The sequence below is a fragment of the Hevea brasiliensis genome, chromosome 12 (assembly GCF_030052815.1).
Source record: "Hevea brasiliensis isolate MT/VB/25A 57/8 chromosome 12, ASM3005281v1, whole genome shotgun sequence".
Lineage (NCBI taxonomy): Eukaryota > Viridiplantae > Streptophyta > Magnoliopsida > Malpighiales > Euphorbiaceae > Hevea > Hevea brasiliensis.
Window position 1 is genome coordinate 7288546 of NC_079504.1, and position 142433 is coordinate 7430978.

General features: G+C 34.3%; 11 protein-coding genes and 1 long non-coding RNA gene across 38 annotated transcripts in view; 6 read left to right on the plus strand and 6 right to left on the minus strand.

Annotated features, from left to right (window-relative positions):
• Positions 1–7535: 7535 nt before the first annotated feature.
• Positions 7536–12881, plus strand: LOC110649734 (protein ECERIFERUM 2). The gene is made up of 2 exons (XM_058130957.1): positions 7536–8069; positions 11713–12881. The coding sequence occupies exons 1-2, from the start codon at positions 7641–7643 to the stop codon at positions 12580–12582; spliced, it is 1299 nt and encodes a 432-aa protein (XP_057986940.1). The 5' UTR covers positions 7536–7640; the 3' UTR covers positions 12583–12881.
• A 1387-nt stretch (positions 12882–14268) lies between these two features.
• LOC110649736 (NADPH--cytochrome P450 reductase-like) lies at positions 14269–21114 on the plus strand. Its single transcript, XM_058130958.1, has 18 exons — positions 14269–14907; positions 15918–15977; positions 16071–16147; positions 16252–16309; positions 16420–16503; positions 16606–16642; positions 17622–17691; positions 17834–18028; positions 18102–18194; positions 18607–18832; positions 18947–19030; positions 19136–19287; positions 19379–19475; positions 19660–19809; positions 19885–19962; positions 20057–20179; positions 20260–20373; positions 20649–21114. Exons 1-18 carry the CDS (start codon positions 14611–14613, stop codon positions 20727–20729), a joined length of 2076 nt encoding a protein of 691 aa, XP_057986941.1. The 5' UTR covers positions 14269–14610; the 3' UTR covers positions 20730–21114.
• Positions 21115–33317: 12203 nt separating this feature from the next.
• On the plus strand, positions 33318–41306 carry LOC110649735 (uncharacterized). Its single transcript, XM_021804435.2, has 6 exons — positions 33318–33725; positions 33814–34006; positions 34096–34182; positions 35004–35387; positions 39894–40047; positions 40270–41306. Exons 1-6 carry the CDS (start codon positions 33655–33657, stop codon positions 41121–41123), a joined length of 1743 nt encoding a protein of 580 aa, XP_021660127.2. The 5' UTR covers positions 33318–33654; the 3' UTR covers positions 41124–41306.
• A 783-nt stretch (positions 41307–42089) lies between these two features.
• Positions 42090–46449, minus strand: LOC110649739 (uncharacterized). 3 transcript variants are annotated; one of them, XM_021804438.2, is made up of 3 exons: positions 45822–46449; positions 44635–45116; positions 42090–42554 (listed from the first exon to the last, which is right to left on the minus strand). In XM_021804438.2, exons 2-3 carry the CDS (start codon positions 45095–45097, stop codon positions 42505–42507), a joined length of 513 nt encoding a protein of 170 aa, XP_021660130.2. In that variant the 5' UTR covers positions 45098–45116; positions 45822–46449; the 3' UTR covers positions 42090–42504. The 3 variants fall into 3 exon arrangements, with proteins under 3 accessions (XP_021660130.2, XP_021660131.2, XP_021660132.2); XM_021804439.2 differs by having other exon boundaries at positions 42341–42554; positions 45991–46449; XM_021804440.2 differs by lacking the exon at positions 45822–46449 and adding an exon at positions 45325–45484 and having other exon boundaries at positions 42341–42554.
• Positions 46450–48230: 1781 nt separating this feature from the next.
• LOC110649737 (argininosuccinate lyase, chloroplastic-like) lies at positions 48231–57315 on the plus strand. 3 transcript variants are annotated; one of them, XM_058130961.1, is made up of 6 exons: positions 48231–48672; positions 48927–49307; positions 49748–49896; positions 55184–55475; positions 55742–55906; positions 56692–57315. In XM_058130961.1, the coding sequence occupies exons 1-6, from the start codon at positions 48310–48312 to the stop codon at positions 56953–56955; spliced, it is 1614 nt and encodes a 537-aa protein (XP_057986944.1). In that variant the 5' UTR covers positions 48231–48309; the 3' UTR covers positions 56956–57315. The 3 variants fall into 3 exon arrangements, with proteins under 3 accessions (XP_057986944.1, XP_021660129.2, XP_057986943.1); XM_021804437.2 differs by lacking the exon at positions 49748–49896 and adding an exon at positions 54421–54569; XM_058130960.1 differs by lacking the exons at positions 55184–55475; positions 55742–55906; positions 56692–57315 and adding exons at positions 50518–50809; positions 51164–51328; positions 52112–52754 and having other exon boundaries at positions 48236–48672.
• Positions 57316–57382: 67 nt separating this feature from the next.
• LOC110649738 (kinesin-like protein KIN-4C) lies at positions 57383–58786 on the minus strand. Its single transcript, XM_058130962.1, has 2 exons — positions 58274–58786; positions 57383–58091 (listed from the first exon to the last, which is right to left on the minus strand). Exons 1-2 carry the CDS (start codon positions 58586–58588, stop codon positions 57885–57887), a joined length of 522 nt encoding a protein of 173 aa, XP_057986945.1. The 5' UTR covers positions 58589–58786; the 3' UTR covers positions 57383–57884.
• Positions 58787–69721: 10935 nt separating this feature from the next.
• On the plus strand, positions 69722–74228 carry LOC131171304 (argininosuccinate lyase, chloroplastic-like). The gene is made up of 6 exons (XM_058130963.1): positions 69722–70143; positions 70399–70779; positions 71220–71368; positions 71992–72283; positions 72638–72802; positions 73586–74228. The coding sequence occupies exons 1-6, from the start codon at positions 69781–69783 to the stop codon at positions 73847–73849; spliced, it is 1614 nt and encodes a 537-aa protein (XP_057986946.1). The 5' UTR covers positions 69722–69780; the 3' UTR covers positions 73850–74228.
• Positions 74229–74777: 549 nt separating this feature from the next.
• LOC110637361 (kinesin-like protein KIN-4C) lies at positions 74778–80498 on the minus strand. Of its 2 annotated transcripts, XM_021787414.2 has the most exons (12): positions 80160–80498; positions 79641–79757; positions 79430–79564; positions 79233–79313; positions 78841–78912; positions 78635–78728; positions 78516–78547; positions 76543–76616; positions 76310–76372; positions 76058–76199; positions 75481–75885; positions 74778–75273 (listed from the first exon to the last, which is right to left on the minus strand). In XM_021787414.2, the coding sequence occupies exons 1-12, from the start codon at positions 80304–80306 to the stop codon at positions 75076–75078; spliced, it is 1560 nt and encodes a 519-aa protein (XP_021643106.2). In that variant the 5' UTR covers positions 80307–80498; the 3' UTR covers positions 74778–75075. The 2 variants fall into 2 exon arrangements, with proteins under 2 accessions (XP_021643106.2, XP_021643107.2); XM_021787415.2 differs by lacking the exon at positions 79233–79313 and having other exon boundaries at positions 80160–80497.
• Positions 80499–82339: 1841 nt separating this feature from the next.
• LOC110637368 (kinesin-like protein KIN-4C) lies at positions 82340–91877 on the minus strand. Of its 2 annotated transcripts, none has more exons than XM_021787434.2 (28): positions 91748–91877; positions 91470–91615; positions 91160–91306; positions 90903–91055; positions 90565–90818; positions 90213–90388; positions 89932–90056; positions 89594–89630; positions 89396–89487; positions 89196–89312; positions 88994–89107; positions 88807–88890; positions 88499–88706; positions 88010–88110; positions 87625–87723; positions 87433–87546; positions 87248–87364; positions 87070–87150; positions 86753–86824; positions 86571–86664; positions 86454–86485; positions 86238–86323; positions 85756–85827; positions 85423–85650; positions 84947–85091; positions 84063–84155; positions 83300–83899; positions 82340–83061 (listed from the first exon to the last, which is right to left on the minus strand). In XM_021787434.2, the coding sequence occupies exons 2-28, from the start codon at positions 91578–91580 to the stop codon at positions 82648–82650; spliced, it is 3966 nt and encodes a 1321-aa protein (XP_021643126.2). In that variant the 5' UTR covers positions 91581–91615; positions 91748–91877; the 3' UTR covers positions 82340–82647. The 2 variants fall into 2 exon arrangements, with proteins under 2 accessions (XP_021643126.2, XP_021643125.2); XM_021787433.2 differs by having other exon boundaries at positions 91696–91815.
• A 6840-nt stretch (positions 91878–98717) lies between these two features.
• LOC110637366 (mechanosensitive ion channel protein 2, chloroplastic) lies at positions 98718–105777 on the plus strand. 6 transcript variants are annotated; one of them, XM_058130968.1, is made up of 14 exons: positions 98718–98874; positions 99090–99134; positions 99522–99568; positions 100122–100279; positions 100826–100949; positions 101090–101184; positions 101269–101382; positions 101874–101934; positions 102585–102734; positions 102871–102981; positions 103203–103370; positions 103469–103582; positions 104177–104233; positions 104895–105777. In XM_058130968.1, exons 5-14 carry the CDS (start codon positions 100920–100922, stop codon positions 105531–105533), a joined length of 1539 nt encoding a protein of 512 aa, XP_057986951.1. In that variant the 5' UTR covers positions 98718–98874; positions 99090–99134; positions 99522–99568; positions 100122–100279; positions 100826–100919; the 3' UTR covers positions 105534–105777. The 6 variants fall into 6 exon arrangements, with proteins under 6 accessions (XP_057986951.1, XP_057986952.1, XP_021643122.2 ...); XM_021787430.2 differs by lacking the exon at positions 98718–98874 and adding an exon at positions 99810–99875 and having other exon boundaries at positions 98910–99134; positions 99522–99690; XM_058130966.1 differs by lacking the exon at positions 98718–98874 and adding an exon at positions 99810–99875 and having other exon boundaries at positions 98910–99134; positions 99522–99690; positions 100128–100279.
• A 282-nt stretch (positions 105778–106059) lies between these two features.
• On the minus strand, positions 106060–107127 carry LOC110637369 (uncharacterized). Its single transcript, XR_002491502.2, has 2 exons — positions 106603–107127; positions 106060–106408 (listed from the first exon to the last, which is right to left on the minus strand). It is a non-coding gene; the product is annotated as an uncharacterized LOC110637369 (long non-coding RNA).
• A 26207-nt stretch (positions 107128–133334) lies between these two features.
• Positions 133335–142433, minus strand: part of LOC110637362 (probable ubiquitin-like-specific protease 2B) — an 11750-nt gene continuing 2651 nt past the window's right edge. For 15 of the 16 annotated variants that reach the window (XM_058130972.1, XM_058130973.1, XM_058130970.1 and 12 more), the window contains 11 exons: positions 142381–142433; positions 141765–141873; positions 141191–141250; positions 140027–140158; positions 139168–139368; positions 139022–139077; positions 138854–138947; positions 137689–137779; positions 135393–135512; positions 134561–134977; positions 133335–134404 (listed from right to left, as the gene is read on the minus strand). The exon at positions 142381–142433 is cut by the window's right edge and continues 14 nt beyond it. In XM_058130972.1, coding sequence (XP_057986955.1) covers positions 133538–134404; positions 134561–134977; positions 135393–135512; positions 137689–137779; positions 138854–138947; positions 139022–139077; positions 139168–139368; positions 140027–140158; positions 141191–141250; positions 141765–141873; positions 142381–142433 — 2200 coding nt within the window. In that variant the 3' untranslated portion in view covers positions 133335–133537. The remainder of the gene's footprint in view (positions 134405–134560; positions 134978–135392; positions 135513–137688; positions 137780–138853; positions 138948–139021; positions 139078–139167; positions 139369–140026; positions 140159–141190; positions 141251–141764; positions 141874–142380) is intronic. The other variant, XM_058130971.1, reaches the window with a different exon arrangement.

Genomic DNA, 142433 nt, shown 5'->3' on the forward strand with positions numbered 1-142433 from the left:
CTCAACTGCATCCGAATCATTGCACTCGAATCGTGACCACCGCTGGATCTGCACTCGGTGCGAATCCTCGTGGTTTGTGTCTTATTCGACTCTTCTTGTTCCTACTTTTTCCTCTGTAATTACTCTGGCCACCACTGTCCGGAGTACCTATGGAAGGAACACCTGAGGAACCCTCTCGCTCGCTTTTCTTTGCCCTTCATTGTCATCCAAAGAAAGTGACTGGTTGGCCACACACAAGCATACTCCGATCCCATCAAACAAGGTCTGAATGTCCTCTTCCACACTTGTGCACAAGGTGCCAAGGAGGATCTGAACTGCACCTAACCAGCTACTTCGAATCGTGACCACTGCTGGATCCGTACCCTGGTCTGAATCCTCGAGGTTTGTGTCTAAAACCACTCTTCTTGTTCCTACTTTTTCCTCTGTAATTACTCTGGCCACCACTGTCCGGAGTACCCATGGAAGGAACACCTGAGGAACCCTCTGCTCTGTTTTTCTTTGCCCTTCCACTGTCATCCACAGCATAGCTAATCTCTATCTGTCTAGCTCGATCAACTACCACATCAAAAGATTGATCAGACATCATGGCCAGGTTTGCATACCTCCTGTCCAGCCCCTTTAGGAATCTCTTCACCTTCATAGTTTCTGTAGCTACTGCTGTATGGGCATACCTGCTCAGTTCTAGAAATTCTGTAGCATACTCATCTACAGACCTGCCATTCTGTCTTAAGGCCTCAAAGGCCCACTGCTTTTGATCCCTGAAGCTTTCTGGCACAAACCGATTGATAAAAAGTTCCACAAACTGAGCCCATGTCAAACCCTCCATCCGGGGTAACACGTAGTCATTCATCCATTGTCTAGGCATAGGCCCCATGACATGCTGCATACACTCTATCGCCTTCTATCACCAATCGTAATTGCTCTCGCCGCTCACAGAATCCAAAAACCGATATGCATCGTCTGACACATCATAAGTACCAGGCACCAACTTCTTAAAATTGATGATCTGTTTGTAAGGTTCTCCTCTTGGTGCGGTGGACTGCTGCTGCTGTGGAGGGTGGACCATATATTGTGCCATCATATCAATGGTTCTCTGCAACCCAGCGAGAGTAGCTGCCATGGGGTCCATGGGACCCTGTGTCATAAAGGACTGATCCTGTACTGGGGGTGGCTGCTCCTCTACTTGAGCAGCTCTAGGCCAGGCGCCTCATCCTGTGCTGACACCTCGTCCGGCACATCTGGTTCTGGTGCAGTGGCAGCTCTCCTGCTTCTACGCATTTCCCTGAAATTCAGCAGCATTAGCCCACAAAATTCAAAACTGCACATTACATAGCTCTATAGACTCATATTTACACACAATATATAAAGCAGAAACTAGAAGCAAAGATGACAATGCAAGACGAATATGGACCCTATTTTTCCGCATGTGACTCCTAGTAGACTCTTCCCAACACTTAGACAATTTTTCCCTAAGAATCTGGAGCCTAGGCTCTGATACCACATTTTGTCACGACCCAACCTATGGGCCGGACCGGCACTAGGACCTGGGCCAGCCTAAAGCCCTCGAGGCCCGTAGTAAGCCTAACTGTTCATTTACCCAATTCTAAGGCCCATTTGGGCCCAATTTCAAGAAACCAAACGGACAGAGTCCGGCCATAAAATAGACTTTCCAACGGGGAGTTTTCAACTCACCCGACCTGTAAACACAATAAATACTCAATTGGGGAGCTCAGCTCACCCTCCACATACTCATCAGCATAAAAATAAATGGGAGCTCAGCTCCCTCATCCAATCCATCAAACATGCATAGAATATTAAGTTTACAGGTCCAAAATAATAATTTAGTTTACAGACCCAAATCAAATAAACATTTCTAACACATGTGGAAATTCTAAGATTTAACAAGTTTATACAAACATTAGTAATCGACCTGCGAGGGAGAAAGCAGGTTAACCTCAAAAATATCCTCCTGTGGCCTGAAAAAATTTTTGAACAGGAGTAAGCGTTCGACTCAGAGAGTAAAATATCAATTTTAACCATAATCTCTATAACTATTTAAAACTAATGCACCCTGTAGAGTGAAATGCAACATCAACAATATTTTCACATCATAACATCAAAAAGGTAATTTGGAGCACTCACGCACCCTGTAGCATCAATCATAATATATGGGAGCTGATCCCCTATACACTACTCTCTTAAATCCAACTCGGTGCCTGAAGAACTCAATGGGACTTTCGCAATAAACCAAATCGGGGTCCCAAGAACTCAAGCCGTGACTACCCCTCGAAGGATCGGGTCCCAGCGAAGAACTCAAGCCGTGACTACCCGTCCTGTCCATAGTCCACACCACATCACACGCACACCAACGCACGCACACTGCTCCAAATTACCACAACAACATCATGGCACTTTAACAGTTATCAATGCAACATAAATCGTGCCTAGAGTTTAACTACATAAATATATGCATATAAGTGATGCATGGGCATGCTTGAACATATAATAATAGTGAAATTACAATTAAAATTAATATTTTACTCACAGACTTGACGATGGTCACTGAGGCGGCTGGGCGGAGGAAGAAGGCTGTCCCGGCTCACCTGACAATTTTATTACAATCATTTAATAAATTTGACTCAATACAAACAAAGAAAAAGACCAATACGTCATAAGTCGTGCCGAAAATCCGGCAGAGTCTCCCCTATACCTAGGACCTACCCAACCTGCAAAATGGCTCAAAACACACTTCTATATTCACAATCCATATGTCCACAACTCAATCACATCACACAGCCCCTCCTGGACCCACCAAATCAATCATCCATCACAACATGTAAAATTTCAATTTAATCCCTATAATTGACCATTTTTACAAAAAATGCCCAAATAAGCTCTAAAAATTCTAAAACTTTGCCCCGCGGTCCTTAGAAATATTACTAGGCTATTGCAAAAAGAATCATAATTTTCTAAGCTATCACGAATATTTTATGGATTTTTAATCCTATTTAAGCACTAGAAAATTACGAAAAAGCAAGGTTCGGGTTTACCTTTGCCGATTCTGACTTTGGGGACGCGCTCGGGACGTCTGACAATGGGGGGATAGCCAAAACCTTGATCCAATTCGGAGACTTTTCCCAGAATCTGTCCGTTCAGCCGTAAATTCACGCATCGGACAACTGTCGAATTTCCTCGAATTGAGGATACCTACACGAAGCCCATAACACGGGGGTTAGTACATAAATTTTTCAGAATTTTCTAAGCTCATTTAATGCTCGGAAAAACACTGCGAAGTTCTGTGGGACCCACCGAAAAACGTTGTCGGAAAATTTTGAAATTTATATCCCCGCGAAGCTCTCGACGTGTGGAGCGCTCTGGTACTCTCGGTTTTCTCGTGAGATTCACGGTTTTCGAGAAATCTAGCCCAAAAGTCGAAATGGGCTAAAAACTTCCCGAGCAAAAATTGGACAAACCGCTCGATGGATTTCGGCGTTCTTGGTGTCTATGGAAAGCTCTCGCCGAGTAGATGATTTTAGACACAAGACCCAGTCCAATTGGTGGCCGGATCGGCCGGATTTTGGCCGGGGAAGCCGAACACGGCGCGAGGGAGGAGTTCGCGCATTTTCCGCAGCTTTGGCTGCGGTCGGGGCCGAGGGAGGTCGAGAGGCGGCCGCTGGGTGGCAGTGGGAGGTGGTCGGCAGGAGGAGAGAGAAAAGAGAGAGAGAAGGAAGAGAGGTCGACGCGCGCGGGGAAGGAAATAAGAAAAAGGAAAAGGCCGGTCCGATTCAAGATACAAAATTTTGAATTTTTACTCTGCCTCGGGATTGAAAACGAGGTCCAAAAATTCCGAAAAAATTTCAGAAAACTCAAAAAAATACGTAGACTCCAAATATATTTTTAGTTTTGTCACGTGGTCTTTAAATTAATTTTTAAAAATCATCAAAGTTTATATTTTCGGAAAATCGAACCCAATTTTTAAAATCCGAAAAATCTCAAAAAAATTCCTAAAATTTAAATAAAATTAAAATACCAAAAATGCTCATAAAATTTAAAATTTTGGGGTGTTACAATTAATTATTACACCATTAAATATCTTTTACTCTCTTAATAATTACTATTTAAATTTTATAAGATTAATACTTAACTCACCCTAAATCTCATCACTATTTGATACTTAATAGGAATAAATCATTTGTCAAAAAATAATTCAATTGAATTTTTACAAAGTTATACTTGGTTTTTATTTTTTTTAATTGAAAAAATTAAATTATCTCATTTTAAACATGAGAATTAATAAAAAAATAATTAAATTAATTATTGTAAAATTTTGCACTCTAAATAGGGGAAATAAAATTATGGAAGAATTAGTGGTTGTGGTTAAGTTAGATTTTTAATAGTCGTTGCAGGTAAATCGAAAAAGTTGAGTCTAAGATTTCATTAATGAAAATTAAATAAAATTTTAATAATTTTTAAAAATTTATGTAATTATGTCAATATTTAAATATAACTTAATTAAGATATATAATTAATTACCTATAAATAAATTTAAAATATTAAAAAAAAGAAGAAAAAAAATTTGAAGAAAAAGAAAAGGAAAGGACAAAGGGTTAGCTAATCAATTCAATTTAAATGCAGCTTCAATCTCTACCACGAATTTCTTATGTCACAATATCGTACGTCAAAATCCCAATACACGACGCTTGGCAATAAATTAAATAATATTTTTAAATGAGTGTAGATATTAAAATTTAAGATAGAAAAAAAATAAATTTAATAATTATTATATTATATATTTATATTTATATTTATATATTTATCATAAATTTTAATTTTTAATATAAATATTTAATATAATAATTATAAAATTCATTATAAAATTGAATTTATATTAAATGCCACTTAATATAAGTTCATTAGCAATGCGCAATAAAATAATAGTATAGCTAATTTTTTATATTATAAAGATAAATATTCAATTATTTTATTAAAATAAAAATATATTATAATAATAAATGCTTAAATTTAACATTTTTTTAATTACTAGACCAAGCCACGCTAGCATAAATATTTACTCCTTATCCTAGAATTGGTTTGGGTGGAAATTTAATAAAATTAAATATGCAGCATACAGTTCAAACTTCAAATTTGCCAAATGACAGTACCAGAACAAAAAGCAATAGCTGCACAAATGGGAATGGCAGCAGTTATTGCTCATTAATTTAACACTCAGGTATGCCCCACACTGCACTTTGGAATTGGGATCTTCTTCTCCACAAAATTCAAATCAAATTCTCCCTGGGGCAATCTTAAACTTTTGGGTCAATAAATTTCTTAGGGTGTGTTCTGTAAAATACTAAAAAATTAAAAATTAAATATTATTCTTATAAATTTTAATATTTAAATAAAATATTAATTTAAATTTATAAAGATTAATATTAAATATTTTAAAAAATATAAATATTAATAAAATAAAAAATTAATTTATTTTATTTTTTTAAAATATTCAAACAATATTAACGAGAGTTAAAAATTATAAAGATAACATTTATTCTTATTAATTTCGTACCAAATACTCACTTAATATTGCGACGATGAATAATGATTATTAAGATTAAATTAAGTTCTCAATAAATTAATATTTTATTTATAATATATTATAAATTTATATTTTCAATTTAATAAAAAAATACATATAAATCATCCATATTAGTATTGCAATTTTTCTTAATTACAATCATGTAATGTTGGGATTATTTTTTAAACCAATCCAAATAAATTTAAAAGCACATCTCCTTATTCAATATTTCAATTTATGAATTTAAAATTTATTTCTTAGATTATGATTCATGATATACACACATCATTATTAAATTCAAACCTAACCCCAACTCGCATTTATATGCCCCAAAATTAGCTTAGGTGTTTTCCAAATTAATATTTGCAATAGAATTTAGTTTAAATTTTAAAAATAATTAATTTTATTCTTTTTTTTTTAGTAATTGATTAGAGAATTGGGAATTTAGATATGACCCAGCAAATCAATTTAATTTGTTATAAAATTTTACTAAGCTTTTAGAAATTCAATAAAAAATAACAATAGTAAAATATTCGCAAAAATTACTGTAATCCGCCAGTAAGGTGGCCGACATTACCAAAAAACAAAAGAGATTGCATATACCAAAATTTGATAGAAGAGTGAGAGGCGCGAGCATAGCCACATGCATGGGTTTGTGGGGTTGATTGAAGCCTTCTCAATGTGACAATGCAGCCGAGGCCCAAGGGATGTGGACACCGATTGCAAGTTTGCAACTTCTAACAACCTTCATTAAATCGCCTATTTTATGATCAATTTGGCCCACACTCAATATACCGGTAGTGTTTTTTTTTTTTTTACTAACAATTGCCATTATTTTTTTTAATATTTTTATATATATTTTTAACATTTAGAACATAAAAAATTATCAATGAAAAATATTTTTTAATTAAAAAAATTAATTTATTTTTTAACGAAAATTACTATCTTAATTTTTTAGAATTTAATAATTTTATTAAAATATAAAAATACTTATAGATGTATATATATATGATATAACACATAATATTAGTTTAATGTTACAATTAAATAGTGAAAAATATTTAAAATATTTTTATATAAAAATTATTTTTTAAAAAAAATAAATAGAGCTTAAATTTTAAATATTTAAATTAAAGGACCGAAAATGTTATCAAATTTTAATTTTTTTTGTATTTATTAATTAAATGTGAGATTTTACATCTCTAACAAATGAAGTGATGTGTACACAACCCATTGCACATAATTCTTTTCCTCTTATTTTTAGCGAATATTAATAAAAAAAAATTATAACAATTTAAGGATATATGTATTAAAGCTCATAATTTTAAATTTATCTCTCTTTTTATATCACAAGATAAGTATTTAATTTTACTGAATTATTAGTTAACGTTATGATATGAGAATTTAAAAAAAAAAAGTTTAATATATATTTTTCGGGTTTTAAATTATTGTTGAAAATTTTATTGTCTTGTATATTTTTATTTGACTAAATAAATTCATGATATTTTATTCATATAAGAATTATTTTTCAAAAATATAAAAAAAATTATTAAAAAATGTTCACTGAGTTAATTAAAAAATTATGAAAAATTAAGAATGTAATACAAATCCGAAATCTTAATTGCCTTTCTCTACATAATGCTCTCTCTCTCTCTCTCTCTCTCTCTCTCTCTCTCTCTCTCTCTCTCTCTCTATATATATATATATATATATATATATCTAATAATACTTTTTTTTTATCACAATTACAAATGAGAATAGTCTTCATTTATTTCATTAAAAATATAGTGATATTTTTTATTGTCTGTGTTATCAATTTATTTATATATTTATTTTATTTAAAAAATAAATAAAAAATTAAGATTAAAGAAAAAGAAGGTCAGCTGTCAATTTCTGTAGATGAGTTCCGCAACAGTTCAGGAAGGAATTTAATGCAGTATCATATAGCGCCCATTTTCCCCATTTGCGCTAGCTCTGAACTCAGGGGTTTGATTGTCATCTTTCCCTTTTCTCCCATCTCTATTTCACACATTTTTTTTCCCTTTGTCTGTTCCACTTCTTCTTGATGACCATGTTATCACCTACCCCACTCTCTGGCATTCGGATATCCTCCGTTGTCCCGGCGGAGGTGACCGGCGACGACAACAAGGACTATCAACTCACAAATATGGACTTGGCCTTGAAGCTCCACTACATTAGAGGTGTGTACTTTTTTTCAGCTGAAGCAGTTGAAGGTCTCACCATTTATGAGTTGAAGAACCCAATGTTTCCATGGCTAGCTCTCTTCTACACCAGCTCAGGTAGGATTCGGAGATCTGAAACGGGTAGACCTTTCATCAAGTGCAACGATGGCGGCGTACGGATTGTTGAGGCACACTGTGACATGGCCATAGAGGAGTTGTTGTCAAGGAATAATAATGATGTTGATAGTTTTCTTGCCCATGATCAAGTTCTTGGTCCGGATTTAGGATTCTCCCCTCTAGTCTATTTACAGGTAATCCACTCACTCCTTTACATCTTTAATTTTCAGTTTCTATTATCACGGTTATTAAACAACAACGACAACAACAAAGGAGTGATGAGTTCATGAACTAATTAACTAAAAGCGATGATTATGTAGATAATTAAGCTAATACAAATTAGTTAATTATTGGGTTGTTTAACTATTTTAAGAGGGAATATCGATGGATATTTAATTTTGGATTATTAAAAATAAATAATGTTTTCTTAAACGGAATTGTAAATTAGAAACTGTACCTTTTGGAAAAGATAAAATATTTTATTTTACTCGTATATTTATCGAGAATATTTAATTTAATTTATTTTAACTTTTTTGTTCAAGTTATTTTATAAATTTAATTTAATCTCAATTTAATAAAAAATTAAAATTTATATACTTAATTTATTGATTTAAATAAAAAAATTAATAAATTTAATTTCTTAATTTTTGAATTAAATTAAAAAATTTACCTAAAAAATAAAGAAATTTAGGTTCTTTATTTTTTTTTATTTTTGGTTAAATTCAGTTTAATTTAAAATATTTAAACTAATTTAAATAAAAATTAAAATTATTTAAATCAAAACTTTTCAATAAATATAAGAATAAAATTTAAAAAAAAATTAAACTAACGGTTAAAATAGTGAAAGAGGAGAGTTGCCTTGTGAATTTGATGTTTTTTCTTTTTTAAGTACTTAATTTGTTAAATCACAAAATGAATTTATTTTTTTAACGATAAATGATGAAATTGAAATTGAAATATATAGAAAAAATTATACCATTAAATTTAGGCTGGCTTTTATGTACGGCGACCATATGATTATGAACCATAAAACCCTGTAGACACAAATGAAAAGGATCGTGCGCTGGTTAAGGGCCATTTTCATGCCCGACAAGGCTTTTTCTGGGCGTGGACTTTCTTCAAACAGTTATTAGGAATTTCCCTTTATAATTGCGTTTTTGGTATGGTCGATTGGCAGGGATCACAATTGCTGTGAATCTGATTCGACCGTCTTGCATTTGATTAATTTTCTATTCCGTTTTGATTTCGATATTATGGAGTGCAGCATATGAGAAAATTTCTTCATCCGATAATAATATATATATTTTTTATTAAAAATAATTTATTTTTATACATTTAAATATTATAATTTAAAAAATATATTATTAATATCATATTTAAATTTTATATTTTCAATTTATAATTTATTTTTTAATAAATGAATTTATATTATATAATAATAAATTAAAATAAAATAAAAAATCTCTTTAAAAAAATATTTTCTGTTATTGACAGGAAAGTTTCTATCCTAACCCCAATCTCCTGTGGGACAAAAATTAGAAGGGTGATCTATCCTCAATTTAAATAAATAAATATATATATATATATATATATACATGTAAACCTCCTTCACCTTTCTTTCCCCTGTCTTAGTTGAGGCTCTTTACCCTCTCCTAGGTAGGGTAAGTGTCACTCTTTAAACTTTCTTCCTACCAAAGTAGAGTGTCACGGAGTAAGAAGTTTGCTCACCTCAAACTTGCTTTAAATCGTGCAACCTTAGGGCATGTTTGGATTAACTGTTGAATACAACTGATAGCTGTTAGCTGTTAGCTGTTACTGTTAGCTGATAGCTGATAACTGATAGCTGATGATAGCTGTTTTCTATTAAGTGTTTGGTAAAATTATATTTAGTTGTTGCTGTTAATATGTGAAATGACTAATAAGGGTATATATCATATAATTTATTTTATTATTTAAATAAATATAAAATTATAAATTTATTACATTATATTATTTATTTTATTATTAAATTAAATATATAATTATTAAATTAATATATTATATTATTTAAATAAATATATAATTATTAATCTTTTATATTATATCATTTATTTTATTATTGAAATAAGAAAATAATTATTTTTTAAGATAATTAAATAATTTTAAAAATATAGATAAAATAATAAAATAATTATTATTGTTAATAGAAAATTTTATAATTAATTTTAAGTTTTTTTATATAAATAAATATTTTATATTTTATATTATTAATAAAAAATATTTTAACAAAGTTGAAATACATTAATTAAAATATTAAAATTACAAATAAAAAAATAAAAATATTAATAATATTAATTTTCGAGTTAAATAAAAAAGGATAATATGGTCAAAATAAAAAATAAAACCACATCAGCTATCAGATGATGAGAAACAGCTCTAAAAATAGAGCTGATACAAACTGCAGCTGATGGGTATCATATCAGTTGCCTATCAGTTATCAGCTCTATTTTTTTAAACTTACCAAACACTACAATTTACCTGTTTGGATATCTATCAACTATCAGCTGCACCCAACAGGTAAACCAAACACCCCCTTAGTCTTCTCCCATTTTTGTGGAGTGACAAGAGGCAAAGGAGTCAACTTTTCACCCCTTTATTCCTTGCCAAATATAAAGGGTAATTTTTTAAAATAAATTTAATCTACCTATTCATTTTCTGCTCAATCAATGAAATCGTTTTTATATCATTTACAATTTAAAAATATTAAAAGTCTATATATAATTAAAAAAATTATTTAAAAATAAAAATAGATATAATTATATGAAAATTTAATTAAATTATTTTATTAAAAAAAGTCACAAAATTAAAGAAAAAAAATAATTTTAACCCTATAAAACATACCCCCAAAAAATATTTTATATTTAGACAGCCCAGCTTTTTTTTTTTTTTAAGAATTTAAAGTTAATGCATGAATCTAACGGTATAAATGGATGTAATTAACACTATATTTAAAAATACATGCCCCAGAATTCTTCTGGCTGGGCTCATAAAAATATTAGATTTGGATAGATTTTTATTTTATTTTATAATGAATTAATAATTTGAGTAATAATTAATAAACTATATAGCAATATATTTTTAAATAAATAAATAATGAGGTCAAATTTAAAATTTCTCTATGCATCTTTAAAAAAAATAGCAATTTTGTGAGGCTCAACGTAGTGATATTTTTCTCTTTAAATATTAAATATACAAATAAATAATGCTCCTTCAGAACTAAAAATCTTATTATTTCAATAAATGAAAATAACCAACCTATTTATTTATCTTGGGTAAATGTAAATTAATGTTATAATTATAATTGATTACATATATATTTTCCCTTATTCTCTGCTATTGGTAGCTTTATCTTAAAGTTTGTTGAGTTGGTAGTTGGTACAACTACAGAACTGAATATGAAGTATATATTTGATATTACTGTTAAGAGTTTTAATCATATTAATTAAAAATATTAAAAATTAAATTTAATATATTTTAATTTTAAAAAATTAAAATTAATGATTTTATTCAATAATATTTAAGATAATTTTTTTTTATTTTTTTCCCTGAAATTTAATATGAAATGATGCCTAAGTTGAAATATTGCACCCATTATTTTTCTTCCACCAACCATTATTGTTGTGGACATAAATATTATTTATTCAGTTTAAGGTACATCTCTGATCTCTAAGCTCTTTTCTTAATCCATAATTAATTTTGCCAAGAATGTTCCTTACGCAATCTTTTGGGGTTTCTTCTTTTTTTTTTTTTTTTTTTAAATAATAATTATAATTTTTATTTTGGTAATTTGATCATCAGTTCACTTGGTTCAAGTGTGGGGGCATGTCTGTGGGACTCAGCTGGGCCCATGTTCTCGGGGATGCATTCTCAGCTTCAACCTTCATCAACAAGTGGGGCCAATTCATGAAAGGTCAAGTGCCATCCAAGTCTCTCCACTTGCCACACTCCAAGAAACCGGAATACCCACTTTCAACTCACAGGGAACCATTTTCACTAAGACGGGTCGAACCTGTCGGGGACTGCTGGCTAACTCCCAATAACTGTAAAATGGAAACTCATTCTTTTCATTTCACTGCAAAACAACTAGACAACATAGTATCAAACATTTCCGGTCTAGTCCATCCGGTGAAGATCTCGCAATTCGAAGTCATCGTTGCGATAATTTGGAAATCTTTATCCAAGATCAGGGAAGATTCAGGGCCAATAATTGTGACAATTTGCACAAAATCAATTTCTTGCAATGGTGGTGAAAATGAAAATCCAAGCAACAAAATGGCGTTTAGCATTGCAAGAACAGATTTCTACCCTGCGAAAGGAGATTTATATGAGTTAGCAGTATTGGTTGCAGAGAATCAGGAAGAGGAAAATGCTCTGATTGAAGAATCAGTTGAGAGTGACAATGGAGACTATAACGTCTATGGAACAAATTTGACTTTTGTGAATTTGGAAGAAGCAGATATTTATGGGCTGGAGTTGAAGGAACATAAACCAATTTTTGCATATTATAGCATCAAAAGTGTTGGTGATGAAGGAGCTGTTCTTGTGCTTCCTGGGCCAGGTAATGGCGACGACAAGAGAGGTGGGGGGAGGACAGTGACTGTGATTCTGCAGGACAATCAACTTGCAAAGCTAAAGAATGAGCTCAGGAAGGAATGGGGCATCGTCTGAGGTAATAAAATATCACAGTACATGCAAACGTTTCAGTGATGTGGCTTTTGCTTTGCTGCTGCTGAGTAGTACTAAAAGAGATAGGTGTGATTGATTATAAAAGATCTAGCTGTGATTGATTATACATTAAGTGATGAACGATGATATTATTATCAAGAACTTACTCGTTGTAATTAAGATTATGAGAACTTGGGAGGCACTGTATTCTGAAATTCTAAAAATAAGCAAGTACTATGTAACTTTTCACATTTTAGGGGTTGTTTAGTACAAAATTAATAAAAATAATCATTACCCATTAACTCTTATTTAGATATTAATTAAAAAATTAATTTAAAATATTTTAATTATAAAAATTTTCATTAAATTAATTTAAAATAATGTTTAAAATAATTTGTTTAAAACCCACACGAGACTAATGCCACGGAAATCAAGTAGGCGTTACTTTCTGCCAATGCAGGGGCTTGGGGTCTCTGTTCATTCGCCACGAGAGAAGAAACCAAGCAAAATGCCATTTCCTCTCTAAAAAATTTGTAAGCGACAAGGACTTGGGATTATAATATGAAAAATTGACCTAATCAGTTGCGTATTGAATGCCACATTTCTTTTAAAACAAGCCATATGCAAGTTTGACAAAACTCATCTCATCCTTGACTTGTGTGCATTTCTTCTTTTACACAATATTTTTTTTTTCTTGGGGGGTAAAAACAAGTTGCTAAATTGTCGATATTAAGGTGACCATACTCTAAAAATGGAATCTTTTTTAGTACATAGAGCAGAGAAAGTGTGAATCTATTTATGGCAATTTATTTTCAATCAATTTCAATAATAAGTCAAAAATCAAATAATGGGAATTCCTCAAAGGTAGAATTTTTTTTTATATTAATACTAAATAAATTTGAATAATTATCTTTAAATTTATATAGTTATAACGTTATAGTTTTTTAACTTTAAAATGTAATATAAAAGCTAATTATTATATATATTAGAAGTATTGAAAAATAGTATTTTGTCTCTCACAGAAAAGTAGAAGTCTTACATGATTATGAAAGATAATGCATGCGCATCGGTGCACCTAATAATTTTTTTTAATATTAAATCTTTTAATTTTTAAATTTTACACATTAAAATTATTTTAATTTTTCATTATTAATTTTTTAATTAGATATTGATGTAAACAAATTCGGTATAGTACTTAATTGATATTTACTTATTATCTTTTATGCATAGTATAAAAGTTATTATCTTTACACATGAAAAATTATTTTATCTATAAAAAAGAAAAGAATTCAATTTATATATAACTTGAGAGAAAAAAGAAATATTAATTAAGTGTCACATTAAAATTATATAAATTAGTGTCTAATTAAAAAATAAATAATTAAAAATTAAAAAAAATTTACTATATAAAATTTAAAAAATAAAAAAATTTTATATTATATTTTTAAATTAATAGACTATAATATAATTACATAAATTAATCATATAAGTTAAGCGATTGTTAAAAATTTATCCTATTAATATCTGAAGTTTACGGGCGGTAATTCGGTAAATAAATGGTAGCAGAAAGGGTGTTACCTTATAGTAAACAGGAGGAAAAGGACCTTTTTTCACCTCCCTCGACGTGGGAAGAGAGAGAAGAAATTAAAGAAGCTACAATGTCAAACTTCAGCTCACGGTTGCTAAAAAGGCACGAACGCGACGACGCTTCCACGGCAGGCGCGAGAGAACATTGCAAAAAGAGCTTTTTCCTTCTTTTTTATTTAAAAAATAATAATAAAACAACTGGTCAAGATCGCGGTGGGTCCCGTCTACAAGCACCACACCCGTTTCTCCTTGTCTGCACCGTCTCTCTCCCCACCCAACGCGCCCTGTATCTCTCTCTCTCTGCTTACCCACCCCCATATTTTAGGGCTCGTTCTCCAAAGCCACCAAGGGAGAGAAGAACCAAAGCCGAAGCCGATTATTTCAAGACTTTAAATTATTTAGTTTTGTATTGTTGGATTTTTTGGATTTGGATTTTAGATCGAGATGAGTTCAGGGTCGGAATTGGTTAGCTTCGTTGAGTCGGTGCTTGGCGTCTCGCTCGGAAGTTCTGTGACTGACTCCGTGCTTCTGATGATAACGACGTCGTTTGCTGTTATCTTAGGGTTGTTGGTCTTATCGTGGAAGAGATCGTCGGATCGGAGCAGAGAGCTGAAACCTGTGGTGCTTCCTAAGTCGCTTGCGGTGAAGGACGAGGATGATGAGGCTGAGGCTCTTGCGGGTAAATCTAAGGTTACTGTCTTTTATGGGACTCAGACCGGAACAGCTGAGGGCTTTGCTAAGGTACGATCATTTTTTGTATGCGATATTTGTGAGCTTGTTTGATTCATTTTTGGTTAGGTCTTTCATTATGGATTGGCGATTGGGTATTTGACTGGATTTGTGAAAGAGAAAGAGAATTGATCAGCGTGGCCGCTGATGATGGTTTGTTTGGAAGTCAAACATTAAGTGATAATTTTGACTGATGCGAAATCCAAAATTAGTATTTCGTTAATATTGGCTAGTAAGAAGTGGCTGATATGTTCTGAATTTGCCATCGAATTTTGAAACGAGCTGACTTGTGTCTAATTGTTCTGAGCATTCTTTGACCAGCTATTCGGAACTTGGAAGTGGTTTTTGTCAACTCCGACACAAAAATTGCTTTGCTTCGGCTTGAAAGCTAGAAGGGCCACTTTCCTATTGTACAGTAACATGGTTGACTCCAAGCTAGAACTTGGAACTTGACCTCAGAGAGAGAATTGCAGTATTAGTAAATTCTCAACTTTACTAGTTTTGATCAGATGAAAAACAAAACAAATGGAGGATGTTGCTATGCATATTAAGTTTCATTTCTTTATACTTGGTTCTTATTTTTGTGCCTATTCATTCCAAGGTGTTGGCATCCTTTTGTGCATGATGATGGTGTCACGTTTGGATGAAGGCACTAATCATTGCTAATGGGGTAAACAGGGGCAGATATGTGTAGCTTACTTTAATGATTTCAAGAGGTCCTGCTGCTAAATTCCATGAAATTTTGGAGTGGAGCCCTATAAAAAGTGATGGCATAGTGTAAAACTGCATGTGTGCAGAGTTGCTAGGGATACAAATACAACAGATGATTGCTTGTTTAGATAGATGTACTTTTCAGTCTCTGTGCATGCGTTGTGTTTTTGTTGTCTTTTTATATTCAGTGTTAGAATCAGAGGAGCCACTGCACAATCGTGTGTTGAGCATTGTGTCTCAAATTTACAATGCACTCCTAATTTGTATTAATTAAGCTTTTAATTAGGATTTTTCCCCAATCATTGCTGCAGGCCTTAGCTGAGGAGATCAAGGCAAGATATGAGAAAGCAGCTGTTAAAGTTGTTGACCTGGTATGTTGGTGGGATATTTGAATAACATTGGGAAATTGATTGAGAACATGATTGTAATGGTAAAATTTATTATGTAAATATGTTTTGAATTAGGATGATTATGCTATGGATGATGATCAATATGAAGAAAAATTGAAGAAGGAGACACTGGCATTTTTCATGGTTGCCACGTAAGATAAATCTTTACATTTACACGACTTTTGCATACATAAATTGTATGATTGTGCCGTTAGAAAGAATGATGCATTCAATGTGGTTGTGTCCAACATTGCAGTTACGGAGATGGAGAGCCAACTGATAATGCTGCAAGATTTTATAAGTGGTTTACTGAGGTTGGTGATTTTGTTGAGATGCTACCATTGAATAACATTCCAAGACACATTTTATTATCATATATATCCTGCATTTTATTTCATGTCAGATGATTGTGATTTAATTTCAGGAAAGTGAAAGGGGAGTTTGGCTTCAACAGCTCACCTATGGTGTTTTTGGCTTGGGTAACCGTCAATATGAACATTTTAATAAGGTAAATGAAGCTGAATATATTGTTTTCCCCCTCTTTCCCTTCTCTTTTTTGGGTCTTCTTATCATGATTTTATAATTTGATGGAATGTCTTTGCTGAAACAGATAGCGAAGGTGCTTGATGAACAACTTAGTGAACAAGGTATATTTCCATATTTCCATTTCATGTTTTGTTCTCATGTTCCTTTTCTTTTTCTTTTTTTTTTTCCCCTTGAAAGTTAGTAGAGGTAATGTTATTGAGCCATATTAAATCTTGTTAATTGGCTAAATGTTGCAACTTTTCTTAAATAATTTCATGTTTTGTGAAAGTCCTTTTATCTTTGAGTCCAAGGGTTGAATGCTGTGCGTAAATGTTACATTCTTGAAACAAAGAGGTTGATAGAATAAAGTCGTAAGTTATAGTTTATTTTAATATTGTTGTGACAAAAAAAAAATCCCTAATAATAGAATTAAGTAAGGTCTGGAATATTAATCACTTGACATAGTAAGCATAAAAGGCATCACTTCCCAAATATAATGCCCATAAAATAACTAAATGAATATAGCATGCAAAATATGGAAAAATCGTCTTCCAAGATGATTTATATGAACTCTGGTCTTACCATGTTAGTATATTGGTGTATGATTTTTAGGCTAGGTACATTTTAAATCATTTCCCTGAAACTTGTGTTCTGGGTTTTATTTATTAGGGGCACATAGAAGAAGGGGGGAAGGGAGGGTTTAAATTTGGAAGACCTTGTCACTTTGTTTATGATATTTGGTTCTGCTGGGCAGTAGATATTAATTTCCATTTTTGTAAATTAGCTTTTGCAAAGACATTGGATCCAAAGTCAATATAATCTTTTACTACTTGTCTCCTCTGCTTGTGAGTTTTTGCAATCACTTCTATTTATGGCTTATAAATAAATAATCATACTTCTTATTTATTTCATTATTGTGCTCCTTGTGGAAGGGGATTTAGCTGTATGTCATATGCATAAACATTCACAACTAGTTTTGCATCTGGCAATGGTTGGTGATTGTTAACATTTTTTTGTCTTGTCTAGTTTCTTATTCTATGGTTTGAATTTAAATGATTCATTCATCCTAGCATGATAGTTTCATCTTTGTGGTTGAAACAGGGGCAAAACGCCTCATTCCTGTTGGACTTGGTGATGATGATCAATGCATTGAAGATGATTTTACTGCTTGGTATACTATATAGTTGGATTAGAACATTCATTAATCTATACTCTTGCCATATGTAGTCAAGCCCATGCCTTCTCCATCTTTGACAGGATGGAGCTTTTTACAATTATATATTGTATTAACTGTACAGTTTGTTTTTTCCTAGGAGAGAGTTATTGTGGCCTGAGTTAGACCAGTTACTCAGAGATGAAGATGATGTGAGTGGTGGGTCTACTCCATATACAGCTGCAATACCTGAATATCGAGTGGTGATTCATGATGCTTCTTTTGCAACTAGCGAGGATAAATCATCATACTTGGCAAATGGGAATACTTCATTTGATATTCACCATCCATGCAGGTGTTTGGTGTTCACATGTGTAATTTATCACACATTAATTGATTACTGAAATGTTTTCCCTCTTTTCCTATAGAGTTAATGTTGCTGTTCAAAAGGAGCTCCACAAAACTGAGTCTGACCGCTCTTGCATACATCTGGAGTTTGACATATCAGGGACTGGTATTACGTAAGTTAATTGCTGTACAGTTACAGTCTTCTATATTCTATTACATTTACTTTCATAATTCCTCGCCAATACAACAAGTATAAAGAAATTACTTCCAACTTGTATACAAGAAGATACAGATTATTCTTCTTTTTTTCCCAAAAAAAAAAAAAAAACCATCTGCATTTTCTTGCTGGATGTGAAATCATTGATATGTGATTTTATTCTCATACTTTTTGTTTATCTACTAGAATTCATAGTTGACCTTATGTTGATCTTAATGATATTTACTTATAACCAATGATCTTTAGCTCAGTGGTACTAAGTTGTCTCTGTGGGCTGTGAGATCTCGTTTTTTGAGTCCTAGTCAGAGTCAAATGAACAAAAAAAAAATTGTTTATACTTATTTTCCTTTCTTCATTTGTTTCTTTAGATATGAAACTGGGGACCATGTGGGTGTTTATGCCGAAAATAGTGATGAAAGTGTTGAAGAAGCAGGGAAGTTGTTAGGTCAACCCTTAGATTTACTATTTTCTGTTCACAATGACAATGAAGATGGCACACCCCTTGGAAGTTCATTGCAACCTCCTTTCCCAGGGCCTTGCACCCTTCGTTCTGCTTTGGCACGTTATGCAGATCTATTGAACCCTCCTCGAAAGGTGATATTTTGGCACATTTGCTAGTTAATCTCTCTCTCTCTCTCTCTCTATATATATATATGCATTGATATTGTAACACTAATTTTGTTACTGTATTGTGTTGTCACTTGTCAGGCTGCTTTGATTGCTTTGGCTGCTCATGCCAGAGAACCTAGTGAGGCAGAAAGACTCAAATTTTTAGCATCACCACAGGGGAAGGTCAGTGAACCGTTCATGCTATTTTTTAATATTTGATCTTGCGAATTTCATATGCGTCTTTTGTGTTTGTTCTTGCTTATGTTTGTCATTCTTTTTGTTGTCCAGGATGAGTACTCCCAATGGGTTGTTGCAAGTCAGAGAAGTCTTCTTGAGGTAATGGCTGAGTTCCCATCTGCAAAACCTCCATTGGGGGTATTTTTTGCAGCAGTGGCTCCTCGCCTACAACCTCGCTACTATTCAATCTCATCCTCCCCTAGGTGATTTTCTCCTTATAATTGAGTATTCAAAATGCATTTTATCTAATTTTTAGATTTGCAAAATCCTAATTCCCCATCATACCTTGTGCAGATTTGCTTCCAACAGAGTACATGTGACCTGTGCTTTAGTTTATGGTCCAACGCCAACCGGTAGAATTCACAAAGGGGTGTGCTCAACCTGGATGAAGGTAGAGTGTAGTGACTTGGCATTAAATATATTTCATACTGCTGGACTCTTCTTGCCGCACTTTTTTAATGTTGTTGCTGCATGTGCATGACCCTAGGAACAATTTTGCTTTTGTAATATCTAACCTTCACCTCTACGCCAACCACCTCCCCCCCCCCCCCCAAAAAAAAAAAAAAAAAAAACAGAATGCAATTCCTCTGGAGAAAAGTAGTGGCTGTAGCTGGGCTCCGGTTTTCATCAGGACATCTAATTTCAAGTTACCATCTGATCCTTCAATTCCAATCATCATGGTGGGACCTGGTACTGGATTGGCACCCTTTAGAGGATTTCTACAGGTATGGAATCCCTGTCTGATGGTGGGTTTCATTATTTGTTATCTAAAGAAGAAACTAAATAATTGTTTCTAACAGGAAAGAATGGCCCTGAAAGTGGATGGTGCTCAGCTTGGTCCTGCTCTGCTCTTCTTTGGATGTAGAAATCGCCGAATGGTTCAGATCTTTGCCATGCATGACTCTTGATTGGATAAGTGCTGATAACATTGCAATCCTATGCTCAATGATTTGCTGCTGTGTTTATTTGCAGGATTTTATATATGAAGATGAGCTTAATAATTTTGTGGAACAAGGTGTGATTTCTGAGCTGATTGTTGCATTCTCAAGGGAGGGGCCACAGAAGGAGTATGTTCAGCATAAGATGGTGGACAAAGTAAGTACTTCTGTTCGGCAAATCAGTGGTCTTGACAAGCTGAAGACATAATTTATATTGCTTTATTTAATGCAATGCAGGCAGCACAAATATGGAGCATAATTTCTCATGGGGGATATCTGTATTTGTGTGGTGATGCCAAGGGTATGGCTAGAGATGTTCATCGGACTTTGCATACTATTGTTCAGGAGCAGGTATTAACCATACCCCAACGCCTCTTATTTTTCTCTCACCTTTCCTGCATGTTTATGTGTGCAGGGGGGTGTCTCACTCTTCTCTTACAAAAAATGAAATAAAATAGCGTGCGAATGTGCGTGAAGCATGTTTTGAGTTTCCTGTTTTGCTATTGTTAAGTGGTCTCCGAACTTTAGGAATTTTTCATCATGTATGAAAAGTGGCCATTCTAATGTTTGAATTTATCTGTGTTTCCTCTCAATGTCATGTGTCTTTTTTAATTTTTGTATTTCAGGGAAATTTGGACTCATCAAAGACAGAGTCTACTGTTAAGAAACTCCAGATGGACGGACGATATCTCAGAGATGTTTGGTGACAGCTGCACTTTTCACATTCAATCTATGGTTGTTTGCAGTGACCTTCTGGTATAGCATTGAATTTATTCATCTACTTTCTCAAGCTTCTTGACCAGTTATATATCTTCCATCCCGAGGTTCCAGCGGGGTTGATATGGATGGAAAACCAAAACTTGATTTCCTTGAAATTATGTCCTCTAGATACCCTTTCATTATTTTGAACTTTTTCTTTTTCAAATACAAGGATCCTGTCCTAAATGGAAAAATTCAAACAGGCAATAGCATGTAGGTAGTTGCAAAATGTCAATCGACGCACACATGTGGCATGTATGAATTATTGTAGTAAAATATGGTAATGCAGAATAAACTGAAGATTGTTCTCAAAGCTAAAAACAGTTACTTAAATTTTTGTTGTTTTTGTGATTGTGTATCTGGTGAACTAGCATGAGGGAACATTTTTACCTTGGTTTCACGAAGACTGGACGGATGGTTGGCTTTCTTTCTTTTTTTTTTTTTTTTTATAAATATATATATATATATATATATATATATATATATATATATATATATATTATCATCATGCAATGCTGAAAGACTTGATGATGCACGAATTAATTCTCATGGGAATATGAATCAAACGCTGTTAGGGTTTGATTGGACGCTCTAGGAAGCTTTAAGGTAGGACTTTTTCAAAGTCGCAACAGCCACTAATCATTCACTTGGATGGTCGGGTAATGAGTAATCTGCTTCCATGGCAAATTGGACTGGTTCTCGTCGTCAACTGGCCGTTTCAGATTAGTCTTTAAATCTTAATAATAAGAACCGGTTGCTGGTTCTTTGTATTGGTTTTTAAATTCACGATTTCCATGAAAATAAGTTACCTACCTTTAACTCCATTTAATATGCATTGAAAAAAAAAAAAAAAGTAAAATCTACTAGTTTTGAAAATGGTGTCATTTTATTTTTTAAAATAATAATTTATTTATTAATTTACTAATATATAACTCTAGTTAATATGCATTAAAAAAAGAGTAAAATCTATTATTTTAATAATAGTTTAATAATATGAGTCATGTAGAGTGCAGGGTATATTAAGAAAAAATAAATAAAATTTATTGCTTTAATTATATTTTTTAATTCATGTGAAAATAGGATATTTTTATGAGAAATAAAATAATTATTAAATTAAATATGTGCAAAATTAATCGTATACAAAAATATATAAATTTATATGGGGAAATTATAAAAAAAAATTAATTGATGATTTTTATATTAAATATTATAATTGAAAAAATTTGAAAATATAAAATTTTTTAGATAATTTCTCCAAAAATTACTCAAAATCTATTTTAGTTTAAACAAAATTTCAAATTAATATAAAATGGCAAAAAAATCCGTATACCAGCTTTAACTAATTTGGAGACTTAATTATTATTATTATTATTATTATTATTATTATTATTATTATTATTATTATAGTATATACTTTAATTAATTATATATAATTTTTATAGTAAATATTTAAGAAAAATTTATTTTTTGATTTTTAGATTATGTTAGAAATGACAACTTATAGAATACTTATGAAAATCATCCTATTTAAATCTAATTAGTATTTAAATAATCAAATTTGTCTCAAATTTGATTATTAAATAATACTTGAATCATTTAAATATATATATATATTTTAAATAAAAAACATTTATAATATTTATATTTTAAAATTTAATAATTTTAGGAGGAATTTCTAAAAACACCTCACACTTTCAATTTTTTTTTAATCATACCTACACTTTTTAACTTTTTCTAATTATATAATATTATTGGGTGACGTAACATTTGACATGGCTCATCTGTTAGTAAATTAGCAGCTTAGTTGTGCAATATTGTGCAATATTAGGGTAAATTGTGCAATATTAAAAAATATCAAATTTAATTGATAATTTTAAAAGTATATGATATAATTGAAAAAATTTTGAAAGTAGAAATTTTATTTGGTAATTTCCTTAATTTATATTTACCTTTCATATAAAGTGGAGATTGTTTTGTTGTTATTATTTATTTTCCTTCTATGATTCATGTTGAGACAGTGAGTGTAAAATTGACTTTGAGAGGTAATAAATTAATATTTTTAAAGTATTAATTGACTCCACTGAATTGTTGCAATGTTATGGTAATATATTTTAGGACATAATAAAGCCAGAAATCTATATACAATAATTTCTGAAAATTTTCTTTAAAGACTTTTTGTACAAACAGAGTTTAGAGAGACAATATTAGGAAAAGAAGAAACATGTAACATCTGTCATTTTTCGATGTCGGAATATTTGTCCTAGGTCAGAATATTTGTCATTAATGGAATATTCTAGTGAAAAAATTAAAACTTCATTGACAAGAGAGTGACAGTAAGATGTAAAAATATATTTATGTATGTGTATATGTATGTTTGAGATATTCAAAATGTATTTAAAAAAATGAAAATGTTTTAAAGGTTTTATTTCCTAAAAGTTTTTAAGTAAGTATTAGAAATTTTGGTAGTCAAATGATAGACTTTCAACAACCAAAGTCTATTTTCCTGTTCAAATACTCTCCGAAAGTTGAACTTTTGACAGCCGAAAGCCCCTCGATAGTTAGGGTACAAAAAGGGTCAAAAGCTCATTTTTACTGTAAAAAAAAAAAAAACTTGGGTTTTCTCTTCTTCTCTCTCTCTCTCAACTATTGAAGCATACAAGGAGTTTGTAATGGCCCGGCCCACTAGTGATATTGTCCGCTCTGGGCCGGGCCATTACATTTGTGGTATCAGAGCCGCTCCGCGTGCAACCTTGAGCGATGGTGGGGCAAACCTCAGCGAGGACGCTGAGTCCCATAAGGGGGGTGGATTGTAACACCCTAGGCAAATCCCACATCGGCAAAACACGGGAGAGATGCTGGGTTTATAAGTTGGTGGTTCGTAACCCCTATTGACGCGTTTTAAAATCGTGAGGGCTTCGGCCCAGAGCGGACAATATCACTAGTGGGCCAAGCCATTACATTTGTGGTATCATGAGCGATGGTGGGGCAAACCTCAGCGAGGACGCTGAGTCCCATAAAGGGGGTGGATTGTAACACCCTAGGCAAATCCCACATCGGAAAAATACAGGAGAGATGCTGGGTTTATAAGTTGGTGGTTTGTAACCCCTATTGACGCGTTTTAAACCGTGAGGGCTTCGGCTCAGAGCGGACAATATCACTAGTGGGCCGAGCCATTACATTTGTGGTATTAGAGCCGCTCCGCATGCAACCATGAGCGATGGTGGGGCAAACCTCAGCGAGGACGCTAAGTCCCATAAGGGGGGTGGATTGTAACACCCTAGGCAAATCCCACATCGGCAAAACACGGGAGAGATGCTGGGTTTATAAGTTGGTGGTTCGTAACCCCTATTGACGCGTTTTAAAACTGTGAGGGTTTCGGCCCAGAGCGGACAATATCACTAGTGGGCAGAGTGGCGCAGCGAAAGCGTGGTAATGGCTTGGCCCACTAGTGATATTGTCCGCTCTGGGCTGAAGCTCTCAAGGTTTTAAAAAGCGTCAATAGGGGTTACGAACCACCAACTTATAAACCCAGCATCTCTCCCATGTTTTGCCGATGTGGGATTTGCCTAGGGTGTTACAGAGTTCTTTAAAGAGATTTTCTTGAATTTTTAAAGATTTAGAGGTGGATTCTTCCATTTATAAGTTTAGAATAGCAGATTCAAGTTTCGAGGTTTTGATTCTTTCACCTTCAAGCTCAAATAAAAGAGGTAACTTCCTTTTCTTCTTAATCTAATAGATAGATCTAAGAAAGTTACTGAGAGATCAAGTTTATAGAACTTCAAATTTATGTAAAGTTTTTTTTAAAATGAGTTTTGAGAAGTTAAGCATGTTAGGGTTAGAGTTTTGTGATGTATGTTAGAATTGCATGTTTTTATTGTTAGTTTAGTAATATTTAAGTGTTTTGAACCTTAAATAGCTAGTTTTTCTTGATATATTTGAAGAAATCCTTGAATATGCTATGTTAGGCTTAGAAAAAACCTAAGATTTTAGTTTTTGATTAATATATGTAGGTATTAAGCATGTTTTCAAGTTATTTTAGGTCTTAAAGATGTATATATGTGGTTGGTTTGTGTTTTTGAACTTTGGGATGAGTTTTGAGGTTTTTGGGAGAATGATTCTGCAGCTTTTCGACTTGAGAATTTTGAAAATTCTTAAGTTCGGCTACTAGAAGGATTCTGCAGGTTTTCAATTTGGGAATTCTAAAAATTCCTAGGCTTGGCTATCAAAAATCGTAGGTTCGGTAGCCAAAGCATATAATTTTTAAGAAAATCTAGAAAATTTCTAGATTCGGTTTAGTAGTCATAGTGGCTACTATCCAAAATGGGCACTCGATGTTCTAAGGTTCGGCAGCCAAAGCCTAAGACTTCGGCAGTTGAACTTGCTTTTGCCCACTATATTTCTCCATCAATTCCAAGATTTCAAAACCCAATTTTATAATTCTTAAGGATCTAGAATAAGATGTTTTGTGATACCCCTTACTCGTCTACAGTGTAGCCGAGCGAGACATATCACACTCGTTGCTGAAGCACTTTAATTTATCTTATTTCATTTCTTAGTAATTACATTTTATTTTATTATTTAAGGTCAATTTATTGACAGGAGAAACTGACGGAGTTTCTCATAATTTATTCATAATTTTGATAATTTTCACCTGTTAAGAATCTCAACAATACTTTCAAATATGTATAACTTTTCTCAATTTCAAATCTTATTTCAATATTTCAAACTCAAATCTTCATTCATACATAATTAAAATGGTACTCATTCAGAAATGAAATGCTAAACTCCATTAATTTACATAATTACAAATAGTTACATAAGTACATAATTTACATAATAATATATGTCACATCCTACTCTTGCGTAAGGCATAACATGATCCCGTAGTACACCTAATAAATTACCGTACTTTACCTACCGGTAACCCATTAAATATACTACAAGGGATTTTAAAACAATTTCTATACATTTTTAAGTTGGTGGGTAATTTTTTTTTTTTTTACAAATATTAAAACTTTTAATTGACATTAAGTCATAGATCAAATTTTTTGATATTTAAAACTACCGCAAATTTTTACAAAAATTCCGGCAAAGTATCAACTGTATTTTGAGAAGACAGTTCTTCAAAACCTGAAGAGAAACACACTTCCAATATTTTTACTCAACCATAACTCCAATACAAATCCATTTCATCTCACAATCTCATACAAGAAGCTCAACTCAAAATCAACCGCAATTTGAAGTTTCTCATTTTAAAAAAAGAATAATTTCTCATTCACAAAATATAAAAATTTAATTATTTACATTGATTATAAAACTCAAAAATAAATTTGAATATTACAATAATTTGCATTTTAATTACATACCCAAAATAATATTACAAAAGTTATTGTACAACTGCTCAAATAATTTATATACATATAATTACATGCATACATCAAAATCTAATGTACAAGGATATACCTCTAATATACCTGAAGTTAATCTCAATGAGTCTTCAAGGTGTAGCTACTGGAAATCTCACTCGGCTACTCTATCTTTACTTTCATCTGCGACAACATATAAAACTATTGCTGAGTGGTGAACTCAGTGGTGCACAACCATTATTTAAAACATAATATACAATACCTTACCAAAATTTTAGCAAAGAATTTGAAAATCTTGAAATTCAATCAAAATTCCCAAAATCAAAATATTCATTGCCAATAAAATAAATCATTTGTTAAAACGACTTTGCTCAAGAATATCAATTTATCAAATCATAACTGAACATTTAAAGTAATTTCAGTAATTTATGGAAACAAATCTTAATTTTAATAAAATCAATTATGCATAAAGCCCATTTGAAATCATAATTCTTACTATTCAAAACCCATTCTTTATCTCACTAACTATGCAAGACTAATCCCTATGGCCATCTTCGGGGCGATTCTAACTCCCTATAGTCGGGGAGGTCGAATCAGGATTCAAACTCCCTATGGTCGGAGAGGTCGAATCATCGTGCATAGTACACAACACAATAATGAAACTTCTGAAAGAGCCAACGAAAAATTTAGATCTAACCTCTAATAAGATGAAAATCTAAGCCTGTGCACATACCATGGTATTCAAAACAAAACAAAGCTAACTCCATTGTCTCCTCGACAAATGAGGGAGACGGGTAATAACCTAGTCAAGCATTTATAGTGAGATATAAAACAATATCATAAATCTCTTGGTCCTTTTTGTGAGCATAAATCACAACACAATTCAATTCAATGTAAATTCCAATATCCAATAATTTTTATGCTCATCACAATTCAAAACAAATTTTATCCATTTCCCATGTCAAGTATGTTTCAATCAAAATTTTTCCAAAGCTAACTTTATTCAATTCATGACAAAATAAAATCATAACTAATTTCATTTTCTAAAACTAAACTCATTCATACCATAACACATTTCAATAATTGTTAAGATAAATTCAATATTTGATAAATATAATACAATAAGAAATAAAATCATTTAGTCAAAAGACATATGAAGAAACATTACCAATAAGAATACTAATTGTGCACAAACCTTTTTATTGACTAGTTTACTCTAAATTTTGATTTTTCCTTGAAGATACCTTTCCAGTCTCTTTTTCAACTGAAACACACAATTTACAGTATTTCCAGTACCATAACTCATAATAAATCCATTAATTTATTTCATGTCTCCTTAGTTGTAGCCTTAAATTTGCTTAAATTGGTATTCTTTAAATTTTGCATTTTGGGGTTATTATTCATTGCAATATTCAAGTCAAAATGTTGACTTTTCCATACTTAATGGGTTTATTAATTCTAATTGCACTCACATACCACATTTTGAGTCATGAAAGTATACCATACATCTTTACACACTCAATTGAGTTCACATACTCAATTAATTCCAAATTTTTTTTTTCATCAAATCCAATCTTTCCCTAGGCTGGCCGAATTCTCTATGGTCCATTTGCTCAACATTTTGTTTCAATTATCAATAATTTTTAACTTAGTTAAATTATCTAATCATAAATAAGAAATGAAAGAATCACTAACCTTATATGAAGTTTCCCAAAGCTTTAATTCCCTTCAATTTCCTTCTATTTCTTACTCCCAATCTTATTTTCAAGACTCAAAATCAAAATTTAACTTGAGGAACTAGGAAATTTATGGTGTAATTTATGATTTTGAAAGCTTAAATATAAGCTTTAATGGTGGAAAAATAAAAAGAGAGGGAGAGGAGAGAGGATGGCCACGGCAAGGAAGAAGAAAGAAGGGAAATTCTTTTTTTTCTTTTAAATTTTTAACTCTTTTATGCCATAATTATCCCACAAATTAAATTATTTAATATTAGACTTTATTGCATCATGCTTATGCAACTTTGATGACGTCAAAAATTCTAATTTTCTCTTTTTTTCTTTTTTCTTTATTTTTCCTTGCTTCTTTAATTTAATTCTCTATTTCAAAATTTTTATTTCTCAAATTTTATTGGACAGTTAGGCCATGAGTCACCTCTAGGGGTGAATTGACCAATTTGCCCCTCGTCGGTCAGATTCGATTTGCCAATAATACCATATTTCTTCCAAAACTCTGACCTAATCATTTGATCTGGTTCTCAACCTTTTTCTGTGATTTTCACATTTCTCCTAGCTTCAAAATTTTTCCTAAGACTGCGGTGTCATGATGTCCCACATGAATTTAGTGTTACAGTTGACTTCGTAGTCACTTTCCAATGTGGTCAACCATTGCCATGACCCCCGGCTCATTTAACCATTATGCTTGGATTCCTTCATTTCCATTTTCCCTTTTTATAATTGTTACTTATTTTTATCTATGACTTTTCTGAATGTCACAGATATAGCTCCAAACATCTTGACTGTCCGGGCAGACATCAGGCGCTAGAACAGTAAACTGTACCGGAGTATCCAATGTGAGGGCGTTACAAGATTAATATCTAACACAAAATACAAAGTATTAAATCTTTGATGAAGCCTAGTGGTCCTACCCAAAATGCACTATAGTGGATGTGACATCGGACTCAATGCAGAATATGAACTCTCACACAGTCTGAGGTCTGCTGGGCTCTCTATCTGTGTCTCCAGTACCTAAGCGTGGTAAAAAGCGACGCGCTAAGCAATACAGCTTATTGGTGCCAATATAAAATAAAAATAAACTAAAATAATTAAATATGCAGAAATCATGGTATTATTTTATGTAGACTAAATTTTTGGTAGTTATTCGTAATATTATCCATTTAATACATTTTATGTCATTATTTAGTTATAAATTATTAAGACTTATTTTAGTTGCTAAAGTAACCTATACCAGTGACTAGACTAGATAAACGGGTAAACTGGTACTGGGTACCAAGTACCTCTGGCCGTCACACCATTGGTCACAAAGTGTCTACTAGGTGTGCAACAGAATGGCTAATAAGCCATAAAAATCATCGGGCACAAGGCCAAGTATATCAAGAGTATCAAAATGGCCAAAAGCCATAATATCACAAATGGCACTATATGACATAAATCACAAAATGAAATGAAGCCATATGCAGTACTGCTATCGGAACCCTATTGGTATGCCAACCTATCCAAACAAATCATATTAGGCATACTAGGGCATATTACAAAGTTAATTGTTTAATTCTTTGCATTTGAGGTTTGGTGGTTACTATTCATGCAAAAATATTGATTTTTTCATAATTAATAGGTAGGCAAATTAAAATTGCACTAAAATACCATATTTTGGGTTTTTCATTTTTTGGCATTGGTTGCCAATTTTATTTCAAAGCTCATTGGAAGTTATTTCAAATTTTCAGATTTGGTCACTTAGATTTACTGTTCCATTGGACCAATTTACAGTGAGAATTTGACTAAACTTTATTCATGAAAGTTGTTTCTTAATGTGTCTTCTTTAATTTCCTTTTTGAATCAATCCATTTGGAGTTTTGTAACTCAAGTTATGACATTTTTACCATAATTGTTGGATTGGTTCATTCCCAGATTTTCTGGGCAAATTTGGTTCTGGCAGTTTTAGTGTATTATCTTTAGCTAGCAATTCAAATGAGTTATGAATTTGAGTTTCTGTTCTTCATGAAAGTTGTTTTATATTGTCTAAGCTTTTCGTGGGTTTAAAAATCAAGTCATTAGGACCTCTCTACATAAAGTTATTACCATTTGAATAAACACTGGTTTTTTATCATTTTCCAGGTCCAGAATTTTAGTTACCCAGATTTAGGCAAATTTTAGGTCACCTTAAGTTAGTTTTTTGGGCAGGGTCTCTTCATAAAAAATGTGATATTATGTCCCTAGTTTCACCTTCAATTAGTCTTATACCAATTGAAGCTACACAAGTCATGTTATAGCTGCCCAAACACACTGGACTTAAGTCTAGGATTTCTGGCACAAAGGGGCAGCATACTAATTCATAATCCAATGCCACAATAAACTTTATTTTATGGTCAAACTTTATTAAATGGTCACTTATTGACCATTAGAACATAAATCCATCATCAATTCCACAAACTCCTAATTTTTAGGTTCAAAACCCTAACCACAAATTTCCAATTGCGCGTAACACATGCAATCTACTTCATGCTTCATATTTATGCTCATAATTAAACTAGAATTCAAGTTTAAATTGAATTAAACACCTTAACTCTTCTCTCTACCATGGCTACTGAAAATCAAGGGGTACCCTAACATGCATATTTTTATTAAATTTCCACAATTTGTCACTTAATTCATGATTCTAACATAAAATATAAAGAGAGAGATAAGGGCATTGACACTAACCTCTTGAAGCAAGATTCCCAACTCCCCAATTCTTCACTTTCTTGGCTTTTCTTGGTAGTTGAACACTTTTCCAAGGTGAGATATCAAGTTTTGATGAAGTAAATTAGGGGTTTTGTAGTGAAAATTCAAGACTTTGAAAGCTTGTTGAAGGAAATCAATGGAGGTATGTGTGGGAGGGGTTTTGGCCAACTGAAGAAAGGGAAGAAGGCAACTGAATTTTTCTTTGGTTTTATCTCTTTTTAATTGTTTTATGAGTGCTTGTTGCATTTTGATTGGTTGAGAATTTTTAATTGCATCATCCTAGCATAAGACTTACGTCATAATTATCATTTTATTTCATTTTGTTTTCTTCTTTTCTCTACTCATTTTTAATTAAATTTTTAGCAATATTTATTCATATTTTAGGACATTAACCTCACTCACTTAAATGGACAAGTTGGTGAAAATCATCTCTAGAAGTGAAATGACCAAAATGCCCTTCGTTTAGCTTATTGAGCTAAAATTATCTGTACCGATTTAGAAAATTCTCTTAACATTTTCTTGGCATTCTATTACCAGCTAAGTCTCAATAACTCTTCACTAGAGTCCCAAAAATTATTTCATAGGGTTTTCCTCAGGTCTAGGGTTGCTAACTGTCTTTACAGTCATTTCTCATTAGGTCACCCATCGCCGGAGCTACGACTCATTTAACCTTAATGCATTTCATTGCTTAAATTTTTCTTTAATTTTTCTTGTCATTATTTGGGTTATTTATGACTTCTCACTCTAGTTTAAATATAGTTTCAGACATTCTATTTGTCCAGACAGACATTAGTCACCGGAATAGTAGAATGTACGGACTATCTGAAGTAAGGGTGTTATATGTTTATTATGTGTATAGCGTTTTAGAGCCTTGTATAACTAACTCTCTAGGGCCCAATTTTATAGGATTGAGCTTGAGGGACTTAAAAGGTTAAGGATCTTCGAGTTAATTGATATGCTATAAGAGATGAGTAATTCTAATCTTAATAAATGTAAACTTTTAAATTTAATTTATGATCATCCTCCTCATGCATCATGTCATATTTATTTATGATATATGTATTTATAACATGAAGATATTGCATAATTGTATAATTGTTATTGATGCATTGATGGATGATGGACGACCCATTGACTCCTCCCATGTTCATGAATATGTTATGTTATGTATATTATGAATTTATAAGTAAATCCTATGAGGAGATTTTTAAGATGCCCCATCAGGGGAGATCTCCAAGTTGCCCTGGGTGCATGACACACGTCATGTTTTAAGCGAAAGTCTTGAGGAGCCTTTGTATGAACCGAGCACTTTTGATTCGAGGAGTTATTGGTGACAAGTCCATTATACGTGAAATATTTATGATGTGAAAAACCCATTTGAATGATGCAGTGCATATGTATGAAATAAATGATATAAGTAATATTGCTTAATTTACTCACTGAGCTTTTGTAAGTTTACCCATTTCCTCTAACTCCCAAATGCAAGTTTGTAGGATTAGAAGATATTGTATGAAGAGAGAGCATTAGGGGTAACTTTAGAGATTTTCTTTATGTATGATGTATGGGTAGATGGACATGTAATATATGAATAGATAGTACCATGCTAGTAATAATTGAAAATTAGAGTATGTAATATTTTAAGTATGAATGATGATGATTATGTTTGTGTTAACTTTTTTGGGAGTGTATACGTTAAACCATTACACTTTAGTGCTTATGTATGTTAAGGTTTAATTTATGAATCATTTTTATTTAAGGATGTTTATGTATGAATGAAAATACTAAAATGTAATGATTTGTTACATGTTTGAGTATTGATAGTACAAATGTTAAAAGTATGTTCATAAGTTTTAGGCTTGCTACGAGTTCAGTTAGCTTTAAGTTGATTTGATCTCTAGCTTCGGTAACTATCCATAGCTTGAGTAGTTACAAAATAGAAGTATTATATTTTAATTGAATAATTCATCTATATTTATATAGACAATAAAAAGTTATGGCACATTTTTAGACAAATATATCTGTTTATTTTCAATAAATAAAACTATTTATATATAATAAACATATATGTTCATTAACAGATACATCTGTTATGGTACCTCTTTAAATAATTATAACTGTTTATATGTCTATCTATAATAGACACATTTATTATAACACATCTTCTAATAATTATAATTGTTTATGTATAATAAATATATTTATTTATGAACAAACACATTTATTAATAATTTATTTAAAAAAATTAAAATAAAATAATTATTTTATTTTATACATAAACATATTAAGTATCATTATAAAAATAATATATATTTATTTAAATATATATATATATATATTTTTTTTTTTCACTTATCTTTTGTTAATAACGTGAGAATTATTTCTTATTTTCCTATTTAACATACAAATTACTTGTAACAATCCATTCTTTTACATCTGGCAGGCTTTGATAATATCCACCGCGAATGAAAAAATTTCTCCAGATTTGAAATTTGCACCTTAGATGACAGCTATCCGAAAAAAAAAAAAATTGAAAACACACTCACGTCACGTGCACTAAATAGATAAGATGGTATCCGCACCACAATAAATACCTTGCATCCTCAATCACGGCCCTCAATCACTCTCCATCACGGAAACAAAGAAAAGCCGTCACCGAATCAAAATTCCTCCGTATATAGATTTGGCCGAGGGCATTATCGTCACTGAGTGTGTACCGTTGTAACTCTTCGAGCCCGCCCCGCTATTCAGCCTTTGCCATTTTTGTCTACATCTACTGCGCACCGTTTCTTTCTCCGCCCGAAAACATCCCTCGCTAGGCGCGTGCCACCACGCTCTTCAACTGTCGGTCTTCCTCCGTACTTTATGCCATTTCTTCTTCTCCAATTCTCCGCTTCTGTCCATCCCTCTTACTCTCTTAGTTTTTATTCTCTCTCCTTCTCTATGTAAAACTCTTGCTAGGGTTTTGGCTCATTGGGGTCGAACGAGTGGTTCTTGCTTTAGTGTTCTGTTTATTCTCAGTATAATATGCCATTCTACTATAAGCACACACAATGATTGAGAAATCCAAGAAACAAAAGAAGGGAATAATTAGTGAAGAAGACATCTCGACTCTCCTGCAAAGGTAATTTCTTTGTTCTTGATTTTCTTTTGGATTCATTGGTTTTTTTTTTTTTTTTTTTTTCCTTAAATGTTGGGGTTTTGGGGTAAAGGTACACAGCGAATACGGTGCTGGCATTGCTTCAAGAAGTGGCTCAATTCCAAAGTGTGAAGATTGATTGGAATGCACTCGTGAAGACAACGACTACAGGGATTTCTAATGCGAGGGAGTACCAGTTACTATGGAGGCATTTGGCCTATAGACACGCCTTGTTTGAAAAATTGGAAGATGGAGCTCAGCCTTTGGTTTGCTTTTGCCTCTTCCCCTCAAAGTCACATACAATATACCGTCCGCTCTCCATCCTTTGAAGTTATTTCTGTTTTCTGTGATGCAGGATGATGACAGTGATTTAGAGTATGAATTACAAGCATTTCCGGATGTTAGTACTGAAGCTTCAACAGAGGCTGCGGCTTGTGTCAAGGTAAAGCTAAAATAAAATTTGGCTCTGGCTACTCATTTGCTATAGTAATTGAAAATTCTGAAAAGGGAACCTTTTTTTATTAAAAATGCAAAATTATGAAAACTTTCGCTGTGATGGACAAAAACTAGTATATCTGTTTTACTTCGCATATTGTGCTACAGAACTTGATAAATCCTGATGGAAAACCTAACTTTTATTTATTTATTTTTTTTACTGCTGGCCCTGGGGTGCCCCTTTGGGAACATGGAGATTTCTGTTTTCCTAGAAAAAAAAGGAAGAAAATTTTTAAATTTCATTAATTTTAGTAGTTCTATAAATTGTTGGAAAAAGGATGAATTTGTCAATATTTATCACTGAAAGCATGTGACAAAAAATGATTGGCACATAGTAAGATAACTGGAGTTTCTGAACAAATAGCTCTGATGTTTGAATGGAATAAACAATGTTTAGCACAAATTCATCCTACCAAAGTAGGAACTTTAGAGAGGGCTTGGAGAAGTCACGAATCTTGTGATGCTCTGATATGATGGTCTTTGGTCCTTCCCTCTCTCTTTTGGAAGTATTCTGGTAAGATGTTGGCAGGGATAAAAGATTGAGGTTCTGTCACTTTTTTATGTTCTATGGAGAATGCCAAGAGGGCAGAATGATGTAATTTCTGACAGGTTGCTTGGGTCATATATAATTGGGGAAGGCATATCTCCATGACTAATGGGAGACTAAATTTATTTTTGAAAGTAGTACTTGAAAAATTTGTGCTGTATTAGTGCCCTGTCATTTGTAGATTCTTTCAGCTTATTTAATGCAAATGGTTGTCTGGTTAGGTCCTGATTGCTTCTGGCTTACCAAGTGATTCCATCCATCCAAATAGCACAACAGTTGAGGCTCCCTTAACTATAAATATACCTAATGGGCAAGCAGTTAGATCTACATCAGAAAATTTGCAACCTGCTACAATGCGAGGGATGAATATTACAGTTCCAGTTTCTGTTCAGAAACAGCCATTGCCTGCAGTAACATCCACTGATCGACTGGATGCAAATGGATCTGCAAGTGGCACTATTCCTGCACGAAGGAAAAGAAAACCATGGTTAGAGTCTGAGGATATGAAACTGATTGCTGCTGTGCAGAAATATGGTGAAGGGAATTGGGCAAATATCTTACGAAGCGAATTCAAGTGGGATAGAACAGCTTCACAGCTATCTCAGGTTGTTTTCCTCACAGCTATTCACTTCACATGTTATTTTCATCTCCTCCCTCTTCCACCAAAATCTGCATGTTCCTTCCATGCATTAGATATCGATATTTTACTTTCTTTTGTCTCATAGTTTGGAATAAAACATGTAGGATTAAGTGAATCATATGCTGTTTACTTGAGAACTCGTCTTGCTTTCTACAATTAACTCTACACCTTTGATATCATAATTTCAAATTCTAATTTTCTATATGAAATGGGGATTCAAATAATCTCATAGCACATTGGTGGTTGCTTTGTGCTGGATATTCCTTGACAGTTCTTGGAAATCATTGAGAAATATGATTTGCATATGTTGGCTAGTAAGGACATTATTGCTTAAATTGGAATGTTGCATACCTATCAGTATTAATGAAAATATTTAACGTAATTCAATATGAGATCTGTTGAAATTTAGAAGTATAGAAAAGATAGGGGAAAAGTAGCTAGAGAAGGATTTACGTGTTTCAGCTACGGAGAGCCTACATCTACAGACACAAAACCTCAAAAGGGCTATATTTAATTCACTTGTATTTTGTATTTTACATAATACATAGAACTCCATATTTATAATGGCAGATGCATGATATATATGGAATGTTATCAATAAATCATAAATCACCCTAAAATTTTGTTAATCAATCTCATGATTTTCCTATAATCATAAGATTCTTCAATGAGACGTATCTCATGTATTAAGGAAAAATTTCATCAATTCTAACACTCCCCCTTGATGAGATTTTTGCTAAAGCCATGGATTCATTATCAAGCTCTCTCTCTCTCTCTCTCTCTCTCTCTTTCTCTTAAAAATTTGTCCTCTCTTTCCTTTTTTTTTTTCTTTCTTTTTTTTATTAATTCTCTCTCTCTCTCTCTCTCTCTCTCTCTCTCTCTCTCTCTCTCCCTTGTCTTGATAAATAGAGAAGAAAAATGGAAGAAATAGAGTAGGGACTTCAAACCCTTGGCTCTGAGTGAGAAAAATAGAGTAGGGACTTCAACCCTTGACTTTGATAGTAGATAAATCGATTAGGGTAGACATATCCCATGCATTGAGGGAAAATCTTATCGATTCCAATAAGATCAAATACCTGAAAATGTAGGTTCAAAAAAAATATGTTAGGTGCCCTGGAGAGGATCAAGTGACGGATCGCTGAACAAGGTAGTCTTCTTCAATGTTGGATGGGTTTCCCTTGTTGGTGTTTTGGCCTTTCCTTGAACGACCTATGGTGGAAGGAAATTGGAGCTCGTTTGAGGGACCTTTGACCTCTTGCAATTTGTGAAGAATCTTGCTTATTTTATTCATTCAACATGTTCTCCTTATAAATAGAGTACATGGTTACATATTAGGAATAATTTCCTAATTATAGCCAGCATTTAAGGCTTTAATCAAGAGATTACAATAAAAATAGTATCTTAACTTAATGTCCATAAAATCTTGATATGATTAGCTGTTGTTGCCATTTTGGATGTCATTACCTTCTGTATCCTGTTACCATGTACTGCATAAGCCTTGCTAATAAATGCATATCTAACATTACTCCCTCTTGGAGAAATAGCTTGTCCTTGAGCTCGAAATCTGTACAAGCAGCTTGGAAGTTAGGAATTGTTTCCCAAGTGGCATCTATTTGAGGCATTCCAATCCACTGAACTAAAACTTCCCATACGCCTTGAGACATGAATGAAGGATGGCGTTAGGCATAGGAATTGCTTGACCTTCTGCCATAGGTGGTAAGGACGGAATTATGAGGTGAACCATTGAATGCTTTGAGCAGCTAGATGTGGAATACATTGTGAATTTTACTATCGGGAGGTAATTCTAATTGATAAGCAACCTGTCCAACTTTGTGAAGTACCTTGAAAGACCCATAGAACCGAGGACCTAGCTTGTACCGTAGCTTACCTGCAATGGAACTTTGGCATTGAGGATGCAACTTTAGCTAGACCATGGTACCGGGCTCAAATTCTAATTCAGGTGGCCTTTGTCATAAATTTCTTTCATTTGCTTTTGAGCTTGTTGTAGGTGAAGGCGAGTGTCACCTAACATCTTATCTTGATCCAACAGAACACGATCAACAACATCAACTCGAGAAGAACCAGCTTCGTAGGAAGTGGGGTGGGTCTTGACCATATGCAACCTTGAAAGGAGAAGTAGGGATGTGTGGAAAGATGTGTCATAACATTATTCTGCCCATGGAAGCCATTGCACCCATTTGTTGGTTTATCTATGTTATACGAAACAGCGCAAATACATTTCAATAGTCCGATTCACAACCTTTGGTTGGACATCGGATTAAGGGTGATAGGCAAAGGAGAAGGCCAACTTTGTACCACACGATAAAGCTCCTTCCAGAAATTGCTTGTGAAAACTGCATCCCTATCACTTACAATTGATTCAGGAAGACCAGGTAGACGTATGATCTGGTCAAAGAATGTATTGGCCACCATAATTGTTGTATAAGGGTGCGCCATGGGAATAAATTGGGCATACTTCAAAAAGCGGTCCATAACGACGAACAAAACAGACTTGCCACAAGATTTGGGTAATCCGTCAATGAAGTCTCTGTAGATATTAGGCTAGAGCTTTGTGGTAATGGTTAATGGCTGAAGTAACCCAGCTGTACTCAAATGCTCAGCCTTGTTACGCTGCCATAGGGGACAGGAAGCAACATATTATTGAATGGCAAATTTCATACCCCACCAGTAAAAATTATTATGCACTCTCTGCAGGGTCTTGTGTAACTCTTCATATGTGTTATCATGGCCACCAGAGAAGATTGCTGAAATTAAGGAAGATGTGGGCAAGAGATAAACTCGACTCTTGTATAGGATCAGACCATTAGAGAAGGACCAAGAATATTAACCTCCCCATTTTTTTATTTTAGCATATAATTCTTGAAGAGCCTTGAACCAAACCTCATCTTGGATTGCATCAAACAATAAGACTTAGGGTTGGGAGATGGCACAAATTATGGCTTCATCTTCATCATGCCGAGAGAGAGCATTCAGCTCTGGTCAAGTTCCCTGCCATAATATGTTCTACCACCTTGAGATCAAACCCCAAGAGCTTATTAACCTTGTGTTGTTGAGTTTTCAGCAGATACTTCAACTGTAATGATCCGTGTGAATGAGGAACCTTTTTCCCCATAAGTAAGCATGCCAATGTTGCACGACTTTGGCCAACCCAATCAATTCCCTCTCATATGCTGGTAATTTGAAGTGTCTCTGCTAATTTGCGACTGAAAAAAGCAATAGGATGGCTGTTTTAAGGACTGCATCATTGCCACTTCCAGATGCATCACATTCTATAACAAGATCTTCATCAAAATTGGGGAATTGGAAGACCGGTGCAACGGCGAGAGCTTGTTTTAACTCGTTGAAAGAGGTTAGAGCAGAATCACTCCATTGGAATGTATTTCGCTTTAGCATGTTAGTTAAAGGAAATGAGAGCTCGAGGGAACTTTGACCTCTTGCAATTTGTAATGAAATTCTGCTTATTTTATTCATTCAACGTGTTCTCCTTATAAAGAGATTACATGGTTACATAGTAGGAATAATTTCCTAATTATAGCTAGCATTCAAGGCTTTAATCAATAGATTACAATTAGAATAATATCTTAATAATTATAGGCAGCATATCAAAATATTACAATTAAAATAATATCTTAATTTGATAATGTCCATAAAATCTTGATATGATTATCTGTTGCTGTCATTTTGGATGTCATTGCCTTCTTCATCCTGCTGCTCACATCTTGCATAAACCTTGCCAATGAATGTCTCTAACAAAATAGGAATTGAATCGAGTACTGAAAATTAAGGGACATAAGATACTGAACTTCAATTTCTCTGTAGAATTAGCATTTTGGGGACTCTGTAGAATTAGCATTCATCGGGGCACTGCATGTTTCTGTATGGTGTGTCATAATTTTAGTTCTGCATTTTCTTCTTTTTTCTAAGCTAATGTGGATAGTATGCCTACACATATTATAGGCAATAGCATAGAACAAAATTGATGTTTGGTCTATGACAACATGAAATAATTATTTCAATTGAATAGTTAATTACTTATTTTATTCAATTAATATTACTTCATAAACTGAAATACTGAATTTATATTTAAAAGTTGCCTTACTACGATGTAAAACATCTGTTGTCATCTGGTCCGGTTAGGATGTCTGGGGTTCACCCAGTTTTCCCGGGTTCAAATTCTGGCAACGAAAATTTTTCTGATTTTTGAACATGTCAATTTTGCCTTTTGTGGTCAGGTCGTTGAATCTTATAATACGGTGGCTTATGTCAATAAAATTTCAATTTGGGTTCATCTTCACTATTTTCTTTCGTTATCTATTCTTCTACTAAATTTCAGGGCAAATTCTATGTTGTTTTGGTCCTGGCTTATTTTATTTTTATGCAACTGCAAATCCTTTTACCATGGTTTTTCTTTGCTTTTGTTCTCCTAATGGTCATAGTTTGTCCCAAGCAGAGGTGGGCCATCATTCGTAAGAGGAGGCTTGGCAACTGGAATCTGGGAGGTAACACAAGTGGTGTGCAACTAACTGAGGCACAGCGAGCAGCACTTCATGCAATGAATTTAGCCCTTGATCCACCAGTTAAGAATACATTTGCAAATAACTCTGGTAATTCTCTTCTCCGTCTCATATTATCTCAATGAAATGAAGTGCCTAATCAGTCAAGAAACCTAAAAAGCAAATTGAACTTTTGAGTTGGTATAACTGTGTTAAAATTTTTATCGGCTCTTTGCTTTATTGAGTACTGGTAATTACTTAGATGTGTTCAATACTAAACTTCATCTTCCCAACTCTTGTCTCAATGCCCCCTTGTAATAAAATCATCTTCAGTGGGACCACTGGCAAACTCTCAAGTAGCTGTGAACAAACCACTGAAGCCTGATTTGAGTTCAAATCCAGTAAGAGCTGCTGCAGTTGCTGCTGGGGCCCGTGTTGCTACTCAATCAGATGCTGCTTCATTGCTGAAGGCTGCTCGGGCAAAGAATGTTGTTCACATTATGCCTGCAAGTAGTTCTTCAATAACATCCTTGCCTGGTGGTGCATCCAGCCACTCTGATGCTCTTCCCAATGTTCACTTAAATGACCAGGCAGCTGCATCATTTTCCACCCATCCAGTCCTTGCTTCGAAGAAAGCTTCCTCACCAACTACTCAGCCTACTCCAATTTCTGATGCAGCCATGAACATGTCATCTGAACAAGCTAATGCTGAACTTTCATCAAAGCAAGATACTGAAACTACTGGAGAGATCAAATTTTCGTCAGAGGATGTGACAAAAGTGCAAGTCCAAGAACATCAAGGCTTTGTCTCGGGAAATGATCCAGGTGAGCTAGTTCAAGAAGAAAAAGCAGCCTTGCCAAAGCAAGCAGTAGAATTTAAAACTCAAGTAGCTGTTGCTCAGTGTTCTAATGCTTCACTGGAAGTGAACATGGGTGAAAGTGACATGGTGGATGTCCATGGCAACCAGGCTGAAGGGAGTCAAAATTCAAATGGTGAAAAGGTCATGTCTTTGTCATCAGTTGGAAAAAATGAAAATCAATCTGCAGTTCAGGAGAATGGTGACAATAAAACTACAAGCATCAAACAAGTGGATATTCAAAGCGTGGCAACTGATAAATGCAGTGAAAAATTTGAAGCTGTTAGCAAAGCAGAGCCTTGCAATGTGATGACAGAAGGAGAAGGTTAGAGAATCTTGTGTAAAGTAGCAGGAAACTTCTTTCTCTTTTCCTTTTCAGGGTAAACTTCTATTTGCATGTTGATTGACTACAGAAATTAGTGAGTGTAAATTAGTTACAGATTTGTGGGAAGCAAATGATCGAAGGGATGTCTTTGTTATGGTGCAAATATATTTCCTGTTTGCTTCTTGTGATGAGATGGCTGAACTGCATGTGAGCATTGAAGGAAAAAGGCTTTCTGTTGGGTGCTAAAATTACCCAATTATATGTGTTGCCAACCCTTTACTTATTAGTAACTAAAATACTTGAATAGAACATAGGTGACGGAGAGAGAGGGGACCTGACCCTCATCAAGGGCACTTCGCTGGAACCAATGCGAAGGTCCAAGCCCATCACCTAACCGGAATTTGAGAGCTCTAATAACTCGCACATATGCAGAACAAATTGGAGGTTTTGAAAAGGTTACCATGCCGGGGAAATGGCTCCAAACAAGCTGGGTGAAGAATTGTTTAAAATCTGTTTGTGTCGGTGTAGACATTTGTTAAGCACCCTACCAAGGCTTCTTTCTATATCAATGAAAAAGAAAACAATCTTTGTTTCATTACCTGAACAAACACTTTTTGCTTGTTTATTGTTCTATATTGCTTTATAAATACATTTAAGCAACACAAGAAACAAACCTTAGCCTGATGTGTATAGTTATCTTATCTACCACTTCTCTTATCATAATACACAATTTACATTATAACTTTTCATTATATACATCTTATTTACAGCAACAAAATGAAGCATGAACCTGCTTCAATATGTTCAAGAATATTTACATCAAAGAATTGGAGGTACACACGCACACCCTCTCGTTTCTCTTACTATCTTTCATATAATAATCTCAGAGAAGGAAGCCGGTGGGGGGGGGGGAGGGGAGGGGGAGGGGAGGGGAGGGGTTTGGTGTGTGGGTTGGGTGGTGGTGGGTGGGGTGGGTTTGTGTTGATGACAGCAGGAAAAAACTCGTTCCAAGTCGAGCAATTATTTAAGAAGCCAATAACCTATTACTTCTAGTTCTCAGACCATTATCCTTCCTTCATCTTTAGCAGTTTCTGCTCGTAGAATATTAATACTAGCTGGGACAGAACATTAGCCAATCCCCTTCAGCAACAATCAATCAACCATGCCACTTAACTGCCGCTTTTTTCTTTTTCTTTTTCTTTTTCTTTTTTTTTTTTTTGTGGGGAGGTGGGGTGGTCTTTTCACTTTTATATCTTCCGCTATATCTTTAATCTTTATACAAAATATTTCCATGTTAAATCAACAGGACAGATTCTTCCGGAGGATCCTGCAGCCGTAAGAGCAGCTAAAGAAAGGCCTACGTGCAACTATTGGTTGCACTAAATGTCAGCTGTTCTGGAGCGAAGAGAGCCACTTCTCCATATACTTTTTGCTCTCTGCACGTTGAGGAAAAAAAAAAAGGAAGAAAGAACAAAGAGCAGTGAGAATAAGAACTACATTTGCTGCACCACCATTTAAATGACTATTGCAACTAATACAACATCAAGAAGTAAGTGAATGAGAATCAACAAAAAGAACATTGGGAGGCAAGAAATTATGCTGGGGCCAGAGAAGTAGGGTAGAGTCTCCGTTTCGTATGTGAGATACATTCAATATCAGAAGAAGCTATAATAACTCAGCGAGTGAAGAATAAAATATGAAAAGTGGATAAATATAATCTTGAGATGAATACAGAGACATTTCAGACTGGGATGCAAAGAGAATGAGGGAGTTTGTAGTTCAGTGGGGAGGATTTAACCATGGAAGCAAAGCCATAACAAGCTCAAAAAATTGGGAAGATCAAAATTTAAATGGAGCGAATGGTAGTCATATTAGTAAACATCAACAAATAAGCCAATATATCGGCAGAGATAACAGAAGCAAACTATTATGAGTTACATGACTGAATAAAAAGAAGATGAAATGCACAGAAAATATTAGTTGCGTCAAACCTTGTAGGGGAAAAAAGGTTACTAACTAAGCACCTAGTGACATACTCCAGTTTTGGAAAACAGATCCTGGTATGTTTATGGTTAGTTAGAGCTTCATAAATGGAAAAAAGAAAAGTAAATAACAAGGGCCAGAACTTGAGGCTGAATTGGTGTTGAAGTGATTGATATTTGAGGCAAGACAAATGGTTAGTTCTAGAATCTCAGATTCCACTTGAGGTCATCTCTGGCTGCACGAAACCTATGGGTAATTAATTGATAGGCAATTTTTGGATAGATGCAAGGGGTACTAGGGTTCTCTTGGTTTGTTCATTGACTGGAATTTTGGCTTTGGAAAATTAAAGGCCTGATGCAGTGAATAATAATAAGACACTTCAGCAGCATGTTTAGAGATCAAGAAACGGAAGCAAAAAGAAGAGGAACTATCACAACCATTTAATTCTAACACAACAAACAATCACCCCAAAAGTTTTCACAACAAACTTAAACCAAGACACTTTGGAAGCAGGTTTACAGATCAAGAAAAGGCAGTAAAAAGAAGAGGAACTAAACATTCAGTTCTAGCACAACAAACTTAAACCAAAGTTTTCACAATAAGTAAATTTATTAATAAGATTAGGAATCATAGCTTACTAGGATACACAAAAAACACCATAAAAAAAAAGATATATATTCAGTTATTCGAAGCTTAACATATATGCAATTCCCTAAAATGTTATATTACTAATATGCCACCATACAAGAATGGAGAGTTTGACCAGTAATTGACCACTTAATAAACACTACTTAAGTATTTCATATCCCTTGCAAGAACAATCTGCTTCAGAAAAGTTGCAGTAAATGTTTAGTGCAGAAGTTCCTAGAAGATGTGTACAGCTAACACAGAAGATAATCCAATCTTGTCTTCCATGCATACATTTGGGCACACTACTTCAAACTGTTGAAATGCCAACATTTGTGTTAAAAAGATACAGCATAAAGGTTGATTATTTGGAATTCAATAACCCAGAAGTGGTCTGACGTCAACTAACTGCCAAACAGCTTATCCAATCAAGGACTCGTTCAATTTTAGGTTGGACCCGAAAAAAAAAAAAAAAGAAAAAAAAGACTTGGAAATCAAGGTTTTTGACCTAGATTAGGCATTAGAAATCATTTAAAAAGCGTCTTTCCTCTAAATAGTTGTTGTACACCGTTACAACTGCTCCAACATTGTATAGAATACAAAGAAGCCCAACAATTCTACATGCTTCATTACAGTAACAACACGTATCTGTTATTCCATTTGCATAGTTTTCTCACATATCATAGACATCAAAGAACATAATCAAGAACTTGAGAAGAAGAAATATATATACACTATTTCTGTCATTCATAACATGATTACTAGGATTCTAATCAGACAACAACCTAAATAGTAAATTACTAATCAATGTAAAGGAAAAATATGTTGACAATGCAGAAGAAAATAGAAGATCTCATGACAAATAAAAGACAAATAAAATTAAAATTAACAGCAAATGACTCTTACCATCAGAGTAACCATCTTTAACGTTGAGAATGGCACCAAACATATTGTTCTTTGAATTCTCAAATACTTTGTCTTGAGCACGCCCATAACATGGGACCAATACAGCAAAACTGTTATCTGTGTCATCATCACTCGGGAATTCAGGTCCATGAGGCTCCAACCATCCAATGGAATAATCTGAATCATCAGACTCAGACCCTGAAACACAGCCACCATCAGATGGCACAATAACAACATCATATTCCCTATCAATTTTCCTCTCTTCCCGGCTATGCCATTTTCGCTTAACCCTCCTAGATGAGGAAGCCATATTAGCCCCCCGAGCAAAAGGAAATTTCAAAGTATCTGATTCCCACAAGTCTGCATCAGGTCTGGCATTTAAAGAAGATGCATTTGAGATTCTAGGCTCCCGGTGCTTTCCACTCCATAACCACCATGAGAGATTGGTAAATGCCACAGCCATAGTGAATGGTTCTTTCCTCCTGTCATAATAATTGAAAATAAGAATAAAGTGAATATGCATAACACCCCCCCCCCCCCCCCCCCCCCCCCCCCCCCCCCAAAAAAAAAAAAAAAAAAAGAAGAAGAAGAATAGGAGAGAGAGAGAGAATAAGAAATAAAGAATCTATATAGCAATGTTAAACAAGATATGGTTGCTGGCAAATCAATGGAATGGAAGGAATATTAAACCTTCTTATGATTTCCTTCGTTTTGCTGAACTATAAAACCCACATAAGCATCTCACATCTCAGCAAAATCTTGCACAATTATCATGACGGATAGTTACAAATTTCTCATCACTTTAGCATAATAAAAAGAATAAAAAAATAAAAACAAGTTCAAAGAATTTTTCACGTTTTCTTTCTTTCTTCAAATCTCCCCATCATTCAATCAACCCCTCCTTCCTTTACCATACATCGGCAAGTAAAGCTGACAACACATAGTTTCAATACAACTACTGTCAATACAATCAATACAATGAACCGAGACATCACAAAAATATCTCAAAATAATAGAAATCTAACTCGGCAAAAATTACCTTCAAAACACTAAAACTAAAATATCCAAAAATAGCCCAAAATAAATGGAAAACACGTTGTCTGCCAAAAATAGATCTGTCATGCTAAAAAATGAAATTAAACAAAAGAGGAAACTACATAAATCAGAAAGATTTTCATTAAACTTACTCAAGCTTTTCCTTTATTTCTTTTTCTGGGTTTTATTACAAGTCCATTCCCATGATCAAGCAAGCATTGAATCGACCCAAAAAATTAAAAGAAAAACTTGACGCTGAAACTTGGAATACAAGAGGAGATTCAAAAAGGCACGGCTCTGCAGAAAGTATAATGTGGATACCTTCAAAGCCACAGTTGGAATGTAGAAACCCGAATTCGTTTTCCCCTCTCTCTCTCTGTCTCTCTCTCTCTCTCTCCTCCAACTGAGAAAGAAAGTGATGGAATTACAGAGAAAATATTGGTTCCATCTTCCAACTCCTAATGGGAATGTCCTTCCTCTAATCTTTATCAGCTGCTTCAATAATTTCATATCATTATATTCTATAAAACTGATTCCGCAAGTGAAACAAGCACTAGCGTACACGTGTCTAGAAGGTGAGCCAATTGGGAATTTCAAATGAGAGATAAAGGATAAAAATGTCAAAAGAATTGGTGTTATAGTGGATATGGATGTAGGAGATTGTGGCCATGAGGAGGGAGAAGCCCCGATCTGACAAGGGCGGCTGCGGGCTGTGGCTGCGGCTGCGGCTGCGGCTGCCAGAAAGAGAGGAGGGAAAAGATGACGTGGCGTAAGAAACCACCACAGAAGGGTTGTTTTGCGTAAGTGAGTGGTTCAAGTAAGTGATAGCTCCTCTTCCAGGAAGTGGCAGCCCACTTGCTGGGAATTTATGGCCTCAAAAGTCCTTTCCTTCGGCCATAGCCCATCTAATTGAATTTCATAATTTATTAATTAATTTTATATAATATTTTTGTTTTTATACTCTTACACAACTGAGTTTTTTTTTTTTTTTCCTAATTTTAATATAATCATCTGGGAATAGAGAAACATATTTAATATAATTTAGTTATAATAATCTTTTTATTCCTACCTTCCTTTATTGTAATTTAGTTATAATTGAGAGTTGTATAAATCATTGGATGGACTCAAAAAATATTAGATCATCTTTTTTTTTTCACATAATTATTATGAATTTCATGGATTAATGCAAGTTTTTTTATGATATGATGTTGAATTTCCATCAATTGGTCAAAAAATATAAGATGGGTGCTTGGTGATACATAATTTTTATAGAATAAGATAGATCCTCCATCACATAGTGTATCTCTCAATTAAATTAAAGCAAAGGCGTAGCCTTTTCTTTTGGTGGCAATAAATAACATAATGATAATAGTAATATTGATAAAGCCAATGCACAATCATTATCATTTCAATGCCTATCCAACTGATGAGTTATAGTGCAAACAAATCTCAATAATAGCAATCATATCCTCCAAAGATTAGATAAAAACAGCCACTAATGACCTAAAAAAAATGGATACTGTTGCTATATGGCTCTCCATTTCTCTTCAACAACTCCTAGACAAAGACAAAAGCAAATGTTTTGTTAGGCTCTCATTGCTCCACCTGTAAAGAATGGTCCTCAAAACTTTTTCTCTTATAGGAACCATCTAATTATGTGATTAAGACTTGTTTTTATCAAATTCTTAGTGTCAATCTTCTACTGGGATGATCATCGGAAGGCTAATTTTGTGTTGCACTAACACATTGTTTTCTGACAATTTAGGATGTCAAGTGAATTGGGATTATAAAGGATATAACAACTCTCTTGAATGAAAAAACAAAGAAAACAAACCTCTGAGAACAAAGAAAACCAATTCACTTATAAGTGAATTGGTTGCTTCCAAGATTTTATCAAAGAAAACAAATGCCTTTTGGAAGGAAGTGGAAATGTAAAAGACTCTTTTTTTCTGAAATGAGTGTAAGAGTTTGTCAGATGAAGGTAAGCAACCATTTCTTGTATGCTTTCAAGTCTAATAAATCTCTCATAATAAACAAAGGGAATGCAGAAATTCCCTTTCTGTGTTGTAAAATCTCTTTCTTTTTTGAATTTGTAACTATAAAGAATTAAGAAGAATAATTGTTTACCCCAAGAAAAATTTGGGTTTATAACTTCCTTTAGAAAATTAGATTTGAAATCAGACCCGCGATTATAATTCTAGAGTTGCTAAAAATGGGTTGAAAGTTATTTGACTTTATTTTTGGTTCGATTTCGAGTTCAATTATTATATTAATTCAGTTTAGTTTTGATCAAATGTGATAATAATAATATTTTAAAGTGAAAATTTTAATTTTGATACAAATAAGATAAATTAATTTAAATTCAGTTTTAATCAATCAAATTTGATCAGTTTTGATTTTAAATTAAATTAATTCAATTACAATTTGAAATCAAACCGTGGGATTTTAGATTAGCGATAGGTCAACGAAAAGACAGTAACATAAGGTTGGCCCAAAACATTTAGAGCCTTTTAGGCCCAAAGCTCATTCTCCTCTCCTCCGCCCGCGGAAAAAGCCTAAACACAAATGGAGTAATTCGCATAGAAAAATAAGAACCCTGCCAAACGCTACCTATTCTCTCTCTCGGTAGCCGTCTCCAGAATGAGATCGCACTCGCTTCTACTCTCCACTTCACTGAACCCACTCCACTGCTCTTCAACTGCAACCTTCTTCTCTACCCAAGCAACACCCACTTGCCCGCCTTTTGTTTCTTTCACGCTTCAGACTAAATCCAAGGAAAGGTTGGAAGGTTTGTGCATCATTAGAGCTATGGGTGGGTCCTCTCAACCTGAGATTGAAACCAAGGAAAAGCATAGTAAGGAGGCCAAGTTGTGGGGTGGAAGATTCAAAGAGAGCGTCACCGATGCCGTGGAGAAATTTACAGAGTCCATTTCCTTTGACAAGCAGCTCTATAAGCATGATATAATGGGTAGCAAGGCCCATGCTTCTATGCTGTCCCAACAGGTTTTTTTTTTGTTTGTTTCTTTCCTTTTTTTTTTTCAAATAGTCTTTGAGAATTGTTTGTTTTCCGAGAAAATGTGGGGGAGAAGCAGAGAGAAAAAACAAAACTTTGAGTTTGATGTGTATTTTTTCTAATGTCATTCGTTTGCCCTGAAAATTCAGTGTGAACCCACAACGCAATGTTTGCAAATTTATTGACTTTTTGATGGTTTTAGATGATATCCATTTTAATCAAATGCATATGATTGTATATTTAGGGATTGATAAGTATCAGTGATAGGGATAGCATTCTACAAGGTCTTGATGAGATTCAGAGACGCATTGAAGCTGGTGAATTTGTGTGGAGAACAGACAGGGAGGATGTGCACATGAACATTGAGGCTGCACTTACTGATATGATTGGTGAGCCAGCGAAAAAGCTTCATACAGCTCGGAGCAGAAATGATCAAGTTTTGACTGATTTTCGTTTGTGGTGTCGTGATGCAATTGATAGAATCATTGCATCTATCGAATATCTACAAGTTGCACTAGTGACTTTGGCTTTGAACGAGGAGGGACTCATTGTTCCTGGTTATACACATTTGCAGCGGGCGCAGCCTGTTTTATTGCCACATCTTCTGTTGGCTTATGTTGAGCAGGTGCTTATTATTCTGTATATTTATTTTCTAATGCTCTTGCGCATTTGTTTGCCAAGAAACAAGATTTTCATGATCTGGCTGAGATTTGTAATTGGGGCTTATTGATTTTAGTTGCTGGCGAAAATATCTCATTCATGTCTATAAGATCCAAGCTCACAGTAGAAGGATTTACTATGTTAGCTTACAAAAGAGCAAAGGACATACACCCTAATCATCCATGGACAAATCTTCAACAGGAAATTTCTTTAGACTCCTTAAATATCAACTTGATGTTTTTGATATCCCTCTGTGGGACATATCAAATTATAGGTTTGTTTACTTTGGAATAAATTACCAACATTGTTATTACCAACCAAAACAGATCTCAGGTGATTTTATTTAAATTACTCCTGGCGTCTTCACAGAAGATAAATTAAAATTTCTGTGATGTTGTCTTGTAGCTTGATCGTGATGCTGGTCGTTTGATCAATTGTAGAGCTAGGCTGAACTTCTGCCCCCTTGGTGCATGTGCATTGGCTGGCACTGGTCTACCCATTGATAGGTTTATGACTTCTAATTCTCTAGGATTCACTGCTCCATTGAGGAACAGGTATGCATACAATCTTTGATAATTTTTCTTTCTGTGATGTCAAATTTGGCATTTTTGGCCATCTAGCAACAACCATAAATATATTTTGGTTCCTCAATCCATGGGGAGTCTAAAAAATAGCATCGATTGCAAATGAAATGGCATTTTTTTTTTTTGTTCTTTGGGCAAGGCCTGTGTTATTGGTTTCTGATTTATATACCCAAGTCTCTTCTTCCTTTTGCTCTTATTACTTACACAACATGTTATACAACTATGGCTACGTTGATGGTTCTGTAATGATTCTCTATGGCATCGTTCTGATGGTCTAATTGCAAGCTTTTGCTTGATGGTTAATGCTTTCTTTGTGAAAGCTTTTCAATTTTTATTTTGTCACACTTTTTAATTTTTATGCATCTGATTTAGTAGCACTAGATCTAGAGGTAAAATAAAATGCTTTTGAGAAGGCAACATTTTATCTGTGTCTCCATATGATATCAGTTATTGTCCCTGCCAAGTCTGCCAATTGTGGATTGGTGGACTATTTTATTTGTGTCTCATTGAGATAATATATCCTATTATCTTGTGTAATTCTTGGTATCTAGCTTCCATGGGTAGTTGGTTATGCTTAATTTTTTTTCATAGTATCGATGCTGTTTCAGACCGAGATTTTGTCTTGGAGTTTCTTTCCGCTAATTCCATCACAGCCATTCATCTTTCTCGGCTGGGTGAGGAATGGGTTTTGTGGGCATCAGAGGAGTTTGGGTTTATCACACCAAGTGATTGTGTTTCAACTGGAAGCAGCATAATGCCTCAGAAGAAAAATCCAGATCCCATGGAACTTGTTCGAGGAAAGTCTGCTAGAGTCGTTGGAGACCTGGTTACTCTCCTCACATTGTGCAAAGGGCTTCCACTTGCTTATAATCGTGATTTGCAGGTGGATATTATGCATTAATTTAATTGTTTAATGATGAAATACTAGAGGATCAACATTATATATTGCCGAGAAAACAACAAACCATTCAGTTATAGATGCTTTGGCTATTCAAGTCTGTTGCTCTTGCTCTACGCAAGACTTACTTCATCTTGTTTTGATCATTAGATTTGTGCATTTGCATGGTTTTCACCTTATTAAATTTATGCAGTTCCATGCAAACTTTTGCCACTGTCATCCTTACATTTTTTAATTTTCTTCTAGCAATTTTAAACTTGTTGAAGTTCGATTCAAGTCTTTTTTTATTTTTATTTTTTTTGAGTTTGATTCAAGTACCCCCCATTTTATTTGAGACAGGAAGATAAGGAACCTGTATTCGACAGCGTGAAGACAGTTATAGGGATGCTTGAAGTTTCAGCCGAATTTGCACAGAACATTACCTTTAATCATGCGAGAATTAAAAAGGCTTTGCCAGCTGGCCATCTTGATGCCACAACACTTGCTGACTATCTTGTGAAGAAGGCAAGTAATAGTCAACAATCTTTTCCACTGCTTAGAAGAGCTTATGTTTTTTCAACTTTCAATTGTTCAGCATGATTAGAAATGCATCACCCTAATGTAGTTAGAGTTTTAGAGAAATCCTGCTTGGTTTTAAGTGCATATGGAATCATTGATATCAAAGGCCTTAGAGTTTCTGGTCTGAGATGTGTATCTGCAATCATATGCATGGATTTATTTAATATCGAACTAAATGCCTTCCAAGAATTCTTCTCAAAAATTACAAATCCAAAATACTTTATGAAGAGAGTTTCTGTAGATAGGTGTTTTCAAAATTGTTTTCTCTCTTGTTATGAACTCGAGTGTTCCTTTAGAATAAGTAGAGTAATTTGAGAAGGAACAAGTTGTTGCGACATAAAACAGGGGAAAGATGGTCATAAAACAATGCCTGTATGTTTCAGACACTCAGGATAGATATCATTGAAAGCAGATAATCCTGGATGGTGACTGACACGAACATGAGCAGTGATATTAACATTGTCATTTGTTTAAAGTGCTATGTTGAGCACTCCGGTAGTAAGCCTGTGTTTTAGTATTGCTTCTGTTTTAGACGGTAACTCATCCCAAGGTTTCAATATTCCCAAGTCCCAACTATCTGCATTCTGCTTGTCTATCACAATTAATTTTCTGCTTTTATGCCAGAAGCATGATTGTTAATAGTTGCTCCACAAGTTTTAATGCCCACTTCTCTGAAATTCATGATCCTTTTCCTCGGTTTGACAAAAGTTCTTCTGTGTTATTCTACAGGGAATGCCTTTCAGAACTTCCCATGATATAGTTGGAAGGTCTGTTGCCTTGTGTGTTTCAAAGAACTGTCAGCTTGAAGATCTAAGTCTTGATGACTTGAGAAGTATAAGTCCAATTTTTGAGGAGGATGTATATGAGTACGTTGGAGCAGAAAATGCTGTTAAGAAATTCTGCTCATATGGTTCCACAGGTTCTGCTTGTGTTGCTGGTCAACTTGACTACTGGGTTGCCAAACTTAACATTAGCAGAAGCAGATCTCATTAATAAACACGCTGGAGGTTTTAGTCAGAGTTGTTTGCCAGGCTTTTGAAGCCATTTTTCAAGGACTTGGAAAACTAGGACGGTGGGCATCTGGTTGATGCAGTTCTATAGTGAGCATCTGGTTGATGTGATGGTGGAACGAGCACTTTAGATTTGAACATCACCAAGAAGTGAGGAATATCATGAGCAGGAGCTAAATTATTCATCGTGCAATTTTAAGTGACCAAATTGTGTGTTGTATTAGAAGAATTAAACACTTGATGTTGATGGAGATTTATGTGGTCTTGCCTTGTCTAGTTCATTCATCTTTTACTGCCAAGTTCACTTGTTAGCTGTGTGCATCGTCTAATAATTTCTGAAGGTCTTTCTAGCTTTATCTCAATGAACTGATGCAATAATTTTCAAGATCTACTAATAAGAGATGCTTGTCTATATTAATTTAGGCAGGTCTTTTGAGGCATTGGTAATATATAGGTCATTAACAGAATGGTAGACGCAAGCTAATTCTAGTTATACGAAGTAGTTATCTGTTTCTTAACGCTTGAAAGCAATACAAGCAGCCTGTAAACTAAGGGAGAAACGAAAGAGATTTCCCATTGAACTGCTCTATAGAAAGGGAACAGGACAGACAAGAATGGTTATTGACAAGCCAAAATCAACTTTACCTAATCATGTACCGTAGGCATGTCTAAGGGCCTGTTAAAAAATAATTAAAAATTAAATTTGATTAATTTTAGTTAAATTTGATTAATTTTAGTCATAAGAATATTAAAATAATAAAATAATATTTTTTAAATTGTTTTTTTCAAAAGTATTTAAAATAGTATTTTTCTTCAGAAAAATAGTTTCAGACTCCAAAACTTAATGACAAACATAACTTAAAATGTCTACAAAGACCATATAAACCAACAACCCAATTTCACAAAGCAATGGTTTAAAATAAGTCACTCATAAAAGCATGGAACTTCAACTGTAGTGCACCATTTTTTTTATTGGCATCCACTTGCCATCTCTCCATCTCAAACCAAAAATAATTCTTATAAAGGGGTCCCCAATCTCACACTTGAAACAATTCCTCCTGTTGTATCCCTATTATCTCAACTTTCAGTTCTTGGTGAGCTCTATACATCTCAACATTCAACGTAAAAGCCACTATTCTCATTTAATGTTTTAAACTGTAGAACTGAATTTCTTAGAGCAGGCACACCAGGTGTTTTAGAACAAATTTATTAAGCACGTCCTTCTCTGTTTAAGTATCTGTTTTTGGGACTACTGATCGCTTGGCCCTGGTTAACCTTGTAGGAATATCTGCCAGAGAAGCTTTGTCTGCTTTTTTTGGGCCTTCAGCAATTTCAAGCACTGAGAAAGAAGGATCTACAATATCAACCTGGGTGACTGTTTTGTTCCCTCTCATTTTCGGGTCAGGTTTTATAGGACTGGAAATGACCTGTAGATATTTAGACTTCTGTTAGAACCCAACGGAGGAAAAAAAATAATAAAGCAAGAAAACAAAAGATAAAGCAAAAGAAATGGGAGACTATTCACTTCAAAATAATTGCTGCCCTCAGAAACTACGGAAATAACTTCGTATGGAAAGGCTAAAACAGAGGACAAGAATTAAAAGTAAAGTGGGAAAAGGGAATGGGGGCGTACAAGAGTATTTCCAATTTCAGACAAAGGCTTCCTTATCCGTGCACAATCATTGTTAACCTCAGCAGGTTGAGAAGTGACAATGGCTTTCTCAGTTTCTGAGGTGTCTGAAACATGCACCAAGTCACTAGCCACCTTTTGTTGCAGCGAGTCATCCACCTTGATAGAGAGAACTCCTCTGTTACTGCACTTAGAGGCCGCACAACCACATCCTGTCCCATAGCCGCTAGCTGCAGCCCGACATTCGCATTTTGATGTCTTGCACAGGTTTGTTTACTTTGGAATAAATTACCAACATTGTTATTACCAACCAAAACAGATCTCAGGTGATTTTATTTAAATTACTCCTGGTGTCTTCACAGAAGATAAATTAAACTTTCTGTGATGTTGTCTTGTAGCTTGATCGTGATGCTGATCGTTTGATCGATTGTAGAGCTAGGCTGAACTTCTGCCCCCTTGGTGCATGTGCATTGGCTGGCACTGGTCTACCCATTGATAGGTTTATGACTTCTAATTCTCTAGGATTCACTGCTCCAACGAGGAACAGGTATGCATACAATCTTTGATAATTTTACTTTCTGTGATATCAAATTTGGCATTTTTGGCCATCTAGCAACAACCATAAATATATTTTGGTTCCTCAGTCCATGGGGAGTCTAAAAAATAGCATCGATTGCAAATGGAATGGCCTTTTTTTTTTGTTCTTTGGGTCAAGGCCTCTGTTATTGGTTTCCGATTTATATACCCAAGTCTCTTCTTCCTTTTGCTCTCCTTACTTACACATCATGTGATACAACTATGGCTACACATTGATGGTTCTGTAATGATTCTCTATGGCATCGTTCTGATGGACTAATTGCAAGCTTTTGCTTGATGGTTAATGCTTTCTTTGTGAAAGCTTTTCAATTTTTATTTTGTTGTGCTTTTTAATTGTTATGCATCTGATTTAACACTAGAGGGAAAATAAAATGCTTTTGAGAAGGCAACATTTTATCTGTGTCTTTATATGATATCAGTTATTGTCCCTGCCAAGTCTGCCAACTGTAGATTGGTGGACTATTTTATTTGTGTCTCATTGAGATAATATATTCCTATTATCTTGTGTAATTCTTGGTATCTAGCTTCCATGGGTAGTTGGTTATGCTTAATTTTTTTTCGTAGTATTGATGCTGTCTCAGACCGAGATTTTGTCTTGGAGTTTCTTTCTGCTAATTCCATCACAGTCATTCATCTTTCTCGGATGGGTGAGGAATGGATTTTGTGGGCATCAGAGGAGTTTGGGTTTATCACACCAAGTGATTGTGTTTCAACTGGAAGTAGCATAATGCCTCAGAAGAAAAATCCAGATCCTATGGAACTTGCTCGAGGAAAGTCTGCTAGAGCCGTTGGAGACCTGGTTACTCTCCTCACATTGTGCAAAGGGCTTCCACTTGCTTATAATCGTGTCTTGCAGGTGGATATTATGCTTTAATTTAATTGTTTAATGATGAAATACTAGAGGATCAACATTATATATTGCCAAGAAAACAGCAAACCATTCAGTTATAGATGCTTTGGCTATTCAAGACTGTTGCTCTTGCTCCACACAAGACTTGCTTCATCTTGTTTTGATCTTTAGATTTGTGCATTTGCATGGTTTTCACCTTATTAAATTTATGCAGTTCCATGCAAACTTATGCGAGTTCGATTCAAGTCCCCCCCATTTTTTTTTTGAGACAGGAAGATAAGGAACCTGTGTTCGACAGCGTGAAGACAGTTATAGGGATGCTTGAAGTTTCAGCCGCACTTGCACAGAACATTACCTTTAATCATGCGAGAATTAAAAAGGCTTTGCCAGCTGGCCATCTTGATGCCACAACACTTGCTGACTATCTTGTGAAGAAGGCAAGTAATAGTCAACATTCTTTTCCACTGCTTAGAAGAGCTTATGTTTTTTCAACTCTCAAGTGTTCAGCATGATTAGAAATGCATCACCCTAATGTAGTTAAGAGTTTTAGAGAAATCCTGCTTGGTTTTAAGCGCATATGGAATCATTGATGTCAAAGGCCTTAGAGTTTCTGGTCTGAGATGTGTATCTGCAATCATATGCATGGATTTATTTAATATCGAACTAAATGCCTACCAAGAATTCTTGTCGAAAATTACAAATCCAAAATACTTTATGAAGAGAGTTTCTGTACATAGGTGTTTTCAAAATTGTTTTCTTTCTCTTCTTATGAACTCGAGTGTTCCTTTAGAATAAGTAGAATAATTTGAGAAGGAACAAGTTGTTGCGACATAAAACAGAGGAAAGATGATCATAAAACAATCCCTATGTCTCTGACACTCAGGATAGATATCATTGAAAGCAGATAATCCTGGATGGTGATTGACACGAACATGAGCAGTGATATTAACAGTGTCATTTGTTTAAAGTGCTATGTTGAGCACTCCTGTAGTAAGCTTGTGTTTTAGTATTGTTTCCGTTTTAGACGGTAACTCATCCCAATGTTTCAATACTCCCAGGTCCCAACTATCTGCATTCTGCTTGTCTATCACAATTGATTTTTCTGCTTTTATGCCAGAAGCATGATTGTTAATAGTTGCTTCACAAGTTTTAATGCCAACCTCTCTGAAATTCTTGATCCTTTTCGTTTGTTTGACAAAAGTTCTTCTGTGTTATTCTACAGGGAATGCCTTTCAGAACTTCCCATGATATAGTTGGAAGGTCTGTTGCCTTGTGTGTTTCAAAGAACTGTCAGATTGAGGGTCTAAGTCTTGATGACTTGAGAAGTATAAGCCCAGTTTTTGAGGAGGATGTATATGAGTACGTTGGAGCAGAAAATGCTGTTAAGAAATTCTGCTCATATGGTTCCACAGGTTCTGCTTGTGTTGCTGGTCAACTTGACTACTGGGTTGCCAAACTTAACATTAGCAGAAGCAGATCTCATTAATAAACAGCGCTGGAGGTTTTAGTCAGAGTTGTTTGCCAGGCTTTTGAAGCCATTTTTTGAGGACTTGGAAAACTAGGATAGTGGGCATCTGGTTGATGCAGTTCTATAGTGGGCATCTGGTTGATGTGATACTGGAATGAGCACTTTAGATTTGAACATCACCAACAAGAGAGGAATATCATGAGCAGGAGCTAAATTATTGATCGTGCTGTTTTGAGTGACCAAGTTGTATGTTGTGTTAGAAGAATCAAACACTTGATGTTGATGGAGATTTATGTGGTCTTCCCTGATGCAATAATTTTCAAGATCTACTAATAAGAGATGCTTGTCTATATTAATTTAGGCAGGTCTTTTGAGGCATTGGTAATATATAGATCATTAGCAGAATGTTTGACGCAAGCTAATTCTAGTTATACAAAGTACTTATCTGTTTCTTAACGCCTGAAAGGAAGCAATACAAGCAGCCTGTAAATTAAAGGAGAAACGAAAGAGATTTCCCATTAAACTGCTCTACAGAAAGAGAACAGGGCAGACAAGAATGGTTATTGACAAGCCAAAATCAACTTTACCTAATTATGCACAGCAGGCATGTCTAAAATGTCTACAAACACCACGTAACCGACAACCCAATTTCACAAAGCAATGGTTTAAAATAAGTCACTCGTAAAAGCATGGAACTTCAACTGTAGTACACCATTTTTTTTATTGGCATCCACTTGCCATCTTATAAAGAGGTCCTCAATCTCACACTTGAAACAATCCCTCCTGTTGCATCCCTATTATCTCAATTTTCAGTCCATGATGAACTCTATACATCTCAACATTCAACGTAAAAGCCACTATTCTCATTTAATGTTCTAAACTGTAGAACTGAACTTCTTAGAGCAGGCACACCAGGTGTTTTACAACAAATTTATTAAGCACCGCCTTCACTGTTTAAGTATCTGTTTTTGGGACTGCTGATCGCTTGGCCCTTGGTTAACCTTGTAGGAATATTTGCCTGATAAGCTTTGTATGTTTTTTTTTGGGCTTTCAGCAATTTCAGGCACTGAAAAAGACGGATCTACAATATCAACCAGGGTAACTGTTATGTTCCCTCTCATTTTCTGGTCAGGTTTTATAGGACTGGAAATGACCTGTAGATTTTTAGATTTCTGTTAGAACCCAATGGAGGAAAAAAAAATAATAAAGCAAGAAAACAAAAGATAAAGCAAAAGAAATGGGAGACTATTTACTTCAAAATAAATAACTTCGTATGGAATGGCTAAAACAGAGGACAAGAATTAAAAGTAAAGTGGGAAAAGGGAATGGGGCATACAAGAGTATTTCCAATTTCAGACAATGGCTTCCTTATCCGTGCACAATGATTATCAACCTCAGCAGATTGAGAAGTGACAATGGCTTTCTCAGTTTGTGAGGCGTCTGAAACATGCACCAAGTCACTAGCCACCTTTTGTTGCAGCGAGTCATCCACCTTGATAGAGAGAACTCCTCTGTTACTGCACTTAGAGGCCGCACAACCACATCCTGTCCCACAGCCGCTAGCTGCAGCCCGACATTCGCATTTTGATGTCTTGCACAGGGATTTTTTACTGCAAGAACAGCATACCCTTGGTGTAAATTTCCCCGACATAGCATTACTTCCTCAGAACATTTCGATTCAGGCGTGTGCATAACGTCAATACTGCTTCCAATTAAATTAAAGCAAAGGCATAACCTTATCTTTTGGTAGCAATAAATAACATAATGATAAGAGTAAATTAGTAATATTGATAAAACCAATGCACAATCATTATCATTTCAATTCCTATCCAACTGATGAGTTATAGGGCAAACAAACCTCAATTATGGCAATCATATCCTTCAGAGATTAGATAAAAACAACCACTAAAGCGTAAATAAAAATTTGATACTGTTGCTATATAGCTCTCCAATTCTCCTCAACAGCTCCAAGACAAGGACAAAAGCAAATGTTTTGTTAGGCTCTCATTGCTCCACCTGTAAAGAATGGTCCTCAAAACTTTTTCTCTTATAGGAACCATCTAATCATATGATGAAGACTTGTTTTTATCAAATTCTTAGTGTCAATCTTCTAATGGGATGATCATAGGACGGCAATTTTGAGTTGCACTAATAAATTGTTTTCTGACAGTGAATATATTATTTTCAAATTGCTGCAAAATCAAATAGTATATATACTTTTTTTAATAAATAGTGCATTGTTGCTACACATTTTTTAATTTTATTTTATTTTTTTAATATTTTTTATGCCTTTCCACATTTTCTTAGATTTTTTACTATAATGATAAAAAAGAATTACTTACCTCTATGCAGTCTATCAATTATAATTGGCCCATTATATTTCTATTGTGTCTAAAACAAGGCAATTTATAAGATTTCTTGTGATGCTTAAGGATATATTGAATTGAAATATTCTATAAATCTACCAAATACCAAACCCCATTATATTTCACACTCAATTATTAGAGAGGTCTCATGATTTTTTTTTTATTTACAGTTACAAGTTAGTCTTACATTATTATTATTATTTTTTGTCACGACCCAACCTATGGGCCTGACCGGCACTAGAACTTGGGCCAGCCTAAAGCTCCCGAGGCCCGTAGTTAGCGTAACTATTCCTCAATCCAACTCTAAGGCCCATTTGGGCTCAATTTCAAGAATTCAACCGGACAGAGTTCGACCATAAAATGGATCTTTCAACGGAGAGTTTTTGACTCACCCGACCTATAAACACAATATATAATCAATTGGGGAGCTCAACTCACCCTTCACATTCTCAAATGTCATAAAAATAAATGGGAGCTTAGCTCCCTCATCTAGTCCAACATACACACATATAATAAGTTTACAAGTCCAACATGGTAATTATATTATAGACTCAAATCAAATGAATATTTCTAACACATGCTAAAATTCTAGGAGTTAACAGAATTATACAAACATTAATAAACAACCTGCGAAGGAGAAAAGCAGGTTAACCACAACAATAATCCTCTTGTAGCCTGAAAAATAATGAACAGGAGTGAGCGTTCGACTCAGAGAGTAAAATATCAATTTTAACCATAATCTCTTTAACTATCTAAAGCTAATGCACCCTGTAGAGTGAAATACAATATCGATAATATTTTCACATCATAATAGCAAAAAGGTAATTTGAAGCACTCACACACCCGATAATGTTAAACAATACGTAAATGAGAGTTGATCCCCTATACAGCTCTCTTAATCCAACCTGTGCCAACGAAGAACTCAAGCTCGGACTTCCACTTAATAAACTAAATCGGGGTCCCAGCGAAGAACTCAAGCCGTGTCTACCCCGAAGGACTGGGTCCAAGTGATGATCTCGAGCCGTGTCTACCGATCCTGTCTATAGCCAACACCACATCACACGCACGCCAATGCACGCACACTGCTCCAAATTACCACAACAACATCCATGGCACTTTAACAGTTGTGAATGCAACATAAAACGTGCTTAGAGTTTAACTACATAGATATATACATATAAGTGATGCATGAGTATGCTTGAACATATAATAATATCGAAATTACAATTAAAATTAATATTTTACTCACAGACTCAACCAAAGTCACTGTGGCGGCTGGGCGGAGGAAGAAGGCTGTCCCGGCTCACCTGACAATTTTATTATAGTTATTTAGTAATTTGACTCAATACAAACTACGAAAAGACCAAAGATGTCCTAAGTCGTGCCGAAAATCCGGCAGAGTGTCCCCTATATCTAGGACCTACCCAACCTGTAAATGGGTTTAAAACACACTTCTATATCCACAAACCATATATCCACAATTCAATCACATCACACAGCCCCTCCTGGGCCCATCTAAACAGTCATCAATCGCATGATGTAAAATTACAGTTTAGTCCTTATAATTGACCTTTTTGCAAAAACTACCCAAATAAGCTCTAAAAATTCTAAAACTTTGCCCCACGGTCCTTAGCAGTATTACTAAGCTAATGCAAAAAGAATCATAATTTTTTGAGCTATCACGAATATTTTATGGATTTTTAATCCCATTCAAGTATTAAAAAATTACGAAAAAGTAAGGTTCGGGTTTATCTATACTGATTCCAATCTCGGGAACACGCTCGGGGAGTTTGACAACGGTGGAGTAGCTAAAATTTTGACCCAATTTTGAGACTTTTTTGGTAGCCTGTCTGTCTGGCCGAAAATTCACAGACCCGGGCAACCGTCGAATTTCCGCAAATTGAAAGTACCTACATGAAGCCCACAACACGGGGGTTAGTATAAAATTTTTACGGAGTTTTTAAAACTCATTTAATGCTCAGAAAAATATTACGAAGTTTCGTGGGACCCATCAAAAAACAGTGTCGAAAAATTTTGAAATTTATATTGTCGCGAAGCTCTCGACGAGTGGAGCGCTCTGGTACTCTCTGTTTTCTCGTGGGGTTCACAGTTTGCGAGAAATCTAGCCTAAAATTCAAAATGGGCTAAAATTTCCCGGACAAAAATTGGACAAACTGCTAGATGGATTTTAGTTTTCTTGGTCTTTATGGAAAGCTCTCAGGGTGTAGATGGTGTTTAACACAAGACCCGACCCAATCGGTGGTCGGATCGATCGAATTTTGGCCGAGAAGCTAAAGCGGCACGCTGCGCGCAGGTGAGTATTCGCGCGCGTTGTCCTGCCACCTGGAGCGTCGGCCGGCAGTGGGGAGGCGCTGGGGTGGTGCGCTGGCGAGGTGGGGAAGGCTAGGTGGCAGCAGCGCAGCCTGGGGGTGAGAGAGGAGAGAGAAAACGGGAGAGAGAGGAAGAGAGGTCGGGCTTGCGCAGAAAGGAGAAGAAGAAAAAGAAAGGCCGGTCTGATTCGACCGGTCCGATCTGGTTCAATTCGGCCGGTCCGATTCAAGATACAAAATTTTAAATTTTTACTATGTCTTGGGACCAAAAACGATGTCCAAAAATTCTGAAAAATTTCTAGAAAACTTAGAAAAATTCTTAGAATCCAAATATAATTTTAGTTTTGCCACGTGGTCTTTAAATTAATTTTTAAAAATCATCAAAGTTTTATATTTTCAAAAAATCGAACCTGATTTCTAAAATCGGAAAAATTTTAAATAATTTCCTAAACTTTAAATAAAATAAAATATTAATATTTACTCACAAAATAATAAATTTAAAAATGTAGGGTGTTACATTTTTATCCTAAAAAAAATTTAGGTATATATTATAAAATAGGGAATTTATAAAAAGAAAAATAACAACTCTCTTCAATGAAAAATCAAAGGTTTTGAATTCCTGTAATGCAATGGACAATAAGCTAAATCAAGTGAATTGGGATTATAAAGGATATAAAATACATGGGCAATTCAAGAAACTGGGTGCTTCCAAGATTTTATCAAAGAAAACAAATAAGGTATATTCTATTAATTAGAGAAGCCTGTTGGAAGGAAGTGGAAATGTAAAAGACTCTTTTTTTTTTCTGAAATGAGGGTAAGAGTTTGTCAGATGAAGGTAAGCAACCATTTCTTGTATGCTTTGAAGTCTAATGAATCTCTCATAATAAACAAAAGGAATGCAGAAATTCCCTTTCTGTGATGTAAAATCTCTTTCTTTTTTGAATTTGTAACTATAAAGAATTAAGAATAATAATTATTTATACCAAGAAAAATTTGGGTTTATAAATTCTTTTAGAAATTGGATTTGAAATCGGACCCGCGATTATAATTCTAGAGTCAGAGTTGCTAAAAATGGATTGAAAGTTGTTTGACTATAATTTTGTGTAACACCCTATATTTTTAAATTTATTATTTTGTGAGTAAATATTAATATTTTCTTTTATTTAAATTTTAGGAAATTATTTGAAATTTTTCAGATTTAAGAAATCGGGTTCGATTTTCCAAAAATATAAAATTTTGATAATTTTTTTAAATTAATTCAAATACCACGTGACAAAACTAAAAATATATTTAGACTCTACAAATTTTTCTGAGTTTTCTAGAATTTTTTTCGGAATTTTTGGGCCTCGTTTTCGGTCTCAAGGCAGAGTAAAAAATTTAAAATTTTGTATCTTGAATCGGACCGGCTGAATCAAACCGGATCGGACCGGTCGAATCGGACCGGCCTTCTTCTTCTTTTCTTCCCTTCCCTGTGCGTCCCGTCCCTCTTCCTCTCTCTCCCGTTTTCTCTCACGCCGCGCCGCCGCCACCCAGCCCTCCCCATCTCGCCAGTGCGCCGCCCCAGCCTTCCCTCCTCGCCGGCCACCTCCTGGAACGCCAGGAAAACGCGCGCGAATCCGCGCGATGCGCAACGCGCTGTTTCGACTTCCCGACAGAAATTTGGCTGATCCGGCCACCGATTGGGCCGGTTTTGTATCAAATACCATCTACACCTCGAGAGCTTTCTATAGACACTAAGAACGCCAAAATCCATTGAGCGGTTTGTCCAATTTTTGTTCGGGAAGTTTTAGCCCATTTTGACTTTTGGGCTAAATTTCTCGCAAACCTTGAACCCCACGAGAAAACGGAGAGTACCAGAGCGCTCCACTCATCGAGAGCTTCGCGGCAATATAAATTTCAAAATTTTTTAACACTGTTTTCTGTGAGTCCCAAGAAACTTCGTAGTGTTTTTCCGAGCATTAAATGAGTTTAGAAAATTTCGTAAAAATTTTATACTAACTCCCGTGTTGTGAGCTTCGTGTAGATACTTTCAATTCGCGGAAATTCGACGGTTGCCCGGGTCTGTGAATTTCCGATCAGACAGACAAACTACCAAAAAAGTCTCGAAATTAGGTCGAGATTTTGGCTACCCCACCGTTGTCAGACGCCTCGAGCGCGTTCCCGAGATCGGAATCAGCATAGGTAAACCCGAACCTTACTTTTTCTTAATTTTCTAGTGCTTGAATGGGATTAAAAATTTATAAAATATTTGTGGAAGCTCAAAAAATTTTGATTCTTTTTGCATTAGCTTAGTAATATTGCTAAGGACCGCGGGGCAAAGTTTTAGAATTTTTAGAGCTTATTTGGATAGTTTTTGGCAAAAGGTCAATTATAAGAACTAAACTGTAATTTTACATCGTGTGATTGATGACTATTTGGATGGACCCAGGAGGGGCTGTGTGATGTGATTGAGTTGTGGATATATAGTTTGTGGATATATAAGTGTGTTTTAAACTCATTTGTAGGTTGGGTAGGTTTAGGTATAGGGGAGACTCTACTGGATTTTCGGCACGACTTAGGACATCTTTGGTCTTTTCTTAGTTTGTATTGAGTCAACTAAATAACTGTAAGAAAATTTTCAGATGAGCCGAGAAAACCTTCTTCCTCCGCCCAGCCGCCACAGTGTGTAACATCCTCATTTTCGTGGTCCGTACGTCCTACTGTTCCGATGGCTAATGCCTACCTCGGAAAGTCGGAATGTCTAAAACTACACTTAATTGATAGTGAGGAAGCATAAAATAATAAAATATGTAATGAGAAAAATTAAGAAAAAATAAAAAAGATAAAATGTGACTAAGTTAAATGAGCCGAACTCGTAGCAATGGGTGACAGCACCGGGAAGTTACGACGATGACCGTTGACTAGTCCTGGACCGCGGGAAATCCAGAAAAATATTTTCGAGACATAATTAAAGGTCTACTAAGGTGTAATTGACATTGAAAATATCAAATAAAATTTAGTAAGTCAATATAAACAAAAATGAAAATTTAAGGTATCGGCGATACAATGAGTAAATCGGTAGCACCGAAAAAGTCCGAATTTGACCCAAAGAGGGGCATTTTGGTCAATTGACACCTGGGGTTGACTTTTGACGTCCATTAAAAATAAGTAATATTAAACATTGAAAATGTCATGAAAAATAAGAAATGAGTACATAATATAAATAGTGGAAGAATTGTGACATAAGTGCAAATTAAGGAACTTTGGATTATTTAAACCATTAATCAAACTTAGTGCTCTACTAAGCATGATTTATGGGACCTATATAAAGCCTTTTGGACAGAATTACATCTCATCTTCATCCTCTCTTCATCCAGCTAAAGTAAATCCACCATTGTTCCTCCATGGCCGAAGCTTCATCAACCTTCATGCACTCCATTTTTAGCCACCTTTCCACACAAATTCCTTCATTAATCTTTGCCTACTCAACTTGGGGAAGCTAGAGGCAGCAAGAAGGAGAGGATTTGATGAAGTTTGATCAAGCACAAAAAGCGTTATTGCTTAATCTTTCCAATTTCCTTTACTAATCCTTGCGTTGGGCTTTGGGTAAGATGAATTGCTAAGAAAATTTAAGAAAAGGATTGAGTATTGGTGAACCTTAGTTTTGACAGCCATGAAAATGCATGGTTAGTGACTTATTCTTATATTTAATAGATGGGAATTAAGGTTGATTAACTTAAATGGAAGTTGTGGTAAGTTAATATCTAAGTATGTGTATGTTGGTGCTTGAATTAAGGGTTTAATAGTGGGACTTTGATGCCTTAGTAAACTGTCATGTTTAGCAGCCTATAATATCATGAATTTGTGTGTGTGAATATGAAGTTCATTAATGAAATATGATAGTATTAAATTGTGGGTAGCATGTGTAGTTGATATTGAGGTATGAGTATATAGAAGTGTATGTGAAATATTAATATTGAGATATGTTGAATTTTGATGGAAGTGAATGGTGAACTTGAATGGTGTATTGTGTACATTGAGCACTTGAGTGTTCTGCCCAAAATGTTTGCTGGAATTGTGTACAAGATATATAGAAGTGCCATGATTAAATGTTGAAGTATTGGGAGGAGGAGGATTGTCAAAATTGAAAGTGTAATGTTCAAATGCAGGTTGTGTATGTTAGCAGCACTTAAATTAGGTCATAAGTGCAAAACTGTGAACCCAATTGGTATAAGATCAATGGGGGGTGAAACTAGACACTAAATAGGCCAACTTTCATGTAGAAATATTGCTAGAATTCTGCCTAGAAACTGACCTTAAAAATAACCACATCTGGAATGGCAACCTTGCAAACCCAGATTTTTGATCATATAACAGTACTCATTTGGATGACCATAACTCACTCAAAACAGGTCCAATTGACCTGAAATTTTTACCACTTATAGCTTAGACATAGAGCTACAATTCTTATGAAGACACCAAAGCCCAGAAATGGCCAGAACCAAGTCAAATAGCTTGCACAAATTCGGGTATCAAAACTGCCAGAACTAAAAGTGACCTAAAATGGACCAAATTTTGCACTAAAGGTGCAATCTATCCAGCTTTAGTAAATTGACCATATCTTGGTCTATACAACTCAAAATGACCTAAAATTTTGTCCCAGGTGCAATAAGACATAGAGCTACAATTTTGCTTCTTTGGCCAGAAGCTAAAAACCAAGAGAAGTAGGACTTTAAGCTAGACCAATCTAGCACACAAAAATTAAGAACTTGACATTTACATACAATGATGCTTGAAGTAATTTGGCAATGAATGCCAACTTGTAAATATGGTAAATTGCACCATATTGGTCGCATATTGAAATAAAAAATGTAACAGATTGGTAATATTAAAATTTATTCCCCTATAGTGCATTAAGGGTCAACATTATAGGTTGACTAAGGAAAGCAATAGTATTAAATAAATTAATTATTGAACCTTATTGTCAGAGACGGTTTAAACGAGTACTGAAACACTTTAAATTGTGTATTTCAGTTAGCAAAGACTCAGGGAAGGAGAAGAAAACACTGAGTCAGGGCCAAGAGGTTACTCTTCAAAGGTTTGTGCACAACTAGTTTTTAATTGATTTTGTTCTGAATATTTCATATGATTAAATGAAGTTATTTTCCTTATGTAATATGTTTATCAAGTATTGGATTTAATTCAATGATTATTGAAATTATTATAGTATGTATGAATTTAGCTTTGTAAAATGGTATTTCAACAAGCATTAAGCATTGTTGTGGATTAAATAAATTATATTTTGAAAAATTGTGATAGAAAATGTTTTGAATTGTGATGGGCAAATTGCATGGAAAACACAAATTTATGTTTTGAATTGTGATGAGCATAAAAATTATTAGATATTGGAATTAACTTTGAATTGAATTGTATTGTAATTTATGCTAACAAAAAGGACAAAGAGATTGATAATATTATTTTATATCTCACTATAGATGCTTGACTAGGTTATTACATGTCTTTCTCATTTATTGAGGAGACAATGGAGTTAGTTTTGTTTTGATTACCATGGTACGTGCACAGGCTTAGATTCTCCTCTCATTAGAGGTTAGATCTAAGTTTTTATGTTATGGCCATTTCGGAAGTTTCATTATTATGATGTGTACTGTGCACGATGATTCGACCTCCCTAACCATAGGGAGTTAGAATCCGATTCGACCTCCCCGACCATAGGGAGTTAGAATCATCCCGAAGATGGCCCTTGCGGATTAGTCTTGCATAGTTAGTGAGATAAAGAATGGTTTTTGAATAGTAAATAATTGTGATTTTAATTATGATTTATGTATAATTGATTTTGTTGGAATTACCTTAAATGTTTAGTTATGATTTGATAAATTGAATTTCGTGATCAAAGTCATTTCATACAAATTATTTATGTTATTGGCAATGAATAATTTGATTTTTGGAATTTGATGAGTATCCTGATTTCCAGATTATTTGCTGTAATTTTGCTAAGGTATATTGAACTATGTTTTAAGTTATAGTTGTGCAACACTGAGTTCACTACTCAGCGATAACTTTGTATGCTGTCGCAGGTGAAAAGAGCATAGAGCAGTTGAGTAAGCTTCTTTGAAGACACATTCAGATCAGCTCCAGGTATATTATAGGTATACTCATGTACATAGGTTTTGATGTATGCATGTAATAATATGTATGTAAATTATTTGAGCAGTTGTATAAAAACTCTTGTAAAATATTTTGGTATGTAATTAAATGTAAATTATTGTAAATGTAAATTTGAGATTTCATTTACCTAAATAGTTTTGTAATATTAATTTTGAGTCTTGTAATCAATAAAATGTTTATTTCATGATGAGGTTGGTTTGAAAATAAATTGATTTGATTATTGAGATTGAATTGTGAGATGAAATGAAGTTTATTGGAGTTGTATTTGAGAAATTATATCGGAAGTGTGTTTCTTTGCATGTTTTGAAGAACTGTTTTATCAAAATTCAGCCGGCACTCTGCCGAATTTTTGAAAAATTTTTATAACACTAGATTTTAATCGATGATTTAAATTTCATGAAAATTGATTTAAAATCCCTTGTAGTATATTTAATGGGTTACCGGTATGCGAAGTACTGTAATTCATTAGATGTACTACGGGATCATGTTATATCTTACGGAGGAGTAGGGTGTGACACAGTGACTGCTGTTAAGTCTATGAGTAAAATATTAATTTTAATTATAATTTCGATATTATTATATGTTCAAGTATGCTCATGCATCACTTATATGTATACATCTATGTAGTTAAACTCCAGGCACGTTTTATGTTGCATTCACAACTGTTAAAGTACCATGGATATTGTTGTGGTAATTTGGAGCAGTGTGCATGCATTGGCGTGCATGTGATGTGGTGTTGGCTATGGACAGGACGGGTAGACACGGCTTGAGATCTTCGCTGGGACCCGGTCCTTCGGGGTAGACACGGCTTGAGTTCTTCGCTGGGACCCCGATTTGGTTTATTAAGTGAAAGTCCGAGCTTGAGTTTTTCGCTGGCACAGGTTGGATTAAGAAAGCTGTATAGGGGATCAGCTCCCATATATGTATTATTTGACATTATCGGGTGTGTGAGTGCTCTAAATTACCTTTTTGCTGTTATGATGTAAAAATATTACCGATGTTGTATTTCACTCTACAGGGTGCATTAGTTTAAGATAGTTATAGAAATTATGGTTAAAATTAATATTTTACTCTCTGAGTCGAACGCTCACTCCTGTTCATTATTTTTCAGTCTACAGGAGGATTATTGTTGTGGTTAACCTGCTTTTCTCCTTCGCAGGTTGTTTGTTAATGTTTGTGTAACTCTGTTAACTTCTAGAATTCCGCATATGTTAGAAATATTCATTTGATTTGAGTCTGTAATATAATTACCATGTTGGACCTGTAAACTTATTATATGTGTGTATGTTGGACTGGATGAGGGAGCTGAGCTCCCATTTATTTTTATGACATTTGAGTATGTGGAGGGTGAGCTGAGCTTCCCAATTGATTATATATTGTGTTTACAGGTCGGGTGAGTCAAAAACTCCCCGTTGAAAGGTCTATTTTATGGCTGGACTCTGTCCCGTTGAATTCTTGAAATTGGGCCCAAATGGGCCTTAGAGTTGGATTGAGAAATAGTTAGGCTTACTACGGGCTTCGGGAGTTTTAGGCTGGCCCAGGTCCTAGTGCCGATCCGGCCCATATGTTGGGTCGTGACATTTTGATTCGATTTCGAGTTCAATTATTATATTAATTCAGTTTAGTTTTGATCAAATGTGATAATAATAATATTTTAAAATGAAAGTTTTAATTTTGATACAAATAAGATAAATTAATTTAAATTCAGTTTTAATCAATCAAATTTGATCAGTTTTGATTTTAAATTAAATTAATTCAATTACAATTTGAAATCAAACCGTGGGATTTTAGATTAGCGATAGGTCAACGAAAAGACAGTAACATAAGGTTGGCCCAAAACATTTAGAGCCTTTTAGGCCCAAAGCTCATTCTCCTCTTGTCCGCCCGCGGAAAAAGCCTGAACACAAATGGAGTAATTCCCGTACAAAAATAAGAACCCTGCCAAACACTACCTATTCTCTCTCTCGGTAGCCGTCTCCAGAATGAGATCGCACTCGCTTCTACTCTCCACTTCACTGAACCCACTCCACTGCTCTTCACCTGCAACCTTCTTCTCTACCCAAAACACACCCACTTGCCCGCCTTTTGTTTCTTTCACGCTTCAGACTAAATCCAAGGAAAGGTTGGAAGGTTTGTGCATCATTAGAGCTATGGGTGGGTCCTCTCAACCTGAGATTGAAACCAAGGAAAAGCATAGTAAGGAGGCCAAGTTGTGGGGTGGAAGATTCAAAGAAAGCGTCACCGACGCCGTAGAGAAATTTACAGAGTCCATTTCCTTCGATAAGCAGCTCTATAAGCACGATATAATGGGTAGCAAGGCCCATGCTTCTATGCTGTCCCAACAGGTTTTTTTTTTTGTTTGTTTGTTTCTTTTTTTTCTTCGAATAGTTTTTGAGAATTGTTTGTTTTCTGAGAAAATGTGGCGGAGAAGCAGAGAGAAAAAAACAAAACTTTGAGTTTGATGTGTATTTTTGCTTATGTCATTCGTTTGCCCTGAAAATTCAGTGTGAACCCACAACGAAATGTTTGCAAATTTGTTAACTTTTTGTTGGTTTTAGATGATATCCATTTTAATCTAATGCATATGATTGTATATTTAGGGATTGATAAGTATCAGTGATAGGGATAGTATTCTACAAGGTCTTGATGAGATTCAGAGACGCGTTGAAGCTGGTGAATTTGTGTGGAGAACAGACAGGGAGGATGTGCACATGAACATTGAGGCTGCACTTACTGATATGATTGGTGAGCCAGCGAAAAAGCTTCATACTGCTCGGAGCAGAAATGATCAAGTTTTGACTGATTTTCGTTTGTGGTGTCGTGATGCAATTGATAGAATCATTGCATCTATCGAATATCTACAAGTTGCACTAGTGACTTTGGCTTTGAACGAGGAGGGACTCATTGTTCCTGGTTATACACATTTGCAGCGGGCGCAGCCTGTTTTATTGCCACATCTTCTGTTGGCTTATGTTGAGCAGGTGATTATTATTCTGTATATTTATTTTCTAATGCTCTTGCGCATTTGTTTGCCAAGAAACAAGATTTTCATGATCTGGCTGAGATTTGTAATTGGGGCTTATTGATTTTAGTTGCTGGCGAAAATATCTCATTCATGTTTATAAGATCCAAGCTCACAGTAGAAGGATTTACTATGTTAGCTAACAAAAGAGCAAAGGACATACACCCTAATCATCCATGGACAAATCTTCAACAGGAAATTTCTTTAGACTCCTTAAATATCAACTTGATGTTTTTGATATCCCTCTGTGGGACATATCAAATTATAGGTTTGTTTACTTTGGAATAAATTACCAACATTGTTATTACCAACCAAAACAGATCTCAGGTGATTTTATTTAAATTACTCCTGGCGTCTTCACAGAAGATAAATTAAAATTTCTGTGATGTTGTCTTGTAGCTTGATCGTGATGCTGGTCGTTTGATCGATTGTAGAGCTAGGCTGAACTTCTGCCCCCTTGGTGCATGTGCATTGGCTGGCACTGGTCTACCCATTGATAGGTTTATGACTTCTAATTCTCTAGGATTCACTGCTCCATTGAGGAACAGGTATGCATACAATCTTTGATAATTTTTCTTTCTGTGATGTCAAATTTGGCATTTTTGGCCATCTAGCAACAACCATAAATATATTTTGGTTCCTCAATCCATGGGGAGTCTAAAAAATAGCATCGATTGCAAATGAAATGGCATTTTTTTTTGTTGTTCTTTGGGCAAGGCCTGTGTTATTGGTTTCTGATTTATATACCCAAGTCTCTTCTTCCTTTTGCTCTTCTTACTTACACATCATGTGATACAACTATGGCTACACGTTGATGGTTCTGTAATGATTCTCTATGGCATCGTTCTGATGGTCTAATTGCAAGCTTTTGCTTGATGGTTAATGCTTTCTTTGTGAAAGCTTTTCAATTTTTATTTTGTCACACTTTTTAATTTTTATGCATCTGATTTAGTAGCACTAGATCTAGAGGTAAAATAAAATGCTTTTGAGAAGGCAACATTTTATCTGTGTCTCCATATGATATCAGTTATTGTCCCTGCCAAGTCTGCCAATTGTGGATTGGTGGACTATTTTATTTGTGTCTCATTGAGATAATATATCCTATTATCTTGTGTAATTCTTGGTATCTAGCTTCCATGGGTAGTTGGTTATGCTTAATTTTTTTTCATAGTATCGATGCTGTTTCAGACCGAGATTTTGTCTTGGAGTTTCTTTCCGCTAATTCCATCACAGCCATTCATCTTTCTCGGCTGGGTGAGGAATGGGTTTTGTGGGCATCAGAGGAGTTTGGGTTTATCACACCAAGTGATTGTGTTTCAACTGGAAGCAGCATAATGCCTCAGAAGAAAAATCCAGATCCCATGGAACTTGTTCGAGGAAAGTCTGCTAGAGTCGTTGGAGACCTGGTTACTCTCCTCACATTGTGCAAAGGGCTTCCACTTGCTTATAATCGTGATTTGCAGGTGGATATTATGCATTAATTTAATTGTTTAATGATGAAATACTAGAGGATCAACATTATATATTGCCGAGAAAACAACAAACCATTCAGTTATAGATGCTTTGGCTATTCAAGTCTGTTGCTCTTGCTCTACGCAAGACTTACTTCATCTTGTTTTGATCTTTAGATTTGTGCATTTGCATGGTTTTCACCTTATTAAATTTATGCAGTTCCATGCAAACTTTTGCCACTGTCATCCTTACATTTTTTAATTTTCTTCTAGCAATTTTAAACTTGTTGAAGTTCGATTCAAGTCTTTTTTTATTTTTATTTTTTTTGAGTTTGATTCAAGTACCCCCCATTTTATTTGAGACAGGAAGATAAGGAACCTGTATTCGACAGCGTGAAGACAGTTATAGGGATGCTTGAAGTTTCAGCCGAATTTGCACAGAACATTACCTTTAATCATGCGAGAATTAAAAAGGCTTTGCCAGCTGGCCATCTTGATGCCACAACACTTGCTGACTATCTTGTGAAGAAGGCAAGTAATAGTCAACAATCTTTTCCACTGCTTAGAAGAGCTTATGTTTTTTCAACTTTCAATTGTTCAGCATGATTAGAAATGCATCACCCTAATGTAGTTAGAGTTTTAGAGAAATCCTGCTTGGTTTTAAGTGCATATGGAATCATTGATATCAAAGGCCTTAGAGTTTCTGGTCTGAGATGTGTATCTGCAATCATATGCATGGATTTATTTAATATCGAACTAAATGCCTACCAAGAATTCTTCTCAAAAATTACAAATCCAAAATACTTTATGAAGAGAGTTTCTGTAGATAGGTGTTTTCAAAATTGTTTTCTCTCTTGTTATGAACTCGAGTGTTCCTTTAGAATAAGTAGAGTAATTTGAGAAGGAACAAGTTGTTGCGACATAAAACAGGGGAAAGATGGTCATAAAACAATGCCTGTATGTTTCAGACACTCAGGATAGATATCATTGAAAGCAGATAATCCTGGATGGTGACTGACACGAACATGAGCAGTGATATTAACATTGTCATTTGTTTAAAGTGCTATGTTGAGCACTCCGGTAGTAAGCCTGTGTTTTAGTATTGCTTCTGTTTTAGACGGTAACTCATCCCAAGGTTTCAATATTCCCAAGTCCCAACTATCTGCATTCTGCTTGTCTATCACAATTAATTTTCTGCTTTTATGCCAGAAGCATGATTGTTAATAGTTGCTCCACAAGTTTTAATGCCCACTTCTCTGAAATTCATGATCCTTTTCCTCGGTTTGACAAAAGTTCTTCTGTGTTATTCTACAGGGAATGCCTTTCAGAACTTCCCATGATATAGTTGGAAGGTCTGTTGCCTTGTGTGTTTCAAAGAACTGTCAGCTTGAGGATCTAAGTCTTGATGACTTGAGAAGTATAAGTCCAATTTTTGAGGAGGATGTATATGAGTACGTTGGAGCAGAAAATGCTGTTAAGAAATTCTGCTCATATGGTTCCACAGGTTCTGCTTGTGTTGCTGGTCAACTTGACTACTGGGTTGCCAAACTTAACATTAGCAGAAGCAGATCTCATTAATAAACATGCTGGAGGTTTTAGTCAGAGTTGTTTGCCAGGCTTTTGAAGCCATTTTTCAAGGACTTGGAAAACTAGGACGGTGGGCATCTGGTTGATGCAGTTCTATAGTGAGCATCTGGTTGATGTGATGGTGGAACGAGCACTTTAGATTTGAACATCACCAAGAAGTGAGGAATATCATGAGCAGGAGCTAAATTATTCATCGTGCAATTTTAAGTGACCAAATTGTGTGTTGTATTAGAAGAATTAAACACTTGATGTTGATGGAGATTTATGTGGTCTTGCCTTGTCTAGTTCATTCATCTTTTACTGCCAAGTTCACTTGTTAGCTGTGTGCATCGTCTAATAATTTCTGAAGGTCTTTCTAGCTTTATCTCAATGAACTGATGCAATAATTTTCAAGATCTACTAATAAGAGATGCTTGTCTATATTAATTTAGGCAGGTCTTTTGAGGCATTGGTAATATATAGGTCATTAACAGAATGGTAGACGCAAGCTAATTCTAGTTATACGAAGTAGTTATCTGTTTCTTAACGCTTGAAAGCAATACAAGCAGCCTGTAAACTAAGGGAGAAACGAAAGAGATTTCCCATTGAACTGCTCTATAGAAAGGGAACAGGACAGACAAGAATGGTTATTGACAAGCCAAAATCAACTTTACCTAATCATGTATCGTAGGCATGTCTAAGGGCCTGTTAAAAAATAATTAAAAATTAAATTTAATTAATTTTAGTCATAAGAATACTAAAATAATAAAATAGTATTTTTTAAACTGTTTTTCTCAAAAGTATTTAAAAGGGTGTTTTTCTTCAGAAAAATAGTTTCAGACTCCAAAATTTAACGACAAACATGACTTAAAATGTCTACAAAGACCATGTAAACCAACAACCCAATTTCACAAAGCAATGGTTTAAAACAAGTCACTCATAAAAGCATGGAACTTCAATTGTAGTGCACCATTTTTTTTATTGGCATCCACTTGCCATCTCTCCATCTCAAACCAAAAATAATTCTTATAAAGGGGTCCCCAATCTCACACTTGAAACAATTCCTCCTGTTGTATCCCTATTATCTCAACTTTCAGTTCTTGGTGAGCTCTATACATCTCAACATTCAACGTAAAAGCCACTATTCTCATTTAATGTTTTAAACTGTAGAACTGAATTTCTTAGAGCAGGCACACCAGGTGTTTTAAAACAAATTTATTAAGCACGTCCTTCTCTGTTTAAGTATCTGTTTTTGGGACTACTGATCGCTTGGCCCTGGTTAACCTTGTAGGAATATCTGCCAGAGAAGCTTTGTCTGCTTTTTTTGGGCCTTCAGCAATTTCAAGCACTGAGAAAGAAGGATCTACAATATCAACCTGGGTGACTGTTTTGTTCTCTCTCATTTTCTGGTCAGGTTTTATAGGACTGGAAATGACCTGTAGATATTTAGATTTCTGTTAGAACCCAACGGAGGAAAAAAAAATAATAAAGCAAGATAACAAAAGATAAAGCAAAAGAAATGGGAGACTATTCACTTCAAAATAATTGCTGCCCACAGAAACTACGGAAATAACTTCGTATGGAAAGGCTAAAACAGAGGACAAGAATTAAAAGTAAAGTGGGAAAAGGGAATGGGGGCGTACAAGAGTATTTCCAATTTCAGACAAAGGCTTCCTTATCCGTGCACAATCATTGTTAACCTCAGCAGATTGAGAAGTGACAATGGCTTTCTCAGTTTCTGAGGTGTCTGCAACATGCACCAAGTCACTAGCCACCTTTTGTTGCAGCGAGTCATCCACCTTGATAGAGAGAACTCCTCTGTTACTGCACTTAGAGGCCGCACAACCACATCCTGTCCCACAGCCGCTAGCTGCAGCCCGACATTCGCATTTTGATGTCTTGCACAGGGATTTTTTACTGCAAGAACAGCACACCCTTGGTGTAAATTTCCCCGACATAGCATTACTTCCTCCAGAACATTCAGATTCAGGCGTGTCCATAAACTCAATACTGCTTCCAACAGAAACAGAAGATCTAACGAGATCCACCTAATCAACAAAATGTCACAATTAGATCCATATTTTTGCGACTAAAAGGTAAAATTTATTAAGTTTGCTAATGAACTGAGGGTTTCTCTTTGATTAGAGCTCCCATAGCATATAAAACCCCGTTGAAAGATCAAGAAAAAGCAACACATGGCAGCCAGCCAAATGCACTTACGTCTTGCTTCTTTGCATGAACTTGTGCCTTTGGCATTCCCAGTTGATTAATCAAATTACTTAGCCTGACTACTTCTTCCTTCAGGTCTCTCAGCTCTGAATCCCTCACTTTGCTGTCAACTTCTTTTTCCTGTAACAGGTACCTTAACAACAGGTTCAAATAAAGTCTTTTAGCATTTGGCCTTCATTTATAAACACTGACAAGGAGGAAAAATGGTGCAACCTTGGAAAAGATTCAGCAACTAAATGTTACCTAAAATTTTCTTGCCTTAGTGTTTCTGCTTCTTCCTCGAACTTTCTAACCTCATCAGCCATCCTAGCCAAATGCATTGAATAAATTTTATGATAAACACTTAAAAGGCAGAAAACATGTTTGAAAGTTTAATAACACAGCAAACACAAATGGTAGAAAACTAAGTAAAATGACCAAAATATTTTCAGTGTACTCTAGTTAATCTACCATTGGATAAAACTACAAGAACTTACTCTTCCATTTGACGGTCATATTCAGAGCGTATTTCCTCCACCCTTGCTGCAATTTTGAGCTCCAGCTCTATTGCCTGCACCAGTACCATGTCAAGAGGGATATGAGAATATATAGGTCGAGCAACTGAATTACCATATCATTCTGCAGGAATAAAACATCTATATCTATATCTATCTATGTAATAAATATAATAAAGTTGGTCTCAAAATAAATTTCACTAGAAAGTGACATTCTATTAGATTTTTTTTATTTGTCCATTTTACCCCTATTCCCCTAGCAATTTTACAACACAATTGAGACACGTGAAATAGCATTTAGTACAAAAAATTATGACAAAGTTATAATTTAATAAATACTAGGAAAACAAAGAGTGTAGCTATAAATTATCTAAACCAAAGTCACCTCTTTATTATGCATTATAATTATAAAACCATGTAGTTAGCTCTTTATAATAAAATAATTTATGACAATGATTACAATTTAATTAATATTACCCACCTCCAATGTCCAGCCAAGTTTTTCTCTCAAACCAAACAAATGATATTTTAGTAACCACTGAATCAAAATACGATGAACAACAATTTGCTTAAATATCATTAAGTTAATCATCAAATAAGAATTTATTTATATATTTTATTGGCATCTTATTCTTATTTTTTTATATTCATTTTCAATCTATATTTTTTCTGCATTTTTATTTTCTTTATTTTTTTACGGTTTCTTTTATAAATATTTCTTAAAACATTTCAAATAAATTATATATATAAGAGAGATGTTATATAGCTATATATTTATTCAATTAAATAATATACTGACAATAATTATACCCGCGTAATGCACATGCAAAAGCCTAGGTACACATAACTCTGAAAAACCCCCAACTACAATTCTATGCATATATATAACTTGGAGATCAACCCAACATCACAATCTTATTTCTAGAAGGGCAAAATATTATTATATGATGATATTTTTGAACCTTAAATTTGAATAAAAAAATAAAATAGAGTTGAGGAAAAAAACATTGAACCTGAGAACCAGAGCTGCAACTTAAGGAAAAAATACTTCGCAATTATCAGTGAAAACATCTTCTCATTTACATTATTTTTCATTCAAATAAACCATAGTAACAAAGGTGTTTGCATCCAGATTCTAGAAAATTTAAACCAAAAAGGGATATTAGTGACATATTGGCACTAATACTACTATTTTATAATTACATTAGCCAAATCATTCCAGGGCCAATGGATTTAGAAATGATATTATGGATTAGAAGCAAGTACCGAAACTGTTGCTGGTACGCCAGGTGGGCTAGCAAGCAGACTATGAAAACAAATCTATGTGCAAAGACGTCAAAACCACTACAAGCACATCAAAATAGGAGCGAGCATTATTCGATTTAAATAGAAAAATTAAATCGAACTGTCCTAATTTGGTAATTTGATTCGATTTTTGATATAATTCGGTTCGATTCGATTTTATATTTTAAAAATTTTGGTTATTTCAGTTCGGTTCAGTTTTGAAGAAAAAAAATTGATTTGAACCGAACCAAACCAAATAGTATTTTTTATTTTTGAATTAATTTATTTTTATGAGAAATTTATGAATTATATATAATTTTATATATATAAATTGCTTAATTTCATTGATTAATGATTATAAGGTTCAAACTAAAGTTATAATCAAACCAAATAACTTGAAAATCAAGTCTAAATTAAAAAATAAGCAAATTTGGAACTGATCAATTTGAACCGAATCAAAATAAAGCGATTCGGTTCGATTCGATTTTTCATTTATTTCAGTTCGATTCTAAAATATAGTAATTCGATTTTGGTAATTTAATTCGGTTCGGTTTGGTTTGAACCGAATGCTCAAACCTACACCAAAGCACTTCAAAATGGCAACGCATTATTTACATATCAGTAAGTCCAAGAGTAGACATTATTTGGCAATTCTATTGCATTATGCATACCTGAATTCGAGAACCGCTGCCGCTTTTAGAACCTATATGAGATATGGAAATAAGGAAAAGTTAATAAAATCACAATTAAACAGACATAAACAAACTGCACCAAACAGTGGTTCCCTAACCAGAAGTTTTGTGAGAGGAAGCCTTTCGTGATTCTATTAGCTCTTTTAGCCGTTTAGTAGCCATAGCAGCTTCTTCTGTCTTTCGCTGCAATACCTGATGTAAAAGTACGAGAAATTGGGAGAATGGTTCTATAGAAGTTATCTGTGGACTACATAAAAGAAGCATCAAAGGGGAATGTACAAACTTAGAAGGTACATCAACTTACCAGCTTCTGTTTCTCATTTAGAGCCAGCAGCTTACGCATTTCATAATTATTCCTCCTTTGCTCTTTCTTAAGCTGTAAAGAACGAATATGAGTCAGGATGCTGCTTTACGCATGCTAGGAGTGTCAGAAAGCAGAAGAAAAAAAAAAAAAACTATGTTTATGCTTACATATTAGATATAATTAATTGAGCATATAAAAGTGCGCAACTGAACTGATGGAATTTAATAAACATGAAACTGAGGCATGAGACTTCAAGCATCCAGAATAAAGAGATGTCAAAACAGATTACACGTCCCTGAATATCAGCTATTACATTCCCAAGACACATTGCACTGCAAAAACAACTACATACGCAAGACTGACTAATCAAGTCATCAACAAAAGCCACATGCCTGAAGAACTTCTTTCTCCAACGAAGCCTTTGACAGCCTGAACTGCACAGACTCTAGCTTGATCTTGCAAAGAAGATGGACCTTTAAGGGGAAAAGGGGGAAAGGAAGGCAAAATTAACACAAGTAGTGTAGAAAATACGCAAATAATTCATTTACATGGGCATATTTGATATATAGCAGAAAAAAAAAAAAATCACCTTTTGAGCCTTTAATCTCTGAATTTCATCCTGAGTTAAGACCCATGCCTCACCATTTTTCTGTTTTGGTGATGAGTTTCGCTTTTGTGCTGAAAGCTGGGAACGTCCGCCCAGTCTCTTCTTCATTTCCATAACCTGAATAGATATATTTATTATACTATTGCAAATGCTGTTAGAGAACATATGATTGGAGTGCAAATCAAAGATCTACCTGTTTCTCCAGGACATGCAACTTTTGAGAATCATCATCTTCCTTCGTCTTTCGAAGGTCATCAACCGAAGTGGGTGAAACATTAGGTAGCTTGTGCTTCGGTTCCTCGATCACCCTCTACCAATTCAGAGGAAAATTAAACTAATCTTACCTCACAAAATGGGTTAAAGAACACATTTACGCAAAATTCGTACTCTCAAGAAATGTACTTAATATTTGCAGATTTCTCGCCGCGAAGAGAAAGTAGATTGAAACATTTTCATTTTCATTTTCAAGGTAAAAAATAACCAAAATGTTTTAACCTTCAGAAAAACAAATGAAAAGCTGAAATTCCTCAGATCTAAATAGCTAGATAGAGCAGAATAAGATTTTTCCTACACTTTCTCGTGAGACAATCAGATTCAAATTCCTCACACCACAAATAAAATAAGATTTCCATAAGTTAATAATAACATTAAGACAAATAAAAGAAAAATGAAGGAAAGATGAAGTAATAGTAATATGAAACTGAAAAGTCACCTTAAGAGCTTCGTTTTCTTTCTCCAAATCATCAACTCTCTTCTCATTAAGCTGCTGCTGCTCTTGTGGCTTATCATCACCAGTGGCTGGTGATGACGAGGAATCGGCAGTGCTTTTTCGCTTCGATCGGCGATTCGGCTTTTTCATCTTCTCCAACCAAAGGTAAAGACTCTACTAGCGGTGATCTGATCTAGAGTCGAGACAGTTCTTCCTTTAAAACAAGCGACACATTGCTTTGCCAATCAATGGCGAATTTTTTTAAATTTGTAGCGTTTCCCTCTTCTTTATCACAAGCCAATGCTGCGGTGTTCTTCCATCAGTCGTTATTCAATTTGGGCCTTTCGCTGCCTCAGGGCTTTTCTGTCGATTCACTGAGCTTATTTTGTACGCGAATAGGGCTTCATCGGGTCCAACGGTTTGGGTTGGCTAGGCAGCAAAGTGGATGACGGGTAAATTGGAAATCAAATCGGCCGATGATAATTGAGGCTGAATTTGGACGGAAATTCTTTTTTGTTGACAAAATTAAATTTGAGGGATTATTGTATTTTAAAATAATAGGGACCAACTTTTAATTTTTATCAAACTTCAAAGATGATTCTATAATTTCTTTCTTTTTAAAAAGAAAATTATTATTATTTAATTCATATATTTTAATAAAATTAATTATTAATCACTATATTTTTTAAAATATACTATATAATCTCTATATTTAACTTTCGTTAAATTGTTTAATTCATTTATTAATTTTTTTTAGTTCATGTCAATCAAACTATTATATAGTTCTTCTATTTTATTGAAATTAATTAATCGGTCATTATCTTATGAAAAATACATTAAGAATTTCTATAATTTGATTATGTTAACTTTTTAGTCCATCTGATTATTTTTATACCTAAACTATCTTGACTCTCGCCCTTTTATTTTTCTATTACCATCCTTATTTTTTTCGCCCTATATTTATTCTCTTTTATACCCACACTCATTTTTCCCATTCATTACTTATTTGTTTTTCATCTTATGATAAAATATAAAATAGTATAAGCTGAGAAAAAGGTTTATTAGTTTCCTTATATCTCAAAGTGATCAAAGTAATAATTTAGAAAAATTATTTTCAAAAGAGAAAATATAAAAATGATGTACAGGGTTTAAATAAAAATATTTAAATAATCTAAAAAAATATAAATACAAAATTTATATTTTTATCTAATAATATATATTTTTAAATATAATAACTAATTAATTAGTTTCACTAAAATAAAAAAAAATAAGTAGTTTTATTTTTTAATATATAGAAATCAACTAATTAATTTTCTCAAAATAAAAGGATAAAATAATAAACTAATATTACTAATAAAAAAACTTAACATAGAGAATAAATAATTAAATGAAAGTAATATATAAAAAATTAAATAATATATTTTTATTAAAATATAATTAACAACTAATTAATTTTCTTAAAATAGAATGATAAAATAATAAATTAATTAATATTAACTAGTAAAAAATTTAACAGAAAGAATAAATAATTAAACGAAAGAAACATATAAAAAATTAAATAATACACTTTTATTAAAATATAATTAATTTTATTAAAATATAAAATTTAAAAAGTAATTTTACTTTTGAAAATCACTTTTTGAACTAGCACCATGCATATAGAACACAGTTGATTTTAAGAGTATTTTATTCAAAATAAAAGAATAAATTTTTTTATGCATTTTATCTTATAAGTTTTACATAAAATAATGTTTTATTTTTCGTGAAGTAATTATTTCAACATAAAAATGTTGACATTACACATAAAAATAAAAAATATATATAAATATAATTATGTAATATCTTTTATAAAATCTGTATAATAAAACATTATTTTAAATACAAATAATTTCATTATAATTATATATATTTTTTAATTTAACATGTTTTTTATATGATTATTTTAAAAAAATTACTTTACACACAATATATGCGTAAATTATAAAAAAATCATAAAGTTAAATTTTTTATTTTTAAATTTGCATCTCTTCATTGACTTTTTAGAAAATTGTATAATTATAGGTGAAACACAACTTGAAGGGTTCAGATAATTAGAACAAGGTAAACTAAACAAGTTTTTTCTTTTACTTTTTTGGAAAATTTTTCTTATCTGCTTAAATAGGAAAGAATTCTTGATCCAAATAGAACGGTACCAAGCAATAAATCTGATGTACGATTGATAATAGAGTACAAAAACACCAATGACGAGTCTAAACCACGTGATGGGAGAGTAGTAAAGAATGAAGGGGAAAAAAAACCCTAATCTAAACCCGTCTTGGATTTCTAGAAAGAAATCCATATTACATTTTTTTTTCATTAACACAGGATCAAAGTACATAATCAAGGGTTAATCATACTTTAGTGCCCCAACAAATACGCTGAAACAAGAGTACTTAATTGTGGGTTTAACTGTAAAGAACTGTTGATGGTGAGGAAATAATAGATTTCAGAGTCAGCGGCCATAGTTCTCTTTCTCCTCTGATGTTCTTGGCGGCCGGGCAGGACTTCTTGAAGGATGAACACTGGCTTCCTTATTTACTGGTTCATTTGATTGATCAGCATTCCTTTCTCTCAAGAGGGAGTTGCTATGTGATGTAGCCAATCGCATAGCCCTTGGTAACTTCAGAAGCACATCTGCCTCCGTTGCACTGTTATTATTATCTGGCTTTGCATTGTTAGATGCATCAGAGAGCATAGCTCTGGGTAACTTGGAAGGCAGACACATGTCTGATTCACCTGTACTATTATCTACCTTTTGAGGGGCTTCTGCTTTTCCTGATTGTGTGGAGGGAGCAGTAGGAACAAGCTGAATTACTGATTTGCGCCATTTCTTTCTCTGGGCAGGCTTTGGAGCATTAGAATTGGCCTGCAGGAGTATTGAAAGTTAATAAGCCCAGAAGAAAAATACGAGCAGAACAATGAGATATTCAGGTCCTACTGGGAAGGACAGAACATGCAGCGGAAACAGCGAATCTGTTTGAAAATTATTCCAGTTTAAATGCAACTAGCTTTTAAACAAGAAAGTAATTCTGATGAATGAATCTGCCTGCCAAAAAAGGGAAAAGCTTTTCATGGAAATATCAGATAATGCAAAAAGAACATACCACCGTATTCCCTATGTCTGACAAAGGCTTCCTTCTGACCACACCATCATCATTTGTCTCAGCAGGCTTCTCAATCAATGCACTCTGAAGCAGCATTGCACCATGAGAAGCAAGATCACGATTCTTCTCAATTTCATCAGAGCCTGAACCAGTTCCATCACATTCAGACATCTCTGCTTGTGCCAAATCATCAGACTTGAACACTGTACCATCTCTATTGGAGCATTTGCTTGCGATACAACCGCAGGATGCGCCACAATTGCCCTTAGCAGCTCGGCATTGACACTTTATTGTCTTGCATGAAGAATACTTACTACAGGTGCAACATACCCAAGATGTAGTTTTTTCCATAGCAACATTGAATCCCTCACCAGAAGAATCCAATTTGGAGTTTTCTGGATCATTGTTATCTCCCACATTTTGATTGTCTCCACTCTTGGAAATTCTGTTCCTAGCCCGCCGTTTCATCGGCCTTGCAGATTCATCATCTGCCATATCCACATCTGACTGCACCCATTCATCATCTGCATTGTCTACATCTGAATGTTCTGATTCAGATGTATCCATATCCTCCAATAAAATAACGGAGCTTCTATGTGCCTAAAGAAAGTAAACAACAATGATAATGAACTCTGTTAATACAATATTACATGGTATAATTTAACAGCAGAATCAAATGCAAACTTATTAGGAAATGGGGAGCAGTAACTAATAGAGTTTATAGACAATTCATAGTTGTTGAAGATGGATAAAGGAAATTTACCTGCTTGCGCAATTCATATTTGTGTGCTCTGCTGAGGTCTATTTCTGCCGAATCCATTTGGCCTCTCAAGGAATATTTCTTCAATGCTGAATTCTGTTTAAAAAAAAAAAAAAAAAACTTCTAATCATCTAAGATAGTAGTTCAAATAGAAAGGAACTGAAAAAGAAACAAAAGGTTTAATCCATCTGAACAAATCTAACAGATGTGTCAATCCACATAGCCGCAGTTCACGAAGATGTGTACATGATGCCACTGGGAAAGTTTCAATACAAACCCTATCTTATGAAAGTTAATTGTCCAACCTTGTCATTCAGGTACTGAAGCCAATATGCACTCCTAAAAACGTGGAATATGATCTCATCTAAATATCTTTTACTAAAAAGTGCAGCAAATTCTATTCCATATGTTAATATATGTAGTCAAAATTTACAATTTTGAATTTGACTTGTAGCAAGAAGATGACTTCCTGCTCATACTTGAGAACAAACAGTGGATTCTAATCTCGGGCAACAGGATGATAGCAAACCTTCTAAAACGAATGCATTCTATAAAATAGAGGCATCTTGCATGAATAATAAACATGAATGCCCCATCTCAAGTCATCCACTCGATAACTAGAAAAAATTAGATGATCACTTTTCATTAACTTATAAATTATTTAAGAAATTCAAGAACAGAACGAGAAGTTCTATTGGTTTGATCCATCTATTAAATGGGCCAAAATGACAAACAGATCCTCAAATAATTGAATCCATTCATCCAACTCTGAATCAGGGTCACCCCAGGCTCTGTGTTCTTATGTACACTACATGCACCACATAATTAAGTGCAATATGTATAAAATGCCTAATATTATTAAAAAACAAGAAAAGCATGGAACTAACCTGTGACTTCACCTGATGAATCAGTTCTGCCTTCTGCATTTCCAGATGCCTAGCCAAACTATTTAGTTTCACTATTTTTTCCTTTAGATCTATTATTTTACTGTCCTTATCTCTGCATTCAACTTCTTTATCCCGCAATTGGCACCTTGAGAAATAGGAAAAAAGAAAAAAATTCAGGCCAATTCAACATAGGCAACTTCTAAAAAAGCACGAACCAAGCTGACTTAGCCTTGTCATTACAACAAATTTAATTCACAGAATTCCGAAAAAAAAAGTTTCCCTTAGCTATGATTAATACTATAGTAGAATTATGTTATGCTAAGTACATGTAACTGATATTGCTGCTCAGTTTCACACATAAGATATTGCAATGTCACCGAGAGGCCAGGGCAGGTATCAGTTACAAGAATTTCCCGCATGGAATATTTTTGTCTTAAATCCTGAAGCAAAAGAAATGAAGAAAAAAGGATAATTACCTAGAGGATGATGCTAAATTGAACAGATAATTCATCACATTTTTAGCATCAGCTAGAGATCTAACTTGGTTCCAACGACCCTTGCCACTAAAGCTCCGTTCACGCTCTTCAGCTTCTGACAATTGTGATGCCATGGAAACCAGGGAGCTTGAAGAAGTAGCAAGCATGTTTTCCAACGCAAAAATCCGGGAATTTCTTGCACCAGGTGACATTGCCGATGGGCTATCACTGTATTTGATTTAAGGAAAGTAATCAATCAATTGATTGGTATTGTGTGACAAGAACAGAAGGATCATATCAGTGCTACATGATGATGAAAACAAAGTATTCCACCTTAAATTAGTAAGTTTGAGTAATTGTGCTTCCTCTTTCAATTTTGCTACCTCCTTGGCCATTCTTGCCCTCCTGAAATAACAAGCAAGCATTATTTAAATTAGCTTACACAACAAAAAGCATTAAATAAATAGCTTAACAAGATCTTGTTTAAAAATTTAGAAGATCTCAAAAACAGAGGACGACAGCTCAATAATTTTATGCCAAAGAGTGTCATTGAAAAAGACAACATTTTCAAAATTTGGACGCTATGCATTTAGTTGAATGACATGAAATCAGTTAACTTTGACCTGTAAAGGGGGAAAAAGATGCAATAGATTTAATTGTCAAGTTGAAGGCAATATTCCTCAACCAAAGTCAACAAAACTGAATAGCACCAACATATCCAACCTCAGACTGAAATTTTAACCGACTCATAATACTGTAGAGCCAAATGTCTCTACACGGATTGGTAAATTGAAATAGTGCATAATGGGGCTCACTCTTCCATTTGACGCTCGTACTCAGAACGCACTTCATGTACTCGCACTGTGACTTCAAGCTCATGCTCAATTGATTGCATCATAGCCTTCACATGGAAAACATGTGTCAATCTCAGAAACAAATCTAAAGATCTTACTAAGAAGCCAAATCCACTAACTGTTCATTTATGTGCAAGCAAAATACACAACTAAATGTCTTGATACTGTTAGAAATACCTGAATTCCAAGACCATTGCCATTTCCAGCACCTGCACAAAACAAAAAGATGTCAGCACAGCAATTAATATAACTGTGGAGAACAAATGGAGTGCATGAGGTAGTTGATCTTCTTACTATATGTTTCACGTGAGGAAGCCTTTCTAGATTCTAGAAGTTCCTTTAGCCTCTTAGTGGCCATAGAGGCTTCTTCTGTCTTTCTTTGCAGGACCTAAAATGAAAATGTAGAAATTGAGTTGAACATCTCTCAAAATTCAAGAGTTAGGAGGAATCTACTACTCAAGTGCACATCAACTTACCATTTTCTGTCTCTGATTCAAAGCTAACAGCTTGTGCATCTCATACTCATTCCTCCTTCCCTCTTTCTTTAGCTGGTAACATCAAAAAAATAATTTGAAAAATAAAGCATATTCCAAAAAGAATCAGTGCAGACACAATTCAAAATATATCTGGACGCAATAACTACTTAACCAAATAAAAATCCTGCAGGGTCAAGTAAGAAGCATTAAGCCTTTCAATCATGGAAAACATATGATTCCAAATTGTTGCATTCAAATTTATCATACACTTTTCATGTATGAAAGAAAGGAACAAGGTATTCATTTCTATCGTATACCTGAAGAACTTCTTTTTCACGTGATGCCTTCCATAACCTAAACTGCTCAGACTCTTGCTTGATCTTTTGTTGTAATTGAACCTAAATAGCACAAAATTACATTTGCATTGAGTTCCTAGGCTATATTTCAAATTGAAAAAATAAAGATTCTTCAGTCTTCACACAAAGAAAAGTGTACCTTCTGAGTCTTGATTCTCTGAATTTCATCATTAAGTCGTTTTGCTGCTTCATCACTTTTTTGTTTTTGTCTCAATAATTGAGCCTGAGCATCTTGTTTCTTTTTTAACTCTGCAACCTGCAAAGCATAACAAAAAAGTTCAGAACAATTTTTATTTAAAGATATGGAGTTAATTCAAAACTTACCTGTGCCTCGAGGAAAGTCAACTTTTGCAGATAATCTTCTTTCAATTTTTGAGCACCATCATCTGAAGTAGAAGAGATATTTGCAAGATTGTATCTCAAATCCTCAATCTCTTTCTGCCAATTGACAACAAAAACTGAGATTGACATATTATACCATTAAAACTGTGTATTAATAGTACAAGTGGCACAAACCTGTAAAGCCCTCTTTTCTTGTTCTAATTCATGAACTTTCCTCTCATAATGTTGTTTAAGAACAGAAGTATCAACACTTGTAAAACTCTTCATTTCAGCCTTCAACAAGTAAAAAAGAAGGCGGAAAAGACATTGAATCAAAGCTATAATGTACAATGAATACAATAAAAAGCTAGAAAGTCAAATAAAACAAAGAATTCATGAGCAAGATTACATAGGTCTAATTGAAGGCATAACTAAGAAATAAAGCCTTTTTTATTTTTTAAGCAAGTGATTTATGAATAAATTTCAACAAAGTTGCACACCATTCATGAGACGTTTTATTCAAAAATTCTTGTCCATCTCACAAAAATTTACTAACAATTATGAGTTATGCTGCATTTACCTCCTTTTGTTCAAGCTTTTTATCCAGTTCTTTTAGCTCCCTGTCCAGTTTTTCTTGAAGAGAGGAATGTTCAAGCTCCTTTTCCTCATCTTCAACCTCTTCTGCAAATTAATAAAAGATTAAATGTGAGTGATTTTCTATAAAGCCACCTCTCATAATTGAAAATAAGATATAACTTGACTAACGTAATTAAAATGCAAACAAAACAGTTTTCAGCAATAATAACAAAGACATGAATTTCTAACTATTTATGTCACCAAACCACTAAGGTACTAAAAGTGAAATTGCCCGATTTTGATGCACATGCAACCACTGATATCGATAGGAGGAATTGAATGTGTAATAGCCAACAAAGAAAATGCAATAGAATTAATAATTCAAACGGTAGTCATTGTTATATAAATAAATAAAATAGTAAAATATTCAACAATAAAATAAAGTAAGAAACTATATTAATATTAAGACACAATTAAGCTTCAAGAAAGTTACCCGAAATGTCCACGGTTTTTGAATCAGAGTTGGAGGAAAGCCCATTTAGTGATGGAATGGAAGCATTTTTACAATGAAAACCATCATCATCCGAGTCAACACAATCAACAAATCGACTATGCTTAGAGTTAGACAAGTTTTTCAAGCGCAATAACTCCCCTTCTAATTCTTGAATTTTTGAAACATAAGTTTTCATCAAATCAAAATCCTGAAATTTTTAGAACCTTGCGTAAGCAAAGAATTTTGCCAATTAGAATGCCAAAAAAATTGCATATAACGCACAAGAAAAGCATCACATTGAATCTAACCTGATTTGAATTGGATTCAATCTCATCCCAAGATTTACCATTACGAGCTAATTCAATTTGCATTAGCAATTTGTCTTTTTCAACCTGAAATGTTTGTTGGCAATCAAACCACATGAATTTTATCAATGCACAATAAACATCCAAAAGAAAATTATAACTTTTGAAACACACTAACAAAAATAGCAACCTGAGCATCAACAGCATTTTGTGTCAAGTGCTCACAAGTGATTCTACGAGCTTGAAGCTCTCGTTGCAATTCTGCATTGCTTGCTTCAAGCAAGGATACTTTATGTTTAAGAATCTGGGGGAAAAATATATACGCATTAGTTGAGAAATTGCACCAATAGATAAGGAGTGCATGTTTTTTTACTTCTTATAAGTGGACATACCTGAAGTTCATCAAATGGAGCACTTGCATCACCACGATAGAACACCAATTCAGCCTGCAACTGATCAATTTGGCTCCTCATTCTTTGAATTTGAGCTGCCAATGGATCTCGGTTCACCTTGAAATTAAGTGAAGTTGATTATTAGATAACAAATGGAGGCATGAAAGATCAAAAAGACTAAACTATCAAACTTAACTTACTATTGCTTTATTTTGAATGTTGCGGGCACGATTTGCATATTTTAATGTGTTCAACGTTTCTTCAGCGTTTGTGTCAGCAGGACTAACACATGCTATAACAAGTATGACAAAAGAAAAACTAGAATTGTTACAAAGCAAATGTACAAAATGTAAAGAAGATTTATATCCTCTAACACACTAGTTTGACCAAGGGCATACCAATCATCACTGTTTTGCTGTTTCCTCCCAAAGAATCCTAGAAAATTCAAATTGAAATGATAATTAGAAGAAAACATTTTAGCAAGATAGAAAAAAAAAAAATAAGATTTTATTTGCTTAGTCTAATATCTCTACATTTCGTACTAGCTACTAACATGCCTTAGTAATAATATATTGCATTCTCTTGTTTTGCTAATTACATTATTTACTTATCATCAAGCAAAAAATATCAATAATAAACATGAACATTAACTATCTAAATTTGGTAAAATAACTGCAAGCAATCTCTTGTTTCAAAATAAAAACCATAAAACAGAATAAAAAAATAACTCTCATACTTGCAACAAACGAGTCAGCTTGCTGTCACGATAAGGAACATGGCCTCCTTCTTTTCGTTTCTTCTCATCTCCCAAGGCACTAATTACATTGCCAAGAGCTAATAAGCCCTTATTGATATGAATGCCTAAACCATAAAAATTGTGACATTCAGTAAGACAACAGAAAAAAAAAATATAAGAGAAATGCTATAAATCATTTTATTTTCATCAGGATGAGATTGTCTCCAAAACAACATCATAAACTTGTAATAATAAATTAGAAACGCAAAGGCAAAACATACCTTCTTTGAAACGCATCCCATCTGCACCCGTTCGCTTTGCTCGCTCAGAACCAGCAAGGTCTACCAAATGCAGTTTCGCAGATAAGATGTCATCTCCAAATTCATCATTATTTACTTCATTTGAATGAGCAATTTTCTTTTGCTCCATTGTAATAGTAAAAATAGCATGCGAACGACTGAAACACAACCAATAAAAGTTTTAGTTTCAATAACATTTTAAAAAAAGTAGTAAAAAAATCAAATATTAAAAACTTCAGTTTTTATATAAAAACATAATTGAAAGAGGGGAACCCTTCAAAACATTAAAAAAACTATAGACTAGCACAGAATGCAAATTAATAAAAAACTTAACCTCGATTGACTATTCATATTAGTACTCCCAGTGGCACGAGACAATGAACCACGTGATAAATATGATGCCATCTCTTCCTTGGTTCTAACTTCTGCTTCAGTCACTCCTGCAAGGGTTATCCCTCCATTCACTGTTTCTCTAATTTGAATTGGAACCCTTGTAGGCACTGCTGGTTTCACTGCATTTGCCCCTTCTCCTTTTGAGAGAAGGGCTGAATTTGGGTCAAGCAAATCAAAAACCTCTTCCTTGAATATCTGTTTGGCATTTCAAAATCAATAATTAGCTAAATCAATCAACTATTTGATGACTAAAATAGAAATTAATTGGAGGATTTTTACCTCAATAAATGATACTCTAATCAAAAACTCTGTGGAATCTTTAATCATCTCAACTCTTTGGAATATGTTTTCCATTACTTTAGGGATAATTCCATCATTATTACCTTCACCGGTGTAATTTGTTCCCATGGTATATGTTTTTCCTGATCCCGTCTGATTGAATGGCGACATTTAGCACATTAAATTAGAAGGAACTTAAATTTATCAATTTAAACCCAATAAACACACAAAAACAACCAGATTAAGTTCTGTTAAACCTGGCCGTAGGCAAGAACTGTGGCATTATAACCAAGAAAGAGTGCATCCACCAGTGGAGCAACACAATCATCATATATTGAAGAGGACGATGATCCCGTGCCTCCATAGACATAATCATAAGTAAAAGCGTGGGATCCAATTTGAACCTAATGTTGTCAAAAATATAAAAATAAATAAATAAACAAATCACATAACAATCTAACTTTCTGCAATCATAAGCTTTGATTGGCAAAATAAAATTAGCATAAAGAAATACAAATATATCCTTTCATGGAATAGCATTTACTAGCAACTATCTAATAGTAATACCTGAGGCTCCCCTGGTACAACAGTGATGCAATCTGTACAACCAATGAGAAGCTCGGAGGTAATCAGAGGCCGAATGTTAACGGCAACTCTCACACACTCTGCATTGTCCATCTCGCTTTAAATGATTCAATTCGCGAAATATAACCCTAAAACAGATCCAAAACGGGTGAAAATTGAAAAATAAATGAAATAAAAGAATCCAAATCACAAAAACAAAGATTTCTACCTGAATAACCAACGAAATATGGATCTAAGAGATACATAGAGATTGAAGATACCTGAAGCAGATGGAGAAATATAATTTTTTTTCCCCTGTTTTTGAATGGAATAGAGAGAGAGAGAGAGAAAGAGAGAGAGAGAGAGAGAGAGAGAGAGAGAGAGGGGACTAGTTTTGAATTTTGAAAGGTCGGGGGATTGGATTTGGGGGTAGAGGGTGATTAAATTAATGAATGGAATTCGAGAAAAAGGCGCTTCAGGTCAGAATTCAAATATTTGGTGGGGTAGGTCACGTGAGATGCATGTGAGCAACGGCTATGATGGGTTAACAATGGAAACATGGTGTCCAGACATGCTGGCTATATCCTAATTTTGGGCGATAAATAATAATAGATTGGATGGTCACTGTGGCTTGTGTTAGTTTGTAAATTTTTACCAAATTGTTAGTGTTTTTTACTGTGGCCCTTTTGTCCATTGCCAATGTACAGGATTTAATTTTTTTTTTTTTTTAACTCTAAGCACGAATAAATTTACCTCTAGCTTGGCTATGATATATAACAAGTAGATTTGCCCATTTGTTCGTTTCTACTCGAAATTAATAGGAGTGTATTTAAAATTCAATTGGATTAATCCCATTTTAGATAGTTTTAGTTTCTAGTTGGTGTAAAGTCAATTTTAGTTTTAATTTAAAGGTGTTTTATATTTCAATTTTTAATAATTTTAATTTTAATTTAAAAATAATTTGATTCACTTCGCGCTTCCATTGAATTTAAAGCCACCAAACTAAATACTTAATTGCCAAAAATGATTACTGGTTGTAATTTGAAAATTAAGTAAATAACATGAAAATTAATGAGAATTAGAAACTATATGAAATATTCAAAAGGGAAAATACAATATTGAATATTGATTTGAGGTTTACGGACATCCAAACACAGCTTAGGGCTTTATTTATGGGTTGGGCTTTTATTGTTCAAATTCCAAGTAATTATTAAAAAAAAATGCTAAAGTGTATGGCCCAAAAAGCCTATACCCATCTGGTCCCACTCTATTCCAAACCATGTACACTCTTACCGTTAAGTTCGCCGCAAATGCCCCAGCGTCTCATGATCTATGTGGTAGTTATAAACCGTTGGCTTGCTGATTTTGTTTTTGGGATAAAACTGGCGGCTTTAATTTTCAAATTAAACTCTTAATTATCTGCAACGGTTGGCTACTTTCACCTTTTCTTGCTCGCTTTTCACTTTTTCAACTAAGTTCGTTCAGCTATTTGCTAGTAATTATTTTGGTCTCATCGCTTGATTAAAGCATAGAGCTTTGCTTGATTCTTGTATCTTTAATGCATGACCAGTTTCTATATATATACTCTCATCCCCAAATTCCAAACTCTTAACGTGCAATTTGGCTTATGCTAATGTGTTATAGTCATGTGAATTTGAAGAATATTAGTAAGAATATTGAATTGGGCAGGCTGAAAAAAAAAAAAAAAGTAAATAATTTTCCAAGCTGATATTTCAGCGCTGGAAGTTCTATTATTTGCTTCTTCCATAGGCAAGACAAACTCACGCCATCCTTTTCACATCCTTTTCAGAAGCTGTTTGCAAGCGCTGAGATAAACTAGCAATGGATGCAGAGCCCACGCAACTCCCCTTCATATTTTTTAACTTCAATTTGAAAATTAATAATAAATAATTAAAAAATAAATTACTTAATTTAAATAAATTCAATTTTATTATTTTTTATTAAAAAACTGAATTAATTTAAATAGATTAAACAAGCTTCTTAAAACCTTCGCCATGCTGCGGGTATTATTTCCTTTTTAAATTTATTATATTAATATAATTAATAAAAATATATTTTTTTCAAATACAACTAATTTTATTTTATAAATATATAAAAAAATTATATTGCATATTAATTATGTGTAAATCATAATTCAAATGAAATAAAATTTTTATATTATATATTAATTATGTGTATGTAGTTTGGTTTAAGATAAACTAATATTAATGATATAATATTTATTATTTACTTATTATAATACATAGAAAAAATATAATTTCATAAGAAAAAATATTTAATTGTATAGTAGTTATAAAAGAAAATAATAATAATTATTATTAAAAAATAGTAAATTATTTAATCCATCTAGAAAAGTGTGCCTAAAATTATTTTTATGTTAATATATTAGTATATAACAATGATGAATATGCATATTATTTTAAAATATTTGTTCAATTTTTAAAAAATAAATCAAATATATTATAGACTACATTAGAATTTAAAAACAAAGTAAATTTAATTATTATTATTATTATTATTTATAATTACATATTTAATAGACTAATAACTCTAAAATATATTATAAAAAGTTTGTAAATATTATTTTTTAATATTTTTCACATAATAATAATAATTATTATTATAACAAAAAGAACAATAATTTTAATTAAAATCTTATCATTTTAAAATAGTGTTCATAGGAAAAAAAAAACGAAATGCTGTTGAACAGTTAAAAAAGTAAAAATTAATTTTTAAAATTAAAAAACATCTATTAATCTATAGATTAGGATTTAGAAATTATTTTTTTTTATAAAGTTTTATTTGAAAGAGAGAGATTTGATTTATGAAAATTGTAATCTTCAAGGAAAAAAAAAAGAAAAAAAAAAAAACAATTGTCATTTGGCAATTAAAGCTAGAAACGTAAAAACAATAACACTCCTAATCCCTACACTCTGTTTGGGAAGTTTTATAAGGGGAAGGAATATAAAGAGTGAAAAATAAATAATATTTTTTTTTATTATTTTTTATTATTATTTGGATAGAAAAAGATGAGAATAGAAAGAGAAAATAAAAATAAGATAAATTTACACTTTTATTTCATGTATTTAAAAAAAATAAAAAGAATAATTTAATAATTTTAATGTATAAAGAAACACTTTTTTTTAATTAAAAAAAAATTATTTTAAATAAAAATTATTTTCTTTCTCCTTCTTATTTTCTCTTTATTTTCAAATAATAATAATAATAATAATTTATTTTTTCTTATTTATTTTCTTTCTCCTCCCTTTTCTTTTTATCCATACAGGGTGCTAATCTCTCAATGGTCAACATGTGTCACATATGGCAGAAAAAAATGAAAAAACAGGGATAGAGAGGACCTTTCACTGTTCTTAGGAACACTAAAAGGTTTTCACCGTCCCTCAGAACAGTAAATTGTTATCCTCTTTTAGCATATAGTAATAATTTTTTAAAATAGTAGAATATTAAAAAAATAATAAAAATACTACTTTGCCTTTTTTCTTTGCTTATTTTAATCTTAACACACTTTAATGTGATTGTTACCTATCTATCAAGTATCAAAAAGGGAATTACTATGATGATGTGAGCAGATCAAGCCATAGTGTTGGGCTGACTCTGACAATGGTTGATAACCTTTGAGAACATGTTCTTTTTTTTTTTCCCCATAAATTATATTTCATCAGATGAAACAGGATTACAAGATTCAAGCCCCTAATAACACAATACATAAACTACAATTCAAGCCCAATAATAGGTCCTAACATTTATGCATTACCAAACTCTAAACACCCATGGATATATACTAAAAGGGCAAGACCTAAACCACCAATTTTCACTACCGTCACCACCAACTTCATCATCACTAGCAACTTCTTTACTAATCTTCAAGGGAAAATGGCAGGGTAGCTTGAAAACATCAAACATGTGAAGGAAAAATAGTAGTGTCATAAGGAGATCAAATTCTCTTTCTGCTCAACACATGAACACCCAAAAGAAACAGAAAAAAATGCAGTAAACCAAAAGAAAACCTTGGATTAGGGGCAACGCCGAACGAATTCGGAAAATCACATGGCAACGATGACTAGATTCGATAACCACCTCTAAAATTGCCAGCCTAACTTGCTTTGATAAGCCCATAGTGACCTCAATTTACTTAAGAGTTGGGACGTGAATAACTCGGTTTAAAAAGAGCATTTTTCTTTAAAAAAATAAAACAAATATGAAATACTTATTTCATTATAATTTTGTTAAGTTTTGATTATTGTTTTAAAATGTAAGATCTTTTACGAATTTTTAAAATTTTTTTCAATCAACACACTGATGATTTATTTTGTATTATGATTTTTTATCATATAATTAATTATATTTATTATAATATCAATAATATAGTTTTTTTTATTGTTGGATAAATTTTATCCTTATCTATTGTAAAATAATAACTACAATTCAATTATATTTAAATAAAAAAGTAAAAGAATGTGTGAGTCACTATACTCTATAAAGTAGGTGTAACAATTAAAAAAAAAATTGTAAATAAAGAAAACCATCTATGAAAATTGCCTGAATTAAAGATGGATTGGCATTTACAGTAGAGAGATAATAGAAAATGTTCCTTTTTTAATACAATACAATAATGATTATATTTTAATATTTTTTATTTTTAATATTTAAATAGATTATTATTATTATTATTAACTTACAATTTGAAAAGGTGAAATGCACATTGGCCAAATTCACGTATCTGATCAAGCCTGCCAATCAAATAATTCTTTAATTATTATTATTAATGAATTATTTGATCATCTAAAAATAATTATTATTTGTAGCCTTGTAGGACTGTTCTCAAGGGAAAAATAATTATTTGGAAGACACAAATTATCCTTATTATATCTATCTTCTCTTTAAAATAATCTCTTTTTTCAGTATTGTCTAGGAAGAGGTTTGACTGTTTTGGCTGTCGACCCTTCTCCTCTCCTTTTCTTTAGGTAGTATTTTTTAATCTTTTAACTGTTTTATCATTTGTTTTCTCTTAGTCTCCAATTATAAAGTCCTAGTACCCTTCCATTGGATAGGGTTTTGTTAGTTTGTGGGAGGAAGCTTTGTTTGTTCAAAATAACTTCCCCTATTGTTTGCTATAAGGCATAGCTTGGTGATAAATGTTCAATATGAAATTTTCAGGTTCGAGTTTTTCTCCTCTCCTTCACATACACACACATATATTTTGTTTTTCTATAAAATTAATCTTATTCAATTTATACGTGTCAAAACACATATAACATTTTCTCATATGTGAATTAAATTATGGGCGTACTAATAACATATATGATCCTAATATGAAATAAATATGTACTGGTCTTACTTTTAACACAGAACTACTGATAAAAAAGAAATGGTATAATTTTTCATTTGGTTTCTCAACTCCACTATGATGCACTTCATTAGGATTTTTATTCATTCAGTTTTTATAAAAATATAAGAGAACTTGATAGCTTGAAAAATTTTGAAAAAATATTTATGCGTTAAAAAGTAAAATTGTACTTGAAAAGTAAAACAATTACAACAACTACGCACTATCTTCCATAACCACCCACTCACCTTTTTATTCATTTGTTCGCCACTCCACTTATTCAACAATGAATTATTTAATTGATTTAACTTCATTTAATTAATATTTATGACTATTGATATTTTGTACTATATGGTAAACATGTATTTATATAATAAGGTCATTCTCCACCACATAGTAAACAACATGCCATACACGTGTGGTGTATAGCAACTTCTACTTCACGAATTCTTGTGGTATGTCCAAATCTATAGCATAAAATGTCAAGGCACGCTAAAGTACAAATTTCTTTTGGAAATTTCCTGGTTTTATACAATTCTATCCAATCTAGGTGGATATTTATCTTCTCTCTCTAGTATTTAACGACTTACTATGCCACAATATTAGGTCATTAATGGACTTATATATATATAAAACTTAAATTCTAGTTTTTTAAATCTAGAAGACATTAATGTCATCATCAAATAATAGTCGTCTAATCCTAAAAAAATATAATGTATGATGGGAAACGAGGAAGATCTTTAATTCCTTTAAAATGAAGAAGAGATGCATTCTCAAATCAATTAATTGGACAATTACCTTCTCAATAGACATAATAAATTTAGACATTTTCATATTTTTCTTAATGTAATTTAATAAAATTGATTTAATTAATAAAAATATAAATTTTGTTAATTTAAATTAAAATATAAAAATTAAAAAAATACTCATCACCATAAACATTAAAAAAAATGGCGTAGGACATAAAGCAGATTCTAAATTATAATAGACTATAATTAAAAAAAAAAATAATGATGGAGTATTTAATTTAGAAAGGATGTTACCCTCTCTCATTTCCTTTTTAAAAAAAATTGCGGGGGAGGGGAGAGGGGGAAAGCAGGTGAAGGGCCTGTTTGATTTAACTGTTGAATATAACTGATAGCTGTTAGCTGATAATTGATAGCTGATGATAATTGTTTTTATGTTAAGTGTTTGATAAAATTATATTTAGCTGTTGCGGTTGATGTGTGAAATGACTAATAAGGGTATATATCATATAATTTATTTAATTTTTAAATAAATATAAAATTATAAATTTATTACATTATATTATTTATTTTATTATTAAATTAAATATATAATTATTAAATTAATATATTATATTATTTAAATAAATATATAATTATTAATCTATTATATTATATCATTTATTTTATTCTTAAAATAAAAAAATAATTATTTTTTAAGATAATTAAATAATTTTAAAAATATAGATAAAATAATAAAATAAAAAAATAATTATTTTTAAGATAATTAAATAATTTTAAAATATAGATAAAATAATAAAATAATTATTATTGTTAATAGAAAAATTTATAATTAATTTTAAATTTTTAGATATAAATAAATATTTTATATTTTATATTATTCATAAATAAAATATTAAAATTACAAATAAAAAATAAAAATATTAATAATAATAAATTTTAAATTAAATAAAAAAATATAATTAAAATAAAAAATAAAATTAAATTAACTATCAATAAATATTATATTAATTATTCATCGATTATTAACTTTATCTTTTTAAATTTATCAAAAATTATAATTTACCTATTTAATTATCCATCCACCAGCAACTGTACCTAATAAATAAATCAAACGCCTCGAAGCCAGCTACCATGTCGTATAGTAAAATTCGCGGGTCGCCACGTAAACCCACTGTAAATAAAAAATGCGCGGTCATACTATGCTAAATCCAAAACCGTACAAAAACATTGGACCACGTCGGCTGGAGAAAATTCAACACTCTGTGACGTTAGCACAGCCTTAACCATTTTGGTAATCTCTAGCTCTAATCCTCCCTTAAAAAAGTCTTGTTCCCCATTTGAGGAAGCTGCACAGAAATTTAGATAACTGTTTCGCTTAAGCCATTGTCTGCCCCGTTTCTTGTCTCTTCAGTGTCTCACCAAGTTTTCCAGTAAAATTTTTTCTCTTTGTTTCTGTTCTCTTTGTTGAATTTTTTTCTCTTTGTTTCTGTTCTCTTTGTTGATTAGGGCCCTGTGGAAGTTGAAGTTGTGATTTGAAGCTCTGTTCTATAGGTAGATATTTGCGTATATTGCTTTGTTTCTGTTGTTGTGTGCTTTTCGTTGTATGTAGGTGTAATTGCAAGGCATTTGGGAATTTATGGCTTCCAATTGTTAGAATATTGTTATGCCAATTATGAAACAAGGGATTTGGCTTTAGATTGAGCTTGAAAGAAAAGTTAAAAAAAAAAAAAAAACTGAACACTGAACATAATATAGTCATTTTTTTTAATTAAATTTATTTGTTTCTTAGGATTTCTTATTTTGAGATTTTTGGATAACGTAAATTATAGTTTTTAGTTGTTAGGCTACGGATTTGTTTCTCTCTTGATTTTGGCAGTTGTCATTCTTGTTTGTCTGGTACACTAATACCTATTTGGTTTCTCTGCATACAATTTCCAGGTAAAACATAGTTGGAAGTACTAAGGTGAAAGTTGATCGGAACAAAGGTATTACTTTGAGCTCTTGGTGGTATCTCCATTTTAATACAGCCATGACCCATGCAAGTTCGATCCAATTATCCCAAGAATTAAGGATTCATAATAGTCGTGGATGCAGTAGCCAACAAACTGTATGTACCTAGAACTTTTAGATATCCTATATAGAAAGTGTCCCTTTAGAAGGCTAAAGGCTCATTTCTAATCTTTTTTTTTTTTTTTTTTATAAATTTAATTTATCTGTTATCCACAGTGTGTCATGGGAAAGGGAAAGAACAGAGTACATTTGGTTAACGTCAGTCTTTCATCGCATGGTTTGGTATGCAAAATTATAAAATTATATGCTTTCTTTAGATGTTATGTCTTACAATTGCTTGCTATTTCGCATGAAACTTATAGCATTGTTGTTACAGTTTGGAATGCATATCCCAATTGTGCCTGTGAAGGTTATTCATGCATCCAGTTCACTCTTGTGATGCACATATGCCTTCTATGCATGATCGTTATAAATTATTGCGTTACTAGAGTCTAAAACCATGGAAATTTCTGTATGTTGCATCGATAGCAACAGGGTGCTTGGACTGTTCACTTTTTAAGTAGCTCGCGTAGGCCAATAATTGCTGCACCTTCCAAATGCAATGTTTTTGTATGCCGATCTCTTCTAACACCCAGCGGAGGAAATGAGATTCCTGTTCTGAAATCTGCATCTGTGGTCTTGACGAGGTATTTTCATGTTGTAGTTTGCATTTTTTTTTCCTTCGTAGACAAATTTTATTATCCATATCCAAAGCAATTTTTGTTTTTTAAATCCAGGTGTAAATCTAAGTGTATACTTAATATTTTTTTCCTCAAGTAATGTCAGCCTGCATTGGGCGAGAAATATAATCGAATGTAGCCATTCTTCAGTGACTTTTAGTTTCTATAATGAGATGCAAATTTTTTCAAGATCAGTTATTCTGTAGTTGTTATCCTTTTCCCCTTGATGGATCATTCTGATTTAACTCTAAGTTTTAGTCCCTTTTTGTAAGTGATAATAACTTTGCAATATATATTTGAATTTAAATGCTTAAAAGCACACAAATATCCATTAATATGAGGCCAAGCTTACTTACACACAAATCTGAATCTACAGCTTATAACTCAGGCATGGAAATCCTCCCATTGGATAATGGATTTTCCCCCTTTTTGCTCCAATTTCATTCTTCTCTCCTACTCTTGGAATATATAATTTTGACATTTTTTTTTTCACAATTTTGACAAATTGTGTAGGTCGTATGATGCCCTGTATAGAAGCCAACTTGTGCTTAAATTGATCCCAGCAGTTGGTATCATTGCTTTTGCCACTTGGGGTCTTGGTCCACTTATGCGCTTGGGCAGGATTATTTTTCTCCATGTATTTTCACTTTCTTATATTTCTGCAGGCCTTTTGTTTAAACTGCAGTTGAATTCCTCAGTTCTAGATTCAATCTATCAATCTTCTACACCCCATTTCACCTTTTTTTTTCCCCATTTTCTGGTGGCAATCTTCTGCAGAAATCTGATAATAATAGGAATAAAAGCCGAACAAATTATATGGCCTCATATCTTCAACCATTGCTACTGTGGACTGGAGCAATACTCATCTGCAGGTATTTTGAGGAAGTCGAGTTAAATATTTAAAGACATGCAATTCTGGCAATCAATTAGTGCTAATTGTGACCTGCATGTTTCAGGGCATTTGATCCTGTAGTTCTTCAGTCAGAAGCAAGCCAGGCTGTGAAGCAACGACTTCTGAATTTTGTACGATCACTATCAACTGTGCTGGCATTTGCCTATTGTTTATCAAGGTATGTTTTCTTGCCAACGTACTTATGTCATTTAAGGGCTTTGCAATTACTTTTGTTGATATTTAGATTTAGTTCACTAAAGCACTTGGCTGCTGATTAATTGGTCAACTTTCTAATTTCTTGTTCCAGTAAAAATTAGATGTATTTATGGTTTGTTTTAAAAATTTAATGATGAAATTGTTACCTTGTTTGGGAAAGTGGTTGGCATATTTTTTTGAGTCACTTGGTCAATCTGGAAGCATGCATCTGCAACTTTGCAGCCTGATGTGTTCTCTTACTTAATATGCAGTTTTTAGCTATAGGTTTTTATTTTCTTTATGTTGGCATAAATCTATATTTGCTTCTGGTGCTCAGTTTTTTCATTGAATGTTGATAATATCCCATTTTGGTTTTAATTCTTACTGGCTTGTTTATTGCCCTTGTCTTTTGTATGTTTGATTTCTTTTGGGGCTTGAATTATAACTATTATCATGGCCATTTCCTCTTCACAGCTTGATACAACAGGCCCAAAAGTTCTCCACAGAGATGAATGACTCTGATGATGCAAGAAATGTATGTTTCTGTGACCTCTGCAGTTACAACTGTCTTTAATTCCTTTACATGTCTTTATTAGTGCTACTATACGTGCACTAGAAAATTGAATTTTCCATCAAGGAATGGTTGACTTCAGCATGTGAAACTGAAAAGAACTTTTGGCATGGAAATGAATTATAAATGATGTATCACTTAAATATGTTGTGTAGGTTTACCTTTTGGTAACTGTGAGATCCAAGCATGGTAAACAGCAATAATGCATCTCAGTCCTAGTTTCCTGGGTCAGTTTAAATGAGTTCATGTTTTGCATTACCTCTCTATTTAGGGTTAGATACTCTGTTAAATGCTTGTTTTGGCATTATTATGCCCTTGACGAGTTTCCTAATATCCAGCTCTAGCTTCTGATTTTGGGTCAGAATTATTTATGTCCAGTTATGCAATAATCTTCTAGTGGGGAAGTGCCTTATCACCGCTCTTAAAAGCTGTGCATTTCATAAAATAAAAAATGTTTCAAATATTTTTAAGAAGCCTACAAACATTATTTGGATTCACTGGATATGCATGAAAAGCTTTTGGTTAAAAGTCAAGGTGATTATAATTTATTAATAATGGGGCTGTGTTTAAGCTGATGAATAACATTTTACATCAGTTCTTTCTTGCTCTGGCAGATGGGATTTAATTTTGCTGGAAAAGCTGTTTATAGTGCTGTTTGGATTGCTGCTGTATCATTGTTCATGGAATTGCTAGGTTTCTCTACGCAAAGATGGCTCACAGCTGGGGGTCTTGGTACAGTATTACTCACCCTTGCTGGTCGGGAGGTAAAAGTTCTGGGTTTCTAATTTCTATGAATATTATTGTGCCACAGTTTTAATGTTTATAAGTTGCAGTTCATTGTCATGTATGAAGATACTTGGTTTAGTGGATTTTCATTTTTTGGTTGTTTTGTGAATTCAGATATTTACAAATTTTCTTTCAAGTATAATGATCCATGCAACACGCCCATTTGTTGTGAATGAATGGATTCAGACAAAGCTCGAAGGCTATGAGGTTTCTGGCACTGTTGAGGTTTGTGTTTTCTTTCCTTCACTAATACCTCATAAAAAAGGAAACAGGTTTGCAGCATGGCAAATAAAATAACATCATGCAACATGAATGTTCTTTATCTGCCTCGACACAAAATGAAGTTAGAGTTAGAAACTTTGTTCCTCCTGGAGTATAGGAATGATATTGGGCTTCTTTAACAATTTTTGCTTATTTTTCTAATTGATATATTTGTGTTTTTTCAGCATGTGGGATGGTGGTCACCTACAATCATAAGAGGTGATGATCGTGAAGCAGTTCACATTCCAAACCATAAATTCACTGTGAATGTTGTTAGAAATCTCAGCCAGAAGACTCATTGGCGCATTAAGACTCACCTTGCTATCAGTCACTTGGATGTCAACAAAATTAATGTGAGAATCAATATCAGTTTGCCTGCTTTTTATATACTTGTGCGTTTCCTCTCTCTTCCTCAGATGAGAATCAGGGACTTTCCATTTTCTATGTTCAGAACATCATTGCTGATATGCGCAAGGTTTTGGCCAAAAATCCTCAAGTGGAGCAGCAAAGGCTGCACAGAAGAGTTTTCTTGGATACCATTGAGCCCGAGAATCAGGCTCTCAAGGTGAGGCTTAAGTTGTGTTCTTTTCTCTGTTGAATTTATGATATATGTTTTCTAATGAAGACCAAAATGAAGCGTGCATTGTCTGAAGAAGAGGATTCCTTTCTGAAAAGACGTCTTGAGAACAGTTTCTCTTCTCTCTGTGTTCTTATTATAAATTTGCTTTGCTTGTGAAGGATAAAGAAATGTGAAAAATTTGGAGATTACGTGTTGATTTTGGTATTAAAGACATGAAATGACTCGTTTTTGGACTTCATTGGGTTGCACAGTCCCTTTTGAAATTAAGGGTTTGCTTCCCTTGGGTGGTTGTGTTTACAATTGATAATTGATGTACATGTTAATGTGCATGCTCTAACCAAAGCTAAAGGCTCCTTGATCACAACTGGCTGAAACTATTAATTGTTATACTCCTAAAAAGATCCATCTCTAACTCTAGAGTTTGGTGTCTCTGCAAGTACAGATAAGGTTACATTTCTAGAGGCATCTGGTTTTAAAAAATTAGAAAAAAGGGTAATTTTTTGGTTCATATTTGTAACTCGATCTTGGTTTAAAAATTTCTTCATTGTCTTACTGTCTATCTGTTGGCTTATGTTGCAGATTTTGGTATCATGCTTTGTGAAAACCTCACATTTTGAAGAGTACCTGTGTGTAAAGGTAAGAGTCATTACAATATAAATGTAATTACTATGATATTAGATGATACTTTGTCGTCCCATTTCAAGTGATGTTTTAAAAAATTTTTTTGTCCTACTTTATTTGATTGTTTAGAAAATAAAGAAAGCATTAATTATTTTTTTTTCCCAACTTTACCTTTGTTTATTGTTATTTCCAATGCATTTACCTCTTTTTTATTTCTTTTCTCTATTTTAATTAAAAATAAAGGTATTTTAGTTAATTATTAGTATTTTTTTATATAATTTCTTTAATTCTTGTGCAAAAACCTTAAAAAACAGTGTAATAATGCAGAGAATTAAATGTATCTGTTGCTATTGTCACCATTTCCCATATCTGTTTTTTGGACAAAAATCAAACTCCTGGAAAGAATTATTTGAATTCCTTGGAGAGTTTAAATAGTAAATGTAGAGCCACAGATTCCTGAGTATTCATCAGTTATGGGCTATCTTGCTCCTGCATCTCTTTTTGGATGGACAACTAGGGCATGATAGAATGATAATAATTATGAGTGCATTGAATTTTTTATTGTGTTTGATTGGCTAATGCCATATCTCATTTTCATGGATGATCTGACTATTGATCTGCCCTATCTTCTACTTGAAAATTAGTTGACTTGGCATTATCAAATGCAATTTGACAGGAAGCAATACTCTTGGATCTTCTCAGAGTTATAAGCCACCATCGGGCCCGGCTTGCCACACCCATCCGAACTGTTCAGAAAATATACAGTGAGGCTGAAATGGATAATGTGCCATTTGCTAACACTATTTTCACTCGTTCAGGAGTAGCTGCTAACCGCTCATTATTTCTGATCGAACCCTCTTATAAAATCAATGGTGATGATAAAACTAAAGGTTCAACTCGTTCAGTACGTGCTAATGAGGAAAAGGATGCAAAGATTGAAGTTGCCTCAACATCGGAGTCTAAAGCAGATGCAAGTGCTGGATCAATGCCAAACGTTGATTCAAGAACAGATAAAGTCACTGCAACAACCTCCGACTCCAACACAACTTCAAAGCCTTCAGCAATCCCTGCATCGGACCCCCAACTTGAGAAATCAGTGGGCAGGCCTCCATTGGAGGAGAACATTGTTCTCGGTGTTGCCCTTGAGGGCTCAAAACGAACACTTCCAATTGAAGAAGAAAGTGCCCCATCTCCTTTACCCCCAGAGTCAAAGGAATTGGCTGCCAGTCGGAACGGAGGTGGGTCCTCTTCTGTTGTGAAGGATAAGAAAGATGGTCAGATGCCGACAGTTCCAAATATCTCAAAAATTGATTAACACTATGAAAAGTTTGTGAAATTCTGTGCTGTCATATATGCCTCTTAAACATTGAAACTGTACAAGAATGCGATTGCTGTGTTTTTGAAGCTGTCGCAATGCTGTTCATACAAGTCAGGAATTGTCATTCTTGTGAATAATTATTATTTTTTTTTTTTTATAACTGTTGTGAATAATTGCTAAATTGAAAAGTGCTAATATGAAGGAGAAGAAATTGACAAGCCAATGGAGCCAATTAACTGCAGATGTGATTGATGCTTTGATTGTTAGAAATTTTATTTTATTCTCAATTTTCTTCTTGTGATATATATACGGACGGCAGCTAACAAAACATCTTTGCAAAATTGATGGGTGAAAAAATGGTAGTTTCACTGGGTGATCAGAGAAGAAAACTAAGCTGTCACGCCATCCTTGCCTACGCATCGGCGTCTTCCTGTTGCTGAGGAAGTGAATTCTCAACTTTATAAAAATAAAAATAGAAGCTAAAAATAAAAATAGAAGCCAGCAAGGGAGTAAAACCAATCTGTGCATCAATAATCACAAATTCAAACAAAATGCAAAACCCAAGTATTCTAGACACTAGCTATGGTCAGAACAAAGTGTAGTGCTTGCAGATAAATACGCATAAAATTGCATTTTAAAACTCCTGCATCCATCCCAGTTATAAATGGCACATGCAATCAGGAACAGGGTATGTATGTATATATTGACTGCTTCTCCTTTCTCATTCTACTTTGCCCTTGTCTACTTTAATGCCCATTAAAAACTGCAAGCTGAAACTCTGACCACTCCATGCTCTTGCTCGGCAAAAGTGGGCCCAGCAGCACCATGTTTGGTCTTGTGGTCTTCAGGTTCAGGTAAGTTCTGTATCCCACCTACCAATGCCATTAAAGTAACCTCTCAACACAATACACCCACCACAGTTTAAAATATGCACAAACAGCTTATAATCTACTATTACAAATAGCACACAAAAATTTGACCTAGATTCAACCTAAAGCAAAAGAATTGTCCTACAATCTTCAAGAAAATAAATTCTTTTAAACAAGATCAACAGAGACTTGTTTACCAAAGCATTATGCATGTTTCCTGTTGATGCAGATATAAAGATGTCACTCTGCAAGTTCACATAATAGTCAACTGCAGCCAGTAGAGAAGCCTAGCCTTCAACTTCAGCCAGTTCCTCTGCAGAGGCCAGGCCCTTCTTGTCTTCCATTAAGGGGAATGATTGCTTCAAGGTAGAGATCCTTGCTTCTACACCATAAACCTGAAAAGAAAATTTCTTCTACTGTCAAATTCTCATAGGAAATAAAAGATCTGTTTCCCCAAGGAATGTGATCGACCACATGAATGTCCAACTTATTAGCACCAAAAGATTACGTAAAACTTCCTAATTTTTGAAGGTACAAGACTAAACTTGTGTGAAGCAAGATAGAGCCAAGTACTAGTGCTGAAACCTAAAGCTGCGAGCAATAATCTAATCTCTTCAGAAGTCAACGGGCAATGGCCCTGACTTCTCAACTCCTCATCTGTGAACTGTGAGTTTGAAACCCTTCCTTGCCAAAGAACTTGGCGATATCTAGCAAGAGCAAGCTTTTCGTGAAACCCAATATTTTATTTATTTATTTATTTTAATTAATTAATAATATTTTAATATATTTATAAAAAAATTATTTTATTGAATTACCTACTTATTTATTTATTTATATATTATTTTTAAAATTAAATATATATTTGTAATCTAAACAACCTAATTCAATAACAACTCTTATATCATTTTATGTCTAATAAAATTCTTGAAATATATATGCCCTAATCATCTTTTTCTGTTAAATTGTGCTCTCAAAAACCTGTTTATTACTTTCTTTTTTTGCTAAATACTATCAAATAGTTATTTTTCTTCATCTTTCATTTATTGTTATATATATATAATTTATGATTTATAATCTGATGTGCGTAGAGAATTTCTAAATTCTTATTTCTCTATTCACTACCTTGAATTCTGGTTTCAAGGTAAAATTTTCCTTTCTTTGTTCAATAATGGGTGAATTTGATTTTTATTTTCTTTTCTTGAATTATTATAACTACTCTAGAAATTCATTTTTTTTTACTATCGATATTGAATTGAATTGATTATGATTACTGATAGACAATAACCTTAAATTTAGATTATTAAAAAATATATATATATAGCACTTTTGATCACGTTAGATCAACTCCTGTGTTTATTGGCATCAACATTTCGCGCGATCAGTTTCTTCACCTATATATATATATATATATGTGTGTGTGTGTGTGTGTGTGTGTGTGTGTGTGTGTGTGTGTGTGAAACAAATCTCAGATCGCATGAAGTTGACGTCAAATAATCTTACACACACACACACACACACACATATATATATATATTAAAGTTATTATTATTATATTATTTTATTATTAGTTGATATTTTTCTTTTATATTTTGGGTATGTAGGAGATTCGAATATTCAATCTATCAGTTGAAATTGTCTCTCTTCCATTGAAAATAACTATTGTCTTGGAGGTTATAGGTGAGTGCTAATTATAGTACATGACACCGTTGTAGACACCATATTTTGGTCAATCTTCAAATTCATAGTTCGAATAATTGCAACTATGTCAATCCCCCTAGTAGGCTTTTGACCGATCTCAACTAGTTATCCGATCCCAAGTCATTTTCTTTGAGCTAGTAACCTCCCAGATAAATAATAAACTTCAAAGTGTGAAACCAAGTGTTTTTCGATCTCCCTGACATGTTTTGATTAATTTTCAGACCATCTGATTTTGTATTTTATTTTCCGATCTCCTCATGTTCAAGATTCCAAATTCCGGGACGTCTTGTGATTAGTTACCTCGCTCAAATTATTCAAGTGTTTAACCAAGTTAATGTTTTAATCGATCTTTAATAAGCGGTCCTAAACTCATCAAATTTAGACGAAGACTTGTTCTTAAATCATTTTTGTAACACCCCTATTTGCATAGCCTAGTATATTTCACTGTTCCGGTGATTGGTGTCGGTCGGAACAATTAAGAGGATTAGAACCACATTTAAGACACTTAAAAAAACCCTGAATGAAAATAAATAGTGATTGCCAGATAGTTAAGTATAAATAAGAAAAACAGATCATAAAGAGTTAAATGAACCGAGGGTCACAACGATGGATGATCTTACCGGAAAGTGACTGCGAGGTCAGTCCTAACCCTATTTTTGAATCGGAAAATGTAACGCCGTGGTCCTAAGGACTATTGCGAATCTAGTGAAAAAGAGAAAATCACAGAAAAGAGTTGATAAGTAGGTCAAATAATTAGATCAAGGATCTAGAAGAAATATCGAATTACTTGCAAATTGGATCAGACCGGCGAGGGGCAATTTGGTCAAATTACCCCTAGAGGTAACTCCTGACTTAACTGCCCAATAAAATCAGAAAAACAAAAACTTCGAAATTGAGAATTAAATTAAAAAATTATTGAAAATTAAAGAAAAAGTGAATTATTATATCATCACCTTACATCATGCATGATGCAATAAAGGAAAATTTTAATTAATTAAATTTGACCAAATTTTAATTAATTAAATTTGACCAAGTCAATTATTGCCTAAATAAAGATAAATACAAAAATTAAAAGAAAAAGTTGGTCATCTTCTCCATAGCCTTTGCCGTCCACTTCCTATCTCTCTCATCTTTCGTAAAATCCTCCATTAAAGCTTAGTTTCAAGCTTGATAAATCACTCCATTAACCCTAAATTTCCCAACTTTCTCCCACAACCCTTGCTTTTGCAATTGGACAAGAAGATTGAAGAAGAAAACAAAGGAAGAAAAGAGAAGAAATTGAAGAATTGAGATCCAAAATAAGGTTAGTGATGTAAACTTGAAATTTTTAGTTAAATGCTTGTGTTTCTAGTTAAATTAACTTAGAATTAAAATGAAAATGGAAACAAATCAAGTGTGAGGACTAATTATGGAATTCGGCCAGCTTATAGGGGGACTGAAATTGTTTGAGTTTGATGAAATTAAAGTGATGTAGAAATGTAATTAAGTGTGTAGATGTTGGCAATGTACTTTAATTTCATTTGTTGAATAAATTGTATAAATTAGGGTTCTTAAACTTTAGAAATTTGGGAAAAATTTGGAGAAATGGTTAATTGATGCACTTGACCCTAATTGAGGTTAGAAATGGTCAATTAGGACCGATTGTGATGAGTTTGAATGAGTGAAAATGAAATGCAATTCGGATTAGTGAAGGGTCCCAATTTAGCAGTTTGACCTAGGTCCAGGGACCAAAACTGAAATTCTGCTAACCCAATTGGTGTGAGGCCAATCAGGAATGAAATTAGACACATAAAGACACAATTTTCATTTAGAGAACATGCTCAGAAAATGACATTTAGATAGTGAACAATTAGGTCAAACCCGGATGTTGTGCATTACCACTGTACCAAAATTTTCATTTGGCCATAACTTGGGCTAGACAGGTCCAAATGACCTGATTTTTATGGCATTGGAAAGGTATGACATAGCATTACAACTTGTATGAAGAACACCAACCCAAATTCTACCCATAACCAAGTCATTTTGTCACCCAAATTTAGAGGTCTAAAGCTGCCAGAACCAATTAGGTGCCCAGAAATTCTGGGTAACACCAATTCGGTCAGCCTTAGAAAAATGACCATATCTTGAGTTACAAAACTCCAAATGGAGTGATTTAAAAAGGGAATTAAAGATAAGACAATAAGGAACAACTTTGATTAAGAAAGCTTAGTCAAATTTCCAAAGTAACCAGACCAATGGAACAATGCAAAACGAGGGACCAAAACTGAAAAATTGATAATTCTCTTAGAAGACCTAAAAATTGAATGGGCAATCAAAACCAATAAATTAGGCACCCAAAATATGGTATGTGGGTGTAATTGGAATTCACATATCTATTAAGGATGAGAAAGTCAATATTTTGACTTGAATAGTGCCATAAATAGTAATTCCGAAATGCAAATTTTTAAGAACATAATTTTAAGCATATTAAGATTAGAATTAAGTAGATATGAATTTATTTATTGGATTTATTATAAGTTGTGATACTGAAACACTGCAAATTGTGTGTTTCAGTTGAGAAAAATACGGAGAAAGAAAATGAAACATCGAGTCAAGGCCTAGAGGCGACTCGCACGAGATTTGTGCACAACATAGAATTTTTCTATAAATTTTCTTTGGCAAATTGTTTTAAATGAATAAATTGTGACTTATTTGTATTGGAAATTGTGATTTAATAGAACAATATGCTTTTGACCTAAATTGTTGGAAAATTTAGTGGTATGTGATGAATTGCAAATAAATGTTTAGAAAATTTTTAAGATAGTTTTGAAACCACAGTGTCATGACCATATATCTGAATGCCTCACTAGCATGACTAGTGGGAGGAAATAGTTTTGAATTTCCTCTCTGGCTGAAGTATTGAGGTGTGTGCCAGTAGAGGAAGAAATTTGAATGGGTACCCATAGTTTGAGCTAGCTAGCCTTAGTATGCCTCATAAGCCTCTGGCTATTGAGATGAACACTATATTGATGGCATGATGTGTTTTTATAAAGTTTGTTTTGTGACTTCTGAAATGAAAATACTTTGATTAAAATTTAAAATTGTGTTTTGCATCTATTTACTGACTTCATCATTATAATTGGATATTTGTGATTTAATTATGCATAAAGGAGTATTTTTATTATATTGTACACCATTGAGTCATTGTACTCAGCGATTACTTTTTATTGCTGTCGCAGGTAGAGAGACTAATAGAGCAGCCGAGTGAGCTGCTGAGGACTATAGTACTGCCTTTGAGATTTTGTCGGGTATAACATTATACCCTTATTGTTCATATTTATTTTGATGTATGTGACTGTATGTATATTTTGTAAATTGGTATTGAGCCGTTGTACAAAACTTGTAATAATATTATTTTGGAATTTCTGATTTAAAATTAGACTGATGAATAAATATCACTTTTTCTTTAATGGAATGTAAATTAAATTATTCAATATTATTTTTGAAAATATTTGAGTTGAAAATTGACTTAAATTGTAGAGTTTGGAAAAAATTGTGATGAATTGAGATATGAAGGTGGTTGATTTTAGTGAAGTGCATAAATTGGAAGTGTTTTCTACAGGTGAAAATTTTTTATTTTCTCAAATACAGCCGGCATTCTGTCAAAATTTTGACAAAATTTGCGAAAAGATAGAATTTGTTAAAAACTTTACATAGCTTTTAAACTTCAATTAAATATTTTTAATACCTAATAAAAATGCTCACCACCTTCAAAAAGTAAGAAAATTATTTTAAAATCCCTTGTAGTATATTTAATGAGTTATCAGTATGTGAAATTCGATAATTCATTAGGTATACTATGGGATCATATTATGCCTTACAGAGGGATAAGGTGTGACATGTTTTAGTGGTATCAGAGCAAATTTTTAAAGTATGTTTTGACTTATGAATTTGTATATTTTCTTTGATAAGTACAACTGCTCAATGTCCTTATTTGATACGTACAGTGCATTACATTATAAATATGAACTAATTGAGAGAAATCTCCTTTTGTTATTTGTCCAGGAGATATCCTACCCTCGATTTAAAATGGAAGAAGGAGACCGCTCAGTTGAGCAATCTGTAGAGGCTGAGGCACAAGAGGAAGCTCCCGCTCTTCAAAATGTCAGTGGTTCAGTGGCGCCAGCCCCACAAATATCGCAGTTTCCTGCACAATTTGCTTAGTAGATGGCTGCGATGTTCCAACAGATGGCTGGAAGTATGCCTGCTCAAGCTCCACTTCAGACACCTGTGGTGCAACCTCCACCTCTAGCCAGGTAGTATGACAAGCTATTTAAGTATGGGGCTATAGAGTTTAAGGGTACAGTAGACCCTTTAGAGGTAAAGCAGTGGTTGGAGAGAATTGACAGAGTATTCAAGAAACTGTACTGAACGGATGAATTGAAATTCGAGTGTTCAGTGTCACTGCTGCAGGGGGATGCATATGATTGGTGGAAAATCATCCCCCATAGCTTGTTGGAACCTCCAGTGCTAACCTGGGATAACTTCCTCAGAGAGTTCAGACAAAAATACGTCCCAGATGCTTATGTGGATCAGAAGCTATAGGAGTTTTTAAGCCTGAAACAAGGAAGCAGAACAGTAGCAGAATATGAAAGGGAGTTCTCCCGCTTGAGCCACTATGCAGGGAGTCTACTGTCTACCAGCAGAGACAGATGTAAGAGGTTTGTGACTGGTTTGAAGTCTAGTATGAGGATGCAAGTGGTTAGATTAAGACATAATAACTTCTCTGAGCTTATCTCTTAAGCACTTGAGTTAGAAAGAATTGAGTCAGAAGGGCCACCAGTGAAAGAGAAAATAGAGAAGACAGAGAAATCAAAAAAAGAGAAAAGTGGAAAGTCAGTGGATCAAAGTTCCAGTGGCAATATTGGAAAAAGAAAGAAATTTAGGGGATCAAGCAGAGGTGGAAGGTCTGGTAGGAGTAGATTTTATGGGCAAAGACCCCTTTTGGTTTGGTTAGCAGACGACTAGGAATTCTCACCCTCCCCACCCTTGTGAGACATGTGGCAAGACCCATGGTGGGATATGTTATTGGGCTACAGGAGTCTGTTTTAACTACGAGGATACAGGGCATCTTGCTAAAGATTGTACCAATGCCCGTAGATTTGTGCCACCTATTATTATTACAGAAGGATTTATTCAGAGTTCTACTATCAGAGGTTCACAACTAGTTAGCAGAGGTAGAGGCAGAGGTCGAGGTAGCACTTCAGGCAGTCAAGGTACAGTAGACCAGTCAGAACAAGGTAGTGCTTCGGCTATAGTCTACACTATGAGACAACGGGAAGAAGCTGAAACTTCTGACATTGTGGCTAGTACATTCTCTATCTCTGATCAAGATGTATTTGTACTATTTGATCCGAGCTCTACTCATTCGTATGTTAGTACTAGCATCGTTAGTTCCCTTGCTGTTCCGTGTGTCAAAATGGATTTTGAGGTGCTAGTAACAAGTCCTTTAGGACAAGAGGTCAGAGTCAAAAGAATGTATAGAGATTATCCTTTGGTGATCCAATGACATGTTTTTCTGTCAAATTTGATTGAAATGCCCTTCAGAGATTATGATATCATCTTAGGCATGGATTGATTAGCCAGGCATCATACAATGTTGACTATAGACTGAAGAAAGTCACTTTTGGTCTCCCTTTGTACGGTGATGTGGTAATACATGGGGAGAGATAGTTATTGCCATCAAACATCATTTTGGTTGCACTAGCCAGGAAGATGATCAGAAAAGGGTGTGAAGCATACTTGGCACATGTGATACCACCCAAGTGGAGAGTTCAGCATTGAGGGACATCCCTACAGTATGTGACTTTTCGGATGTGTTCCCTGATGAGTTATCAGGATTACCTCCAAAAAGAGAGGTGCAGTTTGAGATTGATGTAATGCCTGGTGTGGACCCAATCTCCATAACACCATACAGAATGGCACCGGCAGAATTGAAAGAGTTGAAGGTGCAGTTGCAAGAACTATTTGACAAGGGCTTCATTCACCCTATTGTGTCACCTTGGGGAGCGCCAGTGTTTTTTGTTAAGAAGAAAGATGGCACTCTCCTCTTATGTATTGACTACCAGTAATTGAATAAGGTGACAATAAAGAATAGATACCTATTGCCCCGCATTGATGACCTGTTTGATCAGTTAAGGGGTGCAGCTGTGTTCTCCAAAATTGACATGAGATTGGGTTATTTTCAACTGAATGTGCAAGAGCAGAGTATCCCTAAAACTGCCTTTAGAACTCGATATGGCCAATATGAGTTCCTGGTCATGCCATTCAGGTTAACCAATGCTCCAGCTGCATTTATGGATCTGATGAACACTATCTTCAGACCATACCTCGATCAGTTTGTGGTGGTATTCATTGATGATATATTGGTTTAGTCGAGGAGTGCAGAGGAGCATGATAGACATCTGCGGATTATACTACAGATTTTAATGGAGAAGCAGTTATACGCTAAATTGTCGAAGTGTGAATTTTGGCTAAAGGAAATATCCTTTTTGGGCCATATAGTATCGGCAGAAGGCGTTAAGGTAGATCCTAGCAAGATAGAAGCTATCCTTAATTGGAAGCCACCCAGGAATGTCACAGGAATTCGTAGTTTTCTGGGTTTAGCTGGATACTACCATCGATTTGTGAAGGGATTCTCTATGTTGGCTTCTCCATTGACCAAGCTGCTTCGGAAAGATGTGAAATTTCAGTGGACGGATAAATGCCAGCAGAGCTTTGATGAGTTGAAGAGGTGTTTGACTGAAGCTCCAGTCCTTACTTTACCTACACTGGGTAAAGAATACATAGTTTATAGCGATGCTTCTCACAATGGGTTGGGCTGTGTACTGATGTAAGATCAAAATATTATTGCATATGCATCACGCCAGCTAAAACCGCATGAGAGGAATTATCTAACACATGACTTGGAGCTAGCAGCTATTGTATTCGCTCTTAAGATCTGGAGACACTACTTATATGGGAAGAAGTGTTACATCTACATAGATCATAAGAGCTTGAAGTACTTGGGCACCCAGAAAGAATTGAATTTGAGACAGAAGAGATGGTTAGAGTTGATAAAAGACTATGATTGTCTGATAGACTATTAACCAGGGAAAGCTAATGTGGTGGCTGAGGCCTTAAGTCGCAAGACTATGGCAAGTCTTAGAGTTTCTCCTTTATATATGGTACATGAGTTGAGAGCATTGCATGCCAGCTTAAAGATAAATGATGAGGGATAGATAGTAGTTGCATGGCATGTACAGCCAGTGTTGATTGATCAGATCAGCATTGTAACACCCTCCCTGTAGCAACTCCGTACATTCTACTGTTCCGGTGACCGGTGTCGGTCCGGACAGCTAGAACGTCCGGAAAAATATTTAAACTAAAGTAAGGAACCATAATTAACTCAAATATTAATAAGAAAAATTTAAGAAAAATTTTAGAAATAAAATACAACCAAGTCAAATGAGCCGGTGCCCAAGCGATGGGTAACCAGAGGGAAGTTGCGGTTCTCGCAATTAGGAGCCCTAGACCCGGGAAAAAATTCATAAAATAATTTTTGGGACTCCAGAGAAGAGTCATTGAGGTTCCTATGGCATTAGAATGCCAAGAAAATATTTAGAAAAATTTTTCAATCAGTACAGACAATTTTGACCTGTTAAGCCAAACGGAGGGCATTTTGGTCATTTCGCCTTCAGAGACGATTTTTGGCCGACTTGTCCAGCTAAGTAAATAATTATTATGATCTAAAATATGAATAAATATTGCTAAAAATTGAATTGAAAATGAGTAGAGAAAAGAAGAAAAGAAAATGAAGGAAATTAGGGATAATGACATCACATGATGTCATTTACATACCCTCCACCAATCACCATTCAACAAGCACCTTTAAATCAATTAAAAATGTTAAAAAATTGAAAAAATTTTATGCTTATCTTCTTCCATTTCTGGCAGCCCCTCTTTCCCTCACTATTTCCATTAAAACTTTCTCTTTTTCTTGCTAAAATCTCACCCTTTACACCATAAAACATAATCCTCACTTCACTAAAATTTATCCTCACACCCTAAATCATATTTAGATAGCCATTAGAGGGAGAAATCTTGAAGATTGACAAGCTCAAGTGGGAGCTTTAATAAGGTTAGTGTCCAATATCTTTTTCTCTCTTTAAATTCATGACCAGAAAGTTTAAATTCATGACTAGAAAGTTGATTTAACTTGAAATTTATAAGAAATTCAAATGAAAACCTTTGATGTACTCACTTTATATTTTTGGCAGCCATGGATTTATTAGAGTTTTGATGATTTCTTTGGATTAAAGGAGTATATAAGCTGCCCTTGATATGAACTTAATATTTAGCACAATGAATTGTAGGTTAATGGAAAAGTAGAGAAATTGAGAATTTAGGGTTTTGAGCAAATTGGAGTTTAGCTCCTATAATGGTGTAGGAACATTTTAATGGTCAATTACTGACCATTTGGCTATTGGTAAACAAGAATTGAAGTGTGTTTAGTGATAGGATTTAGGACTAGTGTGGTCGCCTAGGTGATCGCAGTGTGGTGTGATTCCAGCCCACTTGGACAGCCATAACTTTGGCTGTGTAGATTCAATTGGTATTTGGCCAATTGGACATGAAACTAGACACATAATGGCACAATTTTGCTGAAGAAACCATGCCCAAAAGACCAAAGCAAGTGGACCAAAAACTGGCCCCAATCCGGATACCCTGCAACCAGATTCTGCAGAATGACCAAATGAACAATGTTCATTTGGCCATAACTCACTGTAGAATGGCCCAATTGACCTAAAATTTTTACAGCAATAAGATAAGATATAGACAAACAACTTTTATGAAGAAACCTATCCCAAATTATGACCAGAACCTATCCAACAAGGCAATGGCGATCAAGCATCGTGTAGATATGGTCAATTCTGCAGTTTTGCAATCCGGCTAGCTGTGGTTTTTGGACCATAACTAGAGCTACAAAACTCCAAATGGAGTGATTCAAAAAAGGAAATTCAACTAGACAAAATAAGAAACAACTTTCATGTTTACCATTTCCTCAAATTCCCACTGTAACAGTCACTAATAGAACAGTAAAGTTGGGGTACAAAAACTGAAAATTCTGCTCCCTTAGTGCTAAGCTTAGAAATGGTATTGGTGATTAATTCCAACAAGTTTTAAATGCAAAATGTGGTACATTGGGAGTGTTAAAACCAATGCACCTATTTTGTATCCAAAAGTCAACATTTTTGTTGACTAATAAAGTGAATAGTGACACCAAAACTTGAAATTCAAAAATTGAAGAATTCAAAAGTATCAAATGCCCTAGTATACCTAACAAGATTGGTTTGGATAGTTTGGCATGCCAATAGGGTTCAGTTAGCAGTACTGCACATGGCATTATGCCATTCTGTGATTTCATGGCTTTTAGCCATTCTGACCTTGTGTTGATATTTGGCCTTGTGCCTATTGTCATTACGACTTATTAGTCGCTACATTGCACTGTGGAGATGCACATGTGACCGATGGTGTGACGGCCCGAGGTACTAGATACCCAGTGCCAGTTTACCCGTTTATCCAGTCCAGTCGTCCAGTATAGGTTACTTGGGCAACCAAAAGAATGAAAGTGGATAAAGTTAACGAAATAAATGATTATAACAAGTACAAAACAAGTAAAACATCGATACATTCAATGCATATTTATTTCTGTTATTTCTTTCTATTTTACTATTTGCACCACTAAGCATTATTGCTTAGCGCGTTGCTTTTCCCAAGCGTAGGTTCTGGAGATACTGATCGAGAGCCCAGTAGACCGCAGACTGGGTGAGACCTCCTGCAGCTCTGCATAGTGTCCGTGTCACCTCACCATCTTCAGTGCATTGGTAGGACACTAGGTTTCATTTTGGTATTTTGTAACTAATTCTTATTTTCTCATATGTAATTGAACTTATGTAATGTATTTTGATGTGCATGTAAATAATGAAAATTGTGGTTATGAATGTAAAATTTGAGTATTTACTTATTGCTTGTATATGAGTATCGTGAGAAATGAATGTTTGGGTAATGGAAAGGTTGTTGAAAATCATATTGAGGCTTTGTTGATAAAATGGAGTTGGGATTGTTTGGAAATGATTTAGGAAGTGTTTTTCACAGGTTCCGAAGAACTGTTTTCTCGAGTTTGTGCAGTGGCAGACTGCTCTTAACCAACTTTGGTCGATTGGTTTACTAGGTTTTGGTCAGTTTTTGGAAATGGTTCCTTAATGAAAATTGTGTCATTTTATGTCTATTTTCATCCCCAATTTGTGGCATGTCAATTGGACTTGTAAAATTTCCGTTTTGGTCCTTCAAAGTTGGCTTGGTCATGCTGCTAGCAGCATGACCATTTACCCTACGAATTTGACTTCCATTCTAACAATTCCCACACATCTCCTTTGGTCATTATTGACCATTGTTCACTTCACAATAGGTCAAAGTCATCATTTATGCATTTCTCCAAAATTTGCCTCAAAACCCTAGGCCTCCAAACCCTAATCTCACTACTTAATTACCATTAGTAATTTCAAAGTTTCCAACTATAATCATTCAACTAAGGGAGGTCCATAACTCATTCAAACCCATTAAATTCATGCAAATCATGGCCCCCTTCAATAGGCTGAAATTTTAGTTTGGTCCTCCCCCCATATTTTTATTTCATTTTAAGTTTATTTACAAGCTCTTGATGCCATAGAAACACTAATTAAACAAAAAAAAAAAATTGAAGTTTGTATTACTAACCTTGAGCAAAATTTTCTTCCCCCTTTTCTTCAAATTTTTCTTCTTTCTTTTCCTTGAATCCTCTTTCCTAGTTGCCCAAACAAAGTCTAGTTATGGTAGGACAATTTTCTATGGTTGGATTTTGGTTCTTCAAGCTCAAAAATGAGCTTTAATGGTGGTTTAAGTGAGGGACAGGGTGAGGGAGAGAGAGTGACGTTTTGAAAAAGAAGAAGACTTGTGTTTTATTTTTTTTTTCTTTTCTTTCTTTTTATCTATTTTGCTTTTGGAATACCATAAAAATCTAAATTAATTAATTTATTAATTATACCTTTTATGGCATCATGCATGATGTCATGCATGATGTCATCACCCTTTTTACTTTTTCATTTTTCTCTTTTTTTTTTCTATTTTTCTATTAGTTCTTTAAATTTAATTATCGATTCCAAAATTTTCTTTTCTCCGTTTTCATTTGACAGTTAGGTCAGAAATCAGCTCTCTGGGTCAATTGACCAAATTGCCCCTCGCCAGTTCATCCCGGTTTGCAATTAATTCCATATTTCTTCTGGCTCTCTGACCTAATTATTTGACTAGCTTAACAGTTCTTTTTCGTGATTTTCTCTTTTCCACTGTGTTCATAAGGGTCCTAAGGACCGCAGCGTCACTTTTTACGGTTCGAAATTTGAGTTTAAAACAACTTCGCAGTCATTCCCGAGAAGGTTACCCATCGCTGTGACTCTCGGCTCGTTTAACTTCTTCTGTTCTGTTTTTCTTGTTTATACTTAACTAATTGAACATTACTAATTATTTGTGTTTATGGTTTATCTAGTTGTCTTAAGTGTGGTTCTAATCCCCTTAATTGTCCGGACCGACACCGGTCACCGGAACAGTGAAATCTACCAGGCTATGCAAACAGGGGTGTTACAAGACAGATCATTATGAAGGAATCACATAAGTCTCCTTTTGCTATGCACCCTGATGGCACTAAAATGTATAGAGGACTAAAGGAGCATTACTGGTGGATGGGTATGAAAAGGGATGTAGCTGAATTTGTCTCTAAATGTCTAACATGTCAGCAAGTGAAGGCAGAACATCAAGTACCAGCTGGTTTGTTACATCCATTACCAATGCCTGAATGGAAATGGGAGCGGATAACTATGTATTTTGTGATAGGACTTCCGAGGACACAGAAGAGCCATGATGCAGTATGGGTCATAGTTGATAGACTGACCAAGTTTGCTCACTTTCTGCCAGTCCGGATGGACTATGGCTTAGCAAGATTGGCCAAATTGTACATAGATGAGATTGTAAGACTACATGGTGTGCCAGTATCGATTGTATCTGACAGAGATCCTAGGTTCACTTCTAGATTCTGGGGTAGTATTCAGAAAGCCCTAGCACCCACAGACAGATGGCCAGTCTGGGAGGGTAATACAGATATTGGAGGGTATGCTAAGGGCTTGTGTAAGTGAGTTTGAAGGTAGTTGGGATACACACTTACCTCTGATTGAGTTCGCTTATAACAACAGCCACCAATCAAGCATTGGGATGCCTCCATATGAAGCTCTGTACGGCAAAAAGTGTAGAACTCCTTTGTGTTGGGATGAAGTGGACGAAAGAATGATGATTGGGCCAAAAATTATTCAGCAAACAGAGGAGAAGATCATATTGATCAGAGATCGACTCAAGGCTGCATCAGATCGTCAGAAGTCCTATATTGATCTGAAGAGGCGAGACATTGAGTATGCAGTGGGTGAGAAAGTATTCATCAAGGTTTCTCCTTGGAAGAAAATTATGAGATTTGGCAGAAAGGGGAAACTGAGTCCTCGCTTCATTGGACCATATGAGGTTCTGGAAAGAGTGGGTCCTCTGGCATACCGATTAGCACTACCTCCAGAGTTGGAGAAGATACATAATGTCTTCCATGTGTCAGACTTATCTCATGTACTACCAGCAAAAGAGATTGAGGTGAATCCAGACCTCACATATGAGGAAGAACCCATAGAGATTCTGGCATATAAGGTGAAGCAGCTAAGAAACAAGCAGATACCACTGGTGAAAGTGCTGTGGAACCATTACTCAGGCAAGGAGGCTACTTGGGAACGAGAAGAGGACATGCAAAAAAAGCACCCACAGCTGTTCAAAGACTGATATCAGGTAAAATTTCGAGATAAAATTTATTTTAAGGGGGGGGGGGGGGAATTGTAACACCCCTATTTGCATAGCCTGGTATATTTCACTGTTCCGGTGATCGATATCGATCCGGATAATTAAGGGGATTAGAACCACATTTAAGACACTTAGAAAAATCCTGAATGAAAATAAATAGTGATTGCCAGATAGTTAAGTATAAATAAGAAAAACAGAGCATAAAAGATTAAATGAGCCGAGGGTCACAGCGATGGGTAACCTTACCGAGAAATGGCTGCGAGGTCAGTCCTAACCCTACTTTTGAATCAGAAAAATGTAACGCCGCGATCCTAAGGACTATTGTGAACCTAGTGAAAAAGAGAAAATCACATAAAAGAGTTGATAAGTAGGTCAAATAATTAGGTCAATGATCCAGATGGAATTATTGAATTACTTGCAAATTGGATCAGACCGGCGATGGGCAATTTGGTCAAATCACTCCTAGAGATGACTCATGACCTAACTGCACAATAAAATAGGAAAAATGAAAACTTCAGAATTGAGAATTAAATAAAAGAACTATTGAAAAATTAAAGAAAAAGTGAATTATTATATCATCAACTTACATCATGCATGATGCAATAAAGGAAAATTTTAATTAATTAAATTTAACCAAGTCAATTATTGCCTAAATAAAGATAAATACAAAAATTAAAAGAAAAAGTTGGTCATCTTCTCCATAGCCTTTGCCATCCACTTCCTCTCTCTCATCTTTCGTAAAATCCTCCATTAAAGCTTGGTTTCAAGCTTGATAAATCACTCCATTAACCCTAAATTTCCCAACTTTCTCCCATAAACCTTGCTTTTGCAATTGGACAAGAAGATTGAAGAAGAAAACAACGGAAGAAAAGAGAAGAAATTGAAGAATTGAGATCCAAAATAAGGTTAGTGATGTAAACTTGAAATTTTTAGTTAAATGCTTGTGTTTCTAGTTACATTAACTTAGAATTAAAGTGAAAATGGAAACAAATCAAGTGTGAGGACTAATTATGGAATTCGGCCAGCTTATAGGGGGACTGAAATTTTTTGAGTTTGATGAAATTAAAGTGATGTAGAAATGTAATTAAGTGTGTAGATGTTGGCAATGCACTTTAATTTTATTTGTTGAATAAATTATATAAATTAGGGTTCTTGAACTCTAGAAATTTGGGAAAAATTTGGAGAAATGGTTAATTGATGCACTTGACCCTAATTGAGGTTAGAAATGGTCAATTGGGACCGATTGTGATGTGTTTGAATGAGTGAAAATAAAATGCAATTCGGATTAGTGAAGGGTCCCAATCTAGCAGTTTGACTTAGGTCCCTTTCAGGGACCAAAACTGAAATTCTACTAACCCAATTGGTGTGAGGTCAATCGGGAATGAAATTAGACATATAAAGACACAATTTTTATTTAGAGACTTTGCCCAGAAAATGACATTTAGATAGTGAACAATTAGGTCAAACCTGAATATTGTGCACTGCCACTGTACCAAAATGACTAAATAAACAGTGTTTGTTCATTTGGCCATAACTTGAGCTAGATAGATCCAAATGACCTGATTTTTATGGCATTGGAAAGGTATGACATAGCACTCAATTTTCATGAAGAACACCAGTCCAAATTCTGCCCATAACCAAGTTATTTTCCCACCTAAAATTACAGGTCTAAAACTGCCTGAACCAATTAGGTGCCCAAAAATTCTGGGTAACACTAATCCGGCCAGCCTTAGAAAAATGACCATATCTTGAGCTACAAAACTCCAAATGGAGTGATTCAAAAAGAAAATTAAAGATAAGACAATAAGGAACAAGTTTGATGAAGAAAACGTAGCCAAATTTCTACAGTAACCAGACCAATGGAACAGTGCAAAATGGGGGACCAAAACTGAAAAATTGAGAATTCTCTTAGGAAACCTAAAAATTGAGGGGGCAATCAAAACCAACAAATTAGGCACCCACAATATGGTATGTGGGTGTAATTGGAATTCACATACCTATTAAGCATGAGAAAATCAACATTTTAACTTGAATAGTGCCATGAATAGTAACCCCAAAGTATAAATTTTTAAGAGCATGATTTTAAGCATATTAATATTAGAATTAAGTAGACATAAATTTATTTATTGGATTTATTATAAGTTATGATACTGAAACACTGCAAATTGTGTGTTTCAGTTGAGAAGAATATGGAGAAAGAAAAGGAAACATCGAGTCAAGGCCTAGAGGCGACTCGCACGAAGTTTGTGCACAACATAGAATTTTTCTGTAAATTTTCTTTGGCAAATTGTTTTGAATGAATAAATTGTGACTTATTTGTATTGGAAATTGTGATTTAATGGAATAATATGCTTTTGACCCAAATTATTGGAAAATTTAGTGGTATGTGATGAATTGCAAATAAATGTTTAGAAAATTGTTAAGATAGTTTTGAAACTATAGTGTCATTACCATATATCTGAATACCTCACTAGCATGACTAGTGGAAGGAAATAGTTTTGAATTCCCTCTTTGCCTGAAGTGTTGAGGTGTATGCCAGTAGAGGAAGAAATTTGAATGGGTACCCATAGTTTGAGCTAACTAGCCTTGGTATGCCTTATAAGCCTTTGGCTATTGAGATGAACACTATATTGATGGCATGATATGACTGTATGTTTTTATAAAGTTTATTTTGTGACTTTTGAAACAAAAATGCTTTTATTAAAATTTAAAATTGTGTTTTGCATCTATTTACTAACTTCATCATTATAATTGGATATTTGTGATTTAATTATGCATAAAGGAATATTTTTAGTATATTGTGCACAACTTAGTCATTGTACTCAGCGATGGCTTTTTATTGTTGTCGCAGGTAGAGAGACTGCTAAAGTAGCCTTGTGAGCTGCCGAAGACTACAGTACTGCCTTTGAGATTTTGTCGAGTATAACATTATACCCTTATTGTACATATTTATTTTGATGTATGTGACTGTATGTACATTTTATAAATTGGTCTTGAGCCGTTGTACAAAACTTGTAATAATATTATTTTAGATTTTTTAATGTAAAATTAGACTGATGAATGTATATCACTTTTTCTTTAATGGAATGTAAATGAAATTATTCAATATTATTTTTGAAAATATTTGAGTTGAAAATTAACTTAAATTATGGAATTTTGGAAAAATTGTGATAAATTGAGCTATGATGGTGGTTGATTTTAGTAAAGAGCATAAATTGGAAGTGTTTTCTACTGGTAAAAATTTTTTATTTTCTCAAATACAGCCGGCACTCTGCTGAAATTTTTACAAAATTTGTGAAAAAATAGAATTTGTCAAAAACTTTACATAGCTTTTAAACTTCAATTAAACGTTTTTAATTCCTAATAGAAATGCTTACCACCTTCAAAAAGTAAGAAAATTATTTTGAAATCCCTTGTAGTGTATTTAATGAGTTATTGGTAGGTGAAATTCGATAATTCATTAGGTATATTACGGGATCATGTTATGCCTTACAGAGGGGTAAGGTGTGACAATTTTTATATGCGTCCAAGTTTAATCGGTTCTCGATCATAAGGGTTTTCGATCTCGCACTCATGATTAAATTTATCCAATCCCTTTAAATAGTTGTTTCACGATTATTAACCGATCTTAAGTTTTGTGTCCGACCTTATCCGATCAAGTGGGAGTGGATTCATTACTCATCCATACTTAATTTAATATTTTCCGGTCTTACCAAAGATTTGATCATGAACAAAAAAAAAAGAACTTTAAAATTCATTCCAAGAAATAAAATACACAAGTCATTCAGCAGGAGGATCTTCTCTATCCTGCTCTTCAATTTCATCTTTAACATTTACTCCCTCCTCTCTCTCTTGTTCGCCCTCACTCTCGGCTTCAGCACCTGGAGCAAGTTCCTCGAGCCAGGCGAAGTTCTCGTTGGGATAACGTTTGATGAGCTCGGCAAGGAGATCACTATGAGCTTTCACATAAGCCCCAGCTTTCTTCATCAGAGCCTCCTCATCCTTCGCTTGAAGCTCTTCGGAGAACTTAACCCAGACATCATCAAGCTCCTTTTCCAGCTGAGCTGCCTTCTCTTCTTAAGACTTTGTTTGTTCTTCCAGCTCAACGATCCGGGAATTCGTGCTAGAGAGTTGGTTCTACATTGACCCCACGTCTTGAGACATCCTCGACATCTCCCTCTTCATAAAATAAACCTTTTCTCTGACCACGTGTTGGGTTGCCATTGCTTCTGAGCTCAAACTGATTGAAAGGCTGAGAAGATCATCAATATTTGCAAGACCCATTCTAATCCGATCCTCAGGGAAACAGATCATGGCGCTCACTACTTTTGCCAAATCAAGATTGCCCTGCATCAATTTGTTATTCTCTAATGATTAGAGTAGCATTCTAGCGGCTTGTGAAAGAGGTCATCCTTATGAAGCTCCCTACCCTGAGGATCCGTCCTCTGAAGCCGAAGTGATAAGTGGTTGGGGAGGAGTTTCAGATCAGGCGAGAGACTCCACAGCAAGGATTTGCCCCTCTGGGATAGTTTGATCTTGGATTAGAACTTCTGAGCTCATCTCTTCAGTTCGGGCTCTCTTCTGAGCTTCAGATCTCTTCATTTCTAATACCTTCCTGCTAAGCTCTTTATTCCACTTCTGAGCTTCCTTTGCTGCCTCATTTCCAGCCATACCTGCACAGAAAAATGAGATTAGTGAGATCGCCAAGGACTAAGAGATTAAAGATTCGAGTTTTACCCATCCCGGGACCCAGATCAAAGAGTTGCAGCTCATAGTCCTCACGGGCGATCAATCGCATCATCCACCATTTCAGCTCGGCCATAACCACATCTAAACATGAGTATTTATGAACGGCCACCTGATTCTTCAATTCCTCCACCATGGCGTCCTCATCTTTATTTAAATTGAGCTTCTTTAGCACTTTGGGGACCAGATAATTTCAGCTATGTGGAACGCCCTTGAAACTATTTAGATCCTTATTCCTAAGTGTGAAGAACCGATCTTTCCAGTTCTTCAGTGAGGAAGGGAGATCGGTGAAGAGCACGCAGTTTGGTTTGGCTTGGAAAAACCAGTATTCGTTATCCTTTCGCCGAGTAAGTCTATGCAATTCAGCAAAAACCTTCGCTGTAGGATCAAGTCCCTTAGCTCGGCAAAGACCTCTAAAGGCCACCATAGTTCGCCAAGAGTTCAGATGCACTTGGGCTATACAGACATGGTGAAACTTTAGAACAGCTTTGTAAAATTCATCAAGGGGAAACTGGAGCCCGGCTTTTAATTGTTCTTCATACATCATGATCCGGTCGGTCTCATTAGAGAAGTGATCAGCTCGTAGACCTGCATGGCATTTTATCAGCTCATAAGAGTCGATCCGAAGGTTGTATTCTTGGCTAATCGATTGGAGATTGGCTTCGTTCAAAATTGATGGTAGTTCATCCACAAGTAAATTTTCTTTTCTTGGGGCCGAAGTCTGAGCCTGTTTTGATTTAGCCAGTTGACCAGAGACCGGAATAATGGCTGTGGTGAGTACAGGTAGCCCACTTGGTTTGGCTGCATCGCCTTCATCTGATGTCCATGAAATGTGGATGGAAGGAGGGCTTGCAACTCTCTGACCTTTAGCGCTGCTCATTTTCAAACAACAAAGATAAATCTGATTGAAAAAAGATCAAAACCCTTACCAAAGTATAAGTCGTCGTCAGAAAATACAAGAACTGAGAGAGAGCATTGATGTTGTTCAGAGAATCAGAAAACAACATAAGTATGTAAATGGCTAACCCCCCCCTCCCCCCCACTCCTATTTATACTCGTTCGAGCATTAAATAGTCATGAGGCCCTAAGTGATGCATCGGTTAGCAGGATTTGATAGTTTCAAGGACGCAACAAAGGAAAATTCTAGAAGCATGGCAAGGAGATCGAACAAGTAAGATTGACTAACGGGGATCAACCATATATAAGATAGAATAAGGTTTTGAACCAAAGGGATCGGTAGAATGGGGATTAGATGAGGGATCAGATCGAACATAGTTATCAGAGATCGGGAAAAATAATCAATGCAATAATAAAAAAAAATAGAATAAACTAAATCAATTTTGAATAAATAAGACTTTATTTCATTTCCAAAGGATCATATTACATCATTTGGGCGATCTCTCAAGATCAGTAATTACAAATGTCCCTACACCACATTCTACCTATCTTGCTCTCATAGTTCGGATCACTCCCAATCTCAAGAAGCCGTTTAAGAGATATGTGGAGATCGGGAGGGTAGCTCTTGTCAACTATGGTAAAGACTACGGGAAGCTCGATGTCATCATCGATGTCATCGACCAGAACCGAGCCATAATTGAGACCCCTAACATGGTTAGGAGCCAAATGAACTTCAAGAGGCAATCACCGACATCAAGATTGAAATTAGTGGTCCCCTTGTCCAGATTGGTCCATAGAGCGTACTGGTAAACCGATTGGAGATTGGCATGGTAGTCATTTTGGACCCTGATAGGTAAATTAACCCAGTTCTCTCGCCGTCATCAGATGACGCTGTCATAATTCTCTGGTCGCCTGCACCATCCATTTTCAGGCAATGGACAAGGAAGATGATCGGGAAAAGATCAAGGCAGTTGTCATGATAAGAATTTTCACCTGTAAAGTAAGGATCAGAAAGAGAGAACATTAGAAATTCGCCGGAGAAGGAAGTGCAAGTGTGAGAATGACGAAATTCTGCCTCATATATATAGAGCCTTGGCATTTATTGCGTACAGAACTCGAAAAGGCTCATCAGTAATTAAAAAAAAATTTAATGCTTCATTATTAAGAGTTTGTCGATACGGGTTTGATACAAAGAAGAGATGAGAAGAGATCAGAAGCAAGAGGAGATCGAACGTAAAAAGAGAGATCGAAATGAGGGATCTCAGAAATATAATGAGAGATCGGGTGGACTGAAGAGTAAACCTGTAGAGATCGGGAGGCTTGGGAATCAAATCATTATTGATCATGACCTTTAGTCCATTCCCTACCATCAGATCCAAGTTAGTTAAAGCTTTCGGGGTACGGTCTAATCCCCACCACCCATCTCATTTGTAAGGATGCACTGCTCGCTGTCGGATCTCAAACGGTTAAAGCAGCGTAGTACATCTCAGTTTACACCATTGATCATACTTGTAAGGATAGATTTGAGACCCTCAGATCAAAAGTAAATAAAAAATTCGGCACTTTTCATTCTCAGCCCTTGGATCGGTTCTGTAAGGTAGGACTCCTAACCGTTGGATGAAAGAATGAAATGATAGAAATTCTGAACTAAATTACAACCTTCAATTTTGATTCTCTTTAATTCTGAGACATCAGATCCTGTCCTTTTAAATTCGGACCCTCCATCTCTTCTCGCTGAAATTCTGACCCTCTATTTTGAGTACCCATTCCCTATAAATACCTGCATGCAATACTGTAAAGGGGGATCACAGTGCTGAAAGAAAACTCTGAATTTAAATATTGCTGTTGCTTTTATTTTGGGGAAGCCCTTAAGTTTTTTAGAGACTTTAGAAACAAGTTTTCTAAAGGATCTTATCACCAGAGCTACAAATATAGGAATCTCATACATTCAGTACTCACACGCCAACTTAAAGGTCCAATCTCAAAACGTCGTCAAGACCCTGTTCTCATCATCTCCAGTAGCTCAAGTCATCCCAGCTCTAGCAGTTCCAGTTTTGCGGAGCATTAGTATTGACTCTCTCATCACTTCAGCTCTCCACAGGTAAGCATTTTAACCCTTCATTCTCCAAATATAAATAACATGTGTTCATGATTTAAGAACTTTTAGAATACCATTTCATATCGAACCTTCAAGATAGGATAGCATTAGTTTAATTTGTTTCACAAATATCACCATTAGCTTTCTATTGTGACGTCTACGTCATCTCAAAGAATTTTTATTTTCATCCTTATTTTATCTTTTTTAGTACTTGAACAAAGTTCGAGTGATATAAAAATTACTGAGATTTCATAAGTATTACAAGAAGTACATGTGGGAGTGTTGACATTGAGAGTCCCGATCTGGTTAAAGGGAAAAATAATTAGGGTAAGTAGAGGTAGTTTGGACATATGTAAAAGGGTTCGGGTAATTAGCAGGGGGCCGAAAATCGATACGAGCTCATGCAAATAAGCTACGAGATCAAAAACCGAAACGAATTCATAAATTACGATGTTAGAAGCTGATAAAAGCTCGAATCATAAGTTTTGAGATCGAAAATCAAGAGAGTTCGGATAGTAAAGAGATCAAGAAAATTATGCACGTGATACACTACTTCGGCTCCCTAGAAGGAGATCGAGAAGGAGTACAGCTCGAAGTACACGATGTTCAAAATTCGCTTTTCTAAATAGAGGGATTGTGAGAGAGTCTTTTCCTGAGATCCCTGTAGTTCTCAAATCAGCGGTATGAAGTCAAGGGATCAGAAGAGAGTCCTTTCCCCTGGTTCTAATAGTTTTTATCTTGCAAAAATTATTCGATGCCAAGTTAGGGGAGATCGGGAGAGAGTCCTTTCCTGAAACCCCTGTAGTTTTATATTTTACGAAGTGTTGGATGTCAAATCAGGGAATCGGGAGAGAGTCATTTCCTACAATTCCTATTGTTTTATATTTTGCGAAGTGTTTAAATGGGGGAGATCGGGAGAGAGTTTTTTCCTGAAGTTTCCTGTGCTTTTAAAAATTTTCTTTGATGTCAAAGTAGAGGAATCGATAGAGTCATTTCCTCAAACCCCGCAATCTAGAATTCTAATAGAATCATTTTGTATAAAATTGGGGAGATCGGGAGAGAGTCATTTCCTCGTCAGCCCCAGCAATTTTTATTTATCACATGTTCTAATAAATGGTTTGTGGGAGAGTCCCTCCAAGAACCTTGAATCTTATATTGAGACCCGGTGGAGAGCCCTTCTCGAGGTCCTCATACTTATATTATTAAAAGGGAGTCCTCCGTTTAGTTTGGCTTAGTTAAATAAAATATCATTAATAAAAATATTAAACAATTTAATAGGAAACAATATAAGTAAAGTTTTATGGATAATTATTGTCGATGATGAGATCTCCCTCCATTAACTGAGAGTACTCATTAAGGAAGGGAACTCTCTAGGTTTCAATTAACGCATCCCTTTTGAATTAGAGTTCTAATTAGGAGGGATGAAAATTTATATTCATATCGGTTCTTGTATATCCATCACACATACCGCACCCTCAGTTATTTGAACGCCAATGATAAGGTACATAATGTGTAAGCCGAGAGTCCTCCTCACTCGTTATGAATCTTTAGGGACCAAATAATACCGCTTCAGAATTAGAGTCCTAATTCGAAGAGGAAGGAACTTAATAAATACATAACAAATGAAATAAATACAACATCAATTCACTTCAGGGTCATTTCACTTACTCATGTTCTTGGGTAACCTGAAATGGTTGAATATTAAACGTTCCTTTCATCAATAATAGGGACCGATATCATAATTCTAACCCTAAAATTATCGATCTTAAATTATAAAAGAGCACATCATTAAATCTACTTACCCTGGTTGAGGGACGAGATGGGGTGCCTAACACTTTCCCCATCCGTACATGGACCCCGAACCTATAATCTCTGCTTTAGAAGTGGTTTTCATAAATTTTATTTTTATAAATGATTTTCTTTAATTTCCCTCAAAATTAAAATGGTGACTCCTCACTATTTCCACTTCGGTGAAAATCGTCCGATAACCGGAAAACCCTTGCGACAATCGTTTTTGTCCCTTTTAAAATTTATTAGCATTAAATTGTTATTAAATAAAATTTTAAATTTATATTTTAACAATTATTTTACATGTGGTTTTCTAGAGTTTTATTTTATTATTGAATTTTAATCCAATTTTGATTAAATAATTTATTTTGTTAACTATCCATGCATTAAAGCCATTAGGATTCTGGGAACAGGTCTTTAATGTCTTTTATATTGATTGATATATAATTGTGAAATTTACAAATGTGTTATGCGGAATTGATTTGAGATTGATTTGATCTTATTGACTCTCTAAAATTGTTGAAATAAACTATTAAAATTGCATTGTCAGTTATTGTTCATTATCTGAAATTTTTGGGTTGATTTTATTGATTTATTGAAATTGATTTTCTATTTTGAATTGGTACCAGTGTCTAATATCTGTATCTGCTATCTGGCCCCGCCACTATCACGGTATTAGGTTGCATTATTGAGTCATACATCATTGCAATTTATGGTTTGTATTAGTATCATATGCATTGATATCTATGAAGGAGGAGGAATGTATCTGATATTTGATAGCGTGCTTACCATCTAGCCTTTGATGATCTGAGGTATCATCACTCGGTGTAGTGAGGCATCATCACCCTGGTGTACTGTGCCATAAAGTTTATTTGAATGATTTTTACATATTTTATGTAATTATTTTACTAATGATTTTGATAGCATGAGCATGATTTTATTGGATAAAAAATTTATTGCAAAAAATAATCAAGCGTCTGTCTGTTCCTATTCCATTGTGTGTTGTAATTATCATTCACTGAGCATTAGCTCAAACCACGATTTCTTTGTCTGTTATCTGTTTCAGATTATTAGATTTTCGCTTTTGGTCCAAGCGTTCAATTAGTTTCTGGAAAGAGACAATTTCTGGTCTTGTTTCCATGGAATGCCCGAATTCATACTTCCTTGGGCTAATGTTTAGTTTAACTTATTGAACAGTTTCAGTTTTATATGAATTTCATAAAGACTCCGCAGTTTATCTATGAGATTTTATTATTTGTTTAATATTTAGTTATTTGGAGTTTGTATGGCTTTCACTATTATTTTCTTTAGATCAATAAAGGACATTTTTTTTGTTATTTTAATTTGTGATATTCTGATAAGGCTTGCATGGATTAAAAAAAAAACTATAATTCATGCGCCAGTCACGACTTGAGTTTTTGGGTCGTGACACATTTTTGCTTTACCCTCACAAAAATCACATGCTGAATGAGCAGCCATATCCTATAAGCATTTAGGTTGAAGTAAGAGGACATAAAAATATCAATGCAAAAAAGAAACTCTGGGTGAATAATAGACCTTAAAATAAACAAATAAAAAAGCAATCATCAAGAAGGTACATAAATTTTAAAAGAGAATCCGTGTTTGAAACTAGAAATAACAATAGGTCTGTTTTCAACAAAAACCTTTCAGATTTATTAAAGGCATTCTAGCCCTTATACCTTTCTGAAAAGATAAGTGAAAAGAGCTCATTCTTTCAAAGTAAAAGGCATCTGAAGTTTGGATTAATTCCCCTATCCACCTTAGATCAACTCTTCTCACAACCAGAAGACCAAAGGATATTTGGGCTAAGATTCATGCACATTTTGCATCTGTATCTTATGAGAAAGACTCGATACACCTCTTCATCTTTCTAATGTGGCACATATGGAAGCGAAGGAACTGGTGGGTGTTTAGAAAGCAGCACATTGAATTTCAGGAGGTTCTCAATACAGCAATCAATCACCATGATGATTCCTATGTAGCCCAAGTTATCAACCAGAACCCGCAAACATCATCCTCTACAATTCAGAGTGCCTTCATTCCTCCCCCAATGGGTGTCATCAAAATCAATTTCGATGCAGCTACTAACAAGCATCAACAATATGGATCAATTGCAGCATTTGCTCGGGACCACCATAGCTTACCATGTGGAAGGGCTTGTAGAAGGATAGTAGGAATTTCAGATCCTCTGGTCTTGGAATCTCTAGCTTGTCGAGAAGCACTTCTCCTAGCCAAAGCTAAAGGGTTCTCTAATGTTGTCATAGAAGGAGATTCCCAAGTTCTCATTCGAGCCATCCAAGGGAGTATAGCTGCAGTTGAAATTCAGGGAATTCTACATGACATTCTTCGCCTCTCAAGAATGTTCCTCCATGTTGATTTCTCATTTGTTAGAAGAGTGTAACCAGGCAGCCTATAGCCTAGCATCAAAAGCTTTAAGGAACCCTTCTTTCTTATGTAACCCTTTAGCTCAGCTTCTTTTTGTATCTTCTGCTTTACGCCCTTAGGGGCTTTAATATCATTTGCCTTTGGAAAAAAAATAAAGAAAAGGCATCTAAAGTCAACCTATAACATAGTCTAAATCTCCAGGAGCGCAAGTCAAAACACAAAATTTTGGACCATCGTTTACTTGAAGTGAGACTGACGATATGGTGTCACCTTTATTGTGAATTAGCTAAAGACTCGCATTACATAATTGTAACTTTCAATTTGCAGTCCTACTCCTGAATTAGAAGAATTGAATTTCTCCTTTGCTAGGCCCAAAAACATTCTGATCGCTTAATTATTAACATAAGAATAACATGCAATTTTCCTTTTCTTCCTACAAGACCATCATGCTGTTTTTTAAAATATGGCCATGGCACTATTCACAGAATGGCATATCAACATCTAGCGAGATTCAGGTTCACAATTATGTTAACAAAAATCTAAGAGGAGAGCTCCATCTACAGCCTAAATTGCAAATGGAGATCCTTCGATAGGCTTCCAGTGACATCTCCCTCCGCTTCTTGGGGAGCTGTAACCCGAAGCCTTTTTGCAGCTTGCTGTTCGTCTGATTCTGCCATAGCATTATCCTCCACTGTTTGCTTCTCATTTGATTCTGCCATCACATTATCCCTGACTGTTTGCTTCTCATCTGATTCTACCATCACATTATCCTTGATCGTTTGCTTCTCATCTGATACTGCCATCACATCATCACTCATAGTTTGCATGTCACCGGCAGTGATCTCTGCCTTCTCCGAGTGTTGATGCAAACCATTTTCTACCTCTGATTCTGCCATCACATCATCAACCATAGTTTGCATGTCACCACTAGTGACCCCTGCGTTTTCCAACCCATTTTCTACCATGTCAGGTTCTTTATGCAAAGTAATTGGATTTTCCTGATACAATGCAAGATCACCATTCTCATTAGCATCATGCATCCTATCAGGGTCTCCAGTACCTTTAATGTCAGAGGTATCCAGCATCTCACTAGAGCTTGCAGCAAGTCTATCTGTCAAACTCTCTACGTTTTCCATTGATTGAGATCTTTGTTGAACAATTTTCTCTTTTTGACATAAATCCAAATCTTTCTCAATGGGGCAATTTTCAATAATCCCTACATCAGAATCATCAGATGCACATACTGATGCTTCTGGGGATGAGCCATCATCCTCTCCTTGCATAGCAATTCCTGGATTCCAAGAAGGATTGGTGCCAAAACCTCTCAGTGGATATGGAATGGAACCAGCTTGAGGAACTTGTTGGTAAATAGCGTCTCCAGAAGGGAAATACATAAACGGCTCCCCAGTTTCTGCATCATCCTGCTATAAAACCAAAAAATATGAGCCATAAAATGTAGAGGCGTCATAGTCAATTTCAAATGGAATTTTTTAGTATCATGCATTATTATTTTCAAAAAAAGGTGCCTTAAATTGCATAGAATAAATTATTCTGGTACTATAATGAAGAAATGTTGATACCTCTATCTGTTGCGATAGAGCACCATTAAGACGGTAATAAGATGGCTGGTCAAAGGACGAACATTGTGCAAGTAATGACCCTCCAGCAACTCCTGGTTCAAAGAATTCCCTGAGAACTGGATCATTGGCACAATCAGAATTCCTCGTAGAAGATGCTTCCAATAGAGTGATTTCAATCCCTTGACTGGCATCAGAACCTGAAAAATTCCCATGACAAGCCACAGCCTGAGTGCACCCCTCTGAAACAAGCTGGACTCCCCTTTCTTTCTCATTTTCAGGGAAACTAGAATCCGGTTCATCACTGCAAACACCAGAAGAGATTGCCCGAGAATGATTTTCAAGAAGCTCAGAAATTAACCTCTGGATAAGAGTACGTTTCAGAGACGCCTCAGCAGAGGGAAACCAATCCACATTAAGCTGTTACAAGAAATTTAAAAGATCAGAAGAAAAGTGACTATAATTGGCTAAACATGTAGAAAAACCAAATAAAACAGTACTCAGGTAACAGAAGGTCCATTGTACACCGGGTTAATTTTACAATGAAGGTCTGGGATGCCTTATTACTGGACAGAGAATACAAAGTTATAAAGGTTGTATATCTAATTCTCAGCCTCTTATTAATACAATTCTTCAAAAACGATACATTCCTGAAGAGTTTTATATTCTTCTTGTTGATAAACAATTTACAATACAAAGTATCAATCAAGTCTTTATATTATATTAATTCAATTGCCAAGATTGACATTTGACCATCTGGTAGAATGAAAAATAAAGCCTTCCTTAGAGTACAATATATTACTGAGAAATTTGCAATTGAGTGAAATCCACTTACAAATTTGGAGCGCTCGTTTATTTTGAATGGGCTGAAATTCAGAGGGGCCTCTGCCAAAAAAAGCTCCAGGTAGTGGACTAGGAACAGACCACAATCAAATGAATTTTCCTGCTGTGGCAACTAACATGAAAATGAACTAGTTATCAGTATAACATAGATACACAAAAGCCAGTTTCTGCTACACAAACTATGGATGCAACCTATGTAGCACGGAAACGGAAACGGAAATGTGGACATGGGAAAACGCGGAAACGGACACTGGGAAATGGCATTTTCAAAAATATAGGAAACGGAAACGTGGGGGAAACGCGTAAATATAAAAAATATAGGGGTATATATATAAAATCAATAATCTATAAAAAATTATAAAAATAATGATTTAATTTAAACTCCCACCTCCTGTATGATTATTAAAAAAAGTAGTATATTAAGGATATTAAAATTTGAGTTTACATCTCAATTAAAATCAATTCAAAAAATAAAGAGTAAAAATAATAAGATAAAAATTACAATAAAAATTTTCAATTTAAAAGCCAGCCTCTCATTTCTCTCTCTCTCTCTCTCTCCTTAAAAGCTAGCATTTCTAGCATTTGTTTTCTGGCCATGTGCGACACAACGTTAAAAGCCAGCCTCCCGTTCTTCTCATTCTCACTCTCTCTCTCTAATACTCTTCTTCTCCACCGATTATCAGCTTTTTATCATCTTTTTTGGTTCCATTCTATCAAACCCTAATCTCCCTCTCTCTTTCTCCTTAATTGCCTTTCAACTTTTTCAGATCTCACAACCTCCATTTCTAATTTATCTTTTCAATCTAATCTCTTCTCTTCCAAGTGAGTCATTGTTTGAACTTTTGCCTAGTTAATCTAGGGTTTTCTTTCTTCTAATTCATCTTTCAATTCCTGTGCTTTTGCTTTGCCTTGATCTTTTTTATTACATTTTGTATTATTGTGTAATTAAAAGAAAAAAAAAAGATTTGGTTTGTTGATTTGGCAAATTTTGTTGGCCTGGTTGCTTCTTGATGGGAAATGAAACAGTAAAAGAGAGTTGGGTCCTCTTCTACTCCTGCTGCAATTTCCTTTTTTTTTGGAGAATGGGAAAAGCGTTTCCATTTTTTGGATTTTCCGAACACGGCCCAGAAACGTTTCAAGGCCGTGTCCCACCGTTTCCGGGACAGAAACGTTTCCGACACTTGGAAACGCCAGTGATAGGCATTTCCATGCTTCATAGGATGCAACTATCATGTAAAACACCGGAAAATTTCCCCCCTCCCTTTGTTCATCTTTTCATTATCACGTAATAGTGAAAATAATTAAATTTCATCAATTTAAATGAAGTTGGATTCACTTGCGAAAATGAATAGCAAGCAAAATTTTGTCCTAATCAATTGTTGCTAGATGATGCAAGCATTCAATGGTAATGGTCATCTCTAGCTAATTTATGTATTTTCCTACCATAAAAAGCCAATTACATAAGCTTAGTTAGAAATTCAATTTCTGGCTGTAACCTCATAAGACTCAACAGTAAAAGACTTGATTACCACAATGATAAAATTTGTAATCCCAGTCCTGAGAACACACAAAGAGCATTTCCATGGGCCTAACTGTTGGTGTTGAGTAATTTTTCAAGGCTAAACTTAAGGCAGATCATGAAATATAACATAAAAAGCAAGCATTAAGAATAATTTAGTAAATATATGCAAAAATTGATGCAAAAAGTAGACGCCAAAAATTAATCCCTTTACACCAATTCCTTCCCAAGGTACATCAGTATCTAGAAGCAGCTTTTCTGCAAAATTTGCAACGCTAAACAATGAAGTGGCTAAATATTTCCCTAACCCTTTGTTTGGATCCTTAATTGAATAGGGGAATGAAGAGAAAAGAAAAGAAAAGAAATTTAATCTTCTTTATGTTGTTTGGATAGATCAAAGGAAACATAATCTTCTTTATGTTGTTTGGATAGATTATTAAAATATGAGAGAAATATAATTTCTCCCTTAAGAGAAAAGAGGAGAAACATCTATTATATCCTCATTGTTTCTTATGTCTAAGGGCGTCTAAGTAATTGTAATATAAATAACACTTTTATTCCCACATTTCCTTATTTTTCACTCCAATTTGAAGAGAATATTTTAGGTCAATTAAGAGGATTTGGGAAATGAAATTTCTTTTTTATTCCCATCCTTTGTCCTCCTTTCTTTCCTCTATCTAATGTCCAAACAAGAGAAATTGGAGAAATCAGAATTCTTTTCTTCTCTCCATTTCTCTCAATCCAAACAAAGGGTAAAAGCAGGCAATACCTCAAGTGGGACAAACCGCAAATTCAAAAATTTTGAAGACAAATCTTCTGACGTCTCCTTTTGCCTCGATTTCCATTCTTCCCATAGATAACTATCAAAGGTAAAAAGCAAGAAATTAATAAATGACAAGGTCAAACTTTGGAAAAGTATATTTTGTTCAAATGAAAGGCTATTAGAAAGTAAAAACGAGGATGACGTATAGGTGTTTATGTGACAAAAGGTGTACATACAAAAATTGTGAGGAAATTTGATATTTTAACTTAAGGTATTCCATGTTGGAAAATAAGCATGATAATTTCCACATGCTGCATTTTTCAAAGATAGGAATAAGCGAACAGCTAAGCCAGATGTGGTGCTTCCATTTTTCCAACAGGACACTTAACAAAGAAATCTTTTGGAATTTCAATACTCTTAATATAATCTACTAGTCTGCCAAAAAAAAGTGTAGACTGATTGGACCATAACTCCAAGCAAACAAACCACAACACTCCAACCCGCCACCCACTGTTGATCTGGTCAGAAACTGATGGATGATAATTTTCATTCAACAAGAAAGAAACTAAAATCAACTGTCATGGACCAGGAAACTCAGCATAACTCTGTATGCTGTCTTCAGCCCTTCAAAGAAGGATGCCAGAGACATAGAAGAGTACTCACATGTCCTCTTAAATGAAGAGAAAGACTGCGCTAAACTTTTTAAGAGAGAGAGAGAGAGAGAGAGAGAGAGAGAGAGAGAGGTCTACACCACCAAAATATTCAAGAATCAGAAAAGAGCCAAACCAACCATTGATATGATCCATGCCTAAATCTATGGAGAAGAATCCAAGGGTTTGAGAATTGAATGGTTTTTTGGACAAAAGTGATTAACCTGAAGAAGAAAAATCTTTTCATTTAGATCTCTTGAGAATCTTTTCATTGAATGGTCTTTTGGACAACAAGGAACTTTTGTCCTTGACCATTAGCAGAAGAAAATGATGAAAATGCCTTTGACTCACCCCTCAAATTCCCAACTCCACATAAAAATAAATAGACACATTGATAAAATCATAACAAAGAATATCATTACAGAAGAAGCAGTATTGCACAAGAATCTGTATTCTTCAATACAGCACAACATAAAGAACTTGCATTTGCATACATATGAACTTTAAAAACTATGGGATACCTTTGAACAAGGTTTTTGAGACCTGCATGATTTCCTTTAATAGAATCCATGTGTAATATGCATGGTACTCTCAGGGACTTCCCCAAGTCTTCATCTGTAACATAGATCAAATCTATGAATAAAACACTGATTTCCAAATAGACATCATAAGATCCATCAAGAACTCACCTTCAAACCCAGCCACTTCACCAGGATGACATATTACTAATAAACTCCAGTGAAGACTATCATCAAAAAGCATATGTACCTCATTAGCAAAGTACCCATAAAACCACATCTTAGAAAACACAAGGTTTCTTTATCCACTTCCTTACTTGAAATTTACAGGGATGAAAACATAGTCTTTTCCAAATAGATCCACTTTCCTTGTCCATTTATGAACACGTAAGAAAGCAGCCCGACCATCTGAAACACTGGATGGATCTTTGTCTAGATCCGCAAGCTTCCGAAAGAAAAAGCTATTAAAAAAATGGAACCTATGCTTCTCCTCAGGTGGAATCTGATTCTTTAAATACCTGCAATCAATAATTAAAAAAAAAAATCTTGTAGAAATAAATAATTGTCAACGAAAACAAAAGGTAGAAGTTGCAAATAATGTTGGGGTTGGAATCCACCAAAGTAATGTAGAACCGATAGGTATTAGGGATTTTGGGTAAGAAACAAATTCTCAAATTGAAGAGACGCTAATTCTCAATTTATTTTCTCAAAATCAATAGTCAATAATCATCATAAAATCTGTACATATGCAGAGATCCTAACCCCTATTTACAGAGTTTTGTAACCCTAATTACATTAGGATCAGGAACCGTAATTCCAACTCTAATTAGGAATCAGAAATCAAATAAAGCTTCTAAATAAAATAAACTACGATTTCCTATACTCAACTCAACTCAACTAAGTCTTTATCCCAAAAATAAGTAGTCCTAAAATCTCTAAGATTTCCTACATCAATCAGTTAACTATCATCAAGTAAAAGATAATGATCAAGTCCACAGCCTAAACGAAAATTCAACCTCCAAGAGAACCACTGATTCTGGCAAAACAAAAAATAAAATTAAAAATTGGGAAAAGGTTAAAAAAGAAAACTTGCTTGTGTTTCAAAACTAAGTTGAGGATAAGAAATCGGAAGATCATAATTGAAAGAAAGCATAAGATGCATGAAAGTGAACTTACTTGATATAGAAGTCAATAATGGTATCATTGATAAATGTCTCCGGTTGTAGTAGATCAAAATCTCTCTTACAAATGGAAACTGCATCTGAATCCCCTTTTGGATAGACAACATCTTCAACAGCCTCATCAAAACTGTAGTGTCCAAAGAGTAGTGTTACATTTTGTTCTACACATGCATAAACATTTTATTCCCCATTTCACTACTACATCAAGTTGACACTAGAGGTAACACAGTGGCATGTATAGCTTGCATAAGAGACCACCTCGTAGAAGGATCAAAATCAAAGCATAAAAACACCCCATGCATCATATGCACATTTAAACACAGTGGCTTTGAAATAAAGCAAGTCCAAAAATATTCACAAAAGGGCACATTTTAGCCAAGTGAGTGAACTTGATGATAAGTTGAGAGAAGGGAGATTGAGGTGGTTTGGTCATGTGAAGCGTAGAAATACGGAGTCTCCAGTTAGACAAGTAGAGCACATTAGGTTAGAGGATAGAAAGAAAAAAATGGGTAGACCTAAATTGACTTGGAGGAGAGTAGTACAACATGACCTAGAAGCATTACACATTTCTAAGGATTTAACCCAAAATCGTTTACAGTGGAGAAAACAAATCCATATAGCCGACCCCAAATTTTTGGGATAAAGGCTTAGTTGAGTTGAGTTGAGTTGAGTGAACTCCCTTGGAACCTCCATTGCATATATCTTACAGCAATTTCCTTTCAAGATAATTTGCCTCGTTCAGGCAGCTTCTGAGGAGAGCTTGCATTTGAATGCTCCTAAATAGATAACATTAAACAAAACCCAAAGCCCCTTCATTTAGTCTCTACTATTAGGTATGCTTCAGACCAAAATGCTTCAGTTCACCACTTCAAGCCTTGAAACAGAACCCAATGTCTATTTACACTTACATATAAAAACTATTGCATAAAACCAAAGATGAAATTGTTATAAAATCAAAAATTATGATGACAAGCACAAAAAAAGTTTATGTGCAGCTTGATCCATAAAGAGAGCTAGAAGCAGTGCTGTATATAACAGCAGCTGAAACATGAAAAGTGGCCAAATAAGCACAAAAGGAAATTTAACAAAGCCAGCTCAACACCATGAAAGCAATATTTCTGATTGACAATTAGAGAAGAAGTAAATATTTATCACTCACATTGGAAAATAAGGCCTCTGTCGAAGCAAGTCTGACCGTTCATCCATCGAGACATCAGTACTACAGCAGACAGATGAAAAGGTCAAGAAAATATAAATGAAACAACCACAATGATTATGAAATTATATATAAATACCAGATATCAAAATAGTTTGCCTTACATACATTTGCAAACTATTTTTATCCAGTCTAACATTGTAATACATTTGCAAACTATTTTTATCCAGTCTAATATTGTAAATAATAGGACATCTATAAGATGGATAAAGCTTAGTCTTTGAAAATTAAACAACTAACATGTACCCACAAATGTTAAATGGAAAGCAAAGAACTCATGCCATAATCAATTCAAAATTTGTTGCATATACACTACAAGCCTCTGAGAGCATATTTAAGAGTGAAAAATTGCAAACTATTTTTCAGCACCACCAACAGTCAGCCTAATTCAGCGGACAATTTAACATTGTATGATTCTATCTTCACTGAAAGAAGTGTCTATTCATTTACAGCAATTTACACAAGAGCCATCTTCTATAAACAAACACTGGCATTCCATGGCAATTCAAAAACTTACTCGTGCACCATGACAGATAAAGCTAAATATTTAACATTCAGAGCTGTAATCTCTTCCAATTTCCCAGACCAATTGGGCTCAACAACTGCAAACTCCAGCTGCTCAACACCTATTGAAGTTTAGATTGCAAAAAACATCATCAAAACAAAGATTTGAACTTCCAAAAAACAGTGAAAGAATAAAACCAAAATAAAGAAAATTTTTAACAAGGAAAAACTAAAATAATCAACCTTTTGGATATCAACTAGATTAAAAATTGAAATTAATGCTGCTTCATTCATATTCAGCATGATCAATCTTTAAAAGCTCGCTATTATTAACAATAAATGTAAGAGACTTGAGTTACACATGATAGAGCTACATAAAAGTAACATTACCATTGCAACTCCACCGAAGCTATATTTTACAGTTTCTAGATATTTGCAAAAAATTTGTTAATGTATACTGTGTCTGGAGAATATTAAAGCAAGAAAAATGAAAATAAGGATCAGCACAAGTTCCAAACTGACAAAACCCCACTACAGTTAAATTGAATTATATAATGCATTAAAACAAAATGCAGGCAGCACTAAATCATGAACATAAACTAAATCAGTATAAGGCTACTAAACCATACCATAGGCATTAGCTGCTTGTGCATCATCCTTTGATAGTAAGTGGAGCTTAACA

Bases quoted from the DNA above. Each gene is read 5' to 3' on its own strand.
- LOC110649737 (XM_058130961.1), top strand. From the start codon at position 48,310: ATGAGATCGCACTCGCTTCTACTCTCCACTTCACTGAACCCACTCCAC. The intron at 49,308-49,747 runs GTGCTTATTATT...GTTGTCTTGTAG, and splicing joins TGTTGGCTTATGTTGAGCAG to CTTGATCGTGATGCTGGTCG. The intron at 49,897-55,183 runs GTATGCATACAA...TTTTTTTCGTAG, and splicing joins ACTGCTCCATTGAGGAACAG to TATTGATGCTGTCTCAGACC.
- LOC110637368 (XM_021787434.2), bottom strand. From the start codon at position 91,580: ATGGACAATGCAGAGTGTGTGAGAGTTGCCGTTAACATTCGGCCTCTG. The intron at 88,891-88,993 runs GTTGCTATTTTT...CAAACATTTCAG, and splicing joins AAAATGCTGTTGATGCTCAG to GTTGAAAAAGACAAATTGCT. The intron at 83,900-84,062 runs GTAAATTTCCTT...TACTTTCTTTAG, and splicing joins AATATGAATTGCGCAAGCAG to GCACATAGAAGCTCCGTTAT.
- LOC110649739 (XM_021804438.2), bottom strand. From the start codon at position 45,097: ATGGCTGTGGCATTTACCAATCTCTCATGGTGGTTATGGAGTGGAAAG. The intron at 42,555-44,634 runs GTAAGAGTCATT...CTCAACGTGCAG, and splicing joins TAAAGATGGTTACTCTGATG to AGAGCAAAAAGTATATGGAG.
- LOC110649736 (XM_058130958.1), top strand. From the start codon at position 14,611: ATGAGTTCAGGGTCGGAATTGGTTAGCTTCGTTGAGTCGGTGCTTGGC. The intron at 19,963-20,056 runs GTTCAGATCTTT...GTTTATTTGCAG, and splicing joins GATGTAGAAATCGCCGAATG to GATTTTATATATGAAGATGA. The intron at 20,374-20,648 runs GTATTAACCATA...TTTGTATTTCAG, and splicing joins ATACTATTGTTCAGGAGCAG to GGAAATTTGGACTCATCAAA.
- LOC110649734 (XM_058130957.1), top strand. From the start codon at position 7,641: ATGACCATGTTATCACCTACCCCACTCTCTGGCATTCGGATATCCTCC. The intron at 8,070-11,712 runs GTAATCCACTCA...TTTGATCATCAG, and splicing joins CCCCTCTAGTCTATTTACAG to TTCACTTGGTTCAAGTGTGG.
- LOC110649735 (XM_021804435.2), top strand. From the start codon at position 33,655: ATGATTGAGAAATCCAAGAAACAAAAGAAGGGAATAATTAGTGAAGAA. The intron at 34,007-34,095 runs GTTTGCTTTTGC...TCTGTGATGCAG, and splicing joins AAGATGGAGCTCAGCCTTTG to GATGATGACAGTGATTTAGA. The intron at 35,388-39,893 runs GTTGTTTTCCTC...TGTCCCAAGCAG, and splicing joins CAGCTTCACAGCTATCTCAG to AGGTGGGCCATCATTCGTAA.
- LOC110637361 (XM_021787414.2), bottom strand. From the start codon at position 80,306: ATGAAAAAGCCGAATCGCCGATCGAAGCGAAAAAGCACTGCCGATTCC. The intron at 76,373-76,542 runs GTAAGTTCTTGT...GCATTTGGCTAG, and splicing joins TATGACCGTCAAATGGAAGA to GATGGCTGATGAGGTTAGAA. The intron at 75,274-75,480 runs GTACGCCCCCAT...AAATATCTACAG, and splicing joins CTGAAATTGGAAATACTCTT to GTCATTTCCAGTCCTATAAA.
- LOC110637366 (XM_021787430.2), top strand. From the start codon at position 99,613: ATGACCCATGCAAGTTCGATCCAATTATCCCAAGAATTAAGGATTCAT. The intron at 99,691-99,809 runs GTATGTACCTAG...TGTTATCCACAG, and splicing joins GATGCAGTAGCCAACAAACT to TGTGTCATGGGAAAGGGAAA. The intron at 102,982-103,202 runs GTTTGTGTTTTC...GTGTTTTTTCAG, and splicing joins AGGTTTCTGGCACTGTTGAG to CATGTGGGATGGTGGTCACC.
- LOC131171304 (XM_058130963.1), top strand. From the start codon at position 69,781: ATGAGATCGCACTCGCTTCTACTCTCCACTTCACTGAACCCACTCCAC. The intron at 70,780-71,219 runs GTGATTATTATT...GTTGTCTTGTAG, and splicing joins TGTTGGCTTATGTTGAGCAG to CTTGATCGTGATGCTGGTCG. The intron at 72,284-72,637 runs GTGGATATTATG...TATTTGAGACAG, and splicing joins CTTATAATCGTGATTTGCAG to GAAGATAAGGAACCTGTATT.
- LOC110649738 (XM_058130962.1), bottom strand. From the start codon at position 58,588: ATGTCGGGGAAATTTACACCAAGGGTATGCTGTTCTTGCAGTAAAAAA. The intron at 58,092-58,273 runs GTATGCCCCATT...AAAAATCTACAG, and splicing joins CTGAAATTGGAAATACTCTT to GTCATTTCCAGTCCTATAAA.